General features: G+C 39.4%; 6 protein-coding genes and 1 non-coding gene across 11 annotated transcripts in view; 4 read left to right on the top strand and 3 right to left on the bottom strand.

Annotated features, from left to right (window-relative positions):
• tbx20 (T-box transcription factor 20) overlaps positions 1-13,997 on the top strand; it is a 15,167-nt gene extending 1,170 nt beyond the window's left edge. The window contains exons 2-8 of one of the 2 annotated variants that reach the window (XM_023299742.3): positions 428-665; positions 1,728-1,892; positions 3,116-3,224; positions 5,833-5,991; positions 7,576-7,652; positions 9,836-9,951; positions 10,542-13,997. In XM_023299742.3, coding sequence (XP_023155510.1) covers positions 428-665; positions 1,728-1,892; positions 3,116-3,224; positions 5,833-5,991; positions 7,576-7,652; positions 9,836-9,951; positions 10,542-10,870 — 1,193 coding nt within the window. In that variant the 3' untranslated portion in view covers positions 10,871-13,997. The remainder of the gene's footprint in view (positions 1-427; positions 666-1,727; positions 1,893-3,115; positions 3,225-5,832; positions 5,992-7,575; positions 7,653-9,835; positions 9,952-10,541) is intronic. The other variant, XM_023299743.3, reaches the window with a different exon arrangement.
• A 10,218-nt stretch (positions 13,998-24,215) lies between these two features.
• herpud2 (HERPUD family member 2) lies at positions 24,216-33,959 on the bottom strand. Of its 3 annotated transcripts, XM_055013973.1 has the most exons (10): positions 33,810-33,959; positions 31,599-31,984; positions 29,572-29,649; positions 28,330-28,431; positions 27,719-27,888; positions 26,814-26,939; positions 26,366-26,692; positions 26,017-26,128; positions 24,873-25,092; positions 24,216-24,762 (listed from the first exon to the last, which is right to left on the bottom strand). In XM_055013973.1, exons 2-9 carry the CDS (start codon positions 31,743-31,745, stop codon positions 24,904-24,906), a joined length of 1,251 nt encoding a protein of 416 aa, XP_054869948.1. In that variant the 5' UTR covers positions 31,746-31,984; positions 33,810-33,959; the 3' UTR covers positions 24,216-24,762; positions 24,873-24,903. The 3 variants fall into 3 exon arrangements, with proteins under 3 accessions (XP_054869948.1, XP_023155502.2, XP_035799543.2); XM_023299734.3 differs by having other exon boundaries at positions 24,216-25,092; XM_035943650.2 differs by having other exon boundaries at positions 24,216-25,092; positions 28,330-28,428.
• A 2,129-nt stretch (positions 33,960-36,088) lies between these two features.
• On the bottom strand, positions 36,089-38,395 carry pkdc (protein kinase-like domain containing). Of its 2 annotated transcripts, none has more exons than XM_023299746.3 (3): positions 38,222-38,395; positions 37,750-38,134; positions 36,089-36,876 (listed from the first exon to the last, which is right to left on the bottom strand). In XM_023299746.3, exons 2-3 carry the CDS (start codon positions 38,118-38,120, stop codon positions 36,285-36,287), a joined length of 963 nt encoding a protein of 320 aa, XP_023155514.2. In that variant the 5' UTR covers positions 38,121-38,134; positions 38,222-38,395; the 3' UTR covers positions 36,089-36,284. The 2 variants fall into 2 exon arrangements, with proteins under 2 accessions (XP_023155514.2, XP_023155515.2); XM_023299747.3 differs by having other exon boundaries at positions 37,750-38,129.
• Positions 38,396-42,165: 3,770 nt separating this feature from the next.
• ankmy2a (ankyrin repeat and MYND domain containing 2a) lies at positions 42,166-50,556 on the top strand. The gene is made up of 10 exons (XM_023299737.3): positions 42,166-42,340; positions 42,813-42,877; positions 44,914-45,052; positions 45,181-45,279; positions 45,751-45,911; positions 47,043-47,257; positions 47,666-47,801; positions 47,981-48,109; positions 48,364-48,493; positions 49,547-50,556. Exons 1-10 carry the CDS (start codon positions 42,274-42,276, stop codon positions 49,678-49,680), a joined length of 1,275 nt encoding a protein of 424 aa, XP_023155505.1. The 5' UTR covers positions 42,166-42,273; the 3' UTR covers positions 49,681-50,556.
• On the bottom strand, positions 50,281-53,694 carry LOC111589043 (uncharacterized). The gene is made up of 5 exons (XR_008602636.1): positions 53,555-53,694; positions 53,364-53,433; positions 53,185-53,266; positions 52,393-52,506; positions 50,281-51,878 (listed from the first exon to the last, which is right to left on the bottom strand). It is a non-coding gene; the product is annotated as an uncharacterized LOC111589043 (transcript).
• A 9,659-nt stretch (positions 53,695-63,353) lies between these two features.
• On the top strand, positions 63,354-66,361 carry sostdc1a (sclerostin domain containing 1a). Its single transcript, XM_023299744.3, has 2 exons — positions 63,354-63,638; positions 65,307-66,361. The coding sequence occupies exons 1-2, from the start codon at positions 63,431-63,433 to the stop codon at positions 65,750-65,752; spliced, it is 654 nt and encodes a 217-aa protein (XP_023155512.1). The 5' UTR covers positions 63,354-63,430; the 3' UTR covers positions 65,753-66,361.
• A 1,985-nt stretch (positions 66,362-68,346) lies between these two features.
• On the top strand, positions 68,347-129,228 carry crppa (CDP-L-ribitol pyrophosphorylase A). The gene is made up of 10 exons (XM_023299736.3): positions 68,347-68,732; positions 72,555-72,834; positions 76,621-76,770; positions 83,744-83,848; positions 86,223-86,268; positions 89,041-89,138; positions 96,259-96,336; positions 96,464-96,556; positions 104,416-104,547; positions 127,089-129,228. The coding sequence occupies exons 1-10, from the start codon at positions 68,482-68,484 to the stop codon at positions 127,191-127,193; spliced, it is 1,338 nt and encodes a 445-aa protein (XP_023155504.2). The 5' UTR covers positions 68,347-68,481; the 3' UTR covers positions 127,194-129,228.
• Positions 129,229-144,179: the final 14,951 nt, after the last annotated feature.

The following is a 144,179-nucleotide window of genomic DNA, read 5'->3' as shown; positions in this document are numbered from 1 at the left end:
TTAACAAAAAAAATCGGCTCAATGTGCCTGGGTTGCTTATTTTGATTTAATTTGTCTTATTATATTTAATAGTGAATAATACATGTGTATTAATAAAACATATAATCAGACAGGCTTTTAAAAACAGATATATAGATAATTTGAGTGACCCTACAAATAAGCTCCTTTCCATTAATGATAGACATGTTTTATAGATTCAAATATAAAATGTAGCTGTTGTCATTTTAGACACTGCAGTCCGGACTATTCATTTACACACAGCAGCATTTGTAGGATGTAATAATAACGACACTAAAATGCGTAAGACTATGAGATATTTTATCAGAATGGAAATTAAATTGCAGTTTTCTAAATGAGAATAATCTTGACTGTTTTTCCCTCCACGTTCGCCTTAAAAAAACAACAAAAAACAAAACAAAACAAACAGAGCAGTTCGTGGAGAAGTCTTCCTGCAACCAGCAGTCTCTGGCAGATCTGTCCTCTCTGGACGGCCACGGGGACTTCGGCGGGAGCGCGCCCACGGTGTGCACGGAGCCGCTCATCCCCACCAATCCCGGCATCCCCAGCGAGGAGATGGCCAAGATCTCCTGCAGCCTGGAGACCAAAGAACTGTGGGACAAATTCCACGAGCTGGGCACCGAGATGATCATCACCAAGTCTGGAAGGTAAAAAAAAAAAAAAAAAAAATTCCAATAAAATAAAACAAAAAGAGTGAGTTATTTTGAAATTATCTCAATTGTTAATTTGATCTGATAATAAACTAGAAAGACCAAATTCGAAACATTGAGCGATCACAGTAATATCAGATTACAGAGAAAGATATAAACACCTAAAATGAATTTTTAAAAAGTTCCTCTGTAGCTCTTTGGGATCTTTCTTCAGACGAAGCAACAACACAAACACACTGCACACACACTTTATCGATAGAAAACGCTGTGAAACGACAACTCATCTAATGTTTCAGAGTCTAGAGCCCCGTGAAAATAACACGCAGGTAACAGTCACAGTATTAACGCCACACAGTACACTGGTTTGTGCACATAGAATAAATTGATTCAATAAAACACACAAATATATGACAAAATAAAACGAGGCTTTATATGCCCAGACAAGATTCACTTGTGGGTATTTTATGCAACCTTTATATTCTGCACATTAAAAGCTGCCACTGACAACAATGAGGTCATGGTTTTAAAACCGTTTTGCAATTAAACGAATACACACGATCTGCATTTAACACGCTCATTCAGTTCTGTCAGACTTTAGATTTTTCACGTGGCTACATTTGGTTAGCGAAATTGCCAAGAAATAAAAAAACAGTAATAACTATGTACAATTTTTTTTTCTCCTGTACTATAGAGATGTAATTGGAACAGCATTTTACAGTAATCCTTAATTAATTGCATATAACATTCAGGAATATATGTATAAGAAAAAATCATTAAAAAATAGTCTTCTCTTGTGTTGGAAGGACGTGATCTCAATAGGCTGCTGTTTCCACCCTTACATTTTCTTTTAAAAAAGAAATACTGATGGACGTCTAACTTTTGCAGGATTTCTTATATGAGCGGTGCAATTAAAAATGTACTACAACAACTAATAGTAACCCAACAATAATGTGATTTTTCCAGCAACATAATAATAATAATAATAATAATAATAATAATAATAATAATAATAATAATAATAATAATAATAATAATAATAATAAAACTTGACACCATCAGGAGGATGTTTCCGACCATCCGGGTCTCTTTCTCGGGGGTGGACCAGGACTCCAAGTACATCGTGTTGATGGACATCGTCCCGGTGGACAACAAGCGGTACCGGTACGCCTACCACCGCTCCTCCTGGCTGGTAGCCGGCAAGGCGGACCCCCCTCTGCCCGCCAGGTACACACACCCAACCTGTTCATGTTACAGACACCATCTAGGCAAAAGGAAGAGGGTTAAAAAAAAATAAATAAATAAATAAATCTAAAAACAATGGGGAAAAGAAGGATTCATTGTATTTATTTATTTGTTTTTAAACATTTAACCATTGTTGGAGGCCTGGCTTTGAAGTTTTTAAAAAGATATGTAATATGACATTTTAAAAATTCTCTAGCTATAAAGTTAAAATAATCCGTATGTTTGTTATTAATTGGTGGCTGAATTAAATGTTGCCTATTTTTATTTCGACGAAACCTGAAGTGCATGAAAATAAGAATGTCAGCGAGTCCCACATTCACATCACAAATTGTTGTTTAAATATTATAGACAGAATGTGGTCCCCCTTTTTTTCTGGATTTTTTTTTCTTTTAGGTGAATATATTCAACAACTATAATAAAAAGAAAAGTGGGATGTGGGGCGTCACAGCCATAGCCTATAATTTAAACCAATGAAATAATTTAATCTTGAACCATCTGGGAACATTTATTCTACGCTGATTGATGTCAGTTTGAGCAATAAACCAGCTGAAACCGTGTTTTCACTAAGCATTAGTGACAATGAGGTCCAGGCTATTTGGGATATTTAATCATTTTTATTTAATTTTATTTTTCGGAGAATTAGGGGAATTTGACCACATTTAGCAAATTTATATTTGACAGTTAAATGCTTACATACTGTGGATATTTTATGTGCTAATTCCAGTATTTTTTGGATTTAAATAAGTGAAAATGTGATCACCTTTAGCAACAAAAATACAGATTTAGTGCTTGACTTATTAGAATCGGTCATAGCAGGTGTGCAAGGCAGCTTGGAAACAGTTAAGACATCAACTTTACAATGGGGAAAAAATACATAAAATGAAAATGTCTTTTTATGAAATCGAAAAAACAAAACATTTTTAGCACACGCATTTCTTGGGATAAATGAAGCAATGTATTCGGTTTACAAAATGTAAATCTCGATATTGGCGTGTTTTATGGGCAATGGGTTTTTGTTTTGGTTCTCCTAAACATATTTTTTCACTATTTATTTGTTTATGAAAAACTTCGTCTTTTTTAACTTAGAAACGGTTGCTAAGCGACTCGTTATTTGCCAGGTAGTGGGTCTCATGGCTGCGCGTTGATTGGATACGAAACTCTGCCTCTCAGCCAATCAGAGCGCTTCTTTTCTTCTTCTGCGACAGGTTGTACGTGCACCCGGACTCTCCGTTCACCGGGGAGCAGCTCATGAAGCAAATGGTTTCCTTCGAGAAAGTCAAGCTGACAAACAACGAACTGGACCAACACGGACATGTGAGCGCCTGCTTTTTTTCCTCCTCTTTTGTCTCGGGAAACTAAGAACAACATGTCTGGTATTAATCCCTGTTATAACGAACACTTATAGAGGCTTTGCTGTTACGAAACCCTGTGAAAATACTTTAAGGTGGCTAAATTTAAGGCAACAAAACCTGCTCAAGCTAACCACTGTACAGCCAAGTATGGTAATTAGCTAAATATGTTCACTAGCTTACTTTGACTTTCTGAGGCCTCTCTGTTAAAAGTTCTGGTGGATTTGTGGCTTACTTAGAAATGTAACACGTATGAAAACACATTTAGAATTGCAGTGCAGCGATGAGAAAACGGTCGGTGTGACTTTCTAGGCCTACTGACTCAAGCAAATTGCTCTTTTAATCCTCCTGTCACTGAAGGCATCACGATGGCAAGCACAAGCAGACCAGAAAAACAATGCACAGTAAAAAAAGAAAAAAAAAGTCCAAAAATAGCTTACTGACTCTATTTGCATGGATGTGTCCAATACAAATAGATTTCATGGTGAGCATGTGTCAAAGTATAGTAAAAGATCATTTAGCAGGATTTTTTTTAAAATGTATTTTATCAGTTAAATATGATGCTAAATTTACTTTAGAGGAAACATTGTACACTAAAAAGAGACATTCACAGCCATATTTATTTCAAGAGTTAATAAAAGAACTGAATAGTCACTACATTATTCTATTACTAATTAAATGCAGAACTAATATTCCCCCTTTTTATGACAAAACAAATTGTTTCTGTAATTCTACCAATGAACGGCTGAAATTTGGAAAATTCAGCAGCAGCAGCAGCAATACATGGGTGATATTTACCAGTCCGTCTTTCAGCCAGCTTCTACTGCTGATATTTCTGTCTTTACTGAGTGACATGCTACAGAAATGATTGAATCAAATAAAATAAATTTGTACTCTGTAGTTGCACATTAAAAATAGAGGTAACCTGAAATCAGAACAAACTAAAGCATTACTAAATAAATACATCCAATAATATCCGAAATGTACCATTCATGCCATTCGACATGAAGCTTAAGAAACTGCTAAAAAATAAAAGTAACATCCTTTTTTTAAAAAACGGAATAAAATTAAACATGCTTGGGTCTTTATAAACTAAATAATTGGCTCTAGAAATAAAAGAAAATATATGTGACTCCTTGTGTAACTAACAGAAACATCTGCATGACTGAAAGCGTCTGCACACACACATTACATTTGTTATTTTACTCTATATTTACTGGCCTAAATGAGTGGAGAAAGACAAATATAAACCATTTCTTGGGCTGCAGCCAGACAGTAATGATCGTGGAGGAAAACTCTCGCCCTGACGCTACAGCTGCTGCAGCACTAACAACTTTATCTGTTCACATTCTTCTCTTTCTTCCCGATCACTGCATTCCTGGCTTTGTCTTTTTATTCTTCATGTCTCCACACTGCATCCTAATCTCTCTCTTTCTCAACCTTGTGTTCCTCTTTTTTCCCTTTCAATGAAACCTGTACATTTGCTGCATATGAAGACTTTTTGTTCTGAAAATATTTATGCAAAGATCCTCAAAGAAGGTAGCAATTTCATAGGGCCATGTTGTGCTCAGTTAGAAAGGTCTTGAAATGACCGTTTCACAATTGTTTCTATGTTACTTTAGCATATTTATTCTAATTTTTATTATTTTGGTGACTGACTACTGGCAACATTTTAATACATTCATGAAATAAAAAATATCAGAAATACTAAGATTTAAACCTGGTGCTGCAGTTGTGGAGGTTTTTATCTTTGTCATCATATGAAATGTTCCCAGCTATCAAATGTTCAGATTTCCAGTATTTTGAAGCATTTTTAGGACTTTTTGTGCATGCTGAATTAAAATAGAACACAAAAATTCCTGACCTTTATAATGACCATGGGATTTATACAATTTAGGCAATTAAGAGCAATATTTTTACTAAACATGTTAAATATGAGGCTGAGATCCTCTATATTTTGGTTACTGTCAACAAAGCTCACAGACACAAAAACTAACAAAGTGTTGGTGCATCTGTCTTTGGCTGCAAGCTTTTAAATGTTTAAAAATGGCTCACAGATACACTGTTTAATTTAGAAAAAAGAGGCTCAGTAATTTTCTACAACAGCCAAGCACTATAATTTTGAGTAAATGTTCCTGAAACAGAGAGAAATGGTGCACTTGTTGGGGACTATTTTAGCTGCAAATTAATACACATTTCCAGCAGCAGGAGGGTGTGTGTGGGACTGAGTCAAAATAAACTGCAGTGTGTGTGTGTGTGTGTGTGTGTATGTTTGCGGTAATGAAGGGACATGTTGGCTGGTGCAACAGTATGGCTCACTGATATGTTTGTAATGGAGCTCTGTGGCACACCGAAACACGATGAATCAGGCTTTGAGTACACAAGCAACACTTGTTGATTCTTGACTTTTCATGAAATTTGCTGGCAGTAAGAAAAACATGAAAGATCCTTTCCCATTAGAGCAGCCTGACGGTGATCTTCATGTATTGTTTTTACCCCAGTTAGCCTGTGCGTCATGTCTGTCAGTCTATATTTCTCTGTAAGCTGATTCCCGCTCTCCTCATCCTCTGCAGATCATCCTGAACTCCATGCACAAGTACCAGCCACGAGTCCACATTATTAAGAAGAAGGACCACACGGCCTCACTGCTTAATCTCAAATCTGAGGAGTTCCGCACCTTTGTCTTCGTTGAGACCGTCTTCACCGCCGTCACAGCCTATCAAAACCAGCTGGTGAGTGATTGTTGGCTGATGCGGGCCAAAGGAGTCTGCCAAAACTATGCTAGTGGTTCCCATGAAATATAAAAATAGGTACAAGCTCCATTTAGTAGCTCTTCTGGCGCTTCATCAGCACATTGCACCGTCTGAGCACTTTAAGGGCTTCATAACCTTGTAGGCTTGAAAGTTAAGATTGAAAGTGCCCTCTTGACCTGAGGAAGATCATGTGATATCATGTGAAAGTTCTAGAATAGCTACTAATAAATTTGTGTTTATTACCATACCCAAACAGCACAAACAACAATACAATACAATCACCATAAAACCGGCAAAGACCTGACTGGTTGCTCTTTAAATACAGTCTCAGCTTGAGTTTTAAACAACCATAGTCCATTTGGAGAAAAAGGAGTTCCACATATTGATCACTTGAATAGTGACAGGATTTACAAAAGAGCCTCTTACCTGCAACCTGTGTTGCTAACTCAGAAACTCAGTGTCCACCTTGTCATTTCGCAATTTATGGACAAATGTAATGTCACCAAATTTAATAAATAGACCCAAGTACATTTGTTTTCTAAACATCTGAGCAGCAATGAGGATCTTACTGGCTTCCTATCGAAAGAAGTCTGTCCATAATTGTTGGAAAAAAATAATGGAAACATAAATGCTTTTCTACAGCACCCCCTGGTGTGCAGAAACCATTGTGTACAGATTGTTCATTTGCTCATGAACCAAACCTAAGATATATATCAATTGCAACATATAAGCTACAAATAAGTTAAAATTAGATGTTTATAGGTGCTATAGTTGTTTTTTAATTGGCCAGAATGCTCTCATGAAAGAGATTTTAATCTCAATGATACTTTTCATGGTTAAAAAGGATTAAGATAAAAGTATCTTCCAATTTTTGTTATTATCAATTGCATCATGTGTTTCTGCATCCTTCAAAACCTACAGGATAAAGCTAAAGCAACATGTAGTCAGAAATAAAGTATACTGCTGTTCCGAAGCTTTGCGTTTTTAAAGATCAAACTGAAATTTGTTACTTGGTGGACGTGGAATCTGGGAATCAGGATATGTACAATGGAGCATGCAAATTAATTTATTTAGAGAAAAGTGTGTTGAATATCCTATATTTTTACAAAGATAAATAAATTGTGTCATTCCGATTTTTACATTTATATTATACAAGGGTCCTCTTCAGTTTAAACCATAAACTTTGATTCTGGGATGCTTATAGGCTTTAAATAGAAGGATGTAAAATCAGGTGGAAACTGGCCAGACAGTGACAGCAGATAGATAAACTATATTAAGTTTGTTTTTGCAACCAACACTGAAAATCTCTTTTAATTTTTAGTATTTATCTATGATGGTAAGTTGTACAAGTTCAACCCACACCTTGTTTTGTAGCACAAGAGTAGGCATATTATTAAAAATGAATAAAAATAAATAGCTTTAAAGCCCAGACTTTACATGATGTTTGCCGTATTGTGATAACGTTACAGAGAAGCTTCATGAAGCAGAAAAGACAGAAACAGAGTGAGAAGAAAGCCTGACCCGCCTGACTTGTTTCGCTCTTCTCCTGCTGTGTTTTCACAGATAACCAAGCTGAAGATTGACAGCAACCCATTCGCCAAAGGTTTCCGGGACTCCTCGCGGCTGACAGACATGGAGAGGTACAGGGGATTCTGGGCCCTGCACTGTTTGTTTACCTCTGTCCTGATAAGATACACTAGGAGGGAGGAGCGTTAGATATCCAGGGTTGCTGCTCATTAGTAAATACAGAAGCTACACTGTTTATTTCTCTCTCTATGAAACAGATAATCCACGTTTAATATAATCTGTCCGTCTGTTTGTCTTTTTTTCACATCTTACCTTCTTGTTTTCACTCCTATTCCTTCCTTGTGAGTTTTTCTCTCCGTAGTCCTCTAATCTTCGCTTTGAACTTTTTCTTTATTTCCTTTTATCTTTCTTTCATTCACCCATTTGTCACACATCCTCTGTTCTTTCCTTCCTTGATTTTTTATTTTCATTTCTCTCTTTCTTTCTTTCTTTCTTTTCCATTGTTTTCTCTTTCTCTATGCACCCCTGCCTTTCTGTTTTTAATGTCATGTCTTCCTTTCTTTCATACTGTCTTTCTTACATTTTTTTACTTGTTTTTTTCTAGTTTTTCATTTTTTGCTTATCATCATTGTCTTTCTTTCTGTCTTTCTTTCTTTCTTTCTTTCTTTCTTTCTTTCCTGTCTTCCCTTCTTTCCTGTCTTCCCTTGTCTTTTCAAATCTGTTCAATTTTCAGTATTATTCTTATTTCTTTCTTGCTCATTTTCCTGTTTCTCTTTTTCTTTTTTAGTATTTTTGCCTTTCTTACCCTGTAGATAGATGTTGTGTTTTTATTTTATTATATTGTGCATAAACTAGACCAGCCTCTCTCTATGTCTCTGACACACACACACACACACACACACACACACACACATGCACACAGTTACAAATCGCCGTCCAAAGGATTTTTATGGATGCTGCCAAAACACACACTTCTCGTAATTCCCGATTCCGGCACTACGACCAAAATCAGCTGACAAAATCAAACCATCTGCCCATTTCCCTCAATCAAACATCCCAAACAGAGACCGCCGAAACACAGCCAGACACCCCCTGCAACCTTCCCCCCCATCCCTTCTCCTGCTCCTCCTCCTTCTTCTGTCTTTCTCTTTTTGAGGGCTGTGAATTAGACCTGATCAATTGATCTTCGGGAGCTGCAGAAATCACATTAGTCTGGAGTCAGCCACTGCACTAAAACACACTGTAATTCAATTGGCTGCAGTGACTGATTGAAGCCAGCATGCTCCGCCCCCTCCCTTCCTTGCTTCCCCCCTGCCCTGCTGTGCATTGTGGGAGTTCGCTGTGGCCTCTGCGCCGGAGGGGCCCAACGCTGATAAAAACACACACATTTGTACTCCTCTGCTGACAGATATTGCACTTTCCTAACCTAATTGGAGGGGCGGAGGCTGCGGAGGGGAAGGGGGGTTGCTAATGTGGACGCATGGCTCTCATGATGTAGACCACTTGCCTCTCTCTCCACCAACACACAAACACACATACACACACACACATGCACTACCTCCCCCAACAATTTGTGTCACTGTGTTTGAGAAGTGCTGTCTGACAAGACTCAAATGACCTAATGCACTTTGTGGGATTGTGAACACACACACCAAAATCTACATGCACAGTCGACACAAACATTAGAATATACAGATAGTCACACAAATTCAGATATGTTGACGAAAACAAACCTGCAAGCAAAAATACCTTGTGAATGCACCAAAATATTCAAAAGCGAGGAATAATATAATTGCTAGATGATACTGGTGTTACAGGTAAATCTGTGACCGATAAGATTCAGTGGCATTAAAGCTTGGCCTGGTGAAAAAATTAGCCAGTGCAATGTGTTTAAGATTGTTTAAAAAATATTCAAATTGTTTGTTTGTTTGTTTTTAAAGAAATTAACCACAGTGTTACAAATTATGTATCACAATTTTCTTCTACAGTTACTAAAATATGTGACTGTACATGGAAAAAATCTATTTATTTGTGATCATTAGAGTTTGTTTTATTTTGTACACGTACATTCTGTGACATTGCTGCTCTTCTGGTTACATGAAGGTTAACAGTAATGAAAATTTTAGTGAAATTCTGCAACATCTTTAGTATATGTTTATTTTGTTTTAGTTGTAAATATTCTGATATAGAAGCTAATTTGGTACAAATACAGGTGCATTGTATGTCCCACAGAAAATAAATATGGAAAATGGAAAAAAAGAGATTTATTTTGGGGCTCTCTCTTCGGCTTTTGCTGCAGGGAAAGTGTTGAGAATCTGATCCACAAGCACTCGTACGCCCGGTCGCCAATCCGAACCTACGCTGGGGACGAGGAGAACCTGAGCGAGGATGGACACGCCACACACACCAGAGGTGAGCACTCAAACGGAACATCATGTCAGCACAGATACAGCAGATCAGGTGGATCTTAGGATGAAGCTGGTGTTGTTCTGAATATTTGTTATTGTCAGAAAATCCCATCAAAAGTCAAAAACCAACAAAGTGTTACTGCATCTGTGGCTAAACATTGTAGTTACTTTAAAAAAAAAGCCTCAATGGTTTCCTCAAATGATTGGGCACTGTAGTTTAATATAAATTCATATTAATGCTATGAAAACAGAAGTATCTATTTCTATGTTTGACTGACAGATTTCATCTAGTGGTGACCATTTTGTCCACTAGTGACTTTATGTGGCAAGTAAACATGTCAAAAATGGTTTAAGAAAAGTATTTGTCCAGTATAGGTGTGAATGATTAGTTCAAAATACATAGTAATGCTGGTAATATACTATGTAATCAGTATATTTGGACATCACTGGAGCTTTACAGTACAGAAGTAAAGGACATGAGTTCTGTTTTTTTTATTTGTTGGCAGCCAGAAAAATACAATATTTTGCAAGCCTCATCTTAAAACTTATTTGCATACCGACCCAGTGTTTATATTCTCACCTTGTCTCCTCCAGGTTCAGCGTTCACTGCTTCAGACAACCTTTCCCTGAGCTCCTGGGTCACCACCACCTCCGGCTTCTCGGGCTTCCAGCACCCACAGTCCCTGTCGGCCATGGGCACCGGCACCGCCTCCCTGCCTCACCCCATCCAGGGCTCCCTGCCGCCCTACAGCAGGCTGGGCATGCCGCTGACGCCCACCGCTCTGGCTGGAACCATGCAAGGCAGCGGTCCATCCTTCCCCTCCTTCCACATGCCCCGCTACCACCACTACTTCCAGCAGGGGCCCTACGCCGCCATCCAGGGACTCCGCCACTCCTCCACTGTCATGACACCCTTCGTATGACTTGGTCCTGCAGAGGAGACAGCCGAACCTCGCCCTGACGCTCACCCACCTTATTTCTCCACTCCGGCTCATCACTCCTCATCCAGTTTGTATCTTACCCCCTGGTCTTTGTAAATAGCTCACCTGCAATGAGTGAGGTGATGATAATGACATGAAGAGGATGAGGTGTACTGACAGCCAATCAAAGGCGGACTGTGGCACCCTCCTTAGGACCTGCGGAAACACCAGCAGATCCTGTGGTTTCTATGAACACTTCAGAGACATTGTACAAACACTTCCAACCTCAGTACAAACTATACAACCTAAAGCAAGATGATAGCAGGAGCATGTTTGATCCTGGCCTTTGAAGAACAGAAAGTGGATCCTCAACTCATTTAACAATAAGTAGAAGTGTCTCCCTTTTAACTTTTATCAGTTGTAACGCGGTCTCTACGAAGGCTTTAAAGATGGCAGGCTGCTGTGTAATTCTTCAGACTGAAACTCATCTGATGCTACAGTACGTTAGACACCAAACATTTCAATGTATCAGACAGGCGGAGAAGCCATCTCAGCTTTCCGCTGTTTTTGAGAAAGCCAGCCATATGTAGAGTTCAAACTTACAACTCCACACTGTTGAAAATATTGTCAGAAGCGTACGTGAAAATGAACTGTACAAAAACAAACGTGCCACATTTACTCATAAGAAAATTCTCACTGTATAGTGCCAAAAAAAAAAAGAAAAAAATCATAGGACGCATGCTGACCGCAGTAGACAAACACACTTGGTAAACTTTATATTGAAGAATATGGTATGAATGAGCTTGTCTGTGAAAGGGTGAAGGATTTTTGCTTTGTTTAAAGGCCCGGGCACACCAAATATTAAATCGGTTACTTTTATTGGAAGCAGTGGCTACACACATGGACTCCTGGGGGTGAAGTGTTCAAAATGAATATATTAAGAGAGCTGGACTGCTGCTGCTGAGTTGTCCAGGTGGCAACTCACAGTATTGCACATAAAAAAAAAAAATCCCATAGACTACCATTACACAGGACATAAATTTAGTCGAGCCAATGACATCAGAGAGCAGGGGGAATAAAACTGAAGCCCACACACTATTCACACCTGTGCTAATGGACTTGCTAACTGTTAGCTCTAAGAATTCTAAAATGTTTTCTGTAACACTAAATCATGAAGCAAATACTGTAAAATCCTGAGAGCAAAATGTTAGCGAGAAGCAAGCAGCAGTAAATGCAAAGAAATGTAAAGAGTTATTGTGACAAACTGGCACTAGCATGCTTGTTGTCATGTAAGATGATAGTTTCCACTCTACAGTAGTTTACCAGTGAGCTCTGTTTGACCATTTCTATTGTAATTCTTGACACAAAGAATCCACACACCTAGTTTGGTCAGATATGTGTCGGTAAAGAAGCAGCTTCACAAATAAACACCTCAAAAAAACACAATTTAAAACAAGCCATATTTGCTGTTTTCACAAAGACAGATGGATGAATTTTGTTGTGTCACTGTGTGGTGTGCCTGGGCCTTAACTTCTAAGAGACGTTCAAAAGCATCTGTTTCAAAATAGCCATATTTTAATTCACTACTTTGATTTACTTAAGTGAAACTGACTGAAAATGTAGCTCTTACAAACACTGACCCCAAACAGGTTGGATTAGAAGACGTTCATTGTAATCTGTTTTATGTCAGAATTTAGAGAAACAGTAACAGTGTGAGTTCACATTTTTCATTGTAAAGAGCTGAAACTTCGACTCTACCACATTTTCAGCTCTGTGAAACCTCTTAAGCATTCGGTCTTCAGCAGGTGTTATCCATCTGATTCATGGCTGCGTCAGAGCATGCCGACAGGTCGTCCACACCTGGAAATAATGGCTCTCTGCAGCATCATTTAAAGCATGCAGAGCTGGAAGCTGCCAGAGTCAATAAACACAGGGCTGTTTGCTTAAATTGCATCTCTATCAGAGTATATGTCAATTACCAACAAATTTCAGCTCATAAAAATGACAAAATATTCACATTTGTTCCCTGTAAAATGTCAGAAATTGGTGAGAAATAACAAAAAGCACAGAATGTAACACATTCAAAGGCCAAAATATGAGTTTATGACAAAAAGAAGCATGAAATCATCACATTTGAGAAGTTACAACCAGTGAGCATTTGGAATTTTTTGATTAAGTGATTACAAAAGCATCAGCTGGCTAATTTTAATTTGTTAAATTTTAATCACTTCAGCTAAGAATTTCTCTAAAAAACACGACTTAAGGGACCCCTATCAAAAATGTTTCTGTCTGTGAAAACCTTCAACATCCAGTTTTAATCAGTTGTACCCAAAACATGAAAAATTTCCCTTAACAGTTAGATTATATATATTATGATGCAGAATCATTTTTACCACTAAAGTTTAATCATATTGGAAAGAAGTAGAAATGATGAAATAATCTCACTGTACTCACTGAACTAGGACACAGTATTTGACAAAATGTCTTTGCAGCGATGAGTCACATCATGCACAAAATCAGCATTTCTCTGTTTCTTCATAAAAAATCACTGAAATGCATCAAAGGGGCGTTCGCTTCATTAAAGGTCTCACTTTTGATGCTGTTTTGTCGCCGCATGACGATCAGTGCAAAGAACTGTGTGAAAAAATATTCATACGTGTATTTAAGAGCAACATGAGCTGGTTAACCAAAACACTGTAAATGTCCTACTTATTCCACATTTTTACATCACGTTAAGCCGGATACAGAAGAACATGGACATAAGGGTTGCAGGGAAGATGATTTTATCTCATCTGTTTGGTGAGCAGGACAAAGCATTCCTTTGTTTTAGAAATAAAATCTAGGTCTTTTTCTGATGTACAGCCTGAGCTGAGTGTTGAGTCCCATCATTGTAAAGGTTCAAACACCTCTGAGTCTCGACTTACCACTGAAAATTATCTCTTTTTAAAAATGTTTTGTTCCCTTTTGTATGCCATGATCTGAATACCACACCCAACGAGATTGTGTTTTTATGATTTTTAAGTGCAATATATTTATTTTGCTCTCTGGAAATAATGTGTAATGTACTAAGCTGCATTTTAAAAAAGTAGTTATTTGTAAACCATGAGAAATATATATATCACCACCAAAACGCTGTTTTTTCTTCTTTTTTTTTTACTCTCTGGAAATATGTTCTCTAGCAATGAATGCCATATTATCAGTAATAAATTAAAACATGAAGTTATCTAAAAACACGTTACTGTATTACTCAACATGTTAATTAGCAAAGTTTGTCATTTGTAGGCAAAAACACAGCTTTCCGTTGCTTTTAAGCTGCTTCAACATATCCTACAGCGACACCTAGTGGTCAACGTACAACACATGTTCAGTTCATAGTTTTGAAAGAGCTTAAACTGTAACTCTATTGCTTTAGCAGTCATACTGATCTGAAACTTCAAATTCACCATCAGATGGACCACAAGCTTTAACCAGAATGTTTTTTACACTTATACAATTTTAAAATTAAAACCATTTTCTTAAATGAGATAATCTTTCAGACTGTAAAGGAGCAAATTCTGTATATTGTAAGACCTAACACACATACTGTTGATGTTTTCCCCTTAAATATTAAGATTTGCACAACCAGTAAATTTGTAATGAGGCTGGCACAACCTCTCACAACTGAGAAAGTAGTCTATCTTAGTTTAAAACAGTAATATTGTAAAATAAATAAATGACAGCTGCACTCAAAAGGCAGATGTCTTAAATAATATAATACTGAAAAAGGTTACAAATGCAGTGAAGGCATCTGTAATTAAACTGTAAAATAAAAAAGGGGTCAAAATCACAGGTGTTACCGATAACATTAACGACATAATTTAATTGAACTGAAACTGAAGCTAACTGATACTCAGCAGCTGTTAATTATATTCTTTACGCCTGTGCTTTAAGTGACTGATTTGCTTCCACAGAGCAAGTCATGTGTGATATAAATGGTCTTCACATGATTATACAAACTCCGTCAGCATTAAAACATTAAACCAGGTATGAAATAGATTTTCCATGCTTCATGTTTTGACTTGTCACTTAATGACATTGTTTAGTGGAAAACACAGATGAAGAGAGATTCGTGAACATGTTTACATCCTGAGTATGATCAGGCAGGTTTTGGAATATCTCAGTTTTGTTTTGTGCATGTAAAAACTAACTGAAGAGCTCATATAAAAACCAGGACACATCGGTGCAACATCTTGTCCATGTTTCTGAGCATTGTCTACCATGTGTATAGAGGTTAATCTGTAGTTTGACTGAAAACTACAAACTTGAAAGTTTGACTTCAGTAATGCATTGACTCCTGTAGAGTGGTAAACAATATATCAGAGTTAACTATAAACTGCTGAAGTAACTCACTGGCAAAGTGCTTACCAGAAGAAAACACAGTAACTTCATTTGTGCCCAGACTTTTGTGAAAACATGTTTCTGACTCTGACATATGTTTTATTTTAGAATTTTTCGATTTCAGCAGCATTTTAAAGTAAAACAGAGCTAAAAGGCAAGACACATACACTACTGTTCAAAAGTTTCGGGTCACTTAAAAATGTCCTTACTTTTGAAAGCAAACTTTTTTTCAATGAAGATAACATTGAATTAATCAGAAATACAGTCTAGACAATTTTAATGTGGTAAATGACTATTCTAGCTGGAAACGGCTGACTTTTAATGGAATATGTACATAGGGGTACAGAGGCCCATTTCCAGCAACCATCACTCCTGTGTTCTATTGCTACATTGTGTTAGCTAATCATGTTGAAAGGCTAATTGATGATTAGAAAACCCTTGTGCTAATTAGAGAAGCTATAAAACTGGCCTTCCTTTGAGCTCGTAGAGTATCTGGAGCATCAGCATTTATGGGTTTGATTATAGTCTCAAAATGGCCAGAAAAAGAGAACTTTCTTCTGAAACTCAACAGTCTATTCTTGTTCTGAGTAATGAAGGCTATTAAATGCAAGAAATTGCCAAGAAACTGAAGATTTCCTACAATGGTGTGTACCTCTCCCTTCAGGAGAACAGGACAAGCAGGCTTTAATTAGAATAGAAAGAAAAGCGGGAGGCCCCGGTGCACAACTAAGCAAGAGGACAAGTACATTAGAGCCCTCAGTTTGAGAAAAAGATACCTCACAGGTCCTTAACCGGCAGATTCATTAAGTCATACCCGCAAAGCAACAGTCTCAACATCCACAGTGAAGAGGCAACTCCAGGATGCTGGCCTTCTACGCAGAGTGGAAGAAAAAGTCCCATCTGAGACTGGCCACTGAAAGGAAAAGATTAAGATGGGCAAAAGAACACATACATTGGACAGAGGAAGACTGAGGAAAAAAATGTTATGGACAGATCAATCTAAGTTTGAGGTGCTTGGATCACAAAGAAGAACATCTGTGAGACGCAGAACAAGTGAAAAGATGCTGGAGGAGTGCCTGATGCCATCTGTCAAGCCTGGTGGAGGTAATGTGATGGTGTGGGACTGCTTTGGTGCTGGTGAAGAGGGAGATTTGCACAAAGTAAAAGGGATTTTTCTTTAAAAAAAAAAAAAAAAGAAAAAGAAAAAGCAAGATGGCTAAAAAGGTGCTTAAACATCCACTCAAGAACCTTGAGGAGTTGTTCAATTACTAAGAATCACTTTTTCTGTTGAAATCTATTATATGCCATAATGTACTATAATGCTAATAGACCTGGCAAGTAAAATGCATAAAAAGTGCCTTGAAATAGGGGCATTGCAATGTTGTACATTTACATTTTGGGCATTTTGCCGATGCTTTTATGAAGGTAATCGAAGAATATGAGCAAACATTATAATAATGCTTGATGTTGCAGTTTGAATGGGTTAAAAATGTCCATTCGTTACTGAAAAAAATAAAACAAACACGATGTTGGAAACGAATCCAGCACACAATAAAGTTCTATCACACTCAGCTGCATCTTTAATCCTAATCCACAGGCTGGAAACACACCCATATATGCACTATTAACTCTGGTGCACACACTCACACACTTGTATAAACGCACACACATGCCCGTCCATCACCAGAACCATCATCCGCCACCGCAGACGAACTGACGGATCGATGGCTGGACGTTAGTCACTGTTTCACCAGGAAGAAGGCCCCACTTCTGTCCTGATAAGAATCGGTTACATCCTTCGAAAATAAATAAATAAACAAATAAATAACATCCAGCGTGGCTCTGATTGGATTAAAGGGAGAGGGGAAGGGCAAGACAAGCCACCGTGAGGTATGGCCCAACAAATTGGAGCTAACAGTCGGGCCAGAGAGTCCATTTTGGGGCATAATTTACACAGTGAGGAGCATGAGCTGAATCTAATGTCATTTCCATCAATTTTGCATTTTGGCCCTTTTTTCCTTCCCTTGGGCTTTTAGCGGTCATTTGAATCGTCTGGCGGAGGACAGCCGGCGAGCATTACAATGTCAGGGACGACATTTACGACATTTAGCGCGGCAGCAGAGTGAGATGAGGTTCTTTACAGTGTGGTGACTGGCTGCAGTACGGCAGCGTCTATCCACCGCTGCACCATCTTGCAAATGGCTAACAATATGCTAATAGGTTAAGAGTACAGAATCGCCCCAGACAAGCCGCTTAATGGATGTTTTATCTGCAGGTCAAGAGTCTCATCAGTTGCAATCTCTCCTGACAAGATGTGCCAAGTCAAATTTAGCGATAAAGTGCTTTTAACAAACAGGCCACAAAGTGCTTCCGGCAGGACAAAGGACATGACACACGGAAGAGTTTGTGCTGAAATGTGAAACCTGTTGGCAAACAATGAAAAATCGTTCTAGAAAAAATACACCTTGAAAGCAAAGTTGCGTGAGGACAAACAGAGTGGACAGGACTTCCTGATAGAGCTCGAGCTAATTTATCTCCCTGCCCGCAAAATGGGCGGATTTCTGCTCAAGAGCAAATGATCATTTTGCCACAGGCTTCTAAGACCAAATATTGTCTGACATTGAGGCTGCTGCAGCGGTTTCCAGATTTCAACTGATATATTTAAATTTAGTTATTAGATTGACATAATGATATAACCTGAAAGCAGTAGAGAAGAGTACATACAGTGCCTGACTTTAGACATGCACTTCACCATATTTCAGGGGTATTTTATAGCACTGCTTTTATCTGGCAGCAGAGTCTGACTAACAAATCATTATATTCAAACCAAGGCTAAGTTGTAAAATTTATACTACAGTACAGAATGTCTGTTAATGCATCAGTTAAAGTAATCTAGAAATATATACTTCCTCTACACTGTAAAAAAAATTGTTTTTACGGTAAAATTCCAGCAGCTGTGGTTGCCAGAATGCTACCGTGAAATTACGGTAAAACATTTTCTACATTTACGGTAAAGAAATGTATTGATACTGTTGGTTTTAGGGTTAAAAGATGTGCTTCGTTCCATATTTTACTGTAAAAAAACATTTTTAACCTTTAAAAATTTAAACTTACATGAAAAAACCATATAAAATAAAATGTGTGTAACTTATAAATATTACAGCATGCTTCCATTATCAGTACAACAGTTAGTGTATTTATGTATGTATTTTGAGCAAAAATTGCAGTTAAAGCTGTCATAAATATTAAACCATATGTTTGTTATTAACACAAAAGTACATCAGTTTGATTGGTAACAAACTATATTCTTTACATGTAATAAATGAATTGAATTGCCATGTTACTTGTCATAAATATTACATCATGTTTCCGTTACCAGTATGACAATATGTACATTTAACTGGGGAAAACTGTATTCTTTTCGAAAATTAAATGCAAAAATGACAGTATTGTTATACATATTATTTTCCATTAAGAACTGTGCAGGAGTCAGGAAATGTATTTTTTTCAAGAGAAAAAAATCTGAAAAACACTATTTTCTCCTGATTATTTACTTACAGTGATTCGGTGTTATATAAACTGTATCAAACCGTTCAAGCTTTTACAGATTTTTAGTGTCACAGTTTGACAGTTTTTCACCGTAAAATTTACGAGCATTTTTTACACTCTGTAAGGCCATTTAAAAGAGTACTTTAATTTCAACTTTCTACTTGTGTCCAGTGAATTAAATCGTATCCTGTTACACACCAACAACCAGAGGGAAACATTACTTGAAGCATGTAAGTCTAAAATTTGCCTTATTTTAGCTCTGCTTTGGCCTCCACCACCTCCTAAGAGAGTGATCTGGCTCTTCAGCTGCAATTTGTAGCTTAATTGTGTTTTTTTTTTCTTTTTGCATTAAACAATGAAAATTGACCCTTCCAGAGAAAGAAAATCAAGCAAATCTAAAGAGTGAGGAGCTGTTTCTTATTACCAACTAGACCTTTCACATGGTTACACATCTTAATTTCACCCATTGTTAAAAATAATCAGGAAAAATTCTGAATTCAAAACTTTAAACAGTTTCTGCGGCACCCAATAGTGTGTTGATGCTGACATCTAAGGTTTGTTTCTGTATTCCCCACAAATAAGGTCTGTATCGTACAAATGCATGTCTCAAAATTATTTCCAACTTATAAGACTCACATATGCTATGTTTTGCAATTAGTACAAATATCTTCAAATCCATTTTTATTCTAATTACAGCCTCGTGTGTTCATCAAAACTTCAGTGTTTTCGCATATCAGTCTGACATTTGGTAAACTTGTGTACAAAAGAGTGGGAACCAGAAATTGCACAACTTAAAAATTTTTAGAATTTATATTTAAGTTCATTGTAAAATATGGAAAATTATGTGCATGAAGAGTTAAACATTAATTGCTGTTTAAACTTATCACAGTTTTTGATTTATTTTGTACTTTATCTTTAAATCTTCATTTTTTCTATTCTGTCGTTGATTTTGAACATTTTACTGCTTTTTCTTTCTTTTGAAACCTTTTAAGTAAAAAGAGCTAAGTAAAAGATCTGAAAATCTTGATTTGATATATGCATAAAGGAGTTGCTCCTATCCTTTTTTTCACTATGTTCCCAAAGATTGTCAGTGATTTATTATTGATTAGATTATCAGTTTCTGAATTAATTTTACGTCTGTGGATTTCAAAATTGGTTGATTTAACTGTAGGTTTGGTGATTTGTTGTACTTTTTGCCTGTTAGTCCTCTGTGGTTCTGCCTGTTTTGTCTAATTAGCTGCTAAACAGGGGAAGTGAAGACAGGTTTGTATGATTAAGTAAAGCAGAGCGGTGAGGGATTGGAACACAGTAAAGTTAGGGGAGAACTGGAGTTTCTGTAGTCGCTGACATTCAACTAAACACAGGGAAGTACATATATTTACATGTGCCCATATTTCAGGTGTGTGTCAGCAGAAAGCAGATGAAATGCTTGCTATATTTTTTCCAGTGTTGCTGTAATCTGTGTTTTACTCACCTTACCTCACCTTACCTGGGCAGGTGGTAGGATCCATGCAGGTGAGGCTGAAGAGTATAAAGTCAGTGATTGGCAGTTTCCTCTGTTTCAGCTAAAGTTAGTTTAGTTGACTTCCCGGGGGTTTAGTTTTTCTTTTGTTTCATTGAGAATTGGTTAGCAAATGCCACCTTTTTTGCACTCACTTCTACCTCAGTTTTTATTTCTTTTTATGCTCAAACAACAACATCAGCCCCCCAGATGGGGTCACAACAAGACCACATACTTACCTACCAGCCGTGTGTTGCGTTCATATGTGACAGTCTGGTTGTAACAATGATTTTTGTGTTGCTGTCTTAGCCATGTCTCTCTATAAAAATATTTTCATGTCAATTAGGCTTTTATCTGGTTAAATGAAGAAAAATGCAATTATTCTCAGTAGGGAGTTGCCTTGATTGCTGCACTGTAACTCTTTGAAAGAAATATATCAAATTTCAACACTAAACATATGCAAAACTAGTCGGTTTTCTTCTGGTATGAATGCAGTTATGTTCGGGAGCCAACTGAATCACAAGATAATCATATCTCGTATGCACAGTGCTTTCGACTAAGGAGGATTATGCTGGTCAAACAATTTTAAGTAGTAGTTTTTCTCTGTGTCAGACACAGTAAAGGAAATCCACTTAACATTAACAATGATATTACCTCTGACAACTGCCTAAGTGTATACTAAAGTCTGGATTTTAAGGCCAATATAAATATTGAAATATGTTTTTTTAATAAAAAGTCAAATAACACTACAAAGGATGTGTCATGCTCCCTTTCTAAAATCTCCTTTTTTCCCCCAAAGTGTTCAACTGTGTCGCCTTTAGCGGTTACCTTGTGTTCAGTTAAGCTTTGTGATCACTTTTCCTGAGATTCCCCTGGGTTTTGCCTCAAAGGCTACACAGAGATTGTCAGGCCTTCTTACTGGCGGAGGGTAGTATGGCTACATTCACCCTGAGAGGAAAACTGGTGACATTTGTTTCTTAATCATCAGTTAAGCTCTAAAGCAAACAAGAGTGTAACGCTAGATTTTAAACATTACACTTCACTGCAAAGTAAATTTCTCTCTATAACTATCTCTCTCAACACCACAGATAATCTGTCAAAACCAATCAAAAATAGGACTCAAATAAATAGTTTTTATCATCATTTTCATCAGTCTGGGTTCAAACTTTAGTGTATAAAATGTCACACAGCATTGACAAATATCCTGCTATTATTTCACAGAGGCCCTTTTTAAATGGCTTGTTTGATCAAAATCCAAATATATATAGTTTATTGTGATATATGATGAAGAGAAACATAAAATCCTAAAGTTTAGGGAGACAGATATATAAATGAATACATACTATGTTGTCTTCATGGGGAAACTCAACTTGTACTCAATGAAGCTGGACCCAAAAACACAAATGGGCAACATCAGCAGACATTACTGAGTGGCTTTGTGATGATGAATCCAACATCCAAATATTTGATTAAAGCTCTGTAATTTGACAATTGTTTCAGCTCTGCATTCAAATAGATTTGGCTCATTGCTGATGCAGTTTTTTTCTTAATCACTCAACTGTTTCCTTAGTAGTCAAGAATGCCTGTGAAGATTCAGAAGAGGCCAAGAATCAGATTTTTTGACAATCTGTTATGCATGACAACCAAATGCATACAATTAACCAATATTAAAACATAGCAGCAGATTAATTTTGTCAATTAATTAATCAACAAGTCTCTGAAGGTCCACATGCCACTGTTTCTAAACTATCCCAGGCGTTATTAGTTACGGTTTAACCGGCATTTACAGAGCAAAACGCACACAGTCAGGGTACTTTTACTGAAAGCATGTGCTGCAGCGTATCACCATCCCATCCTCACAGGTGTCACCCTTTATCTCTCCTCCCCATCTTTCCTCTGTTCGCCTAACAAACTCAGTCGATCTGCCCTCTCTCCGCCGTGGCAGGTGTCCAGCCCAACTGCTGCCTCTCCAAAGACAACGAGACCTGATAGCAGGGAAACAGGAGCGAGCCGGCTGCATAACAAGGACTTATTATGATGATGAAATGTCCTACAAGGCCCCAAACACCCTCTTAAAGAAATCTCTCCCTCTGATAAGGGGAGTCTAACCCTCGCCCCGGAGCCGTGTGGAGATGGAGGAGGGTAAGGGAGGGGGTCCTAACCTGATTGGATCGGCGGCTTTGAGGGGGAGCACGTAACCAAATCAAATGGCCGTCAAGCCGCTGTCATGCATAATTAATTGGGCCTTCTACGACCAACTACACAGAAATCCATGGTCATTTGATTAGAGGGTTTTGGAGGACTCTCTGAAGTGCATCGCTGTCTGAGCTGCTTCCCTGCTCACCTCTCTATCTGCGAGGGTGGTGTCAGAGCGACGTCAGCCTGTATAACTTTAACATACAACAGAGACTAAACTTTCACTCGGGCTCCTTGGAAATTTTATGGGCTGTTTGTTGTTAGGACCAGCTCATGAAGTCCGCAGGAGTTGCTCACTCAGAAAGCTTTGCTGACAGTCACTGATCTGTAGATCCAGATAACCTGCAGTTCTCAGCAGGTGAAGTCAGACAAACACAGCAGAGTTCTGAGGCTAAATTCAGCAGCCGACAAGCTGATGTTTAGCAGCAAGGATGTAAACCAAGTTCACCACTGAGATATAGTTTCATTTGTTAATTAGCACTAAAGCTGAGGCTGATGGGAATGTTTGCAGACAGTTATATTTGCCCTCACGGCACTGTAGCTTGAGAAAACACATGCAATTAGACAAAAAACACGAGAAATCATCTTGAGTATTTAACAAAAAACACAACCAAATACAGAGACATGATGGGCAGTTTGGAAGATCTTGTCTTGGAAAACTCCTATGTTGGACAGTCAATTTCAGTAACTTCACGAGTGTCAAAAACTATTTCAACAAGCATGTCCCAGACATGTTAGTCACTATTTAACACCCCCTGGAAACATTTACAATGTAGTGTGTGTTGCTTTCAGATTGTTTCTGTTTGCAAATCTGCAACATTTTATTTCTAAATGCTGCACCTGTGTTGTCAAACTGGTGGAAATGCTTCCTTAGTTTGCATGTGCTTTGAGCTCTCAGGGCTCACTAGTAAATAGACTTTTAAAACAAGATTTTGACCTGAAAATGCTGATAGATTAAGTCATTCACCGTAAACATGAGTTTAAAATGTCAGGCCGTTCTGTTAAGCTGTCCTTCTGCTGGAATCATTTGTAACGTAGATATGCCACAGTTTGAAAAACAAAGTCAGACTGTTTGCCACTTTTATTTATTCTACTGATTGTTGTTCAGACTTATCTGCAGTTTTACGAAAGCTGGCAGATATCTTACATTTTACTGCACCATGTAAAGCACCTTGTGTATGATATGTGTTATACAAATACACTTGCCTAGAACTACTTTGCTCTCTGTATTTCATGCACGTTTTCCTGCTATTTAGATTCTCTAGACACCTTTGTTGGTATTTTAAAAATTATCAGGCACTTTATCCTGATTTTTGATTGGAGTTTGCATTTTTTATTTATATTTGTGACTTTCTTTGTTGTCTTTTTGCCAAATTTTTATATCATTTATTTGAATCTGGTCCAGATTGCTGTTTTTCACCTATTCTATTATTATTCCTGTCCCGTTACTATCAATATTATCATAGTTGCATTTTGGCTGAGCATCAGAACCATTTTTGAAAAGGTACGATGGAAAATAAACATTGAAATAAGAAAATGTTTGCCTACAACTTGAGGTAAAATCTCAACTTACAAAACACAAAAACCTATGATCATTAAAGTGTGCAAATTAGAAAACAAAGAAGTGAAACCGCTGAGATTTAGAACATCTGTATGGTGCTGCCTCCACCTGCAGGACATCTGAGGAACTACAGACAAAAGTAAAGGAAGTAAACCACAGAAGAGTCAAACTGCAGCAAGATTTTTATTCAAAAAAAGCTTATATTCAGGAATTAAAGATGCATATACTTACATGTGTAAATAGATATACTCAAATACACAAAGTGGGAAAACAATGTGCTTCAGTGGCTGCAATGTCCATATGCACATCGTATGCATACATGAAAATGTCTTCAGGTGTGTGTATGGGTTTTTTTTTCATGATTTGTTAAAGACACGCATCTCCCAATCATTCTGGGAAGAACTGTGTATTTTTTCCATCTGGCTCACACCCCTTTGAAAAGTTGACCTTGTCACTGCTCAAAATCGACGACAGCTCCTTCTGACGTCTCTCGTCATCGCCACGTCTCGATGAATTCATGATCGATAAAAGAAAAACAGAAACTTTCACAGCTGAAGCATTTACTCCATTAACACATTGTGACATTTCTTTTCTAAAAGTTCCTTTTGCTTTCGTACTCCCTGCAGCGACACTCTGCATCTGCTCTTCCACTTCATTTGTTAGCAGCAGGTAGGAGGTCTGTTGCTGACAGGCTGGGTTGGACAGCGTGGCCTGGGGGAGATGGGTATTTGACCACATAGGGGTATGTGAAGACGCTTTTGGGGTAAAATGGGTATTTGAGGCGGTAAAGGTGAAGGCTGGGAATCTCTGCAGCGCGGTACCTGTTGGCAAGAGGAGAGGCAGGGGGTCTACCTAGTTGGCAGCGTGGTTTCGTCCCTCAGGGATTAGCGAGGTGAAGAAGGTGCTGATGAAGGACCATGCGGTGGTGAGGAAACTTGGTTCGGGGATTGCAGCAGCAGCAGCCTGGGCCTGGTCCTCCAGTCCACCACCTCCTTCTTCACCACTGTCATCATCCTCTATCCCTTCGTCCATCAGACGTTCCTGAGACACCAGCAGGCAAAAACAAGTGTGGTTAGAGATGTTCCACTTCAGATATTAAGTTGCAGTCGTGTATATGTATCATATTTCTGTGCTTTTTGCTTTAGTTCACCAATTGACTGCTTGTGTGAAAGACATTTTTGTATTGTGGGCATCTCGCTAGAGTCAACACATCACCAAAAGGGAAATAGTGACTAACAAGAGATGTTGAAAATGGTGATGTGTTCACATGTGCAGGCATGAGGCATAAAAGTAAAACAACAAACACCAATAACAATGTGAACCTTCAAACAGAAGAAGTTACACAGCGGTTGTTGGTGTTAAGATAGATTTACAGTAATCTTGAATTGAGTCCAGTTGAAGTTCTTTGTTTAACCTCCCTTTCCAAACATGAAATATTGCTTTCCTATCTCTGTCTGTGTGCTGAAACAGGCAGCAGGTATGTGTCCTGTAGTCTGACGTTGAGATGAGTGGATAAACGGAAAGAATTTCTCGCAAGTAGGTGGTGCACGCTCAGCAGATGTAGTTCTGCACAGAAATGTAGTCCTTATGTATCCCATGTAATATGAGTGTTAACAGGTGCAAGTACGGATTTCTGGTACAATTTTAACTACCTCTGAGGTGCATGGAGAAGGGAGAAAGTCTGAAAAGCAGCATCAGAAGTAGAGAGAACAATTTGGCTCTGAGACCAAAGACAAAGGATATGCTGCAGAAAAATAAACTAGTGTGAAGGTTGTGTTTCAGCATTTGTTGCAGTTACACTCAGTACATATTTGACTTATAGACACTCTGCAGACAAAATTGAACAGCCTTAGCAGTCTGACAAATAAACATCGGATTAATAGCTGTTAACCTTCAAAAGCAACAAATTGTACAGACAAGTCAAGACACAAAAGCAGCCAAACTGAAATACAATCTTCCACTCACCATTTCCTGCATGTCCTGGTGTCTCTCTGCTTCCTCCTGAGGAGCCCCAGCCCTTTCTGCTCCTCTGAGGTTCTGCTGCTCTGGCCTGAAGGGAAACCAACCAGCCTGGTGCCTAAAAATAAAAACAAAACATTGTCTTACACTTGACTTTGAAGCTTGTTGTACATGAGATATCCTGTAATCCTCTGTACACCTGCCAAACATTTTGTAATGTACATTTTGAAAGTCTGACTCATTCAACACTGGTAAAAACTGACTTTGGATATAAAAAAAAAACCCAAACCCTCAATATAGATGTGAAAAATAAGTACTGTCAAATTTTCTTCTGTGTTCTGCAGCAGTGACTCACAGGTAGACGAGCAGCATGGCACCGACCACCATGATGAAACGGCTAAAGGAGGAGTAGAAGTAGACGATGCTGAGCAGGACGCCGGCGCGAGACACTGTGTACAGCCAGTCCAGCCAGTCACGGTTCAGCTCGTCATCGTTCAACACCGCACCGCCCTGCGCGTTCATCTGGATGGGGTTGGCAGGCTGGTTCTCCGGTAGGGGGTTGGGGGCCTGGTTGGGCCCCAGCGGCGGCTGCACGGCTTCGTTGGGTTGAGGGGGCTGGAGGGGTGAGGGGGAAGAGGGAGGAGAGGCGCTGGGAGGCTGAGAGGCGGCTACTGCTGCTTGACTGAGAAGAGGGAGGAAGAAGAGAAAAATGTAATTCCCTCTGGCCAAGCCCTGACTTGTAGGAGTGTTGACAGGGTAACAGTGACCAGCTGTGAACATCTACAGACGTTTCTTTCACTTACTATTGCATGTAGTAATGACGAGCGTACATCTGCTGCCACCACAGCATCTGCATTGGCATGTACATGGGGTGGGGGGGCATGTTGGCAGGAAGGCCGCCTTGGAAAGCGACCTGGGCTGCATCAGGCCTGTGGAAGGATGTCATGTTTGTTAATAAATATAATAACACAGAGTAAGCCAACATTGTTTTCGGATTTTCAGAGTGCTTCAACTAGTTGCTTGTAGTGTGAGATTCCCTGAGCTGATTTTACAGTTCTGCTTTTGGTCTAATACAGTCCAACACAACACACCACAAAGCTGGACTGACCACTCTGTGTGATCAGCACCTCACTGACAACTGCTTACAGGTATGTAGTGCCCCTATGTCATAGTAGGTCCTCTTTTTATGGTATTTCAGTAAACATTTTAACACAAATCACTACATATTTCTTTTTATTTCATCAAAACTGACACATTTTAGCACAGAGGGGAAATCCTCAGATGACTTTTCTACAGTGTGCAATAATCAACTCGTAAGCAACAGGTGTGGCTTCCTGTAATGAGCAGATCAAACAAGTTTCTTCAGTGAATGTATGTCTGGTTTTGTTTTACCCACTGAACTGATCTGATGTTTCACAAGAACTTAATGATGTTTCCTGTAAGTCAAATTTGAGCTTGCCTCGCATTGCAAGTAGCCACCTGGCACCCCTGTTTTTAATTTAATAAGTTTGAAGAAGTAAAGGAATTATCAACTGATTTGGGGTGTGAAAATGTTTTTACTTTTAAACTTGTTTTTGGTTTTATGCACCCAGTTCTTCCCTGCCTTGTCTTTGTTTGGTTGTGTGTGACGTTTTTAATTTCTAGCACAACAAAGCAAAGATGAACAGTACAGAAAATGTATCATGCTGTAATGTGAACACTTGCTTACCACTGAGGGACACCAGCGGCGCTCTGAGGATTGTACTGGGGGAAACCGCCACGATACCTCAACCCGTCATAATTCCCAGGGACAGAAGAGGAGGACGAAGGGGAAGAACCTGGCTGGCTGTCCTGATTTGGTGTGGTGGCAGGGGAGGTGGAGCCAGTGCTGTCTGAACTCTGTGACGAGATGCGAACGCCAATCATTAAATCATCAATACACAGAAAACAGAACAGGATCAATCGAGATGAACTGCAGCTCGCCTAGACAGAAGACGAGAGGAGCAGCGGACAAAGAAAACTGTTTCCAGCAGTCTGACAACACATTCTGTTAAATCGGATCCTGATTTAATAAAATGTTATCAGACCAATCTATTAGCTTGTATGCAGTCTCCACTTGTTTTAATAATGACAGAGTAACCCATTAAAACGCTACAGACGCTATCTGCTTGCCACTGTATATAAATCTGCAGTCGCTCTCAAATTACATAATTAAAAATGTAATAAATAGTCAAATATAATAATAACAATATATTTTATTTGTATAGCGCTTTTCAAAAATACTTAAAGACATTTTACATAAATATACTAAATATACAGGAAAGCGTATCGTTTACTCACGCTGGAATCAGAGGCAGATGAGCTGGAAGGACTTCGAGGCATGGGCGAGCCTGGGGGACTATGAGACGTACATACTAGATGCATCATGTGATATTCATCCTGCTGTGGGTCAACAAGGCCAGGGAACAACCCGGCGACGTGGGAGACAGAAGAAGAGGAGGACGAGGTGGAGGTAGCAAAAGAGCAGAGACACAACGCAAGGAACAGAGAAAGGGGAAGGATTAGTGTGGAAAGGACCAGAATTCCGACACAATGCTCAGCCTTTGTTGGTAGCACGCATCAGATCAGCGATTGTTTCCCATGAGCCTGTTTCAGTTCCCCCACAGATGGGTGCACATAGAGACAAGTGCACGGGCAACAACTGCAGTCTTAAAAGCTGTCGACAGAGGAAGGACAAAGAACCGCACACAAGCACACACCTCCTGCACACCAACACACACACACACAGTGAAACACCTCCTGATTTCACTATGTGTGTGTGTGTGTGTGTGTGTGTGTGTGTGTGTGTGTGTGTGTATGTGTGTGTGTGTGTGTGTGTGTGTGTGTATGGGTTGTTATTTGAACACAAAGACAGTTTGAGTATATATTTATGGGCACTCTCTTCTTGATTTCTCCATAGTATTAAAACATGCACAACAATAACAGTAAAAAGTTTGGTTTTACTGCACATTAGAGAAGAATTTATTGTGGATATTTTAGTAAAATGTCTTTGATCTCTACTTCGATAATGTAATAAGTTTTCGGTGTTATATCACCTCAGTGATATTATGGTGTGCTATAAGCTATTGCCACTAATACTGTTACCAATGTGATTAACATTTTGTGCCATCATAGGTTTTGTTTATACCAGGATTTTTGGGAGATTAGGCCTTGAAGTGCCTATGTGCAACATTAAGCATGATTTGTCCACGTACAGTAAAGGAAAAGAGTCCATGTTAACTTATTTCACAGCAATCTGTGCATCTTTCTGTTATTTCTAGCCACAGGATAAACAAAATTGTCTATGATGCTTAAGGTAATTAAATCCCACTTAGAAGAAATAATTTAAAGATTTTTTAATTCTCATTTCTTATCATTTCAGTGCCGGTGACTTTCCTTTGGCACTGGCTAACACCTCTTTGGGGACGACAGAAACTCATCCGTGCGGGAAAAACTAACTACTAAACCAAATATCATCCATGCAAAACAATTCCCACGCATTTCCTTGCAGACAAAGAAAATAAGCTTGGTGTCAGCTCTTACCTTTCTGAGCACGTCTCTGAGCTGCAGGTGGTCTTGGAGCAGCCTCCCTGAGTACACCAGCCGCTGGTCTTTGGATAGCTACACGACACAAACAGCATAAAGCAGTGTAAATGCATTTTGATTTATTCAATAAAACACCCACCTAACAGCGACAGGTAAGTATGTTTAGATTACCGGTTTACCTAACAATCCCAGCCTGTTTGTTAATAGTGTAACCAGAAAATACTTTGCAAAAAATGCTGCAGCTCCTCTTGAGAGACTAAGTGAAAGTGATACTGCAAACCTGGGCCTCGGAGCTAAAATTAACCCCAAACATCAACAAATGTGTTTTCAGGAACCTCTGCCAGCCCACCATAATCCTATAAACTATTTCTGAGCGGAAACATCAGCTTGCTCTTATTTCCAGCTGGGAGACCTTGTTGTAGGGTGGAACAGTGGAACGTCAAATCTGTAATGTGTGTAAAGTGATTTGGATTAGATAGCGGAGTTGGATTAGATTTCAAAGCTTCCTAAAAACATACCCACTGTGTATTAGTCATATTCTCTTTTCGTCAAAGGGCTTTCACTTCTCTACAATTCAGTCGCTGAATGATAGAAAACTGACAACTGAATAATAAGAGGAACTGAATGGTTATCATCTCGTTCTTGCTGGCAAATCAAAGCAAATGTTGTATTTATGTGATCTGTCTTTGCTTTTCTTTACAGTATTTTTCCTTTTAAAGCAGGACCAGACCATCACCCACACAGACAGGATGAATATGTATACAAAAGTACCTGAGTCTTGTATGTTTGTGCATGAAGTTCCTTTATATTTCTAGAAAAATGCTTCTGACTAAACTGGGATGACCCTCTGGGTAAAATACAGCTCTACAAAAATGACCCTCATTATAGCACACTGTTTGTTGCTATGGTTACACAGCATTTATTTGAGCTTCTTGTTTCTACTATTACAAAATATGGAAGTGGTTTTCAGAGTCCTGACCATTCTTTCACGAAGAAAGCTGATCAGAAACTGCATTCCTAACGTTTAAATCAGGAATATCTGAAGTGGTCAGAAAAGAGGACAATGCTCAAATTATTTTTTGTTTAATTCTGAGTGTTCTGCACAGCAAAATGGGTCAAAAACTTTGTAACTTGAGGAAATAGAAATATAAAGTGCTCCAAAGCAACGAATGAGGTTGTTAATGAAATCCAAACAACAAACTCACCTGAAGAGGAGATTTGTTTTCAGAAAACGTGAGCAGGAGGCAGCAGTTCTATTATGTTTAAACCATCCCCATACGCCTGCTTACAGCCTAAACAGACTCTACTACAGACTGAGGCATTGTATTTAGTCACATGATTGTTTAGAGCACACTAAGCATACCTTTGGTGCACGGGAAACTGGCTAAAGTTGCAGAAGTGGAAAGTCTCTTTGAACGTTTGATTATATTAATTCAAGCTGACGACAGCCACTGTGTGGAACTAGAAACTTTTTACAGCTACTTTTTAACTATTTGTTAAAACAACTAAAATGTGCATTATTTTGAAGGATATTTATTTTACTTTAGTTAATATAATGAAATAGAGTATTTGCTTACAACTGAAAAGATATATAATTTACTCTATGATCAGAAAATTAATCATTGATTACTTTGATAATCCTAAAAATTTATTTTTCACAAAAAACATGCCACATTTTTGCTTCTCCTTCTCTTTGCTACATTAGAGTTAACTGTATATCATTGGACAATAAAACGATTGAAAGACATCAGATTAGGCTCTCAGAAAATGTGCTGGACATGTTTTACTGTTTGTGACATTGTGCAAGCTAACCAGTTATTCAATTACAAGCAAAAATGAATAAAAAACGAATTGAAAATGCCAAACACTGATATTTGCTGAATCTGCTGAAAGGCCAAAACAAATCTTGACATCTTTTTGGTCCAACCTTTTAGGGAGTGTTAAGCTCTATTATTAAGCACTGTTTATATCAGTTAAATTCCACATCAAACAACAACGTAGCTGAGAAACAAAGAGCTACTTACTGGCTTACTAGGGTACACATTGGAGATGTGACTCTTCAACCTCTCCACGGTCCAGTTGAGGAAGCAGTTAATGGTCTGGTCTTCATACTTCTGGTTGGGGGCCTTAATGACCAGGGTTACAGGACTATCAACTGTCCCAGAGTCCATGGCTCATATTATTAGCAGGGAGGGCTCTGAAGAACCGTTAGTGTTACAACTCAGGACACACCTGAGGAGAAAGCACCCTTAAATTCTGTCCATTCTGGGCCCTGCACTACACCTAAAACAGTCCCTGCTGTGGGTAAGGGGGAACGGTTCCCCCTCTACAACATCTGCTCCATCTGTAGACCTGTTGCTGGTTTCCAGCTAGATTAGTAGGAATTCTCCTGGTGATAGTCCTTGGCTTTCTGGTGAAAAGAGAGAGGAGTTTTCTTAGATATGTAAATGCACAACTTTTGCTACTATTTGTACAAACTATGTATATTTTTAGAAACCATTTTTTCATGCTCCCAAACACTTTTGATTTATTTATGTTTCAGTTCCGCTGTTTGAAATGAAACACAAACCTATTCTTCAAGAAGGATATCATCTTCAGTTCTGGTTGAACTGATTTAAAATAGGCCATGATTTTTTTTTTGATCACTGCATGACCTCACATTTGTTTGCTTTCTTGCTTTTTGTTTCTTGTGTGATGTCCTTTTCAAACGAAAAGGCAAAAAACCAGGATAAAACTGGTGTTTATTTTGCTTTATGATGGAGGCTGCCACTTATGTCGACAGACTTTAGATGATGTGACATATCCATGTTTGGTTACATTTCAGTATTAATAAACAAGCAAGTTTGGAGCTTCCAGAAAAATCCCAGTGTTCTCTGTCATATTTACAACTTGGATGAAATGCACTCTTGCAGTGCTGTATTCCTGTACTACATATATCAGATTTGTTTATTGAAAATATATGGTCATAGTTTGCAATCTAAATATACACTACTTCCTCATTTCTGTTGCTGTCTACAAACCCCAAAAAGTTTGTCTCGGAATATTGTTGACCTTTTCTACCTGTTCGGCGACACTCATCCAGTACAACAATCCATCCATCCATCATCTCTACACTGTTTAATCCTCATTAGGGTTGCAGGGGGTACAACAATTGCACTCCATCACACTTCAAAATAAACCACAGTATTATTCAGTATTTCACATATTTCTGAATATCTGTATCATTAATTGGTTATAACTAATTTCTGATAAAATGAATCCATTGTAAAAAGTGCTGCTTTGGCTCTGATGCCTCTCTAAATCTGTAGTCAATCTGTAATCTTAAATAATGTCAAGTGATCTGATAGGTCACATGTCACATAACAATGTAGTATACAATAACTGTGAACAGTTATGTCAAATAAAAATATGTATACTGTTATTGAACAAAGGTATTTCCATAAAGTTTAGTGTTGAAGTTTGTATTATTCTAGATTTTGACGGGAAGATTTTAATATTTACTATTTCAAATGTATGCTGAATACAAAAATCTGTTATTAGTCTCCTTGGTTATTAAAAAACGACATCAGGCCTGAAAAAAAGCCTTTTGGTTCCTACAAAGTATATCAGGCTTTGGCTGAACACAAAAACATCCTTGTAAGTGGAATCACTTTAAAATTAGTTCAGATCGTTTCACAATATTTTTGTCAGTTAAAAAAACTGAATATGACAACATCTATATTTTAGCAATACAGATTGTCTCATGTGGTAAAGTAACTTGACAGTTGATCTGTTCAACACAAGTTATCAAGAAAATACAATGCACTTCCAAAGAGAAGTTAACCGCTGTTGTGGTGGGGGTCATAAGTTTCGGTTCACACTTCCTGACACCTGCCATGTTGCATCATCTTTACAGAAAACTGTCAAAACAACTCACTAACTATAAATCAAGTGTAGTCAGGCTAAACCAGGAGATAGTTACCTTTGATAATGACGTTGTTTACCATTTAACCCTTCACGTTGAGAAATACACTGAGGAAACTATGTATATAAGGCAGATCACCTCGAGTAGCTCTGCTTATATTTTGACCCTTATTATGGCTCTAGAGTTAGCTTGTTGGCTAATGCTAGCTTTGCAATGGCTTGCTAGCAAATCGGTTAGCCTAGCAAACCGTTCGGGCAGTGACAACATATTTAACAGTCTAACTCTAAAAACCGAAGCCAGGTTATCGCCTCAGAGAGTTTTCTCCTTTTACCTGCTTACTCTTCTGGTAGCGTCGTCTCTTCGTCCCAGCTCGGCTCCCCTGCCTTGTTGTTGTAATGTCGGGTGTGAGAGCGGAAAACACGTCACCATCCCCTTTACAACAGCTGATCAGTGAGAGAGAGAGAGAGAGAAAAGAAAAGCTCATAAGAAGGCAGGGAGCCGTTTGCAGTCCGAGTATATTCAAACTCACAGTCCTCACGCTGCTAAACCCACAACATAAAATCACAGTAATAGCTTTAAAATTACTATTACGGAAGCAATTTAGTTAATTGTAGTTAGCATAGCTAGCTAGCTAGCAGGGAGGTGTTTATAGCTCAGTGGTTGCTAGGAGACACACAGGAAGTGAGAGGTGACACTGACAGAGGGTGTTGCACCAAAATATGTGACCTTTGACCACTACAAACATTTTTATCACATTTTCTGCATATACTTTTGGCTTATTGTACATATACTACTACTACTACTACTAATAATAATAATAATAATAATAATAATAATAATAATAATAATAATAATTTTATTTGGGATCAATTTCTGTAAATGTATGTGTGATCAATCCTACATAATAAACTCATCACTGTATTTATGCGATCCAAAGTGGTGCCTATTGTATTTCACTGAAGTCACAAAAACACTTCATCTATGTTCTAAACATATATTTAATATTTCATACAGATAACAGCTTTATACATTTTTACTGCAGCACTTCTCGTTATTTTCTTGTTGTTTTTTAGTGAATCACTGTATGCCAAATTGTCATGTTTTTACTCATTCAGTTCCCCATGTGTACTAATATACATTAAGCAGTACAGTACAGTAACTAATACAAGCTTTTTAGCTAACCCTCAATTGCTTAAAATCTACAACATTGCTAAATTCATGCTTTTGTAATTTTTGATAAAGCTCACAAGAAAATTACATAAAATTTAAATGACATAAATTGAGTAAACCCAAGATACTGTTGGAAATCATAACGAAGTGTGTGTCCAAGCAGGCTGTTTTAACTATGTGTTTACATATATTTAATGGACATATGGAAATATAGGATCATAGAATCTAGAAAACAACAAAGATAATTGTTTTGGAGAGTCAAAGTCTCACAAGACGCTTTGATAAGAATGTTCTGTGCACCCTTCATGTGTCATTGACAAGAGAAGTTAATCCTTGAATTTCCCTTGGGATTAATAAAGTATCTATCTATCTATCTATCTATCTATCTATCTATCTATCTATCTATCTATCTATCTATCCTTTCTGTCCTGACGTTAGATGACCTTGGAACCAGCTTGTTTTGTTATAGGCTACTCTCTGTACAATAAATCTACAAGTTGACTTAAGAACACTGAATCTCCCTTTTTTGTCTTTTCTCAAACATGTTGAAAATTTTCAGTATTAGCATAATTTAGTGAGTCAGATGAGAAATTCACCACAAACATACTTATGTCAAAAATGTCCTTATTCTCTTCAGGAAACCTGCCTAGTTGAGACATCACATTTTGTCCATTCAGCCTTTTGTCTCTTTCTTTTGGTCAATCTTGCACTGTTCATCATGTATCACTTGTATCCAGAGCTCTTCAAAATAGGTGTGATCCCTGCAGCATTTAGGAGTCTGTGCAGGCGCTTCAAGTAACTCCACAGGGAAACTTAAACCATATACACTTTAACCAATATAACCAGCTTCTTCACACAAAAAACATCTGCATAGGAAAAACGGTCATAGTGAAATAGTTCTACAAGAAGTTCTCCCAAAAAATTTACTGGATGTAACCTCATTTCTATGATAATGTGTATAGCCCTTTCCAGACTTTGGATTGGCTTTGCTGTTATTCTGTGATCCATTAGATTCTGACCTTTGCAACTGCAAACACTTTATTATATTGTCAGTAAAAATCACTGTATTATTGTTATCCAAAGATATGCAACAACTGTAAATATTTCTGGTAGGGCTCATAATGTTGGCAGCATTCCCATTTTTTCTATGCATTTTCATCATCATGGATCATTTGTAAAATGAGGCTATGACTGATGCATTCATCACTAATTCACTTCAGTATAAGGTACCAGCATGGAAGCTTTATCTGTCATCACCATTCAAACCTGGCAGAACAATATTATAAACTTCACTCATTTAAACTCAAATACCAGGGAAAAAACAAACTTTAATCCTCAGTGGTGCTTTCTAATGCAATAATGATGAACTAAAGCCAAATACAATTCTTTAAAAATGTTGTATCTGTCAGTTCTGAGCACTGAAAAAGTAAAACCGCTCCACATGTTTCAAACTCTTTTATTTATCCACAAATTACATAGGAATTACATGGTTGCACATACACACGAGAGGACTTATTTGTGTGGCTGATTCCTTTCCCCATATTCATGCTTCCAGGTTTAAAATTGATAATCTGTTGTTAGCGGTTATTAATTTGTGGTGATGTTTTTTGTGGAAGCCAATAATTATAGATTCTGATCACTGTTTAAGTTTGTGCAAGACCTCCTTGGTCAACTGTTTACTGTATCGGTTAATCTTCCAGTGTCCAGGCATCCATCCCAGCAGAAAACGATGAAAATCTGTCCATGCAAATGCAAACATCTCCCGCCACTCTTTCTCCAGGGCATCAGAGTCCACATCTTTTTTCACAGACAGCTTCAGCTCTGAGAAATAGTAATCCAATAGTGCTGGTACCCTCTTTTCACACTCCTTCTCCTCCATGCAGCTTCCCAGGAAATACACAACGTCTTTTATCCCACAGCCTCCACCAACGTACTGAAAGTCCACAGCTGCCACGTCCTGCCCACTCTGGGAGAAACAGAAATTGGCTAACTTAGCGTCCCCGTGAACGATGGTCTTGAAGCGACACTCGTTGAGGATCCTGTCGATGTCGCTGGCGGCTGCTTTGAGCTCGGCGTCCTCCATGGCCTCCAGCTCGTCAGGTCGGGTCTCTAGGTGCCAGTAGGTACCGACAGGCCACAGACCCTCTGGTGCTGCACCCAGGAAGACAGCATGGAAGTGGGCAAGCCAGCTCAGACAGGCCCTTATCTCCCTGTCCTTCACGCTGGTTCTATCAAGAAAAACAAACATTCTAATTGTCCAACATGTAATGTATATATATATATATTTTTTTTTTTTGATCATGTTTCACTCATCATCATGCTGTCAAATCTTGAAAACAAAGCTTGCTATTAGAGTTACTTTCTATTTTCAAAGTACTCACATCCACATTTAATGAGTGATGGAGAAACGTTTGACCTTTTCAAGGCTTTAACTGGGGTCAAACGAGAGACCTGAGCAGGAATTCACCTGCTACCCAGAAATTACACATGGTGGGTTTTTAGGAAATTGCTATTTTCAATCTGCCTTCAATTTGTGCAGTTTAAAGCAAAAAAGAGTTTTATTTTCGAATAAAATTGTATTCATAACATTTAATTTAATTTATTGACCAAACCAGATGATTTAACAGAATTTCAGGGTGAGAAAAGCTGGTTTTAAAGCAGTTCTATGCAGCATCAAAGAAAATAAAAAATCATTTTTCACCTCTTTGGTAACTTGACTTTCATGTATTTAAGCAGAATAAGCATTTTTGTTTATCACAAGGTGAGAAATAACAAAGAGACGCACAGATTTTTTTGTCATATAAGGTAACAGACTATTATCTTTACTATAAGCAGGCTGATCATGCTTACTGTTGTGTGTAGTCATATTCAAAAGGACCGGTCTTAGTCAGGAAAACTCCTATGGAAATATTTCACCATTTTAAAACTAATGAATATAAAATGTGTGCAATGCAGGATTCCCATTTCTCAACTTACAACTGCAGTTTGTACAATGTTGTCGCTGAAATTTCACAGGAATAAAAAGCAACACTGCTCTGTCATTTTATGGAAATTTAAACAGATTTTCCGCTACATTGAAGCTACATTATCTGTGCTTATACCTTCTCTGATCATAACTGGCCACATCCAGATCCTCCAGCACGATCAGCATCTCGTCGCCATAGGAACGGGCAGCCAGGCAGGCAGGGATGCGACACCTCTGATTGGTGGAGTAGTTCTGGTACCAGTGCGTCTCCACCTGGTAGGATCTCACTTTACGACTGTGGGAGCGATCCGTGTTCCAGCCGCCGGGGTGCTCGGCCTCCTCTGGGAACTTGACATGTTTGACGACCACAGAGGGCCGGTCACAGCCCTCCAGGTACAGCCGGACTATCTCCCCATAGCCACTCCACAGGGTCTGGATCTTAGAACCAACTCGCAGAGATGAAGCACCACACACCTGCAGGATGAGATCCTGGTACTCCTGTTTCATTATTTAAACCTGCTCTGCACCACAGAGAAAAGGGAGTACAGTGTCAGTCAAATCCTCCTGTTGTTCAGTGCTGGTGATCACTGTTGGAGTGTGTCACTTACCTGACCCCTAAATGATCCAGCTTTTGCATCAAGGCAGCGAAAACAGGCTTCTTATGGATTAAGTGGACGACAAATAACAGTGAAGCCAATAAAACTTCAGGTAACAGTAAACAACAGCCCTCGAAACATGTCAGAACACAGACAACTGACTCTCAGCTCCAGGAAGTGCTCTCACCAGCCCTCTGTGTGGTGTTTAAAGAGACAGACGTGACATAGAGTAAGTCAGATGAGTATCACTGCCACCTACTGGACTGGAGTGTGAAGGTTTTTGCTCAACAGAACGCATTTTAAATGATTTTCCACAATGTAAGTGTTTAGAACTAAATAATCAAGATTTAAATTCAGAAATAATTATTTTGAGTTGGAATTAATAAACAAAAATTTAATTTGACTTAATTTAATTTGATTTAACTTGATATGGGAAGTCATTGTGTTATCATATCACACACAAACAGAGCAGAGGGCCTTCAAAACCAGAAAAATGTCAAAAATAAAATAAAATAAAATTAGTATAAATATTTTAACTGCCATTGGTGATCCTGTAGCTTTCTCAGTCATACCTGACTTAAACTGGTCATTGCATCTCTGGACAGTGTTCAGGCAGCTCATATGATGGCTTTGTACACTGCAATTGAGTGAAAATGCAAATTGTGTAATTACTCATAGCATTTCTATGTGATGGCATACAGTACAGTACTTAATGTAGGCAGAATCTGTGCACATGACCTCATGGAGCTATTTTTTTTTTAATGTGCAGATTGCACAGACATACTCTTTTACTTTGCTGCATTTACATTTGGCTGTGTGTTGTCAGTGTCTGATATTTTAGTTTTTTATTGTAAAAACATACTCATCACAGATGGAATTATGTCCTGGATTTTGCTGTACTGACCTATTTAATTGTGATTTCTCAGTAAATTAAAAAAATCAAAAACCAATCAGTGAATCAATCAAACATTTCTGCTCAAGTAGTTTTTTTGTGAGATACTGAAGATGTCATGCATGTTGTATATGCATAAATTGACAAAATTTCCATGTCACTTTGACCAAAAATAGAATCCATTGCCTAAAATTAGTTCTATAAAAATATCCCCAATGAACTGAAATGCTAAAGCATTTATAAACCTTTATTTAAACTTGGAGCTACATTGAGCCAGCGGATTCATTTACAAAGACAAAAATATACAAAAGATGGAAGCAAACAAACACAATAAACAGAGATAAAACTTTCCAGCTGAAGCCGGCATCTCGCTTTCCCGCTGAAACCAGTATTTAGTTTGCCAGCTGCTTGACCTTGAACTACACATGAACTCATATGCACATATCTTTCTGCCTCAGACAATCTTTTTTCCCAGTTGAAGCAATTCTGTGGTCATACAGAATTGTTGAATTTGTACATGAATCTAATTTAAACATCATATTTCTTAATTTTGTCATTTTTTCAGTTCAAAATCTCCCAACAGTACGATCAGCCATCTCCTCTTTTACCTCTCTCTCTACGGCAACCATAAAATAAAGGCACAAAAATGCAAAAAGTTGTGTTTAAAAAATGTAATTTACAGAATGGAAAATCATCACGAATGACTGACAGCATTTTTGGTTTCAGTAATCTGACCTTTCTTAGTCACAGGAAATGCAATAAATGCATCAATAGAGGGATAACAAAAGATATCTGGAAAAAGCTGGAAGCACTGTGAGATTATGCTTTTTTAACTTCTCAAGTGCTTTTGGGGGCATTGAGCCCCCACTTTTGAGGGGACCACCACCTCACAGCTTGGATTAGAAACTACCATACCTACCGTCTACAGTGCTGCCAGTCCAACATGGTTGTCCACAGGGAACTGTCCTTGTTCCCTTTCTCGTCACCCTCAGACCTCGTGCACAGTTCAGCCAACTGTCATCTGCAGAAGCTCTTTGACGACTCGACACTCGTCTGCCTCATCACAGATGGTGACGACAGAGAGTACAGAGAACTGACCCGGATATTTGTCTGTTGATGTCAACAGAATCGCGTCCAGGTCAATGCTGAGATAACCAAAGAACGATTGGTGGAATTCCACAAGTCCAAAGTTAGTCAGCCAACACCTGTGAACACCCAGGGAATGGACATTGAGATGGTGACATCTTATTAGTACTTGGGAGTTTACCTGAACAATAAACTTGCCAGGTCAGACAATACAAATGCTCTCAACAACAAAAGACAGAGCAGACTCTATCTGCTGAAGAGACTCGGGCCTTCTGGAGTGCAGGAAGCATTGATGAGGTCCTTTTGCGATTCTGCAATGGCATCAGCCATCTTTTTGCAGATGTATGCTGGGGCAGCAGCATTTCTGCAGCAGACAGGAAGAGACTCAAACTGAAAAAGAAGCTTTGTCCTAGGAGGCCCCCTCGACCTGGTGGAGGTGATGGGAGTCAGGAGGATGATGGCTAAGCTATCATGGAGAACATGCCCTACCCTCTGCAGAAGCCTCTGACAGCACATGGCAGCTCCTGCAGTGGCCGGCTGTTTCAACCGCAGTGTGTGACGAAGAGATATCACAGGTCCTTCCTTCCTGTAGCCGTCAGACTTTACTACCAGCACTGCTCCCAGTAGACGACAGAACAAAAAAACTGTCATATTTCTTTTTGGTGCAATATCAACACATTCAAAGCTATGAATTATGGATATTTTGTACACTCGAAAGCTTAAAGAAAAGATGTGTACATATACAAGAATCTGTGCAATATCAGCACTTTTCTACTTACAGACAAATCTGTGCAATATAGATACAATCTTTGCATATTTACAACAATTATAACTTGTATTTCTACTCATAAAAGAATATGTGCAATATTGTTGATATGTGCAGCACTGTTGTTTTCACACCTGTAGGAATTTGGACAATCTGAATGAGTACTGACATTTCTTAAATATTTGTACTAACCCCTTTGTTGCTGTAACAATGCAAATTTCCCCACTATGGGATTAATAAAAGCTTATTTTATCATATTGTAAGATAAGTCTATCAGAACAACAAGGACATTTGACTACTCTTAAGTAAAGCTGACATTCAAGTAGCCAAAAATTGTGTTTTGAAAGACAGAAAGCAAATCAGTTTTGCACAGCTTTCATTCTGACAACAGCAATTAGTTTAAACTCACTCACTGAGAACAAATTCCGCACACCCATGTTGGATTCAGGCAACACTTCTACCTGTGGCTGGATGTTAACTCAGAATGTGCGACATCCTAAAATGATGATCCAGAGGGCAGTCGCCCTAACAATTAGGAGGATGTGGAGAAAGTCAACCAGCAGTCTCTCCTGCAGTGAAAACGAGCTCTAGACTGACTTTCTTATAAATCAAGGATCAAAGCAAAAATACCTAGGTTCATTTGAGTTCGATTTTAACATTCTGAACACCACTGTGGCTACATTTTGATTGCAATCAGTGGGCAATTTCCACATTTATGAGGAGGGTAGAGCAGTAAGCTTTCAAATTTGAGAATCTTCACTAAATTAAGTCTGTTCACCTGTAAGATCACATTCATGTTAAACTTTAAAAAAAATACAATAACATGAAATTAATTGTTAAATATATAAGCTTTGCAATTACTTCTATAAAAACAAATGAGGACCAACATCTGCCCCTGCGGATGTCCCTCGTGCTAACATGTGCCCCACTCCCCTTCATTTAGTTCTGAATGAACTTTCGAGACTTCCGTGGAACTTCTTATTTTCATAAAGCAACAGGGGTTGCCCCCTGTCAATTTCTTATGGTTTACAGTTCTGGTAGGTAGGAATTATTTTTTACCATTATTGGTCTGACGTAAACTCCTCTGGATAAGTTGGTAATAACATTTAGAAACATATATTCGAGCTGTCAGACTAAACGTTGTCGTATATTTTTCGGCTGTGACCACCACACCCCTACTAGAAGTCCAAGTGGTACATTCCAAATGACAGCTCGACCTGGGCTAGCCTTCATGCCCGACCATCAGGAGACTGTCAGAAGCACGGAAACGTAGTTTTCATCAACAACTCGGTGTTTTATTTAAATCTGGTAGTCGCCAACATGTCTGCTCCTAAGAAGGGAGACTTGTCTTCGAGTGAAAAGGAGTTGTTTGAGGTTATCACTGCAGGTAAGCCCCTTCGGCTAACGCTAATCCCTGAAAAACCCATAGAGCCGTTAGCTCTCGTTAGCATGTGTAAATGAAGATATAAATAAGACAAAAGAATGGCAGCTTAACATCTTTGCTTCTATGTATTATTCGCCTTGTTAAATTATGACACTTAACTAAATGTTTAGTTTCCCAGCAAAGCTTTGTAGTATCTACTGTTAGCTAAGGGCTAATACTGTATGCTTGTGATAGCTTACTGTCTTAAACATTCCCCTCTCAGTGATCCCTACTTGCAGAATGATGAGTTATTAACAAAGTGTCCTCAGCAATGTCTTCACTGTCGATTAAGAGGATTGTGCAATGTGTAACAATTGGATTATAGCAGATGCTTTTATTACAAAGTCTGCAAAATGTAGATGCGAGATTACTCTGCAGAGCTGCAAACTGCTGGGTGCCATTTAACATTGCACTAATACTGAATTTGTGGTTATAGGTAATGTTCAAGAGGCCTCAAGGCTGTTGGGCTGTAAGGATGTTCGAGTGAACTGTTTGGATGAGGTAAAAGAACATTTATAACAGAAACATACTATCAAAACAGGTAGACTGCATTTCCTCTAAATCACAAATATTAGCCCTAACATTTGTACTTAAGTTCAAGGACTCTATTATTACTGTTACTGTTTCTTTAACCAAATGAAGCTACTTGTTCATCATAAAGTAACCGATTAGGATTTAGTCCTCATGGGTTTTAAAAAATTTGTGAAACGTAAAAATGATGAATACATCATATTACATAAAAAGCTCTATTTGCAAAGCCCTTCCGTCGTTCAGTGACATATGCGTGGGACAAGAGTCATGATTTGCCGCACTGAAGGGCTTTTGAGGGGGTCCTTCTTCCTGTCACTCTTTCCTGTTCACCTGTCACAATCAGGTGTTTGGCGTAGGTGTTTTGTTATGTTTAAGTAATACATTGTGTGTTGTGAAGTGTTTATTTCAGGCAAACATGCTGTCCATACTAAGTGGCAGATAACTTCACATTTGCTGTAAAAAAAAAAAAAAAAAAAGAGAAGAGTATGATGTGAAATTCAGTGGGAAAAATTGAAGCAATGCACAAAATATATGTACAGTTTGTTCTGAGCATACCAAGTATGACTGAATAGCAACACAAGCACACTGAGTACATTCATACAGGCATGTCTGCTGTGTGAGAATTCAACAGTTTTGTAGCCAAAGGAACAAAAGACTTCTGTAGTGGTTGTATGTTATCCGTAGAGTGCAGCAACATTGACCACATCTAAGTAGCTCAGACTGTAGAGAAAGCATCTGATGTGGTCCAGAATATTTTTTTTGGCAGTTTGAGAGCAGTCCTTTTGAATATGGACTGAAGGGAAGGTTAGTTTTTCGGACTGACCGCCCTCAACGATGTGTGCACCGGACGGTTCAGCTGAGACTTAAGGGTAACTGTTAGATTACCAAACCAAACAAATATGCCATACAGAAAAACAGATTCAACGAAGGCGTGATAGCACATCACCATTACCCTCTGGGCCATTTCAAAGAGCTAGAGCTTATGTAGGAAGTATGCATTTTTGCTGTAGGTTATCGCGTCTTACAATAGGCTATTATCAATAAACATTTATGAGTCACCTTGTATAACAGGCTCATGTTCAGTCATGATTTGTGAGTGGTTGCTCACTGATTTAGTAACAAAAATCACTTCCTCTCTTTTCTTAGCATACAGTAAAAGACTATTGTTTACACCGTGTGACAAAGTCTCCGTAGTATAATATTGGATCTCCTTATCATGATGCAGAGGGCCAGGAGTGTTAATATCACTCCTGGTGGTATGAATACTTCTGGAATGATGACACCAGTATTCATAAGTGTACATTGTAAGTAACAGTTTTTAACCTACACATCCCTTGATATCGCTATTGTTAATTGACCTGGACCCACATTAACCTTTACCAACTGAGACCTGCCAGTCAGAAATGACAGTGTGTGTGTTCTGCTGCTGTGTTTTGAATTGCATCATCTCAATTCATTTATGAAAGCACAAAGCCTCATGGTTCAAATGGTGTAAGCGATTTCAGGATACTTCAGGAGCAGCAGTAACAGTTTCTTACTTTCCAATATGTGTGCATAAACCGAAAAACTGTAGTTTCTTGACTTTCCTTTCATACATCCTTGTTGAATCAGTGTATTTGCACACCTTTATCACCCTAAAAGTCCAACGTTTAGTGTTTTTTTTTTTTTTTAATTTTATTTTTTTTTAGTTAACAAGGTGCGTGTTAAGAGGGCAGCATAATGGTGCTATGATTAGCATTGTTGCCTCAAAGCGAGAGGGTTCTAGGTTGGAATCTTGGCCTGGGGTATTTCTATGTGAAATTTGCATCTTCTCCCTGAGCCTGTGTGGGTTCTCACCGAGTGCTCCAGCTTCCTCCCACAGTCCAAAGTCAGCTAGAATAGTCAACCCTACAGAGGGTAAAGCAGTGTATATAAAATACATGATTGTGTAAATGCATTATCCTTCAGTCCTCAAGATTTATGCAAAAATTGTGCAGTATGTATCAGCTTTTTTGTCTCATCCACAGTATGGGATGACTCCTCTCATGCACGCCGCTTACAAAGGAAAAGCAGACATGTGCAAACTGCTGCTGCAACACGGAGCTGATGTGAATTGCAATGAACATGAGCACGGATACACAGCGTTGATGTTTGCTGGCCTGTCAGGTGTGTTGTTAATGTGATATGGTAAACTTTTAACATGTTTGTGTTGATAACCACAGCGATGGGATCGATAATATCAAAAAATCAGTTGTTTTCAGAAGTGTTGTGACTCTTCTCCTCTGTGCCTGCAGGGAAGACTGATATCACCTGGATGATGTTGGACGCAGGGGCAGAAACAGACGTAGTCAATTCTGTTGGAAGGACCGCAGGGCAGATGGCAGCGTTTGTCGGTATGTTTGGACGTAACATCCTCAATTATACAGCAGTTCAGTGTTTTTAGGTCTTACTAGTCATCAAGGGATGCTTCTATCAGTCAGAAAGACGTTTTCCAATATATTTAGTCCCCGAATGTAGTTACTAATGAGATGCTTTACAATCTCTAATGGTAGTGAAGCCACACTTTACATTTACCCAGTACACTAAGATATTAGGATAAATGTCAGTAATGCTCTTGAGGAGATGTGAGTTGTTGGCACTGATGATGATTAGTGCAATATCTATGTGGCCACTAAACATTTTTGTTAAAGCTTCATACAAAGTGTGTATAGACTGTAGGATTACCATTAGATTGACTTCTGTCTGCACCATCGTTTGCGATTACAACAACTGGACAAATGTAGCACTACTTCAGACCCCTTCATTCTATAAATGTAAGCAGTATAGTGCAGAAAAATAAGCCACTTCCTCTGTTTCCTCCTCAGGGCAACATGACTGTGTCACAGTGATCAACAACTTCTTCTCCCGTGCTAGACTGGATTACTACACCAAGCCCCAGGGTTTAGAGAAAGAACCCAAGCTGCCACCCAAATTGTCTGGACCCCTGCACAAGGTCATCATGAGCACCAACCTGAACCCTGTTAAGGTATGACTCACTCAATGGGGACAACAGGTGACAAGGAGGATGTAATGTAGTAATTCTTAAAATGTGTTCATATGCAACCTGCAGACTTACACCAACCTCATCCAGCCTGTCATCTTCAAATGTCTCCTTTTTCTATTTCTTCCCTCTGGGCAATAGAAACAGTAGAAAACAAATATTTGTTACATGCACCTGCTTATATGTCTTCATCCAAATGCATTTAATCCCTGATTAAATCCCGTCATAGAGCTAGGAGGCAAGTGATCATACAACTAACCAGCTGCTGCAGTGAGCGGTTAGATTGAAAACTAGCATGTTGTCTCTTCAGCTTGTCATTTGTGCCAAAAATAGACATCAGTGATTGTCATTACCAACTGATGCAGCTACACAGTGCTGATAATTGTTGTATGTTTGCTGTCACCATCTTGCTTTGTCTCCCTTTCTTTTTAACTGTAATGGAACTAGAGACTGGTTTTGGCACTGGTACAGCCTGTAACTGAATGTTCAGAGATAAACAGGAGAGATATTCTTCGGTGTGCTTTAATTTATCAAATGTGTTTAACTGAGCTATGACAAGAATGCACAGTTACAGTTAGATTTTCTGCGTGGCAGAGTGATATTTTCACATCACGGTTAATGAGCAGTGACATTAAAATATGAGTCTTGTTGCTATGTTTAGGCCTGGACGGTAGTTCTACTGTATACTTTAGGTACAGGCATGATGTGAATGATATAGTACCTAAAATCACCTAATTTATTCAGTTTGATATGTCAAAAAAAAGTGATTACACTGATGGAAAATTGTCCAACATTGTCATGAAGCAGTCTTGGTTATGTATTTGCAACAATGCCCCAGTACAACAAGTGATCTACCAAGATGCAGAAGCTACAATAATATACACTGTGTGACTAAATCTTAAAGTATATATATTTACTTGCAAGACTGCAGCAGAGAAAACAACCCTTAAGTATATTTTCTTTCATTCATGCTAAACTTTGAAACATAACTTTGGAAATGTGAAATGAAACAATAACAGTTGCAGACAACATCAGATCTGGTGTAAAAGCAACACAACTGGTTAAAGGAAAAGCTTCTTTTTTGATAGCTTAATGCTTATTTCCTGTGTTTTCCAGATGGTGATGCTGGTGAAGGAGAACCCTTTACTGGCAGAGGTGGAAGCTCTGGAAAAATGTCGCCGGGTGATGGAGCTAATCTGTGAGAAGTGCATCAAGCAGCAGGACATGAACGAGGTGTTGGCCATGAAGATGCACTACATCAGCTGTGTGCTGGGAAAGTGTGCCTCCTTCCTCAAGGATCGGGAGGACAAGCTAGAAGGCCTCATTAAAAGGTGAGGCTGTGTGAGACATTGGAGATCATTTTGTTACTGTCAGTTTTTGATACATTAAAGCTGTAATGTCAGGAAAAAGTAGTAGGAATATATTTCATTCTGCTTTCCTCTGTCGTTTTTTGCTACTTTGTGTACCTTGTTACTGAAGGTTCTTCGACACTGAAGTGTCTGTGTTTCTGGAGTGTTTTTGTCAGCGCTGATAGCTCCAGGATTAGCTGTCATTACTGTCACATTACTAACAAACCTCAGAGGAGCCTGAGTGGAGCTCTGCCTATTCCAGCACATTAAATCTCCCAATTAAAGTTCCAAAACATATTGAATTAGTTCTGGCATTTCTTTTATCATTATAACAGTTGGAAAATAAGGTGGATTTCCTACAATGTTTGACCTTTAAACTCCGTTCTCCAGTTTGCTGAAGGGTCGGGACAGCGACGGCTTCCCCGTGTATCAGGAGAAGTTTATCAGAGAGTGCATCCGCAAATTCCCTTACTGTGATGCAACTCTGCTGCAGCAGCTGGTGCGGAGTATCGCTCCTGTTGACATTGTAAGTTTTAAAATTCAAACTTCACAATCAGTCAAAATAGTTTTTATTACCCTGTTCTGAAACTGGAGGTCAAGTCTTTGTGACACATTTTGCATTATATTTGAATAAGTCTTATATAAATGTGATTGCACATTTAATAGTTGATTTGTTTTCCTGTTGTTTTGTTCTCCTAACCAAAGGGTAATGACCCCACAGCTCTGTCAGTGATGACTCAGGCCATCACAGGTCAGGTCGGCTTCATGGATGCAGAGTTCTGCACGTCCTGTGGAGAGAAAGGAGCTGAGAAGAGATGCTCCATCTGTAAAATGGTGAGAGTCAAAAGTACAGCAATTGATCACTTTCACTTGAAACAACTCACTCTTGCCTACAAAAAATTCACATCCATTGCTTTGCATCATCAATAGCTTTCTTTCCCGCTATTCATTTTCTCATTTTCACATGGGGTGAAATTGTTTTCATGACCTCTTCTGAGACTCTTTATTTCACCTGATCTGCTGGTATTTCTTTGTCTTTTTCGATTTGTAATCACTGTTTAAATAAAGTAATCTATTTCTTTCACCAGGTGATCTACTGCGGCCAAGCATGCCAAAAGATGCACTGGTTCACCCACAAGAAAGTTTGTAAGAAGCTCCAAGAGCAGAGAGAGAAGCAAGAAGCAGAAACAGCCAAACTGAGGATGCAGCAGAGCAAAGGTATTTTATCCAAGTGCCAAAGTATTAACAGATAAACTACCACAAAATACAGTGGTGGGGTCAAGTAGCAGAAATAAAAATACTTGACATTTATCTGACATCAGCTGCACATGAACTACGACTACTTGCCAGTGATTGGTGATGATATCTTTCAAGTTGCCATTTCTGAACATTGAATTTGTGTCTAATGTAAAAAATATTGATAAATTTGATCTTTTTGCATATTTGAATTTTCTAGCTTGTTTATTTGCTAACATTTTCTGCATGTTTTATTGTATTATATAAACATTCAGCTCAGTATGTATAGTACAAAATCCAAGAAATTACCAATGTTTCTTTTATGACATGTTGGTGAAAATAGTTTAAAGGTAGATTTGCATTTTACTTTCTTTTTCGTTGTCCCGAAGGACTTTATTGAGATTAAGCTGCAGTGATCTCGTGCAGCGTAAAAAAATGGAGATTTAAAAAACAGGCAAATAGTTTTTTAAACAATGTATAAAATATTAAGCTTTAAAAATCGGTCTGAGTGATGTAATTCAATTTTTAATGTACAAAAATAAAAGATTTTCATGCAAATTGTTTCATAACCAAACCATAGACAGAATATTAAAAATCTGTGTAGCCACAATGATGACACACATATTGATTTGTGTACTACCATTTAGAAGCCACGTTTTAGTGAGAACTTGAGAACATTGTAAATACTTATGCAGTAGCAACCTGTTAATCATGAGATGACCTTGTCCTAAAATGTACACTGCTTTATCGTCTTTTTTTTTTTACCTTTAATCGGATCATAATCTACAGGATGAACATCAAGCTGTACTGAAGGAGACTTGCAACTATCAATTGACACCACAAACTCAGTGGAAAAAATGTTTGCTGAGGCAACAAATCAAGTGAGAAGAAGGGTCATTTCCTAATAAATACCAATACAATTGGGCTTCTATCTTGTCACCCCCTGCTGGCCATTAGAAAGAATGCAGGTATAAGGTGTTAGAATGCGAAAATGCTGACTTTAACCTGAAATGCCTTGTTGTGTTTGTGTTTCAGAGGAGACTAAAGCAGTGCAGGAGGCCACAGAGTCCATGCAGGAGCTCTCAGTGGAGTCCAGTAGTGAGGTTGCTCCCTTAGACTCTGCAGCAGAAGCTCCAAACCCCACTTCCATCCCAGCTGCCGACAACTGAAGATGGCCTTAACAGTGGACGGCACAAAGCCAACCAACCAACCAACCAACCAACCACCCTTCTACAGAATACATCCATGCCCCACAGACAGAGACCAAACTGCAGTTACACTAAAAGCCAGGCAAAGACTGGTCCAGGAGGATAGAAGAACCTGTATTTACTGTCAGTCTGAGACTGTCATCAGAGCAGGGGGACACTAAATCATACAAGGAATGTTTGTGCCACAACTGTCATCTTTTTGTCCTTTTTTCTCTGTTAATTTTTCAGATAATATTGTCATATGTGAATGTGAACACTGCATAGACTGGTGTGTTTTGTGGTAGAGGTCACTTGGAGGAATCGTGGGGAAATATATGAAGCTCTAATGGTTCACATCCATGATGGAACGCAATTCTGCCTTAAGAAACTGTAGCAAACTGTGCGGGACGGAAGCGACTGTGTAGGCAATCAGAGCTGGTGTTTGTTTGCAATATACTTGGATTTGTTATCGGGGTGTTTCTTTTGTACAGATAACCTCATGGTAGCTTGTGAGTGGATAGCATGGCTGCACAATGTTGACCAAAAATGTATATTTTTAAATATGAATGACTTAAACATAAGTTTATTTTTAGTGTGTCGTGAATTGTGACGTTAACGCTCAGGATTTTCAAAAAAATTTAACAAAATGAAAATACATCCTTAGTTGGCCAGGCATTGCTTGTATACAGCACAAGAATATTATTATATTATTTCTTTCATTTCTTGTGCAGCCCGAATGGACAGAGAAACTAGAGTCAAAACATCATGTCCAGTAATTGTTTGACCTGAACGCTGAAGACATCCAACATGTCCAACAACTTGATCTTAAGTACATTAAATAAAGACCAACTTCACCGATGTATGGAGTAAATGTTCATATTTTAGCCGTACATTTTCTTTTACCTGTGTATTCTCTCTGTGACAGAGTGATGATCTTACATGGCTGGTTTCTGTGGTTTTCTGAATAGTAGGGAAGCCTGTGCAACCTAATGCAATCAATCATGGGTGATTTATCAAACAATGGATACAGATATAAGAGGCTCTCCACTCCTGCTGCAAAGTAGCAGACTGACATGCAATATGACCACAAACCACCAAATGAACTCATTTTGTGTCTCCAACCACACATCTTGCAGATTTGTTGCCTTTTTTGGTGTCACTTTTGTAGGTGTTTTTTGTCTCTTCCTGGTACCTGTACCTGTCCTTGTAGCCGATTTCCATTTCACATTTATTTTGCATCTCATTTTAGGTTGCTTTAATTTCACTTTGGCCCATTTTATATCTCATTTTGGTAATTTAGCTTCTTTTTTATTTTGTATTTTATGCTACATCTTTTGTAGTCATTTTTTGCTTGTTTTGTGTGTCAGTGTGATCTTTTGTTAGTCGTTTTGTGTAAGTTTAGGTTTCGGGGTGTCATTTTGCATCTTATTTTAGGTCCCAGTGTGTTCATCTGTGTGTCATTTTATCCCTGTTTGCTCAGAGTTTAGGTATTTGGGTGTCATTTTGGGTTAATTACGTCTTATTCTAGGTCTCTGTTTGGTCATTTCTGTGTCGTTTTGGTCATTGTGCGTCTCATTTTGATCATTTGATTCTCATTCTAGACATTTTGTGTCTCCATTTAGGCAATTGGGTATTATTTTGTGTCTCAATTTGTGTGTCAGTTTGGTCATTTTGTGTCTCAAGTTTTGTTTCCCTCCCCGATCAAAGCCATGAAAAATCAGTATTATCGCAGTAAAAGACACCACTTTTAGAAGTATTTTTAACACATAACAAAAACAGCGAAACAGCGGGACACGTCTTTGTACTGTGTGATGACAATAACCAATACTGATCTCTGAGAAACCAGCATCGTCTCTGTCCCTGTCGACTATGATTCCCGTCTGCCAAAGGCCACAGACTGCAGAACACGATGACGGTCCTGGTTGTAGATCTGGAAGGACCTTCTCCTCTCTGCTGGCTTCACTTCTGACAACAGAGAGGTACCGAGCTACTGTCTCCCAGCAACAACAAATGGAAACAAAGACTGTAAAGATGCATTAAGTAAGATTTTAGAATGGCAAAATCTATGTCTGAATGTCTGTTAACTTTACCTTTTCTATCTAAGACCTGTATTGAAGGCAAGCAATGAATCACATGGTGGCGAAACCCAGGTTCATGAGAGATGGGATTGAGGAAAAAAGCTGCATTTCAAACAGAAAATACAGTCACATCTCTTGTTGAACCGGCTCTAGGTCTGGATTCACAAGACAGCAATTCTCTCTACTTTTCCGATTAGGCTTACAACTTTCTTTGTTGATAAAGCTTATAGCTAAAGCTGGCAACCTTGAATCTTCCCTTAGTTATGCCTCTAATGCTGGGTCACTTCCTATGATGTACTGAGCAGCACTCCCATTGCAGATCACTAACTTTGTGTCTTATTTCTCCTGTTGTTCTGCCAGGGGTTTCTTCCCAGCAAAGGTGAGTTTTTATATATTTTTTTTTGTCTCATTGTTGCAAAGTGCTGCTCAAAGGAAATCCAAGAGAATCTTTCGACTTTTTGAGTTTCTTTCTATAATTTTCTACGGTTTTTTCCTCACTATATGAAGTGCCTTTAGATGGCAGGTTGTGAATTGCAGCTATATGAACTGAAATGAAGAGAATCTGCCCATCTACAAGGCTTTAAATTCTAGGTCTGCTTGGTGTTTCATCACTCACTGGCGTTTTGGAGTTGCTGCATCCTTCTGAGCTCATGCATCGTGTCTTCCAGCCCTCTGATCTGGTTGTTGTGGAGAAACAGAAGTCGAAGGCAGGTCAGATGATTTAGAGCACCTGAATTAGAGATGGGGGAAAACATATTGATAGACCTTACTAATTTTTTGCTTGTTTCTTCAGCTTCTTATCCAGGGAGTATATGGGTACACAGATTTATGCCTGCAAGAGCTGGACTTAGTGTGCTGAAGTCCTAGAGAAAGTTTTGCACTTTTTACTCCTCTACATTTATCTGACAGCTGTGTATTTACTTTACAAGCTCAAATTTACTTAGAAAATGACATTGAAGACATGTAGCCTTATAAAATACAATGTAGTTACTGCTTCCCTTAACTCATGATGTCAAAGTTAGTAGCAATCTCTCCTAATTTCATCATCTTTAAACTTTTCGGTTGACTTGATTTGAAGGCCAAAAGGGTAAAATGTTCAATATTTCACTTTAAAAAAAGCACAAATTTGTCTTTTTGGCACCATTAATGGTGACACCATCCTTCAGATTTAAGTTTCTTTTGTTGTTAACAGTTCCATATTTTTACTTGAGTAGGATTTTAAGACTTGTACTTAAAATGGAGAGTTTTTTTACTGTTATTGCTTTTTCTACCGCCTTTAAAGAAGCATTTTGTGCTTCTTCCTATCTAGAAATTACAGGGAGCTGTGCTGAAACTACATCTAAAAGTGAAAAGTAAATCATGAAATCATGAAATTAGCCTGTAAAGTTTACAATGATTAAAGATGAACCTGAAACAGACTTGATGTTATTATTTTCAAGGTGAAGTTCCGTCAGGCAGCAGTTGAGGGAACGACAGCTGAGCTCTCTGATCTGAAAGAATCAGAATGCGAATCAAATAGCTTTCTGCTCAGTTTAAACCTCAAAAGGCACCCTGTTGTTGAAATGCATGTACATTACAGTGGAGTACCTTGTTGTTGTTCAGCTCCAGCTTCCTTAGAAAGCGAAATCTTGATAAGTCTGGGACACTACTTAGTTTTCTGTCCAACAAAACCACAAAATAATTGAATGTCTCCATCTAAATAGCCTGGATATTTGTGAAATTATGCACATTGCAAACCTCAGACATGTATTTTAAATAAAAGCAAAAGTTCATCTTACTTTTTGACAAGACTGAGTTGGCAAACATCAATGTCCCTCCTTATTCCATGCTTCTGGAGAAAATCTTTGATGTCCTGAATTTAGTGAGGAAAAAGAAAATCTTTAAAAGTTACACTCATGTGCACTGAAGTTAAAATCGCTGTAAGCATCTGTTTAAGGAAAAGCCGTTCACCTTATTCACCTCCATTGTCTCTCCAGACCAGTCACACCTGTTGCCAGGGAACTCAACACAAACACAGAATAATTAGTTCTCTTGTATTTAAAAAAAAATACACAAATTTTCTGTTGCTTTGCTTCTTATGTGATTGTTTGGTAGAACAATAATGTTTCTGTTAATCTTTCTGAAGGTTAGACATTAAATATTAGTATTATTCATCTGTAGGAGAGGCAGATATCCAGGAGAGGGCAGTGTTTTACTATAACTGACAGGCAAATTTAAGTGAGTTTCGTTTTCATGTGTGTGCAGTGGAGGTTCACAGCTTTCACTCACCCACCAAACAGCTGATTTCACCCACAAACAGGAGCAGAATAACATCATAAGTAAAATCAGCTGGTGCAGTGATGCTTTGAAATGAATCTCTCCACATTTGACCCTCATGATTGAGAAAACTAAAACTCCTCACTCAAATCCCATATTTCACCACTGATTTTCATTTTAGGGAGGTACTGTCACACAGCTGAACACTGCAGTGGTGGAAAATCATTCTACAAGTAGATAAAAAAAACAACAACAATTTTTTTAGAGTATGTAAGTATCTAAGTATTTAGAAATGTTAACAGAAGTAGGCATCGACACCATGACTTTACAGGGAGATTTTTCACTTTTTTGTGGTCAAAAAGCAAAACAAAAAGACAACACAAAATTCATAGAGCATTTGACTTAGTTCTAGCTGATCATTATTCATATTAGTAAGAATTTAGACAATAAGAATAAAATACAAGTTGCTGCTGTCATCAATAAAGTTTGTTTTTGTTCCAAACACTGAGTCAAAGTGAGTGACGTTCAGTAAATTAGTGATAAATTGTCCTCCAGTATGAATCATTCATCAGTAATAGCCTAATTTTACACATGATCCAGGATGATAGAGATGCATTTTAGAAATACCATACTGTCAGTATTTTAGAGACAAGCCTAAAGTTTTCGGGGTCACTCATGTCTTCTTCAGAGGAACCTGCTCTGTCCTAGCTGTCCTGTAGTTAACACACTGGTTCACAATACACACACACACAAAAAAAGAGGTTTTGTCTACTTTAGGTTTTTGATTTTGAGATTAAAACATGACAGACAAAAGTAGATTGTGTTTAGTTATGTACTTCTGTGCCTACATAAAACCATTTTCCTAATATAGTGTAAGTCCCCTCAATGTCACCAAAACCGTCTGGACATAAACACAAAATCTTGGAGTGTCCTTTGGTGGTCCTGGGTTGTTGGCAGTGGATCCTTTGGGTCCTGTAGGTTGTGGGGTGGGACCTTCATGGATCAGGCTTGTTCTGGTGCATCTTTTAGAAGCTAAATTGAATTGGATTCTGGGGAATTTGGAGGTTGGGTCAGTGAATTGGGCTCTTGGTCAGGTTCCTCAAGTGATTCCTGAGTGTTTTTTTCAGTGTGGCGGGGTGCATGTCCTGCTGGAGGAGGCTGCTGCTGCTGGGGAGTATTGTTGCCATGGACTTACATGCCAAACTAACATCCACATGGATGCTTGGACCTGTCAGTGGATTTAATGTTGTGGTTGATCGGTGCATATGAGGGGAAACACGGATGAAAGTATATCGCACCACCCACCTATCTGACCAGTCTACAACTGATTCTCTAAGCTCACCACAAAGACTGGAAATGGGAAAACAGCTATCCTGGCTCTGCACCATCCCAAAAGCTCACTGAACACATTATATATTTAAAAAATGATGCATGACTGAAGAAAGCATTTGTTACAAGTGATCTTGGATGCCACTATAACTTCTTGGAATCTGGAAGTGGTTGTTGAACATCTTGAAGAACTGCCACAGTTTTTTGTGTTTTCAGGCTGTCTAAGTGTCTTGTGTCTCTTCATATTAACCCAAACCGACTCCATGATATGATTGTCATACCATCTGTTGCAGAGCTCCTTGTCCTCTTGTTCTTGTTATGGCTGCAGACAGTTCTTCATGACTCCAACCTCCTAATACATTAAAAAAAGCATGGACTAAATTAATAAAATAAATACCAGGAATTATAATATAATAATAATAATAATAAATAATAATAATAAATTTTATTTATAAAGCGCTTTTCCAAAAGCTCAAAGACGCTGTACATAAAATACAATAAGATAGAACAAAACAGATAATTAAAATCAGTAGATAGTAAACAAGTTCAAGATAAAATACAGAATCACTTAAGGAAAGCAGATCTAAAAAGGTGAGTCTTTAAAAGGGATTTAAATGTGGTGAGGTTGGTGCAGTCACGGAGGGCATGGGGGAGTGAGTTCCAGAGTGTGGGGGCGGCAATGGCGAAGGCTCTGTCCCCCCAATGTCGCCGGCTGGTCCTGTGCGGGATGGAAAGGAGGTTTGTGTGGGAGGAACGGAGATTCCTGGGGGGGGTGTAGGGGAGGAGCAAATCGGTAAGGTAAGAGGGGGCTAGATTATGGATGGACTTGAAGGTGAGGAGAAGCAGTTTGTACTGGATGCGGTGTGAAATGGGGAGCCAATGGAGGTTCCGCAGGACGGGTGTGATATGGTCGTGAGAACAGGTTCGGGTGAGGAGTCGGGCAGCAGAGTTTTGAATGAGTTGAAGTTTATTGAGAACTTTGGAGGTGGAGCCGAAGAGAACGCTATTGCAGTAGTCAAGGCGGGAAGTGACGAAGGCATGAATGAGGGTTTCAGCGGCTGAGAAGGAGAGGAAGGGGCGGAGACGGGCGACGTTGCGGAGATGGAAATAGGCAGTTTTGGTGATCTGATTAATGTGGGGTTCAAAAGTGAGGTTGCTGTCAAATATCACACCGAGGTTGCGGATGTGAGCAGAAGGAGATAGGGTGGTGTTATCAATGGTAATGGGGGGGTGGGGAAATGGTGTGAGTGATTTAGGTCCGATAAGGATGAGATCAGTCTTGTCACAGTTTAGCAGGAGAAAATTTTTCCTCATCCAGGATTTAATGTCGGCCAGGCAGCTGGAGAGAGAGGGGAGGGTGGTGGTGGCGGTGGTGTTGGTGGAGATGTAGAGTTGGATATCGTCGGCGTAGCAATGGAAGTGTAGGTTGTGGCGGCGGATGATGTTGCCGAGGGGGAGGAGGTACAGGATAAAGAGGAGGGGGCCAAGTACTGATCCTTGAGGGACACCATGGGACAGGGGGGCGGTGGGTGATGTGCAGTTGTTGACCTTGATGAATTGTTGTCGATTAGTGAGATATGATGTGAACCAGGTGAGGGCGGTGCCGGTGATGTTAATGGAGGATTGAAGGCGGGACAGGAGGATGGAGTGATTGATTGTGTCAAATGCTGCAGAGAGGTCGAGAAGAATGAGGATGGTGACTTGTCCAGAGTCTGAGGAGAGGAGGAGATCATTGGTGACCTTGAGGAGAGCAGTTTCAGTGCTGTGATGAGAGCGGAATCCGGATTGAAAGGTTTCATACAGGTTGTTGGAGGTGAGGTGAGTTTTCAACTGGGCAGCGACGACACGTTCTAATGTTTTGGATATGAAGGGGAGATTGGAGATGGGCCGGAAGTTGTGAGGGGAGGTTGGATCCAAACCAGGTTTTTTGAGGATGGGGGAGACAGAGGCGAGCTTGAGGGGTGAGGGGACACAGCCAGTACTGAGGGAAGTGTTGATGATGTTAGAGATGAGGGGGGCGATAACAGGGAGGCAGTTTTTGAGGAGGGCAGTGGGGATGGGGTCCAGGCAGGATGTGGAGTTTTTAGTTCCAGTGATGAATTTGGGCAGGTCCAGGGGGGAAACGGGCGAGAAGTGGGCCAGGGGGGGAAAGTTCAGAGGGTTTGGTGGAGGAGAGGGGGGATCAAGTGAAGTGGGAGAGGTGACAAGGCTGCTGTGGATGGAGATGATTTTGTTATGAAAAAAAGAGAGGAATAGGTTGCATTTGTCAGTGGTGAACGAGTTTGAGACTGTGTCCGTAGAATAAACTACGGGAATACCAGCACTGACTGAGATGCAACCTGTCAGCCATTGTTTGACTTTGGCTGGGAACTTCTCCAAACTTGTGTTGCCACGGTGACCGTTCTCTCCTGGCTTTGTTCCAGGTGTTGTGCATACCTTTTGTCCCCCTCCGGTCGCCCTCGCCACACCTCCCATTGCTGCATACGGGCGCTTCCTGATCATGCACACACTTCTGCCATGCTGCTTGTCAATATGTTATTAACCCAGCCACCTTTCATTTCCCATGAGGGTCGGGGGGCAACGAGTTCCTGCTGCCGAGTTTCAGCGCGCACAGAGCGAGTCGGCTCTCAGCTTTCTCTTTCTTTACATGGAGACAACACAAAGGCCGCCACCTATCATATTTACTCTTCAGCATTCATTTAACCCGGTCCCATAAGAGGCTCTGAGGGATGTTGGAGTGCAAACAGTCTTCTGAGAAGAGGTGGCCATGTTGTTCTTTATTTTCTGTCGGAAGTGGAGTGAAAGAGCCTCTGGGGTCACTGTTTGAGGAAAAACAAAAGAGAGAGGAAACAATAACAGAGGATGAATGTGAAGCGTAATGACAGACAGGGTTCATCTGCTGAGGGCATAAAAACTGAGTCAAGGAGGAACAATTACATTTATTCAAGTAAAGTTTTAAGAGTATCATACTTGAAGATCAACAGAATTCTCTCTTTTCTCATGGCTAGTTACTTTGGATGCTAAGATTCCTGTTGCATGAGGCTTTTTCTTTAGCTGAATGAATAACATATCTTTGGGTGAGGACTTACTTTTCAACAAGGCATCTATGGATATTTCCCCACTTTTGTTGTTGAACACACGATCGTGTCAACACCGGTGTGAGGTTGTGGGAATTTTTACAGGAACATTCCTAAAAATCTGCCCTTTCAGTCTTTCTTTGTCCACTTCATGGTAGGGAAGAGACATCTTTGAACTTTGACTGCGCCACAACAATAACAATAAGTTACTGCAGAGAACTCAGTTACTTTGCGAAGACATGAAGTTTTAGGGGGCCGCTTATATGTTCTTACCTCTTTGCCTCTGTGACAACGGGCCTGAAAGAGGTTCTACAGGGCCACTTCTAACAGTCAGAGCATGCGCAGGTTTGAGCCGCCCTGAAATGACCCACAAATTCCTGCAGTGTAAAATAGTTCATTGTGATAGGTTCACATAACCCCTTCAATTTTCTTTGCACTTCAGAGATTCATAGTCTAAAACCATCATGGGGTTTTCTCATTGCAACATCACAGGAGGCCAACAGGAAAGGTTTGCAGCAAGGCAGTGTCAGCGCTATATCCAGCTCATTTAATACATTAAGGTTTATATCTTTCTGCCTCTCATTTTCTGTTACTTACTGATGCTCTCAGGGCTTATTCTTTTATAGCAATAACTTCAAGCATGCCAGTAAGTAATAGGGACAGTTTTAGATCAGGTGAGTTGCATCTGTGACTGATCTCACCTGACAAGTGTTTGTGGTGGGCAGAGATCTGACTATAATCAGGGCTCAACAGTTGGTTTAAAGCAGGGAAATCACAGCAAAAATCCAACTGTCTGAACTTCACATTAGTGAAAGTTCTATCATGAGAATAATCTGCCAACTCAGTTAGCTGAAAGAGGGCGTTCCCTCCTGTTTAGCCAGTCGGATCTTGCTGAGACCTCTGTCTTTGAGCCAATCATTTTGCTGCTGTCAAGTTTTCAAACAGTTTGTTCTCAGCTGCTGGCATCTGTAATTTCAGCGTCAGATGGATGCAACATTCCTCCTTCACATCCACCTGCAGTCTTTGGTCCTTGGACATCACATCCATCCAGTTCATCAGGGTGATATTCCTTTCAAATGAAAGACTCGTCACAGATTCCTTCCACTTTTCAGCTTTCCTAGTTGTGCATCTCACTTCTCACTGTTGCCTGAGTCTCCCCAGACTAAACTCTTGTTAGCCGCGAAGGTCTAGCTCGCAGTTTAAGTTCATGCTGAAGGTGCTGGATGGAGTTTGTGCAGGTCAGCCAAGGTTCTGTGTCTTTGTTTTTCTTTTATCTTTATCCTCTTGTTTCTTCTCATCTTGTTTTACTTTTTAATTTGTCTGACTTTCCTCTCTTTGTTTGATCCTTTCTCTCCTCATTTCCTTTTTCTTTCCTTCATTACACTTCACTTTGTCCTTTCCCATTTCCAGTTTTCATTCTTTTTCCACAATATTTGCTTTCTTCTTGTTTCTCTTTTATTTTTGTCTTGACTATTTCTCTTTCTGTCTCTTATTTTTCTTCATTTATATCTTTCTTGCTACCTTTTTAAACTGTCTTCTTCATTTTGTTGTTTAATGTCACTTACTGCTGCATTTTGGAAATAAATGTGACCTTTTTCTAAAGTTGAAATGCAGGACTTTTACTTGTGTTTGACTTTTATTTAAACACTGTGGTTTGGTTAAATTAAAGCATTTCTTCCACAACTGATTTAGATGATAACCTTTCACTCAGGAGAAGAATGATATCCCCGGGCTCTCCGTCCTGAAAAAGGGACCGCAGCCCTAAAAAATAGTGTCTGTGTGATTATAAAAGCAAACAGGCAAAGTGATCTTGCCTATCAGCTTTCATTCACAGGAGAAACAATTAGTGTCTGTGCTCGACGCCTCTTTTCATATCAGTAAGACAAGCCTGGATTGAGTGTTACCCACAAAAGTAATTATATCTGTCACTGTTTTGTACAGAGGACACACAAAGACTCCAGTTAGTCTGAGCACTCGAATCATTAGACGTGTGACTGACAGGAACTGAGAGGTCGGCTGAGGCAGGACAGACAGCAAATTACACACCGACACTATCAGCTTTCATTCTTGAATTAACCGTGCGCCTGAGAGAGGCAAGTTCCAACATGGAGAATATTCAATATGATAAAATGAGCAGAAGGTAAATCATGAGCTGGTGTCTCAGACTGTCAGCTGTGTTGACATGTGTGATTAATGCTGTGTCACTACTGAAGGAGATCAGTTGAGGAATCGATCCGTGTTTGTCATAATTCCTCTGATTTGTCTGACACAGAAAAACACAACAGATGTTGAAGTGCTCATCCATCAAGTTTTTCTACTTGTGGTACAATCAAAACAAGCTTGGTTAATCATTCTTGAAACGGGCTCATTTCTCTACGCTGAGATTCTGTTTGGATTTCTCTTGATTGCAGTTTTACTATCTGCAAATACTTCCTAATTAGCCACATAGCTGCTTTAACTCCAGTCTGTCACCCTGGACAAAACTAAAATAGTTCAGCAGCTACTGGATGGATTCCTCGTCCCCAGATAGTGAATCCTTCAGACTTTTATGGTCTGCTGACTGTTCCTCGTCCACTATAAGTTTCAGTTTTGTAGTTTTATATGTGTCTCTGCAAGTGTCGGATGGATTGCAGAAAAATTTGGGACAGATATTTGGAAGCATCTCTATGGCTCTATGATCCAGAGTTCAGTACAAATTTAAAAAATGACTTCAATAAACGAGAAATCAGCAAAATTGATACATTTGCATTATGTAAACTAGAAAAGACAAGTTGATTCGACTAAATTCCTTTATGGTGCTTTACAGTGTACAGTTAGAATTGAGGCATATATATGTTACCATACATACATGTTTTTTTTGCTTGTTTTTTTTAGCTGAATTCTGAGGACAGTTTAAACAAACCAAACTGCGCCTTGCTTTTCCTGGTGCACTGGAAACTTATACAATCCAAGAACAGCAGGAGTCACTAAAAGCTAAGCCTGTTTATTCCAGCATCACAGCAGCATCCAAGCCTTGAAGAACAACTCCGCCCTGCAAATATAACTACAAAACATTTTCACCAAAGTAGAGCCAGCACATGTTCTGGTACCTCCAGCAACACTAAAATCTGATTTAGGACAATTTTGGACGCTCATTTTATCGAATCTACATCCTCATCTATGTCTGTTATTTTTAAAGAGGTACTTGGTTGCTTTTTCTCTGGCGAGGAACTATTTTAATATACAATGCTGGTTTTGTTCTGTCAGTAAACCAATTTGTGGTTTTATCTGTTTCGGATTAAGGGTCAAAAACTTAACTTTTGGCTCATTCAAAATGCAGAAACTAATGCATTAGAATAACCTCAAATTTGAACAAAAACTCAATTTAACATCAAATCTAATTGGGGTGTTTTAGCTTTTGAAAAAGGAGAACATTTTGTTAAATTAAATTCAAGTATTGCTTGTGTTATTTTTAATGTGTTTTCCAGACAGTTTATTTCTGATGCTCTTGTTTTCCATTTCGTAGATTCTGATATAACATGCTGAATTAATGTGAAGGGGATCATAATAACCTATATTCAACAGAAAGATTTACCCTCACTCCTTGCTGATAAACTTTACTCATAGTTCATAAAATATTATTATCTTGTTTTTAGTTGCTATCTTTAATATCAGATATAAAACATTTTATCCCACACTGAGAAAAAAATCTACAAAAAAAAGTTGAATACTGGCCGCAAGGGTGCCAGAAAAATAATGTTCAAACAAAACGGAATACTACAATGTTTAAAAATTGTAAGAGCTAAAAATAAAAATAAAAGCAAATATATGTAAAGCCATTAGATATTTTGAAGATTTAAATACAGTAACATAATGTCATTTTCTGGCCACACAGGACTTTTTGAAAAAATATGTACTTTTGATGTGGATGTTATTTATAGTTTGTTTTTGTTTTTTTTAAACAATCAACATGCAAAATAATACTATTTTAATGTGATTATACTAGATATCATCCATACTTTACCAAGATAGGTTAAATCAGTCAGAAATGCATTACCAATTTTCAAATATACACATTTTTTCTTTTAAAAAAAGCAAATATCTGTAAAATAATGTTTTTTATTGTACATTTTTTTGCTAATTGAAATACAGTATAAAATACTGCCATTTCAAGGTCAAATGATTTTTAAAACATGAAGTACCATCTGTACAAATACTGATTTTTGACATAAACATTATGTACAGTTTTGTTCATTTTTTTGTTAGCTTTTTTCCAATCAACATATGAAAAGATTTACTATTTTTTAATCCTTAATGTACATAATTTTTATAGGTAAAATTGTGATATTTTAAATGCATTTCTTTGATTCAAACACATTAAAAAATAGTGTAGTTTTGCAATAAAATGCTGGAAAAGAATGAATTACCATTAAAAAATACAGATTTTTCACATGGACATTATGTATAATTTTGACGTGTTTCTCCAGGTTTAACTCATAAATTAATACCTTTTCAGTGACTAGTTATTGTCTAAAATTTAGCCAAACAGAGAAAATCTGTCAAAACAACAGTAAGTTGTTCCAAAAAAAAAAAAAAAATGACAGTAAATTTAAAAAAAAAAACAAAAAAAAAAACAGCATCTTTTTACAGGGCAGCTATCATTTATCTTTGGCATGTTGATTCAAAACCTGTCAGAATTTTGCTAATGAGCCAACAATCCATGTAAAGCTGTCCCCCTGATCCCATCCTTTTCATCACCATGGAGAAAGTCATCCTCTCCAGCATCCAGGAGCAACATTTCAAATTAAAGGAGTGGGCGGGGTCAAAGTCGTTGCGTACACTCGTGAGGACCAATCAGAGCCTCCCAACTGAGACGCACCTGAGTAGCTGCCAAAGCGGGAGGCGGGTCGGATGTATAAAACCGCGGATCTCACATGAGGCTCAGCCAGCATCGGTCCTCTCGTAGGCGCTGAACGAGTCTCGCTTCACTCCAGCTGCTCCTCCAGATTCAACATGCAACTCAACGCGCAAGAGTCGTGCCATTCCTTCTTCCTGCTCTGCCTCCTCCTGAGGAGCTGCCAGGCCTTCAAGAACGACGCCACGGAGATGCTCTTCTCGCATGTCAGCGCGCCGGTACCGGACGTCCAGAGCAACGTGTCCCTGAACCGGGCGCGGACCGGCGGCAGAGGAGCGGCGGGCAGCGCGACGCACGACAGAGGCGGTGAGTTATGCGTCCTGGAGCGGAGAAGCAGAAGATGCTCCAACATCCGGGGAAACTTTAAACTGATTTAAGCTTGTTTTTTTTATGACAAAGTGTGTCTTTTACATTGGTGCATGTTGGTTTGGGGTAAATTGCATGTCATCCTTGATGTCTGGACGCTATCTTTTCCGAATTTATGCGTAAAAATTGATTACTTTGAGTATATCTTGTGCAGTTTATGTCTTAAAGAGCTCGAATACCTTTTACTCTCCCTAGGCGCCATAAATTCAAACTTTCACTTTAACCTTTGCTTGAATCTGTTTGCTCTTCTTCACTAAAGGGTTCCAGCAGCCAAAACTCTAAGACAAAGTTCAGGTTTATGCACCCAATGGCCTCATTTTGTCTTTTACCTCATTTTGTCTTTACATCTCAATGAGCTAAATGCAGGGCCTTTAATCAGGCTCTTAATCCCATCATTATGCCATTCCTGGGAGGGATTATGTCACAATAACGCTTTAAAATCTCATCATCAGTTGTAGAATAGAAGCACAAGAGTTCTTTGAGGTACACGGACATCACTGTAGCTTTACCATACAGACCTGCACAGACACGGGCATATTGTGGAAAGGAAAACTGCAAAATAAAGCTGTAGTTGGGTGTAACACACACCTGGCTGGCTGTCCGAGCAGCCCACTGGGTGTCAGTGCTGCTGAGTGGAGGTTTTCTCCCAGTAGCCGACTGTGAAGGAGGAGAAATGAGTTTTGTGGCAAGAAAGAGACAGAAAGAGAGAGTACGATGGAGCCTCTCCCCTCTTCATTCATCAAACACTGTCACAGAAAGGAGGGAGCATTGTCACTGAGGTGTATGGAGCTGCTGTGAATGGAGCTAAGCTTAGGTTACAGTGATAGAGGGGAGAGCAGGGGGACAGAGTTTGTAGCCTGCAGGAGAAATACTCTGCTGCACAGAAATGATCCTCCTGTTCAGTCCATGATTTTCAAAAAAGAGAGTTTCTCTTTTTTTTGATTCTGCAACTTTTTGAAGGAGAAAGGGTGAGATGCTTTTGTGCTCCTCCTGGGACTTGCCAGAGGCTGCAAGGATGCTCATGACCAATACAATGGCAGTAATCCTCAATTATCAAGCATTACCTTTAAATATCATGATGAAGTAATGATATCGAGTTACTGTAATGTGTGATTTGTGTTGCCTGAATTAGTACCGTAAAGCAAAGTGCCCCTAAATCTAGCATTAGCGCTGCAATCATGATCTTTTTTGCAACTATTTTACGATTTTTTTTTAACAAGAAATACCACACAAAACCATTTTATTTAAGCTTTGCAAGTGTGTGGATTTGCTGCTTTTGTGTTCCATGCATGTTTCTGTTTACTTTCAGTATTTACTGACACATTACAGTGAAATCAGATCACAGAGCTCAGTGCTGGTCAATTGACTATGAAAATAATCAGTAGTTGCAGCCCTATTTGACATTGTTTATGAGGTTTTTCTGTCCAGCTACCTGCACTGTCTTCGTCCTAGTATGTTTTACTCTCCACGTCTTTTAATGTTGACTTTTAAGCCAGGATTACCAACAAAAATTTTGTCCTGTGACTGGTGAAAACTTATTGCAGAATGACAACAAAGATTCTTGACTTGACTTCCTAATTTCTCACGCCTGATTCTGTCTCCCCACAGAGCGAAGTCAAATCGGCTGCAGAGAGCTGAGGTCCACTAAGTATATCTCTGACGGCCACTGCACCAGCATCAACCCCATCAAGGAGCTGGTGTGTGCAGGCGAGTGTCTCCCGGCTCAGATGCTGGAGAACTGGATCGGCGGAGCCCACGGCAGGAAGTTCTGGGGTCGCCGGAGCGACAACCAGGACTGGCGGTGCGTCAACGACAAGACCCGCACCCAGCGCATCCAGCTGCAGTGCCAGGACGGCAGCACGAGAACGTACAAGATCACCGTGGTCACCTCCTGCAAGTGCAAGAGGTACTCGAGGCAGCACAACGAGTCGGGCAACAAGTTCGAGGAGCCGGTTCTGTCTCCGCCGCAGCTGCTGCACAAACACAAGTCCAAGAGCAAGAGGAGGCTGGGGAAGAACCGGCTGAGCGAGAACTGGCACGAGACTGAACCCTGAGAGCAGATGGACTTTTAGACCGACTCTAAACCTTCAGGAGTTTTGTGTCTGTGATATTAAGACACAACATCCAGAGGTTGCAGTTGTGGATTATCTCTGTGTGACTGATTTATGTGAAGCTAGTTCCTCACTATGATGGAGAACTCCAAAGGGGCACGCTGAGGACTCGCCTAGACGTTTTAATCCATGTGGTTGAAGATAATGTGAACAAGACTGAGCTTTCTGGAGCCGAGAGCCGAAACACACATTATCCCAGCTGTCACCCCGTGCATGCGTTCCTATAATCTTGTTATATGCAGACAGAGATCTGTAGCCAGCAAGGCACCAACACCAGTAACTGACACACGACATATTAAAGAAAAACTCCCGTGTAAATATTTGTACATATATCAAATTCTTTCTTGCCTTTTGAAGTATGGCCATGTGTATAAAATTTTACTATGTAAGATTTATGATGTATGTATGATGTAATATATTTTCTGTGGCAATATAATTGATAATTTTTTTTGCTTTACTGACCTCATCATGTGGGTGAAAAAGTCTGGAAAAGCTTTGTCATTGATCATCCTTGTAATAATTGTGTATGAAATAAATATCACTTTTTTTTTATCATGTGTCGTTTGCAGTGGAAACTGTGCAGCAGTGTACAGAGTTGCATCTACAGGAGGGCTGACATTAAAGTTTAACCAATACTCACAAATACAAGTCGCCTAGAAATGTATTGTCCAAACAGAGATAGTAAGAGAGAACATTTATGGTAATTTACCATCCTATACTGTTGATAGAGACAAAATAATGTCACAATGTATCATGGTTTTCACAGTAGCACATGTTAATATTTCTGCATTAGTGTTACTGCAAATCAAAGTTTTTCCAACTGCATTGAGTTAATTATTGGCATCTCGTGAGATGTGCTAATTCAGACACCTACTTGCAGCGGGAGATATCTTGAAATCACGCGAGAATTTGAACCTGAGCCCACTGGCAGCTGCAGCTTACTTTTCTACACGTTCGTCAAGCTGCTGGAATTTACCTCGATGTACCAATAAAGGAAATAATGTATCTTTTTAAAAATAAAGTTGAAAATTAAAACATCTAAAACTGCAGCCTATGGAATGTAAAACAAGGTTAAGAGTAAAATATGTGTTTCTGGAGTACGTTAAAGAAATGACTTCTTGATTTTATGGATGGTTCAACTGATTTACAAGATATTCAAACATGTGGCTTAAGACAGACTTTGTCAGATAGGCATTGAAGCATTACATTTTCCACATAAACACAATGCAGATTATCCAAATGTACCCAAGTATTCCCATCGTTGATCCTTTTTTTTTTTTTTTTTTTTACTTTTACTAACATACAACTGGAGTGTGGGTTGGGAGAAATCTTAATAACACACAAACCCCTCTGAAAACACGATTTGTGCCAGAGGTTTTCTTCTCTAACATGGATCATAAAAAAACAGGCTATTATTAATTAGTCACTGATTCAGTTTAATAAAAATACTGACATGAAAAAGTCAAATAACAGGATAAAGCAAACAAACCAACAAAGAACAAACAGAAAACTAACACTCCGTCGTGCTGAAATCAGGAAGCAGCAATGGATTCTTAATTTTGTTCTTCAAATAGTTGTAATAAGAATAATGAAAAATAAAAAAATAATAAATTAGACTTTATTCATCAATGTTGGATCTGTTGTTTCTGACTAAAAAAAGTGAGCTTCCCCGAAAGCCATAGAGTAGTTTAGACATCGCTTTTATGATACTACATTGTACTACTATTTTTTTTCTCACTTTGTTCCTCTCAAGTTGACTGAGATATACTTTGGAGCTTTCAATCACATCACAGCGAATGAAGTTGGTGATTTAAGATTTTGCATTAAACAGCTGTTTCCAAGAAAATCATGAGCTACCACACATATTATGAGTTTCATTACGGTGTAAATTATTTGTTTTTATTTTATTTATTTTAAATTTTGACTCAAATAACACCATAAAAGATATGCTACAGCCCCATTTCTGCATTCTAGAAATTTAGTTCCTCAAGGTGAGAAGCATCCATTTGAGCACCTTTGTCTTGCATTGAGAAGATCCCCGGTTCAAGTCCCAGCATTCCCGCCATCTTTCTGGGTGAAGTTTGTATGTTCTCCCCCTGCATGTGTGGGTTTTAGCTGGGTACTCTGACTTCCTCCCACAGTCCAAAAACATTCTGAGGTTAATTGGCAATTCTAAATTGTCCATAGGTGTGAATGCCAGGAAGCTTGTTTGTCTTTATGTGTAGCATTGTGATAGACTGGCGACCTGTCCAGGGTGTCCCCTGCCTTTGCCCTAAGTCAGCTGGGATAGACTCCAGCCCCTTGCAACCCTAATGAGGATTAAGCGGTGTACAGATAATGGATAAAATATAGTATGCCTTTGAAGTAAAGTGTGTAAACAGTCCATTAAAATAAGACCTAAAAACACTACTTCTTTAATAATAAACCTATTCTAAACTTGTTTCCTTTACTAACTTAGGTAATTTGTAACAAGAGCCAATCGCAGCTTGTGGTGTTTTATTGTGAAATCCTTTACCGGAACTACAGCAGTTAGCTTTGTCAGCTTCCAAGCGGTGTTTTCCTGGTCTCCATCCACGTTGTCTTCAGCTTCCACCCCGCCCATCAGTCGGGAATGGACAGTTTTGGGAAAGACCTGCTCTGACCCCCTCCTCCACACCCCTACCCATGAGCTGATGGAGGTCAATGACATTAACATGCAAAGTGATAACTGTGAACCGGACAGGGCCGCTCATCCCGGGATTTTCCTATGCCGCGAGGCCGGGAAGAGCGACCACCAGCCGTCGGGACGCTGCGTGGACTTCCCGGTGTCGGTAGTTCTTCCAGCGGGCGGTAGCGGAGAGAGAACCGGACTGCAGACCCCAAAACAGTTCTGCTCGTTCCTGGGCAGGCCGCTCATTACCTACACTATCCAGGCTTTCGAGAGGTAGGACAAGATTCAAGTAGGATAAGTGAGATGTTACGGTCCCAGTTAGAGAACGTATGGAGGTGGAGCGACAGCAGGAGATGAAAACAAGCCTCACACACTCCCTCCATGGCCCCATTAATCCCTTTAAAGGCGTCTGAGCAGAAAACAGTTGTTGGGCCCCTGCTTCCCCACATTACATTTACCATTTCCTCAGTCAGCCTTTAACCAACGAAAGCTGACATGGCTAATTAAAAAAGCAATATTTTAAAGCAAATGTTGTGAATATTTACATTTTTTGTCCATGTAGTTTCTCATTCATCCAGGTCATGGTTATCCAAAGTTGTTTAAATCAATCCAACTGGACTTTAAGAAGGTTCCTTGAAGACGTTTCACCTCTCATCCAAGAGGCTTCTTCAGTTCTGGTGGTGGTTGATGTTGCCTCGGCTTATAACCCCGTGACCTCACAGGGGTTATAAGCTGAGGTGAATATTTATATTTTTTGTTAACTTGAGCTTTAGAGAATAATTATAGAGGAAAAAAGTATTATTTTCTGACATTTCATACACAAACGTCAATTGGCAATTGAAGAAAAGTAGCCCAACAGCACATTAATGATGGAATAATATGATGTTGCACAGTGTTTTGTTGTGTTAATTATATGACAGAAACCAAATAAAAACAAAAATGAAAGCAGTCATCAAACAAAGTATAAACTTAAGAGTCTTTCTTTAACACAGGGATCACAGGTTAGAGGACAGAGGATCCATTAGAGTCAATGTTCCACTTCAAATATTTAGTTTGCAAATTTACAATGAATCATATTTTGTTCGCAGAAATAAAGCAAACTCATCGTGGCCCCTTAAGGTCCAGGTCCCCCAGGCAATCACTCACTTTTGCCCAGTTACTAATTCAGCCTTGGTCTCTGAGATCCTAACTAATATTTGTGTCTGTGGCACCGCCAAATATCAACTGTTTTCAAATTTTAAAAAAAACAAAAAACAATGCAGTTAGTGAATGGCAAAGGCTGCATTTTAGGATATACATCTTGCAGTGTAGCTGACCCAGGATTTAAACTATAATGTCAATGTTTTTGCTCCATCAAATATGTCATATCTAATACACAGTGAATATTGAACTAGGATTCAAAAGCAAAGCATTTAGGAAGCTTTACTTTAAAAAAAAATCTGTCGAAAATCAAACTGCAGTATCTGCCAGATCCTCCACTCCACTGCTTCACTCCACTTCACTTCTTCACTCCCCTGCATTTGTGGTAAAAGTGAGCTGCAGGGGCCCCTTTGGCTTCCTGTTCTTTCTTCTATCTTTGCATCATATTCTGCCTTATTGTATTATGCAGCCTCAGATTTGCAGAGTAGTAAATTAAAAAAAAACAAACAAAAAAACGTGATCAAGACTAAGCAGCACAGTGAAAATCACAGGGACCCTAATATCATTTGATCAGGTGCTTGGGCATTCTCATTCTTAATTTCTCAAATAAGGTTTTCGTTAATCAGAATACCACAAATCAGTTTCAACAAATGAAAGCGGAAGTTTTGGGCCACAGTTTGTGATCCAGCCATGGTGCTAATGTTCATCACAAGAAGAATTGCAGTAAAATTGTGAAAATCACAAACATTCAGGAAGTCAGCAAAACTATTTTGTGAATAACTTTAATCAAAATTTAAATACTGCATCCATGGTAGGCTACAGTGACAGAAAAACACCAAAACAATTTTTCCACTTGGTAGGCTCTAAGCAAGCAGAAACTGTAAATTAGTCTTAAAAGTGTATTTTTGACCATGTGCATTTACATTTTTGAAGTTTTCAGACACATTTTATGGCTTTTGCCACTGGACAGAGTTTGCTGGAATTTGTTTTTATCTGATTAGGATACTTTGTCTCTATGTACGTAGTTTTATGGGACAACATATATATATATATATGTATGTATGTATGTATGTATGTATGTATGTATGTATGTATGTATGTATGTATGTATGTATGTATGTATGTATATATATATATATATATATATATATATATATATATATATATATATATATATATATATATATATATATAGGGTGTCCCAAAAAATTAACATCATTTTAAAAGCAATTATCTTGAAAATTACTAAGTCTAGCTCAATGAAATTTAACAGTTTAGATGTTGAACATCATAAGTTTATTATGGGTCCAATTTCATAAGTGTTCAATATGTGCACCGCCTGTGACACGGCACACGTCACGCTGCACGGTCTTGGGTGACTGTGTGCAAGCATATTCCAAGACGCAATATGACTTCTCTTTGGGAGTGAACGGCATGGCTCAACCTGAAAACAGAACAAAAATAAAACATTAAATATAAAATCTTGATCTGTTTTTATACATTCTGTGAAAATTTGAGATTATTTCAACAAGAATTGACATAATTATTGGCCTGCGTAATGATGTCAGTGGTCTAATATACCCCAAATTGTGAAATTGTTTTAGGGTGAACTTACTCATTAATGCATGCAAATACCTGTTATGTCCCATAGAAAAAAAAAAGCTCACTTATTCACATTTTCTACATTTTGAACGCCAGGTTTCTATTCTTCACACTTCGATAGCAACTGCCAAAATATTTGAGCTTTTCTTTCCGGCAGACAAACACGGTCATATTTTCGACAGATTTCAGGCCCCGCAACTGAAGTAATGAGAAGGTGGATGTTTACATTAAGTCGTGATCATTTCCTAAAACTTCATTACAACAAAACAACAACAGCCGGTGTTTGTAATCACATGCGTGTCCTCTTAGCTTGTTGTCAGTGTTTATGTGCCTGTCAGGAAATGAATGCAGCCGCTGCCTGTGTGGCCTGCCGGTTACAGAGAGGCTCCCAGTAGAAGGAAGGTCAGAGGTCATCAGCAGCTGACCCCTGAAATCCCAGCCTGGTCAATCATTTTACACGCTGTTGTGTTTTTGTGTAGTTGTGTCAAATGTGTTGCAGTCCTGACATTAGCTGCGTCTTTTAAAGCGACCATTTAACAGCTCTGAATTCCTGTATGCCTCTTACAGCCCTAGAAAGAACCAACATTTAAATAAGTATGTTACCAAATGTGAATAAAATATTTAAACAGTTGGCAAATTATGCCTATTAGTGTTCTTCCTCAGAGCCACATCAGAAGATTGATACTAACTGCTCTCATATCTGTATAATAATTTTGGATTTACAATCATCAGCCTGTTAGCATAGGTTTGCAATAAGCCTCAAGGCAGGCACCTAACGGGACCACAACTTCTTGTTGTTAGACTTTGGTTTTTATAAGGATTGACTGAGAGATAACATTATATTTAGAAAGCTTTACAGATGCTTGTACACAGATGGATTTTTTGGCACTTTTAAACAGTCTGGCTAGCTGTTTCCCCTTACTTTCAGTCTATACACTAAGCTAGGCTAACTGTCCTCTGGCTCTACCTTTTTATGTAATGCACAGATGTTTTAGATATAAATTCTTGGTAGGAATGTGAAGTGTATTTCTAAAAAATGAGTGTAAATGGATTCATTTTAGGGAAAAAAAATCCGACCAAAAAACTTTCCTGGTTTTAGCTTTGTAAATGTGATAATTCTCTGCTTTCTCTATGTTGTATCCCTGCAAATTTAATATATTTGGGTTTTTCGGTCAGCCAAAACAAGCAGTTTAAAGATGTCACAGTGTGCTTTGGGAACTTTTCAGATTCCTCCAGATCATTCCAGATTACACAAGAAAAAAAAATAAATTAGATTACTTGCAGCCACATTTCTCAGTCTGAAGTGTCACCTTACAAAACAGACGTTGCTGAGCAGCTGGTGTGTTCTTGCAGGGTGTTGTGGATCCAAAGCATCATGGTTGTTGTTGCCAAAGAAAACATGGACCTGATGACCGACATCATCCAGCGCTTCCAGCACAGGAAGGTTCGGGTTGTGCCTGGCGGCTCGACTCGTCACAGGTCGATATGCAACGGAGTCCTGGCTCTGGGTGAGGAGGGAGAAGGGACGTCGGCAATGGAGAGGCCGAAGGTGGTGATCATACACGATGCAGTGCGGCCTTTTGTGGAGGAGGACTTTCTGTACAAGATAGCAATGGCTGCCAAGGAACAAGGGGTCAGTATGATGAAAGCTAATTTAATGAAAAATATTCATCGTTAGGAACGTTAGGAGCTTTTGCAAGCTGGAATCCATCCAACATGTTGCATCTGCTGCTTTTTTTCATCAGTTTATTCAAGTGTTCTTTCTCCTTTATTTGGGCTAATTTGAACGAATGAGAATTTAAGCTGCACAATAATTTAAGCTGAAACAGTCAATATTTTCTCTTGTTTGTCTTTAGCAACTGATTGGAGTCCTTTTTGATTTATTTTCACTCACAATATTCTCTGGTCCCAGCTTGTCAAATGTGAGGGTTTACTTTGATTTTGTCTCACACCTAATGATTATGTTCATTATCAGTTAATCTGCAGATTATCTGCACATGCCAAAGCCAAAAAAAACCCCTCGGATGACCATTTTTAGATATACAAATGTTTGGTTAAATCGGGCTTGAAGCCTCTGCATCACACAGCAAACTTGTCAGCAACATCAGATCGTTCACTTGGTCGTTTATTCCTCTATTTTTTTATGCTCCTGGTGCTCTACCATGGCTGTGTTCTCAGCTCTTGGCACAAAGCTGAATGGTGCCTTACTGAGCTTCATAATGTGTAGGAACATGTAGTTATTTTGTTTTCCTGTGTTTTTATGCATGTAAGATGTCATTTTCTCGCTGTGGACTTACAAGTAGTATTGGTACATTGATTAGCCACAAGATTAAAACCACTGATAGCTAAAGTGAGTATCTTCAATCATTTCATTATAACACAATATTATGCTGGGAAACCTTAGCTTCTAGCGTTTTTGCAGACAAAACACATTGCCCGATGGCAACAGCACTCCCTGACAGCAGCAACCTCACCACAAAAACTGCTCAAGGAACATGACAAAGAGCCTGAGCTGTTTAACCGACCTTGAATTTCCCAGATCCCAATGCAATCATGGATCAAGATGTGCCTTAGTGAGCCAAATCTACAGGGGCTCCACCTTGAAACCCACTGAACCCAAAGGATCTGCTGCCAACATTTTGTTCCCAGATACCTCATGATTCCCCCAGAGCTCTACTTGTGGCATCAGGGGGATCTAGACAATATCAGGCAGATGGTTTTAATATTGTGGCTGATCAGTGTGAAACCCTTTGGATACACTTTGCATGGTACACTGGTACAAGACGTGAGGTAGCAGGATTAATCTTGTGACAGCGTCAGATTTAGCATAGATAAGAAGATAAGATAAGAGTAATCAGTTCCAAAAGTAGTTATAGCTATTCCTTTGATTGACTCAGCTGTAGTCTTAATAATAGTAAACTGATTATCTCAGACAAAACAGGACTTTTCAAACGAATTTCCAAGCTAAAAACAGCGTGGAAATGGAGTGCATACATTCATTTCATAGGCATTCTTCTGTGTTTAAATGTTAGTAAATGTTACAACGTGGAAAAGCTTTATAGCTTATGAAGGCGGGAAATGTCTAGTTCCAAAAGACGAGCGGTTCAGAAAGCGATCGTAATCCTTCTTACAAATACAGGAAACAGCCCCAAAACCCAGTAGTTCTTGGAAAGCACAGCGTTGCTAAATTAAATCTTGACTGTAGCTCATACTTCATTTCTTCATGTGCTTTTCGCTGAAAACCAGAGAAGGTCAATTACAGCACAGAGTGTAAACAAGTCCTGCAGGTTTTCCTGCAGCTGGAGTCAGATGTTTCACCGGTGGGATGGTAGGTTACCTAAAGAAATGCGTGACTTTTATTTATGTGGCCTGTGGTATATTTTTCACCAGGCGGTGTGAACGTAAACAACCTCAAACATTAACAGTCAAGTTTTCCAGTTGAGTTCAGACCAAAGAAAACTAACAGTTTTTGTGATTGCACCTTAAACTCGCACCGCAGTGACAAGATTGATCCTTGTTTCCTGAAACTGTATATCAGACTGACAGAGCCATCGCTCCTGATGCGGGTGTTTCTGACATCAGTGATAGACAGAAAACATTCAGGCCAAATCCACGGCCGCCCCTGTGAAGAAACACGCAGATTAGTTTCATAGTGATTCATGATTAAGGCTTACAAGCTGAGAGAAAACTTCTTTAAATGCAGGTCACACAGGTTGTGAATAAAACAAGAGCTTCCTGACTCAGGGCCAACATTTATGTGTGTTTCTGAGTGTGTGTACGTGCTTCGTGATGAACTTTCACAGCGGGCGGTCTGGCCTTCATTATCTTGCCGGTATCCGCACTCATGACAGAAAGCCTGTCTCGACTAAAAAGCAGCAGATTAATTTTGATTTTACCAGCATGTGTAACACGCAGAACACATGTTTGCTTTCCTCTCATTCGCTACAAGCACATGCTCCTGGAGGCTGTCTTTGGTCATGCTATTGTGAGATGAAAATATTATCTCAGAAATTCTGGTTATTTTGAATGTCCAAGGGAGGAAGTAGAAGCAGTGAATGCTCCAGCTGTCCTGGTTACCATGGATTTATTGTTCCTGTGTAATCATGACTGCTGACTCAAAGTATGATCAAGGAAATGTTTTCTCTTTGAAAATTTCCATGTTTGGATTAACAATTATCAAGATTACTCAACAAATAATCTTAACCCATGGTCAATTTACTGGTCGTGCTGTCTTAATTCAAGATTCGTGAGCATGCTGCATAATATTTCCTCTGTCAAGAGGGATATGTTTTCAGGGCCGCTTGTTTGTTTGCTTGGTCGCCAGCAGGATTTTGCAAAAACAAATAAGCCAAATTTGGTCGAGAGGTGGAGAGCAGACAAAAGATGAATGCGTTCAATTCTGGTGTAAATATGGATCATTTTCTTTAAAACTGTGAAGTAGAGCATTGGCTTTGGTGGAAGTTTGTACTCTACAAGAGCTCTTCTTTTGTCTAAAAGCCAAAAAACAAAGTAAATTTAACATCTTTTTTGATCGTTCTGACCATTTTTGTCTGCAGTGGGCATGCAACGTGAAAAGAAGTGTGGTCATTAAGAGTAAAACGTGAGCGTTACATTGGTGTCAGATAAGTTCTCCAGCTGACTGTACAGATCTTTGCTGTGACCACAAACAGCAACTGTATGTGACAACTGTGTTTTTTGCATACAATATCCTCAAGAGCCCAATAATTTGCCAGGTTGACAGTGGGCTTGCTTTTATACGTGTTGAATTTCAGGGTATGCAGACACGTTCCTCACATGTACACTCAAAAACATGCAGTAAGGAGAGCTGCCCTCTGTTGTGTTTGGCTGGAAAACGTGAAAAAGTCAAAGAAAGAAAATTGTCTGTGTAACTGCTTAACAAGAACAGGGCCAAGGAATACAGCACACACTGTACATCATGACACACACAACGCAAGCATCCAGTTTTCTGTCACGCTTGCTGTCCGCATGGTCTCAAACTGTGGGATCCACGTGGATGGAGTCCATGCAGACCTTTATGGACGGGATGAAATTTACTGCACACGGAGGCTTGCAGACACGTTGAAGACATAAACTGGCCATAAGGAGTGATAATAAAGAGTGTTAGACTGTCAAATTTAGTTGAAAATACTGAGGACATCAAACTGTAAGCGCTGTATTGTTAATCAAATGGTGAGCTAACTGTAGTCGCACCTCACAGCACCAAAACAGCAATATTTTTTTTAGAGAACTGCCAAAGATTATTTCATATTTTGCTTCCCTTTGAGAGCTGCCTCACAGCTAGTTTCATTGAATAGAACTTTTCTACAAGTAATATATCTCTCTAGGAACTCTCTCTAAACTGCATTATTATCTTTCTGACAAATAATCTAAACTTAAGCATTCTCTCTTTGTCATGCAGGCGGCAGGAGCTATCCGACCTCTTGTTTCCACGGTGATAGCCACCACATCTGAGGGCTACCTGGATCATTCTCTGGAGCGAGCCAAGTACAGAGCCAGCGAGATGCCTCAGGGATTCACATATGATGTCATCTGTCAGGCCTATCAGAGGGTAAGGCCAGCACTTTAATGTATCTTAAATACACAAGGGAGGCGTTCCTGTGTTGTGGGTGCAATGGGGCTAAATGAATGGCCTTTACGGTTTAAAAACCAGTCAGTGTGTGCGTGATAAAAGAGAGACGGTAATGACACAACATCCTGCTTGCCATGTGCTCCAGCGGCAGGACACTAAACAAGCATGTCAGAGGGTATGTAGCTGAAGTCCCCAGTCACAAAAACAGTGGACAAAACAAAATGTGATCCCATGAAACAATGATCTGTCAAATGTCTGCTCGCTGTAAACACAGGTCTTTCTCTGTCTGTAACACCCACCGCTTCACATAGTGACCGGCCAGGTGTGTGAGGTGGGAAAGGAAGCACGGTTTGATCTTCTCTTTTTTTACCCGTTCTTTTTGAACTTACCCCAGCTGTCCAAGTCAAATGTTTTCTTTCCATTATTTCAGGAAGAAAAGCACATCCTGAAGCCAGCAATTGACAATAAGCTGTTTTGTTCTTGTCCTGTTTTCCCAAATTTGAAAAATGACATAGCCAGACATTGTTGAGAGAGCACATACTAATTGCACGATTTCTCTCGTCTTGTATTTTTCCTCCCACTCAACATTAAAAGAAGCGTTTGCATTTTTCTTAGCTGGTTGAAATAATATACGTAAATTAAAAAAACAACAACTAATTTTCCTACGAAGCATCCAGACCCCTTAGGTCATCTGGAACTGGTTTGTTGTGTGTCCCAAGAACAAGAACCAAGCAAGGTGAGACAGCATTTAGTTATTATGCTCCTCACCTGTGGAACAAACTTCCTGTAGATCTGAGGTCTGCTCAAACTGTCAGTGACTTTAAATCAGGGCTGAAAACACTGTTGTTCACTGTAGCGCACTCATAGATTAAAATGCTGCCTGTTTGCTATATTCTACTGCATAGCAAATAGGTAGTATTGCTATATGCTATACTCTATTGCCTTTACTTTTTATGTATTTCTTTCTTCTTTTTTCTTTAAAAAAAAAAAAAATATATATATATATATTTTATTTAATTTTTTTACTGTCTTGCTGCTTTTAATGTCTATGTAAAGCACTTTGAATTACCTTGTGTTGATTTGTGCTATACAAATAAACTTGCCTTGCTTTCAATGGTATTTGCTAATGTGCTCCCTGTCTCACTGGGAACATTGTTCAGGAATGGTTTCAGAAAGACGGAAAAGAGTTCAAGGTGTTGACTTGGCCTCCAAAGTCTCCAGATCTCAACCCGATCAAGCATGTCAAGGATGCTGGAAAAACAGGTCTGATCCATGGAGGCCCCACCTTGCAACTTACAGGATTTAAAGGATCTGCAGCTAATGTCTTGGTGCTGGATACCACAGGACACCTTCAGGGGTCTATTGGAGTCCAGGTCTCGACGGGTCAGAAGTGTTTAGGAGGCCGGTGGGGAATCTACAGAATATTAGACAGATAGTTTTAATGTTGTGACTCATCGGTGTGTATTTTGTTTAATCGTAGTTACTTAGTTTAAATGGCTGCAAATTTGTATAGTTTTTTTGTTTTTTGCTGTCACCACCACATATCATAAATCTATTCTCACGACCAGAGAGATTATAGGGTATCCATCCATTTATTTATAGTTTTTAAATGTTATGTACATTGGAACACGTTGAGAGTGTATTAGCTGATATCATGGCATCTTGTGCATCCCGTATGAAAAAAGCTGGAGAAACAATACAAGATATGTCCAGAGCACATGCAACCGAAAGTGTGATTTCATAGCTGTATTTGTAAAAACAACACGTAGCAGCACAGGATGGACAAATCAAGTCCTGCAGGCATGTGCCGCTTACTCCTGTTATCAAAGAATTACTGAAAAGGTCTCTGAAATCTTGTGAAATGACAGGTTGAGATTTATGCTCTCAAAATTACACGACTTAGATGACAAAGGGCTTTATGATTCTTGTACATCATAACAGACCTTTACAATCCTTCATTGTTCGGCTGATGTGCCAGAACCTGCAGGGTTTCACTCAGGGAGCTTGTGGCATAGGTGCTATCATTTTCCCTTGGCCTCTGCTGTGTCTGGGAAAGAAATGACACAATAATATATTCTGCCTCACCATAGCAGATTAATCTGTGGAACAAAAAATGAACAAAGACTCGGGAAAATCTTAGACCAGAAGCGAAACTGCATGGCACATTTAGGTGGATACAGATTAATAGTCTGAGCAGTGGAGTGCATTTTAATATGGGTACCTGAAAAATGGAAAGAATTTTCCACTGATGTAAATGTGTTGATTCTTCTCTGAAAGCAGGGGATTATTGCTAAAATGTGGCCGTCCAACTTTATGTGAAGCTTGAGTTGCAGGAGTTGACCTTATTTATTTTTCAGACACTTTGAGTTTGCTATTTCAACATTACTTCATTAGACGGTTCTTCCGATAGCTTCGCTTTTTTGAAGGACGCAGCAAACTTTGAGCTAAGAGCTGAAGTATGCCTTCAATTGGAGCACCATTTGTCTGCAGTTATTTTTATTCCTGGCACATATGGATCTTCAGATTGCTTTGAGAGCCTTGTTGGCTTTGGCTTTGGCCTTTTCAGAAAATGAGCTCACTTTTGTGCCGCAGCGTCAAGGCTAGTCAAGTTGCAAAAAAGACAAACTAGGGAGGTCGCTGGAGAAGGAGGAGGTCGATTAAGAGTGTGGCCCCCTCTCCTTCTTTTCAGCCTTACAAAGGAAAGGAAAGTGTAAGGTGTCTGTCAGGTTAGGACTGTAGGACATGCTCATGAAAAATCTCTGAGAGCTGCACATTTGTAGCTTGACATCCATTGAGAGTAGAAGAACTTAGGGCTGAAAAGACAAAAGGGAAGACACTTTATCCAGTCCCTAGCGAGGGCTTTTGTACCAGGAGAAAATGCTAAAGGTTAAATTACCTCAAGACCCAGAGCATATTTCTGCTGTAAATTCTCTTTTCAGTTCCACAGCCCCTGGAATAAAAGACCCCTCTCTTTTATAGCTTGATAAAATATTACCCAGGTATAATCTCAGGTAGCCTGAATTTGTCTTTGTAGTCCAGACAAGAGTTTATCGCCACAGTCCATGTGATTTTCACAAACTGAGCTTTCCCAGCAGTGAGTCAACACACTTAGAACATCCTCATTGGTTCAAATAACTGAGCAGATCTTAATTAAGATGACCTTAGACAGGGAAGTGACTCAGAAACAAGGACATACATATGGAAACATAATGAAACTTCACTATTCTGATTTTGTTTATCTACTTGCATCAGGATAGTTTCTATCTGGCAGCAACAGCAAACAGACAGTGACTAGCTGTTGGACACAGTGAAGCTGGGAATGCACAACATTGGATTTTTGCCAATGTACAGATTTTTTTTCAAACACATTTTGGCAGATTTCCAATACTGATATGTGCACATATTTTTCTAACTAATTGCAGGGAGTATCAGGTCTCTCCTGTAGTGGAATGTTGGTAGAATTAACATGTTTTTATGCTCATTATAATGGCCCACAGGCAGGCGTAGGCATAGAAGACAAAGCTGTTGAAATGTCAAAGTTCATTTAGTTCCAGTATTTCTGTTTAAAGCTTTAATTGGTCCATACAGTTATGATGCTGATATCATTTTGTATCCCGAAGTATATTTTTCTTCGGAGTTGGTGTAGACAAAAATAGAACACTGGACATTAATTCAAATCAAGTCGCAAAAAAAAAAAATCCAAGAAATACAGGTTTGAGACATATAATTATGCATTTCTTTAACCAAAATATAAAATACTTGTGAATGCAACAGAAAAGCAGCTAACAATTTCTTTGCTTTAACACGCACAAATGAATATTTCTACAACAAAAACAAATGAATGTGAAAAAAATAACATCCACAGATAATTATCTGAAGCCTTTTGTGGCATTACAGACTTTACACTACTGTTTTCAGCAAAAAAAGCTTTTCTGAACCTGGTGAACCTAGACCGTCTAGTAGCAAATACATGTAAATGCATTTAGCAGATATTTCTCTCAGGAGATCTGGATGAAAAATGTCAGTTATATTTATGTCCTGCAGATGCAATGTGGGAAAACGTCTTATGAATTTGATGAAACCAATCTTGCACATTTTAAATCTTAATTCGCAGATAAGAGTGTTACAGGGCCAACAGTCGATCAGCCAAAGAAAACAGCATCCTCTGAAACATCTGCTGAAAAATGTGGTGACGGCAGAGTTGTGTTATGAGCCTCTTCTGTCTAAACATTGTCATTGATCACAATGTAGACAGCAGCATGAACGCTTCCAGAAAGTGAGACATTTTTGTGAAATATCTGCCGACAGTTCAAGTTGTAATGCACAGAGACAAATTTTTAGGGAAACCCTGGACGAGAGAAGCCTTCTGAGAGATCTTCTGAAAATAGGAATGTAAAGTAATTGTTTTATGCTGGTGTAGTAAATTGACTGAAACATTTCAAATCATGTCCTATGCAGCTTGTAACGCTCTGAACTCCAGGCAGTTCCTGGGTGTTGTTTTTTTAAAAATGTTTTTATTTTATTTTTTGTTCCTGCCACATTTTTACTTCATGTAAAATCCCACACCTCTATGGAAATACCACAACCATCAATAGAAGTAGAAAGAATTCAAAAATGCTAAAAATGTCAGGTGTTATTAATATTGGAAAAAATGTTGGCTCTACGTGCTATTGATATTTTAATACTTTCATTTTTAATTGACGCCTATGCTCGTCTCCTATCTGCTCTGTGTAAACACAGCCTGCAGTTAAACCCAGTCCAGCCAAAAAGTCCCCGAATTTTTGTGACATGTTTGTCACAGCTACATCAGTTATGGCATTGGATGCAACAAGGAGCACAGAATTTTTACTTTCGTACGGAATCTGGCTCATGAAAATGATTTATTATTGGTGAATTTTTAAATGGAACATGTAGGAAAAAAAGCAAATTTGATGAAGAAAATTATTCTGAAATCAGAGGATTCTTTCTGTTATAGTTTCTGGTTCTGATAAATGGTGTCATTTTTGACATATTTTTAAAAAATAACAAGTCTTTAAAACCCACTGGTGCTTTTTGCCATTCAGAGCGTTAACACACAAGGTACCTACACTCACTAGCCACTTTATTAAGTACACTTGTTTGGTTCCTTGTTAACACAAATAGCTAATCAGCCAATCACATGACTGCAACTCAGTGCATTTAGGCATGTAGACATGGTCAAGACAACTTGCTGAAGTTCAATCATAATGCGCAACATGTCGAACCTTGAAGAAGATGGGCTACAGCAGCAGAAGACCACGCTGGGTGCCATTCTTGTCAGCTAAGAACAGGAAACTGAGGCTACAATTCACACAGGCTCGCTAAAATTGGACAATAGGAGATTGGAAAAACACTGCCCGGTCTGATGAGTCTCCATTTCAGCTGCGACATTCAGATGGTCAGAATTTGGCTTCAGCAACATGAAAGCATGGATCCATCCTGCCTTGTATCAATGGTTCAGGCTGTTGCTGATGGTGTAATGATGCGGGGGATATTTTCTTGTTACACTTTGGGCCCCTTAGTGCCAAATGAACATGGTTTAAATGCCACAGCCTACCTGAGTATTGTTGCTAACCATGTCCATCCCTTTAAGACCACAGTGTACCACCTTTTGATGGCTACTTCCAGCAGGATAATGCACCATGTCACAAAGCTCAGATCATCTCAAACTGGTTTCTTGAACATGACAGTGAGTTCACTGTACTCCAATTGCCTCCACAGTCACCAGGTCTCAATCCAGTAGAGCACCTTTGGGATGTGGTGGAACAGGAGATTGGCATCATGGATATGCAGCCAATAAATCTGCAGCAACTGCTTGATGCTATCATGTCAGTATGGTCCGAAATCTCTGAGGAATGTTTGCAACACCTTGTTGGAAGAACGCCACAAAGAATTACGGCAGTTCTGACGGCAAAAGGGGGTCCGACCTTTTATTAGTAAGGTGTACCTAATAAAGTGACCAGGGAGTGTATATTACTATCTACCATTTGCTGTTTCTGCCTACTTGGCAGCCTAAGAATGGTTACATTCGTCATTTGCCTTATTAGTTTGAATTCGGTGCAGTTTGATCCATTTCAGCAGCTATTGGCCAAAAGCAGTGAAATTCATAATAATAGTTTTTTCCAGGGGGTTCATTAATATACTTCCATCATCATTGTCTCGCTAAAATTTTCCCTTTCAACACTCTGGTCCATGAAAAGGCATCTCAAGAGCTTATAATGACATTTCCATAAATCCCGGGAGCAACAATAGAGGCCCCCACGGATTGTGATTTGCACAACGGTTTCAATCACACAAACATCCTGCTGTCCATATGCTGTGAAACCATTAACCGTTTATAACGTGACTGATCGGGACCCCCCATGTCCCTACAGGACACACTTCTGCCACCCACTGCAGTGGGATCAAAATGAATAAATCAACAAATATAGTAGTAGTGTTTTCCCCCTGAAAACGCTGCTTCTCATGAAGCACACTTGAAAACAGTTTTTTTCCAGTATATTTCTGATATTAGTCAGCGTGGTGAAAACAGTTTTGCCACCCACTGTCTTCTCAGCTCCCCAGGCTCTGTACAGGCAGGCTGCCACAAATTTTTTACGATCACAAGCAAGCTTTCATGACAAGAGCATAAACCTTAAACTTAACACTGTTAGCTGCTTAACTCTCTCTAAGAATATCAACTTCTCACAACAGTGTTGTCTTTTTTACTTCCTTGCACTATTGTAAAGGGAAAGTTTAGTGTATGTGAAGTCTGTAAAATACAGAAAAACGTGCAGAGATCTGTCACCAGGGGCGTTCTTTATGTCTAGCACAGCATCCACTTAGTCAGCCAGTGGAACAACATGGTGTGCCATAATTTCACTGAGTGTGATGGAAATACATTGTTGTCAATGATTGTCCTCAGCCGCTCGTCTCTGTTGTGTCCTCTCTGCAGTGCAGTGAGTCAGACTTTGAGTTTGGCACCGAGTGTCTCCATCTGGCTCTGCAGTACTGTGGCACCAACGCCAAGCTCATTGAGGGTCCGCCAACACTGTGGAAGGTGAGCTCGCAAGAGGCCTACTTTGGGTCGGGGAATGTGAATTTGGGGACATTTTGGCAGACAGCTGTATGCCCACCACTGATTTATCAAATAGGCAGAAAACAAAAAAGTCATGGAAAGCAAGGGGTCCTGGCAAGACAGAAAGCACTAATACATTAAATGTGACATTCAGGATTAGCATGAAGAAATTAGTTTAAATCTAAACGTTTTGTTCTGAACCTGAAAGGATCAATTCCACATGACAAAAGACATGTTTTTCTCGTTAGACCTAATATTATTTAGACATTAGGAGAGTCTCGCTTTTATGTGCTCAAGTCTCCCCTGCATTTAAATAGAGGTTGATTGAATTTCATATGTGGCACTCATAGCATTGAAATACAGCTCATTACCAAGAGCAGCTTGTCTTTTCATAGACAGTCCCCCAGTGAGTCTGGACAATAAAGAGCGGTGGTCCTCAAGCCAAGGTGGTATCTAGCCAAAGCCATTAACCCTTTGTCACAGGTTGCATATCTGTTCATTGTAGCTGCTCAATAGAAAAGAGTTTTTTCCCTTTTTAAAACCATTTCCAACCAAGTGGTACAAGGATCTATGGAGCCACAAATTGCAAAAATGAATTACAAAGCAAAGTGGCATTTCAGATGTTAATTTCATACATGAGGAATGAGTTTGTGGTGTTGTTTGAGCACTGCAGTCTCACCCCTGGAGCTACAGCTTTTTTGGCCCCAGAACCTGCGGCAGAGGAACTAAATTTAGATCCTGTTTCCTCCAGTCCAATGTTTCTGAGTACCTAATATGGGTCCTGGTTCTCTGAAAAATCTTTTGAATAATTTTTTCCAAGCTTGAACAAAAAAGTGACCTCAATACAAGTAAAAATCCTGCATGAAAAGTTCTACAAAGGTGTTGGCAGCTAAATATAGTTAAAAATGTTAATGTAAAGGCACTGGGTTGGTCCCCTTTACATGAAATCATTAGATTATTAATCGTAAAGCATCAGTTTGGAAACAGCATTGTTACTGTTGTAGCAGCTGCAGGTGGTGCTTCTTTGAACTCCTTTATATACAGTTTTATATGCCGGGACACCAGATTAATCTGAGGACACCTCACATGACTAATGAAAGAGGAACGAAGAAAAAATAAAGCACAGATACACAAATCTGTTTTCCGTTTTTGGACTTTTCCTTTAATCTTTGATTTTTGGTGATACATTTCCTCATGTAGACATTTACTGAAATAAAACCATATGAGAAGTTCAGAAGAAAAGCTCAGAATTTGGTGGAGCTGTTAACAACTTGTAGATAATAGTATGTAGTTTGTCAGAGGCCAAAAAGTTTGGAAACCAGTTGTTTATGAACCGCTAAAAAACTTCAAAGAAACAAACAAAGCTTTGGCCAACTACACGAGAAAAAATGGAAGTCTTCGGGAATTGTTTTTACCCTGTAAAGTTTTCATTTTCTTTCATGTTGGCTGATATTGGTTGTTTCATGCTGTCCGCATACTCTCAAAGTGGAAGCAGCTTATCGGTCTTGTGAGTTAAATGTTTGCATATTCCAAACACGTTTTGAAAAGTTCTTTTAATCCACCAGAAAGCACGGTAATTATTTTAAGAAAAAGTTAAAAAAAAATACCTCAAGTGGAATTTAGTTTATTTTTTTTCAAAATTGGGAAAGTTTTTTGAGCTTTTGCTGTGTGCCACTTAAGCAAAAGGCAAAAAATATTTACTTCAATACTTCAAATACTAATTCAATACTTCAAAATGTGCATAAAAATATTATAGAGTTATGGCTTTAGTGAAGTTCTGTGACTAATTATTAGAGATGAGAGAAAAGTCCAAAATTGAGATCCGAATCATTGATCCTTGGAAACGAGGAAGATGTTTAGTGGAAAACCAAGTGCTGTTTGATTGTTTGCCTTACCATCAACTTAGCCGCTGAGTCTGTCGATTGGTTATTCAAAACTTAAGTCTAGACTGAAACATCTCAACAAACTTTAAATGATTCACAATGCAATGCAGACTTTCATGGTTCTCAGAAGCTGGACTTTGATGACTTTGGTGATTTCCTAACTTTCATTCTAGTTGAACCATGAGCTTCACATTTGTGTCATAGTGAAATAAGTCAACAGCTATTGGTTCGTTGTGTTATATCATATTCTAAGTTTCCCCTGATGATGATCGCTTAACTTGAACTATCATCAGCTTCGGTGCCAAATATTGCAGGTCACAAACAAAATTCCATTGAGATGGTGGGAGATTTTTCAAAGGCAGATATCTTAAAATCTTGGCCCATAAAACTGAAACCGTCTCCATGGATCTGCATTAATAAAATGTTCTTTTTTAAATGTGGGTGTACTGAGTGTCTGTTATTTTATCCTCAAGGTAACCTATAAGCGGGATTTGGCTGCTGCAGAGTCTATTGTTAAAGGTGAGTTACTATCATAAATTTGCCTTGACATAACTTCCTGTATGTGCAGTGCATAGTGAACTTTTGCATCTTCTTCCATTATAGAGTGTGTATGTTGAAGTGTATGCATGAATAGCTGTTTCCTGTAGGTCCTCTCAGACAGGTTAAATGGTCAAAAATAAGCAGAATTTATCCCTTTCTGTGTGGTCTGGACTTAGAAATGAATAGAACTAAAATAGACCGTCACTGTACTCAGAGGGAGAAATTCTTTGTCGCATTGTTTAGCCTGGGATGAACAGGGTGAATGTTAGCAGTCGGTGAATACTATGGAGAGCAAGTCAGGACAAGGAAGACTATTACAATCAGAGAAATGGAAATAAACACAGCCCTATATTTCACCCCGCCAGCACCTGGACCAACAAGTACCTGTTTGATGATGACATAAGGTGCACAGCGATTATTCCCAGAGCCTCTCAAGTGAATGAATTCATTGTGTGATTTTTTTTTTTTTTTTTTTTTTTTTTTTTAGAAAACATTTTGAAGAAAGTTCTCACATCTGTTACTTTCAGAAAATGTCGAGTGCTTCAGTGTGTGTGGTTGTATTTTTGTGTGTCTGCATACTTGCCTCAGCACAAATGTGTGTGTGTGGAGTTGTGCATATCCTGGTTAGCAGTGTATGTTTGTGTGAACATTTATGACTTGATTTCTCAATAGAGAAATTTTCAATGAGGAAGCCAGCCATATGGGAGGTCCACATTTTTTTGCAGCAATGTGTCACACTTAATTTATTTAGGTTTTGATCATGAACTTTTAATTTTGCCATTGATGCAGTTTATTTATTGAAGGGTGCAGCTAGTGAGCCACATTGTTATATCAGTGTAGTCTCAGTTTAATGGCATTATTTATGTATATATGTATTCATGTTGACTTTTTTTCTGCATATTATAGCTAGGTGACTGACTTTGTGTTACATATAGCCTAAGAGAATGCAGCAGAAAACCAAGTGTTTTTGGTTTAGTTCAGTTATTTATTGCTGAATAATATAATTGACAAACAAAGGAGGCAAAACTGCAAAGGAGGACAGAGCCTGCTGGTGTTGCTAAATCAGTGTAAGAAATAAAATAAAAATAATGCTCACAGTGTTCCAATTTGCTAAACAAACTACAAAGGGAAAAAAATTAAAACAACTGAACTTCCTATTCAAGCCGAAATAGAAAGGCAGCACAACCCGTGGTCTCGGTGAACCTCACAGAAAAAGTCTTAATTTGGGTGTGATGGAAATGCTGAGCCAGGTTCAGTCTCAAGCCATCAAATGAGGGCCTCGTTACACAAATGACAAAGCTACAAGTATCACTGGTAAGTGGCTACAAAATACCAAGACAATGAGAACACACCAGCTACCATGCACTGAAAAACACTAGACTGCTAGCAAGTGTCACAGAATTACATAGAAAACACAGAAATGAGCTTCTAACATTAAATCACAGCTGCCCAAATAGACAGCTGAGGTGCAGTTTCACTCTGAAGCGTAGTGATCCAGGGATCCACTCTATCATAAGCATTGGTGAAGAGAGTGATGAGGGCTGGAAGACAGGACTGGAGCTTCAGGCTGATCAGTCAGAATCAGAAACCAATCCTGGTCAGGAGCCCACACAAACCAATCTACAGAAATAAAACAGGGTCAGAAATGATTCATCACAATGAAGGAATCCGCAAAGCCACCAAGAGTCGTAACATCATGACTACAGCTCACTTAATGAACATGTAGTTTCTCATTTATTCTGTGGAAAATGCAAAATAAGTTTGTGGTCAAATGCAACTAGTTGCATATTTTAACCTCTTTCCCCCAGCTTCTAGTCTTTAAGTATAACTAATCATCTCCTGGCTTTAGCTCTGTAGTTAAAATTTATGTAAATTCTGGCAATTTTCTCATCCAGCTCTCACAAAGTATTAAAAGTATTCTAACAACAACAACTATGTGGCTGCAGGTGTCGGCACGTCTTATTGTGTGCATCCACAAGAGAGAATAATCAAGACTTAGGTCTTTTGTCAAAATATTTGTAAAGGAAAGAACTTACCCTTGGCTCTGTGTGTTTATTTCTAGATTCTTAGGCTATCGTCGATGAATTTGACCACTGCAGCACACTGTGTTGCTCCCAGTTGGATTTACTGCACCTCGAATGGGTTTCCTTTTTTGTGGATGTGGTGGCTGAAGCTCTGGGTATCTTGGTATTCAGCCATATTTTGCTAAACAAAATGGATGAATTAAAAAAAAAAGATATGTCACTTGTTGAAGTTAACTGAATTCACTCTGTAGAGAAGAATGTTGGCACTTGACTGCATATCGCTGTTGATGTCGGATAGTAGAATTGTAGCAAGTGTTCTGCTGTATAGAGTCACAGCCACTGGTTTTTGAATTGTTTTTCCATTGAGCAGAAAGATCAAACTAAACCAGGTGGATATGGTCCACATGACCCAAAGCAGGTTTTGCACACAAGTTGTGATAAGTGGTGATTTTTATTAGATATGTTAGGAACTGCCAAACACAGAGAACCATTTACTGTGTCACAGTAGTACTTGCTTTTTAACTCATAGAAGAACGCACCTTTACTTATGTCATGGTTTCCACTCGGCTTTTGTAGCCAGGTTGTGGTGTGTTCAGTTTATTTTTTCATGTATAGCATCTTAAATCGTCCGCTACTGGTGACAACATGTTGGGTTAAATTCTGGATTTTGCCTGTTTGTGTTAACGGACAGGAAGTTGTTGCTCATCACATATCCCTTCTCTTTTAGAGACTCTGTCGAGATCAGCCTGCATTATCACAGGTGGATCAACACAAGCTGTGACTCTGGCTGATGCCCTCCAGAAGGCTGTCGGCGCTCTGGATGTGGTACGTGTGTGACAAATAACAACGAATTAGCATGCTGGTAATGCTGATGACAGCATCACCAGTCTACCATTTTATTTTCCTGTATCTCTCCCCGTCCCTGTCTCCCATCCTGTCCCTAAAGTCCCCCCGCAAACTCAATGCGAGCTCCACTTGGGTGGCCTAACGGTAAGACTTACCATCTGCGGTGAGACCTCTAATGGAGCCTGTCTGGGACGTCCACACGCTGCAACTTTCCTCCTCCTCGTTTTCTCCCTCCATCCTCAGCTTCCACCTCTCACTCCCCTGCACGCAGGAGAGCAGATGGCCGTCAAATTTCCTGTACCGTGGGAGTTTTCTTGATTAATTGAGTGTTTAGTGATGAGTTCTTACCTCCTCCTCCTCATCATCTTCCTACCACCTCAGCTCAGACTTGACAAGCTCCCAGTTTCCATCACAGTTCACATGCCTCCCTTTCACTCTTAATAATTTGTTGGGCACATCAGATTCCCATGTTGCCTTCAGCACATGTTGCAAACATCCTTCGTTTAATTTGTAAAATTGTTCCTAATAGAGAATGGAAAACAGTATCCATATGCAAAACAGAAAAGAGTGACAGTCTGAGATATTAAATCTGACAGCACAGACCATGTAGAGGTTCCACATGTGTTACTTCAACAACTGTTGGGTTTCCGTCGAGTGAACCACGGAATCAAGAACTCAAAGAACCTTTTCCTAAAAAAGAAAAAAGAAGAAAGGATGTGACCAACAGAGACGTTTTTTTGTTTTTTTTTTTGTTTACAAAAGCTGACTAGTTGACCCAAATGCCTGCAAGTTCTGAATCAGAAATAACAGCTTCTGTGCAGAGCTTAGTTTAATTTGGAAGAAGTTGATGGTCACCTGAGACTGACATGATGGTCGTTATACAAAACAGTCTGCGTTCAAGTTTTGAATTGGTTTTGAGGTGAACAAATTCTCCCTAAAATAAAGGTGTTTGACTCCAAAAGAGTGTATTGTGTCACCTTAGGATAGAGCTAAAAAGGTGTACATACACCAATAAGCCACAACATTTAAGTTCCGCTCCGATCATTTATTAAAGCCCTAAAAACTCATGTCTGTGTATCAAAGTCACATAATTAAACTTTTTTTTCATAGAAATAATCCCTAATAATAATCCTGGTTTAAAATGGCTCAGATGTAACTCTACAACATTGTTTCTATGAGAATGTGAGGATTAATGAAGTTCTTGCTGTTTTCTTGCTGTAACTCGAGCACACCAGCTCACCTATGACTCTACTCCAACACTAACCTAGTAAAACTACACTACAAAAGTCAAGTTAAGTATTAGAGAAATTTTGCAACCAGAAACTTAAATAATGATACAGAAAGCCTCATGCTACAAGTTGGTAGAATTGGTTCCTTTAGTTTGTTGAGCTTGTGTTTTTTAAATGGTCATTGGTAGACTGTAGTTTCAAGCTGGAAATGCTCAGCCGTGGCATTTATTGCTTATTTCCCTCATGATGCTTCGAGGAAAATGACTCTGTATTTCACAGAGCAGCAGATCTGCAACATATACTACCCCTGTGTAGCTTTTAAGGGTGCACAATATATCTTTGGCCATATTGTTGGCCTATAAATAAGACAATTAAATTATCGTTATTGGTCCAATAGGGGAGTTTCAGCCAATAATAATATCTTTTATTGCAGCGTATCCTACAGGCTTAAAATGTGATTTAAAATCTAGCCCTGGGTGATTTTTCTTTTTTTTTGATGTCCTCTTTAAGTCACTGCTTGTTTACGTGAGTCCAGGACAGAACTCAGACTGAGCAGCAATGTGGCTTCAGAGCAGAGAGGATCAAACAGACTTTGGGTGACAGTTTAGCTGAGTTGATGATGGCAGTCCTTGTCCATATGTGCACTGTTTTATCATCAGTAATGAAGACGGAATGAACAATTTATTAAGCAACTATGTGGCAAGCATAATAAACTTGTAAGAATTCTGTTCCTTCCACCTTTCTCCCCACAGTCAACTGACTGCCCCGTCTTCAACCACAACACCAGTATGTTTTTGATCTCACACAGTCAATCAGAGCTTCACACAATACTAGCTAACTGCTGTGAATGAGTTTGCAATGAATTAAGTTTGCTAAGTATTCGTATGAGTTTAGCCAAAATAGAAAATTAGTTAAATTCCTGTTGACTTTGAAGCTCAGCTGTCTTCCTTATCTTCTTCTCTATCAGCACTGAGACACTTTACATCAGGCAGGAGGGTGGAGGAGGACAGGAGAACATGATGACACAACCTGTTTGATGTTTAAAGGAGCTCAATAGCTTTAACCCTCTGAACCCCAAGCTGTTTCTGGACGTTTCATGCTCCGTCACATTTTGAGAGAGAACTCAAAAATGTCTTCTGTGTATGACAAAGTTATAGTACTGTAAATCCTAAAAATGCAAAAAATGAAGAGCTGAATTTTGCTGATCATTTATTTCACAAAAAAGGAAAACATCTGCAATCAGCATGTACAACATTTTTCCAAGTTCCCACGGGTTTTACCAATACTGGAAAAGACAAATGGGGGCTCTGCATACTATAGATTTTTTACAGCTTACTTTTTTATTATGCTTCCATACTTTTCTTCCCTGTGTAAACACAGCCTGCAGTTCAGTCCAGTTGAGCCTGTAAGTCCTTGAAGTTTTGTGATGCTACTGTTGGTCACAGTAGAGTCAGTAATTGCTTCTCAGTTGCAACAGAGAGAATAAAGGTAGAAGAAAGTAATTTTGATGAAATATCACAATTTTAAGCTTAGTTATTTTTCCTAAAAAACTGTATGTCACACAAGTTGAAAATCTTACAATTCTTGCTGGTTTGACAGTTTCTGACTCTGATGAATGGAATAATTAAAATGTTTTTCTTATTTTGTGTAGACAAACTGATTGTCAAACCCACTGAAAGGTTTTGGTGTTTTTTTAGAAGTGCTTAAAGTGGAATCAGTACCTCTCTAACAAAGATTTAATAACACAAGCTTCACTAACCATGGGCGGCTTTTGTAACAGATCACATGAGATTCCATAGGTTTTTATTTTGTGCTTATATTTCGCACCCATCGCCTCTTAGTCATCTCCAGAGCCAACACCCAGGCTGACAAATCGCCCACACATGGCTTCATGTGTGAAAACGTGTTTCCCGGACCATTCTGATGTGTATATATATTCTCTGGGTGTAACTGCTGACACTGAACGGCGGCGGCAGAGCACGTTTCTTTTCACGTTTCCATGTTCCGCAGTGATCCAAACAGTTCATCCTCCTTTAAACTCGCTCCAAGTCCTTCATCAGCCAGTGTCAAAAAGAGCGGATCTCGCTGTCTGGTGCTGGACCGGGCCCCAGAGATGGATTGGGGTCGGTGTCGGCCTCTTTGGAATCGGTTTGTTGGAGCCATTCCCGTCTGTGCTCAGGTGGCTGGTGGGGCCGTGTCTTTCCGGTGCGAGTGTTCGGAACCAGATACAGCCTTTATAGAGAGACTGTGAGGGAGGAAGAATAATGGGGGAGATGAAAGGCAAGTGGAAGAAACGGAAGATCAAGAATTACCTTTGTCCCGGTGCCATTACATGAATCTTATACAGGGATAAGCAGCACGCGCGTGTGTGTGTGTGTGTGTGTGTGTGTGTGTGTGTGTGTGTGTGTGTGTGTGTGTGTGTGTGTGTGTGTGTGTGTGTGTGTGTGTGTTTGTGTGTTTGTGTGCAGGTGGAGGATTTGGCAGCATGTGTGTGTGCGAGAGACGAAGACATTCACAGTAAGAATATGATTAGAGATTCTGTCAGCAGGATGTTATCTCAGAGATACATTTGATCCACTTTAAGTCCAGGCTTACAGAAACAAAGGAATAAGTCAGAGTAAAATGTATACAAAAAGGAATCTGTCATGTTAACTCCTTTCTGGAAGAAGGACTCAGTCTTTTGGCGCATGTGACTGTTTTAGACTTGACTGAAGCAGTTGCTCTTATTTTCAGGAACACCTTGTTCACTCTCACACACATTCACACTGAGATAGGCCTTGCTCAACGACAGCTCAGTGGCAGGTAGACATTTCTGTCTCTTTAACAGGCAATATGTTAGTTAGCATGGTTGTTTTAGACAAAAGATTCACAAGGCAAAAATATTAAATATTAATATATAATAGAAACATATACACTGTAGATTAAAATATTACCATGCGTACAGTACATGCATACTTTCAAAGTGAATAGCAAATTGTCTCTTTATAACCTTTTTCAACCTGTTTTACTGTAAAAACTGAAAAGTTTGACCTTTCAATTAATCATTTCTGATAATCAAAATTTGCAAAATATTGACCATTTTGAACCTGTAGGGCTGTACTTTTGTTCCTCCCTCTGGCAGAGTGCCAAAGACTTACACCTTGCTGTTCATTGCTTTCTTTGTAAGACTAATATGGCTGAATGAAATGTAAAAAAATCATATTGAAATTATTTGTAGATATTACGATATGTGCAAAGAATATGAATTGTAGGTCGGAGCATCTTTGCATTACCACAGTGCTTTATTTATAAAAGCATGTTGTGACACATTCTGTCTTCATCAAAAAATTGATATTGATTTGGATTTTGCAGCCATGAAGTGATTTTGACAATATTTCAATTATTGTTCAGCCCTAGACTGTAATCCTTCCTCTGAACGCAGAGTTTTGTTTTTATCTTCAACATCTGAAACTTGTGCTGGACACTTCCTGGGGTTTTCCACCATACGTGCCGCCATACTCTGATTTGCTGTAGGCTTCTCTGTTACTATGGGTGCTATTAAAAGTAAGTAAATTGAAAGTGGAGGAAACCAGCTTTTATCGGGTTGTCATTTCAGTCATGCAATTCAAGTCATTTTGTGTCCAATCTCAAATCTCTGATCTAAATGTTAAAGGGGAGGAGACATTAGAAATTTAATAACTTCAACAAAGCAACATATTTTGTTGAAACTGAATAAGTCTTGCAGTTACTTACCGCACTACTTTCCCTACTTTTTTTCTTACATCAATGAGAAGCATCCATTATTCAGTATTTGGCTTCATCAGTCTTGGAGCAAAGACTAACACAGAGGAGTGAATGGGAACAAAAAGACATAACTGAGGTTTTTTTTTTAAAGTCAGATCACCTCCTCTGCATGCTCTCTTTTATCACGAACCCTTTTATCTTGATGTGTAATATTTGTACATGTAATTCACATCAAAGAGAATTCTGAGTATCTATCAACTTAGTGAAGGTTTTTAAAAAACTGCAGTAAACCTGAAAGAGAATTAGACAGAAAACAAGAAATATTGTTGAGCAGACACCACACCATAGAAGCGGCTTTCTTTGGCTGTAAGCCAACAATAAGTGATAGTGCTTCAAGTTCTGCCAGCAGTTAAGCATTTGCAGCCAAATGCTTTTTCGACGAAATAATTCATCTTTGAATTTAGTTTGACAAACATACTATGCACATTTAGTGTGCAACAGGCTCACTGGCAGCTTGGAGTTATTGTTTAACTCATCCTAATGTCAACAGTGAGATAATCCAAATATTTAAGATGCAATAAAATGTGTTGAGTCTTGCTGAAATAGCTGCCACAGTGGACACAAATGAAGATTGGAAATGCTTAAACATTTAGTAACAGTAGAACAGAAGCGTCATATTGTGGTAAACTCAAGAACCAATCAGAAAATCATCAGTCAGTAATTTTAGTGACATTCGTCAGCACAAGTTCCTGAACCTTGTATCAAAACCTGAGGCTGTGTTGAACTGAACAAGAGTCAGTTTATGAATGAAACTTTTCAATGACTTTAATTATTTGTAAGAGAATAAGTTTCCTCTTCCACATGACCCAGGTGTTCTCTCAGGAGGTGGTGACCAAACCAGAGCTAAAAAGAAAAAAAAAAAAAGACCTGTGGCCTAAAGCACAACTCGAAATGAATACTTCTGTTGCTTTGCTGAAAAGTAACTTTTTGCCTAAATGTTTGCCACAACAACTTTAAAATATGTCAGTGTATGTCAGCTTTGTTTTGCTGCCCACTGCTAGAAAATTTGAAGGATTTTAGTCTTCGAACAAGGATTACTAGAATTTTGTGTCTTCACAACACATTTAAAATTCATGCTAGCAGGTAGCTCGCTGCTGTGTTGAGCCCTGAGACGTTTCTCTTCTGTCCTCGCATTGGTTCAGTTGTCGAGCCGCTGTGGCTTCATGGCTTCCCAGGCCTAAACTTAAATAAACACTTCTGCTCTGGGATTCCATGGCCAGTGTGGTTTAGATTATGTCAATTTCTTAAAACTCTGCAAATCTACATCTTGGACTGAAATGATTTTCCTTCTGAAGCCACAGGCAGTTGTCTTTCAAGATCAATTAACCGTTGTTTTAATTGGTAGAACAACTGCATTTCAGTGCCAAACGCAGACCGTGGATGTTTAATTTGGTGTTTATTTCCTACATGTGTGACATTGTAGTAACAAAGTATAATTAGAGGCAAAACAACAAAGATAAATGTAAAGTGGACATGGTGGACACGGGGTGCTCGCTGGTTGCCTCATGTCATTCAGATGCCAAGGACCAAACTGAATGGAAAGATCAGAACCTAAATGTCCTGATTCTTTGAGTAAAAAGCTTTTACAGCTCTTGGCTGTATGTCGGCCTTCGACTCAATTTGCAGCGTAATGAAATTTAACTTGGCCTATGTATGATTACTGTTCCCATCTTTTGCATATGACAGAATTTTCCTGCCAGTTCAGAAGTACGACGGAGCCCAGAAATAGTTTCTTTTTTTAAGCTCTCTCCCATTTGTTCTAATAAGCTTCTGACTATAGTTGATGGAAATAAGCCATTCAGTTATAGTCTCTTGAAGCAGCAAGCTGTATTTTTTAAAATATCTTTTCTCTAATCATAGAATGATTCATAGCAGGAAAGCAGGTGGGTGTACTCTCACACCGAATGATTGAAGAAGTGCCTGAAACGAAAACCAGAAGGCTTGTGACCTTTGAGCACTGAAGTCGATCAGTCACTCGACCTCAGATGCATTAGGACCAATGCACTGCAGCACCTGCCGAAGATTTTTATCACTCGGGCAAGATTTATCAGCTGAATATATACCATCAGGGTATCTCTCTCTTACAGGAGCTGGACGTCATCCCAGATCTGATGGGAGACAACGCCAGGTATCTGTTAAAGGAGTGGAACTTCATCCAGGTTTCTGTAAGCTCCCATTTTAAGCACAACTTTTCTGTGAAATGACAGCATGTCGGTGCAGATAATCACGATCAGTTCTAGCCAACATAAATCTTATCTTGATTTTTTTTTTTTACATTTTCTTGGTCTCCAGGTCAGTACTTCATGCCTGTCTGAAGTGGAGGCCATGCTTGGAGCTTTAGAGGCAGCAAATCGAGCTCTTCTCCACCCGCTGGTCGTCATTTGGGTGAGTTTACACATAATTCCTGCAGCCATGCTAACAGAGCCAGAAGTTTTTTGAGCTAAACAGTTATAAATGCTTAGTCCTTACATGCACACAATGACAATGCTAGCAAGTTTAAGATGATCACCACCTTAGTGGGCGATAGAGCTGAAAAATGTGTTGTGACTAAATTAATCATTTCAGGTAATATTGATAATTAGAGATTTTTAATGGCTAATTTTTAATAAAGGCCAAGAGAAAACACATGTATTTTGATTTTAGCCACTTCTGAATTTAACAACTTTAGCCTAGGCACATTGTTTAATGTTAACAATAAGAAATACAAACAAATTTATCAGTTTACACACACGGATAAAGATAAATAAGGAGAAATGTATGTTCTCCTGCTGCACCAGGCTGAGGTTAAGGTTTCAAATGGCTGGCCTGGACCAGGTATCACCAGACAGGGACCTTGGTCTGGCCGCTGTGCAGACTCCAACCTCAAGTCTGTCGGGCCTTTGTAGCAAGCCACTGAGAGAGCGAGTCGCTTCGGTGGAGATGATGAAGGACACAGGGTTGTGGGTGTTTTTTGACTGAAAAACACATCTCATAAGAGCAACCACTGGTCCCCAGCAGCCACAGCCCACACCAGCGAAGGTATGCAGTTGTGGACTGGGATGACGGGAGGCCCATGCAGCCGTGAACTTGTGCACCAAGAGAGACATGCATGGAAGCCATCAGGGGAGTAACAGAGGGTGAAGGGGCTCCAATGCCAAGAGATATGATGAGCTGTTTTTGAGCTATTGAGGGAGCATGTTGAGTTGAACTTTTTCGTTGTGCGCTTTCATGGTGGCTTGCATGTAATACATTTCAATGAAACTGTTGAAAATTGTATCAAACAATTTTCTTACTGAAGTGAAAAGTGTCTACCAGTACATATTCCCCAGGCCTAGCCATATGCATTAGACATGTAAACAAATGAAGGAATACCAAAAAATTTTGAAATTGTTCTTGAGGGAGACATTAAAGCCTCTATGCCACTTCATCTGAATGTTGAGAAATTTGACTATAACTTAATTTGAATGCCAAGGTGGTGCTTGAGGAGAAGTCACAGGATCACCATATTCGGTAGGGTTCATTCTCTGGGGACCATGAACATCTATGCAAAGTTTCACGGCAGTCTGTCAGACAGTTGCGAACTTATTTCAGTTGGGAAAAAAGTGACAGTCCACTAGACAAGCTACAACTGCGATCCTCAGAGCGACGCTTACTGTTGCTAAAAAGCAACGTGTCATTTCACATCTTCAGACCGACCCGACCCTCTCCAGACTCCTGACTGTTTCCATTGCTTATTATGAGATGGCGTGTTCTTGTTGTTGTCATCTGAAAGACATATTTGTAAACGGGTGAAGAAGAAAGAATCCAAAGATGTTGGCAGTTACACGAACAGAACAACAGCTCTGGTGTGCAGTTACAGGGAGAAAACACGCAATTTCTTCAATTTGTAAAAGCCAATCTCAACTTTTTACCTTCCTTAATTCAAACTTTGCACCCCAAAGACCCGTGCCAAAATACAGCTCAATAATGAGGTCAGCAGAGCCTTGAAAACTCGCTCTCACCGAACTCCAATTTAATAACTGCAAATGTCACAGAGAATTACTCGATTAAACTGCTGCCTCGTTTTGTCTTCGCCTTGCTGGCCTTTCAATAAAGCTGAGTCCACACACAGCAGGTTTCATTAATACAGGATCGACTTGTTTCTGTCACGGCAGAACAAAAGCATCTGTGTAAATCTCATTACCTTTTGTGCTTCACTTGAAAGGAATATTGGAGAGACTTCAAGTCAGGATGTTTATTCATATATGATGTTTCTGTTTTTCTTCACTTTATACATCACAAGTTGATACAACACAACAAAACATCTGCTTTTATAGACGTCCTGGGTTTTGTCAATCTCACCTTAAAAATATTCACAGCAGGTAGCCATAGCATTTTTTTAAGCAGCATGTGCACTGCTGTAGTATGAATTATCACAAAGCTGCACCATAGTGTGTCATTGACAGCTGATATCTGACAAGTGTGATTTACCAGCAACATACATTGATGATATTCCCTGAACTCCACCTCTGAGCATTTTTAATTCAAGGCACTTTCAGCTCTAAAGGCACACATTTAAGCTAGCTCTGGGGAAAAGAAGTAGTTTTTACACTTAGTTTGGTATCATTGTACACCTAATGTGTGTGATTACATGTGAACTGCATACATGCATGGAATGTGCGACTACAGTTTGATTAAAAAGTAATTTGTAAGGTTTTTATCAGTGTGTATCACCTTGAATATCTCCTCAGACATCAGTCAGTGTATTAGCAGCTACTGTAAGTCTGTGCACGCATGTCTCAGTATCATTTCCCACACTTTGAATGAACTGTTTTTTTACACGCTTATGAATACAGACATCTGGCACAGCACAGATTCAGTTTCGTTGAGGGAAGTGTATTACAAGACGAGCCAAACCTTGTTCTTTTTTTTTTCTGCTTGTAAAAACGTCACCTGTAGTCCACCTCGGGTCCCTTGAGGAGGTCTGTAGCTGTCTGGAAACCCTACACCTCCTTAAAGAGCGCCGCAGCTCGACCTCGCTCGGTGCTCGCCTCGCTTCAAAAACCGACATCTGCTCCTCCGAGCAACACTAACCTGAGTGTTCAAGGAGAGGATAACCATAGCAAACTGATCAAATCTGCACCGAGAAACGTTGAAATGTTTGTGAAAGGCCTGTTTATCGGTTTTAATTTGGAAAATGTACATCTTTATGTAACACACAGCCTTTCCCATAACAATGTCGGGTAATTCAAAGAAACAACCCTCACTGGCTGCAGATGTCATGCTGCACTGTTCCATCGAAGCCCCTGCCCTTATTTGTGTTAGTTTTCAATAGAGATTGAAACACATAGAGACTCAGACGTGTCAACACTCTGGTTTAACCTGGCTTCTAGTGGGATCAGCTCCCTGCCACACCACAACATAACCGGGTTCCCACAAAACTCCCACTGGTGGATGTTTTTCTTCTATTCTGCTCTGCTCTGTTCTGTCTCTGTATTCTGTTCCATTATTTTATTGTCATTCCCATTTTTGTTGTATTTCTCTTCTGTTCTTTGCCTTTTTCGTCCTTCTGTCCTTGTATTTTATTATGATATTTCCTCTATTCTATTGAAAAACACCTTTTACATTGATTGCACTGGTGCACTTTTTTGTCACTTCTCATACACAATGGTAATTTCTTTACACTTTATGTAAATGATTAGAAACAGGAATAAAGGTGCTGCTAGTTGTTTTGCTCTTTTTCATAAAGATGATCAGAGACTAGGAATCAACCCATATCATGTTTTATTTTTTAATTTTTTACATTTTTTAAATTTAAGGCTGATACTGATGCTGAATATTGCTCATTAAGAAAGGCAGATAACTGATATTTGGGGCCGATATACATTAATTGTATTAATGTGTTGTTTTACCAGCATGTGATAGTAAAGAGCATGTCATTCATAACTAGACTTTTTCATTAATAAAGGTAACTATACCTGAATATGTAAAATAGAAATAGGAGTGATTAAGTTAGGACACTTTCCTTTGATTATGTGGGATCGATTAAAATTGATCAATTTGTCTCCTGCAGCTGTCTGCAGTTCTTCTCTATTTTCTTAGTCTTTCATGGTTCTATAGCTTTTATTATCCATAAAGGTCCATACAGTTTTAGTTTTCCAGTCTCTGTTTCAGGGTGATTTCTGGCTGCCTTCTAACTGAGCTGCTAGCACAGCCTTAACCACCGTGAGAGAAACTAATTTCCTGGTTTGTGGGAACTACTTGTGTTTTTTGTTCAGTTTTTCAGTCTCTGCTTGGGAGACATGGTTGCGACCACAGAGTGACGACAGACAGAGAGAGGAGGCTGCATCAGACCTGAAGTAGCATATTTAGTTTATCAATAATCAGAAAATGAAAGGTTAATGAAAGAAGAGCTACTGGTCAGCTACTGAAAGGTAGCTCTTCTTTGTCTATAGTATTGAGAGTGGTAGATTTTATTACCATTTCTGACTCCTCACTGCTTTGGTTTTGTGCTGCTTGCTGCAGAATACAGGTAGGGTAGGGGTTCCCACCAAGCCCCTGTCATAGCACAAGATGAGTTTCTTGGAGATGATGCGCTTTCCTAGCTTTTCAGTGCCGAATGTTGACGCTCTGACGGCAAAAGCTCTGTTCCCTTCTATGATTTGGCTGCACTTTGTGCAATAAATGCAATACAAAATGTTAATGTTGATAACATACTTGTATTGATGGATAACAGGGTGTGACCAGTGTGCATGCAGAGACTGATGCTTTTAAGAAGGACAGGGCGTATTGGATTCTTTTCTGAAGCTACAACTTACAGATGTCCCCTAAATCCCTCACATGCAGACAGTAGATGATACAGTTTAGTGTTCCTTACCTGCATCTGGTCGCATGTGGAGCCCAAATGCTTGCTATCTGGCGCCCTGCTCCATCCTCAATCATCTCATCCACTTATTCACTCATTCACTACTTGATATATATCTATTACTCAATAAACGACTCAGTTGTGAGCCGTAAATTCTGATTTTGGAAACTCCCTTTATCATCACTCTTGCTCTTACAGCATGTTGGATCGCTCAACTGTTAATTTTGTCTCTACAGAAAGTGGTGCATTGCATTGTGGGATACAGTAGTTACCGTAAGACATATACATGACGTGGAGGGAAATTTTGGTTCCATTTTGGCAGTAAGTTGGAGATCAACCAATTATCGTATTGGCCTGTAATCAAATCTCATATTCAGGTTTTCTCTAATGATTTGTTTAATTTTTTAAATTCCCACTGTAATGAATTAATAAACAAATGTGCTATTTCAGCTCTGATGCTGTCACCACTCTGTGCTCAAGCAGTCTCCCACCCACAGCGCTATCTGACTGGTTACACATCCTGAGTAACAGCCAATCAACTCCTCTCTAAATTCATGTAAAATATAAATAAACTAAATAATTTCAGCAAAGTTTTGTTTGAAAATTTGCATTTTTCTTGGTTTTGACAGCAGGAATTTCATTATTACTGCAAATGTATATCAGTGTCAAATACAGGTTCTGATCTTCTTAATTACTAATTATTGATATCATCCATGAGCTGAATGTAGTGCACTATATATGATAGTAAGAGATTTAACACTTAGCTGAAGCAGAAGCTGGTTCTAGATTGTCCAATGTGGGGATTTGCTGCTTCCCATGGCACTGATTCATCAGTTATTTAATAAAAAAATCAGTGTTAAAAATTTTAATAAAATAATCTTGTATTGCTAAAGCAGTTTTTTAAAGCTACTGCATCCAAAGTAAAGTTGATTTTGAAAAGTAAACCAATCCAGTCCAATCAGCAGGTCACTCAAAGTTTACTTCTCCCTCCCTGCCTAACCTGATTTCATGGTCAGGTTTAAATGTGCATGAACTCAGTCTGGGAAGTTGTGACTATGAGAAACGTGAAGCAGCCCTGCATGATGTGGTTTGGTTCAGCACCAAAGTGTTTCTCTTGCCTTTTTCTTTTTTTTTTTTTTTTCACTGGGGGGTGTTGTTAGATTGCACATGCACCCTGTTATTTATCCCAAGCTTGATCACATGGTAGTGATCAGTGAGGGGATAATGGAGTTTGAAGAGTAGGTGGTAACCGTCTGATGGTGGGAGCCTCAAAGACAGAGAAGCAGGCCGGATGATGAAGGTCACTTATTCAGTCAGTCTGAGGTGTTATGGCCTTGAGCAAGGTATTCAAAGAGAGAAGCCATGTTTTTGATTTTACCACCTTCGTCTTGCGTTATAAGATATCACCAGCCTATGATTGATGTCTTTCCAGGAGTTTCTTTATGTCTCTGTATCGGCAACAGCCGTGGCCAGAGGTATTATGTTTTTAGATTATCTGTTCCATTCTTGTCAACACAATATCTCTTTAATGTCCTATGGGGATTTCTCCAAATTTGGCACAAAAATGCACTTGGGCTCAAAGATTAGATTTTGGTGGTCAAAGGCGCAACCTCACAAATACATTTTTATCCACACTTCAAGAATTCATGCGCTAATTCTGATAGAATTTCCCATAAATGTCTAAGATTTTATATACAAAAGGTCGAAGGTCAGCTTTGTTGTGACATAATGATCTACAACACTTTTGTCAACATTAATCACCATTAATCAATGCCACAAGTCAGCAACAGAAGGAGATATGTCAAACCTGGTTAAATTTTGATTTGGTCAAACTAATCTCAGCCCATCTATTAAAATCCTTTAAATTCTTCACCATGTTTCTCAAATATGTTTTGACAAAGAAGAAGAAAACTTGACTAGTTGTCCAAGGCATGTCATACCGCAAGGTGGTATTCGTAGCTTTATCGTCTGATCACCAAAAATCCGTATTTTTGAATGACTTGTCTGGACAACTCAAACATATTTCCAGTCAACAGTTTAACAACCTGTCTGAATTATTGCCTAAGGTGCATAACTAAACCTAAAAGCAATACTTGTGTGCAAATTGTGCTCCAATTTCAGTATCCAGTGAAACTTGCCCACATTTCTGTTCTTTGTAAATCTCTTGTTCAACTCATGGGTTGTCGATTTTGGGTATAAGCTTACCATTGGCTGAATACTTCTAATGACATTTCCCTCCTCTTCCACTTTTTGTGTTATGTTTTTAAAATCACCTCTGTTATGCAGGACTCTATTGATGCCCAGTTTTTGACATCGTCAGTCAGGGTTAATTTGCCAAATGTTTTACTGTGCCAGTGGCATGCACCAATGGCACTGACCTGACCAATAATTCCATCAGCTAGGTGGCACCTCTAGGGCAATGATTATCCTTTTATGTTTGACACTATTTTGCAGGGACGCTGTCCAAATAAGCCAAAGCATTTTTCCCCTATAGAAACCTTATGAGTGCAGCCAGACCATTCTCTAGAACATGCCAAGTACTGTTTAGAAATTTATTTATAAAGAAGCTCTTTTCACCCCTCACAAGACCTACACGTAGCACAAAACACTTTCTGCAAATGGAAATAATGACGATGGCACGTTGCATGGTTTGCAAATTAAAGATGCATTTATCCACATTTTCCATCCCAGTGTTTTATAAGGGCAAATATCACCATGGTATCTTAACACTGTCACTCTTTCTCATGCAGTGTTGGCCTTAACAAGCCAGTCTGCTGTACTTGAATACTGGGAGCGGGAAAACACCTGCTAATGTGCTGAATAATCAGTCTTCAAGTTGAACGTCAGCTGATGACAGCCTACATTTGATTGATATTCAATAAAGTGTAATAATTGTGTGTTTAAAGCAGATGTCTTGACACTTTTGAAATGATTTTCCTGACTCTTGCATCTCACTGCCACAGTTTGTATCGGTAGATGACAGACTAATTGCAATGAATAAATCTCCATTTAGGTTTCTGCCAGTGGTAGGTTATGGAAGGCGACTAAAACTTTGGATATGGGTTAAGATGACACAGTAACTCGGGCCAGTGTGTCTGGATTATGCTACCTTAATTGGAAAAAAATAAACTGTTGAGGCCCTAAAGATTTACAGCTGAATTAGAGAGTCATTATATCCTCCGACAGGGCTGTGTATCAACCACACTCTGTTTACTCTCAACACAGCAGACCTCACGATTGCCTCATCTTCCCTGAACACAACCTTAAATAAACAGGACTATTGAGTTGCAACATGTTTAAACCAACGCTTGAACATTGTGCTGTATTTGCTCCGAAAAGGGGCATGATTACCATTTTGGTAAAGGATCCTCACTGTTGGCAAGTGTGTTCTGATTGGGATTGGTGGCCTTTGTTTTGATAGGTGCATTTTAGCAGTATGGATGAGCTGTCTGTCAGCGGGAGGGTGGCAGAGCCAGCAGCAATCATGGACCTGGCCTCAACAGCCAAGCTCCGAAATATACTCCTCTATGGCATCCAGCTTCATCAGTCAAAGGTAAGAACTTGTCTTTTCTCCATTTTCTCCATTATTTTCTCTCATTTCTTCCTAAAGTGAGATCAGACCTCCTGAGGAATGCTCATTTAAGACAGGCCAAACAAAACAGAATGGGACATGTCTTTTAAGTGTCTTGTTCCAATGTCTTGTCAAGCATTTTTTTCCTCCTTCAGGCAAGTTTGATGTCTTTTATCACCAATCTTTATGTGTTGGGTCGTGCGTACTTGTCTGTGTGCGAGTGGCAGTAAATTTGTACCCGCTAGTGTGATAAAGAGAACAGGATATCAACTTTTAACCTCACACCAGATGTGTTGCACAGCTTTGTTTGAAGTGAATGCCAGAGGGATGACAAGGATGCAGAGGTGCTGTAGGTCTGAAGCTCAGTGCAGCTCCATCAATGTGCAACAGAACTGACTAAGCTGCTACAGTTAAGCTGTGTGTCATGGGAATCCTCTGCGAGCCAAGCCAAATGTGTACTGTGGTCTTTCGAGTGGATGTGGTTGACCTGAAATCCATAACTGACTGCTCGATAATTACAGGATTATATAAGGTGGAATTTTTCATCTCACACACTAAAATAATGTCAGGACTCACGCTACCAAAGCCATCAAATCAAATCATGGGTTTTGGGTTAGATGTACGGGGCAAACCTCAGACAAACGTTGAATATTCATGGCATTGTTGGCCTTCAATATGACATCCATCACGATTTATGCTCATGACTGACTGTAGCGCTGTGACAAAGAAGTTTCTTGGCAGCCGCATCACTTCACAAATCAGCGGTAAAAGCCTCAACGCCTCGGGCAAGGAGATGTTTGAGCAGGTCGGGTTTATTCACTCCTGCACAATACTGAAACAGAAAAAGAAGAAGAAGGCTTGGATTTGTCTGTGGTCAGGGAGGCGGTGTGCTGCGTTGGGCTTTGACTTCACTGTGCCGTCTAATTAAAATGAGGTGTTTTGTTTTCTCGCAAGTATGGCATGCGATACACCGTTGCTCCACATATTAGTCTGATTCTTCCGTCGGATATTGGACATCACAGTTTCCCCTCGAATTATGGAGACTAATGCTGCTAATTAGTCATCCTGTTCAACTCCTATGAGAGAACAGAGAAAAAAGGGAAGGGAGTGGATGCAAGATAATGCGTGATTCATCATGATAAAATGCTTATCGTTATGAGATATTGGAACAACATAATACAGCCTAGTATAAATCATAGTTAGGTTTTTCTTATAATGAGGATAATTCCTCCCAGATGGCCTTATTTATACCATAAAGGTTGCTGCCAACACTTCCTCCGTTCGCTGTACAGTACATATGAATATTGATCTCAAATTAGGTTTGTTTTATTTGTTTGGATTTAATAATACATATTTGACAGAAACCATTAGCGAACACAAAGCTAAAACTTTTATTTTCTGATTGGTGAAAGAAGGTCTTTTTGTGTCTCTGAGATGGCACTGTGCTCACACAAGTGATGATATAGCTGAGTGCCAGTGACAACTTGGGTATCTTTTCCATGAAACTTGGGGTTTTTAGCATCCAGAGACTTGTGATATATTCAGTTTGGTCACACGAAGACAGACATGTTGTGTTTTCCCCATGACAACACAGTCTGGATTACATTTTCTGTTCCTTGCAAAGAAAGGTCAAGTTTTCCTGTTTGGAAGTCTCAGAGTACGTCTGTGAAGGAAGCCAGTGCAGACTGAAAACATTTACTCATGCTGCTGTCCAGAGGTTTATGCATATGTCTTTTCGGTGACAGCTCGTTTTCTATTATTGAACATTGTTTGTTGGTGTGCATAGTTTGTATTTTTTTCTGTGCTTGTGTGTCTACCAGTTTCTGCATTAGTCCAATCAGACTCCCGTCCATTCTGTACAAAGCAGCTCAAACGTCAACATCATCTTGGTGAGATCCTAAAATTCGATATTCTGGTTGTTGACTTTTGGAGAGAGTTAATCCTGCTGTCAAATATTGACCACAGTGACAGCGGTCACCACTGTTGCGTAGATAAAATCTTGAAAACTGCTCCAATTTAAGCTAAATTATGAGTAAAATAATTTTTCTTAGCTACTTGTTGTTTTTACGGTAAAACGCCTGAGGTCACGATGTACAAGCCAGAGCTATAATCTGTGAACATGTCAACTCTGACTACTGTTACTGTGTGTAACACGAGCCAGGAGAGATGTTCTCCCCCATCACTGCTGAGGCGTTCTTGAGGAAGATGTAGAACTGTTCGAGTGGAGCTGCTAGGTGGCCAACAGATCAGACTTTGTGGTAGGCAGTTTCCAGTGCGATTGTGTAGAGTGGAGACTTTCTCAGCGATCCATGTTTAGACTAAAATACAGTTTTATATTTTCCTTTGTCTTGCGAAAAGTTCGATAAGATGATTAATACCACTCTCATAATATGTCAACATCAATATTTTCAACCAAAGCATTTGCATTCTTTTCCAAAATTCTTCAATTCATTGTAATAAATCTTTTCTTTTGTATCGCTGGGGATTGCTGTATCATGACATCAGTGATTTTTGGCTCCATTCATTGGTCAGCTGCAGTTTTAGACAATGGTGGTGGCAGTAGAGTATGACTCAGTTAGTGTAAAATTTCTAAAGACCCTGTAATTTTAAAGTATGGGAGTGCTTCAGATTATAAGTAACAAAAATGTGCTTTGTAAACTGCAGCACAGCACAATGCATGAGCACCTGAACAGAAAACACACAGGCTGTTGAGCTTTAGGTACTTTACATCTGTTTGCTCCTCTACTACTCTCTGTGCTCGCATGTTCTGTATATTAGGAAAGCCAAATTCCCAATGAAATTGTTTCCATTTTCATATTTTTAACAAGTATGAAGTAGCGGTTGAAATGCGCCTCATGAAGCTTGCATGTTCACCAACAGTCACTTTCAGTCTGCTGCTCTGCAATTCTAAAATTCTAGTTGTATAACAGCAGCTTCGTCGCCAGGCTAGCATTCCTCTAGCTCTGCTGCAGCCATCAAGTATGATTGTGATTTATGGTCATGATGATGTTGATTTTATGCTCAAACCTCATAAACTGACATAGTTTGTCTTATTTGTTTAATCTATACCCGGGTCAACATGAAGAAAGAATCACAGTAATGGTTATGAGGAAAAAGTCTTCCACACTTGCATCCTGTTGCACCACATTGAATTTCACACAGTTTCCAGCATTTGCAATGAATTTTACTTCAGAACCTACATTGCAGAAGCATTTGTGCTTGCTGCATCTGAGAATAGCTTTCAAAAGGTGGTGGGACAGATTTTGCCATAATGTAAACACTACTCAAAGTACTAATACCTCACATACTGATGCTGACAGGGGCTAAAAAACAGGTTAATTGTCAAAATATCAGGCAGTCACAGTAGAGAAACAGAACTGGATAAATATTATGAGAAATGTGTCCTGTTTTAACCTGGCATTATTGAAACTTTGTGTAACTGAAGAACAATATTGATGCAGTCAGAGAAGCTTATTTTTATGGATTTTAACACAAAGGTCAGAGTGCCATAGACTGGAATACACTGCCAAATATCTGGATATCACAATAACAGCTGCATTTAATTTGAAATATTTTAAATCCTGTAAAAATTTTACAAATGAAAAAAGAAAAATCTCCATTATTCTAATGTAGTACTCTTCCTGTGCATTACAACTATTGAAGAAGAGAAGTTAATTGTTGGTGCCCAAAGTTTGCCATTGATAATAAAAGCAGGTATGAAGTTAATACTCTGTGTATTTTCCAAATTTTTACACAAACCATTGTTAAAGACAATCCTACATAAATTCTGAGCGTCTTTGTTTCTCCCTAAATGATTTCATCCTCTGTTCTGACATGACTAACTGGTTGTTATCAAAAGCCCACCAGTCAAAAGAATGACTGGGGAGAACATTTAAGTGTCTCCTGTTCCTTATTATATATCACTCTGAGGAATTATTGGACGCACACACCACTTTGGAATAGAAAAGCCATTTGGCTAATTGAATTTTAACATTTTGACAGTTAAAATGCATGAGCGCATGGAATTGTGTTCGTCCCAGAGAGGCTGGGAAAATGATCCACCTCATTGGCCTTCAGCAATGTCTTTCTGGATGAAACGCGGGTTTTCACAAATGAGGCCTGACTATGGTTTCACATTTTTCAGAGTAACACCCTGCTGCTGAGGCACAATGCATCCAGCAGCGCTTTACCATGCATGCCACTTTGCTTCATCAAGAGGAGAGAGTGAAATGGAGTCGCAGGCAATGAACAGCGGTCGCTATGAAAGGACATGTGATCAAAGCACTTCTCTAGAGTCCTTTTCCGTTTGTGTTGTTACCTCTCCGGAGATGCCTACAAGCCAAACATCAGGTGCGGCAATGTGTGAAAACCTCAAACCGATCTAAAGACGTTGGCTGAGAATATTCCGACACCGGATCCTCATAAACTGACACGATGTTGTGAAAACGGTGACGGTATAGGCTATCAGTGTCTGCCGTGGCGATAGGAAGTGTCATTGGATCCTTTCTCGCACAGGGTCCTGGCGACTTGTCATCCGCTGAAAAGGGAGTTGTCACAGTGATATATGGGTGTTGTAATCCTTGCAGTGAGAGCCCTGATGTTTACCCAACCCCATATTTCCTCCTCCTCAAAGAGCCCGGACCGGGAACCTTAAACCTGAGAAGAGATTAGCCGGCCGGGAAGAAAAGAGAGAGAGAGAAAGGAGAAGAGGGAGGGGAGGGAGGAGGAAAAGGAGAGGACTCTATAGGCCTATTCTCCTCTACCTGTTTAGATCTGGTTCTGAAAGGCAGACAGGTGAAACTGTACACGACCCAGTGAAGCTCTTGCTGTGACACCCGTGGAGTTGTACCTTCGCCGGGGTCAAGGGAGATCAGGGAAGGCTGTCGTCTGTGGTTTCAGCACACTCCTGAGTTTTCACAGCTAAATCCAACAATCCTCTGTTAATTACACCAGTGGTTTTTAATGGGGATACAGAGCATTGCATAAAATAAAATAAGAGAAATAAAGGTGTTCAGAAAGCTGTGGTGGATAAGTTGGCCTTCTCTGCAAGCCACCTGTCACAGATGCATTTTTTAACGGTGTTCCTGCCAATCTTTGGGTGCCGAGATAAATGTGAGGAAGAAAAATGTAATCAAACCAGGCATGTAAGCTTGCATGCATGCAGCCTTCAGAATTCAAAGTTGTTGATCTTTGATCAGAGCGTGCTGCAGCGAATACTCATACGGCCAATAGAAATGAGGCATCTAGCCAGGCAGAAAGATTGAAGAAACAGAGGTAAAACTGATGTGTGTGTCTGAATTCCCTGAATTATTGACGCAAGTTTGCCTTTGTTATGAGATAGAAGGTGAAAAGCCTGATCTTTTAAATGGGTTTCTGCCAAAGTAGGCATGTCAGGTGTGTTTTAACAGTTAGAGAGCTTTTTGTTTCTAGGAAATATGTGTAAACATAGTTTAGGTGTGTTATGTGTTCCACATCAAGGTTTTGCAGTTGAGGTAAAATGGAAATTTTCATACAGAATATTTAATTTGATGAAGTGTTGTTGTCCAGCTAGAAGTTCAAAAAAACTCCTGTATAACTCTGCCCTTAGTGGATTCCCCAATGAGTGTCATGCATGTCATGTTGTGTCTGAAAACCTGTTAAAGCCTTGATTATACTAATGTGGAAGGCTCTGTAGCATACATGCACAGTCTGTCATATCCAGGTTTTCTGCGCTTATACTCTACTGGTGAGCATGTGCACTATGGCCCTTGTAGGGGCGTCTCTTTGGGCTGCATGCAGATCTGAGAGTTTGCTGCAGACTCTTGCTGACTTGGTGACATGATAAAATTTTCATTGCATGGACTCTCACTTACTCAGGGGTGTAGACAGTACAATACCGGCTTAAGAATGTACAATCATGCTAGCCTTTGAGAGACTGTAATTAAATACTGTGATACTTTGTGCTAAATCTTTATGTCAGGAATCTGACATGCTAAGCAGGTATAGGTTAGCTTGTTAGTGTACATTGTCACATAGATTTAAACTGCAACTTCCTGGTGATGCATAGTGATGAAAAGTTTAAAGAACACCAAAATTATTACAATGCATGTACCAGATTTCATGGCAACCACTCTAAAAGTTTTCAACACACTTTACCCCAAACAACAAATGTCAGTGAATAACCACCATGACTGTCTGTATGAAAAACAGTCCCTGTGGTATTGATGGAGATTGCATTACTGCTATTGGCAGTAGAGGAAAAGTCCCCAGACATTAGAATTCATTCTCTTGGGACTGCAAATGTCTGTACAAAAATGTGTGGGAATCCAGTCTAACTGACATTACCATACCTACAGCTTGCATGCCTAAACATAGTCTTCAGTTCCAAACCTGGAATCTGGTCCTTTCGTTAAATCCTTTAAAAAAGAACTACACACTCCAGGAGAGTTTTGTAAATGAGGCACCAAAGGAACATTATTTCTCCAGAGGTCTTTATCCACTCTTATTCCAGCATTGCATCTCTCAGGTGACCTACACAGCTAATCCTGTTCAGGTCCAACAAGGCAGACAGGTGAAACTCTACACAAGGGACTGAAGCTCTCGCTGTGACACCTATTTATTTGCATCCTGCCAGGGTCAAGGGAGATGAGGGATGGCTGCCGTCTCTGCTGTCCCAGCACACTCCCAACCTTTCGCTTAGCAAACCCAGCAATTGTCCTCACATGAATAAGTGACTGGTGTTATATTTTCTGTGATGAATGGGCTATGAAACCCTTAGTGTTCTTTGAGAGTTTCAAAAAATTAGAAGTTATCTCTGAATAAAATTAGAGGCATTAGTCTCTTTGGCTAATCTTGGGCGACTGACAGCTGGGGAGAAATTTGAAGAAAGGACTATAAAACTCATAATGAACATGAGATTAGTTATTCAAAACATTGCAGAAAGCAGCACAGATAAGACCTGACGTGGTATTTCACAAAGCTGTTTTTGGTTACCACAACATCTCTGAGACAGATTTGGCAAATCTTTCTGTGAACCCAGTGTGCTTAACATCGTAGTAAAAGTTGAATATCCACCCTTCCCCATCACACAGTTTTTCCCCTGTTGTTTGTACCCGTCTTTGTTCTGACAATTATGTCCTTAACCTTTATCTGAGATCCCCCTGGAAAAGTGGATGAGAGCACTTGGCTGCCTCGGTGGAATCCTGACATCTCCATACAGACAGAAGCCCGGGGATCGCTCCCCTCCTTGGTGATGTATTTGTAGAGTGTTAGGGTCAGAGTCTTGGGAGAGACTCGCGCTGCCTTGACATGTGCAGGATATCAAGCTTGATCTTCCATGCTGAGAGTGCTCCAGATGTGTGTCGGTATGTGTGAAACTTGACCGCTGGAGTTTGGCTCAAGGAATTAGACATACCAAAGCGGTGTTTACTCAGCTTTGATTTCTTAGATTAAAAAGACCAGCAGGCGCTCTGTTTGGGTTGATGTGACTTGACTTGGGCTCTTGCAGATAATTGGGAAATGACATTCCAAGAGAGAATTCGTGTTTCAAACACGTGGTATGTTCTTATGGAAGATTAATGTAAGCCAGTTCTTCACAATTAGTTTGTAAACATTCAATCACACAGAGCAAGGGGAAAACACACATCTATGTTTGCTTTGCCACTTGGTTCTGAGCTGTTTCTGACCACCCACAGTAGTCCTGGTTTGAGTTTCCTTCCAGTGGTGTTGTGGGGAAACAGCTCTGCAGGGATTATGCTTTCAGTTAACAGGCCTCATCAAAGATTGTTTTTGTGCCACTCACCTTCCTGCTCTGCTAGTGCTTTTATTTCCAGGGACCTCTCGATACACATGCTTGTCTGATTGGGTGTGGTGGAAAATAACTGTGGAATGGCACAGAGTGAATTTAGGCTGGGGAAAGTATCACCAGATGCCCCAAAATGTCAGTAAAACTTCAGCTACGGCTGCAAAGTTTTCTGCCCTGCTAATCCCACAGTTTGTAAACTAGAAATTTCTTACAAGGCTGCTTATTTTCCTAAGGCAAATTAAAATTCTAATGGCAGTTATTATAGTTAAAATAACAGTTATATTCCTTTCATTTTGAATGAAATATCAGAAAACACAGCAATTCCTTTTTTGGAACTTACTTAAAATGTGTTTTGCACCAAATTTGTTGAGCTGTTACACCCAAACCGTAATAAGTAGACCAAACTTTTGCTTGCTGCAAAGATTTAAGCCTCAGATTTCACCTTTTGACCTCAACCAGCATAACACTAGACAGCTTTTTAAGCACAGTAACTATTTCACTGTACTTAACGATATAGAAAAATACACAATTAATAGTATATTACTCGCAGTTTTGCTATCCATGATTAAATGAACATTATCAACTGCGATTTTGCTATTTAAAATGCATTCTCGATCCATAGGTAAAATCACTTTGTTTTAACATGAGTAAATCTGACATTACTACACCTTATTTCACTCCTTTCATAGTAGTTTTTGGTCACATCCCTGTCTGAGTTGCTGTGTTGCAGTAAGTGATTGGGGACACTAGAGGCTTTTCTGCATACAACCGACTAGAGAGAATCTACTTGAGCTTGCACTGACTATGGGTGAAAAAAAAAAATTGTCTTATTTTGATGTAAAGATTTGTACGTGAACAGAAATGTGGCACCAAATGGAAGTGAAAGAAAAGCTCAGTTTATTTAAATTTCAAAGTGCAGTAAAAATATTTTATCCATAAAAGCAATTGATAATTGTGATAAATAACCATGATATACACATCAGCTAAAGCCACAAACAATAGTAGCCATAGTGTTTTATGGCAATTCTCTAGGTTGCTTTCTCCTGACCAGATCCTTACTTGTGTTACTTGTGTTGTAACTACTTTCAGATGCATGATTGCTTTGGATAAAAGCATCTGCTAAATGAAATTGTACAAATTATAGTCACGCCTTCCTAATCCATGATGCCGTTACACATCAGTCTTTGGTCTTGTGGCTTATGAGTTACTGCGACGTGCAAAATTAGGGAAAACTAAACATTAAACTTACATTTAATTATGACTTTAGTGGTGGTACTGACCAGCCAAGGTTTTTGAAGGTATACCCTGCTGGTAATAAGTGAAAATTACTGGTGAGTTTTACAATTTGGACTCAATTTCCGACTCGATTGAAAACCCTGACTGGGTGTTTAAGAAGTTAAAAATAAGCCAGTTTCAAGGTAGGATTCAACAGTGTCCGGGTGTTTTCTCTTGAAATGTCATGGAAAAATTATTTTCCTTAAAGTTTCCACTAGCACATCCCTCTTGTTCTCACACTACATCCGCCACATGGCCGGCTTTATCCTCCTGCTGTTTAGTCTGCAGCACACTGGTATTTTGACAGCAGTACAAAAACACAGTGTTGCACCTATGTTTGTATGTTTGGCCAACGGCCTACTGCGATTACAGTCTCACGCTTGTGTTAGGGATGAAAATGAGGGCACTAAGCCTTGGCCAGGATGCATGCTGCTGAAAAGCCAGCTAGTAATAAATGTCCTGTTTTGTAAGATATTCCTGCACCTGCAGCTGACCTTAGATGCCCTGCGATACACAGTGTATTTGGCTTCCCTGGGTTTCTGTAAGTGATACAGTGTGATAAGTAAATGGGGCATCCACAGAGTGTGTGCTTGTGGGTCTCTCTCACCGCTTGTAGGATTTGGTATGTCCCAGTTCATAAATCCCACCCATGCCTTCATACCTGCTCGACTAAAGATCCATTGTTCTGCGTACTGTTTTGAGATATGTCTTTCGGTAAGTTGAATTCAAACAAAGTCATCTCTCACCAGAGCTTGTAGAAAAAGTTCTCATTGAAGGGATCCAGTGGAAATCCAGACTCCCTCACAGTCCCATTCTTAGCAGGGTTTGCCTTCCCTGAAGAGGGTACACAGAAAGAGAAGTTGTACATTAGACATGACTAACAAACTGCTTTGTTTGCCCGATGGACGCCCCTAGACAGGATATTTTGGAAACCTGTGTTGAAAGAGCTTTAGCAGTGTACCGTGAAAGGGTTGTGTGGCGGCAGTAGTTCTCAATGGGGTCTGAAAAGCAGTTATCAATACAAAAGTTTTCTTTTTTTGAAAGCTGTGAGCTCTGTGCGACTTCCTCAGACTTTTGGAAAGTCTGAAGGAGGTGAATAAAAGTAGGGAGGGATAGAGACTTATTCATTTTCCTCCATTACAAGCCCTTTCAGATGAAGTGAGGCAGAGTGGGAGCGACAGGGCTATCTGAAATACAGACATTCAGGCAACAACCCTAAGTACCTCAGCAAAATTCAATAAAACACATTCCCTAGAGACACGTCATCTCTGGGAAATACAAAATAATGCTTATGTCGCTGTCATCTCTGTCAACTTTAGCTCTCAGTCTCTCAGCTTGGATCCAAGTAGCTTTTATATTTATGGCTGAACTTTTGTTGTATGCCTGGTGTAAGTTGCTTAGACACGAAGCTCAGTAGTAAATATTAAACTGTTTGGACCTAAGTGTGTGGAATTTATTTCACTTCTCTGGGGGCTTCGATGTACCTAAAGTGCCTGACTGAAGTTTGGCACAGTTACTTGTTGTCTTTGATTAATTCCATCTTAATAAATCACTGATATATCCTCTGTTAAGTTGTCTCAATGTTCTTCAGTCAGTATCCTTCTCATTATCATAGTTGGAGAGTAAATAAGTATGTTTAATAAAGTGATGAATGTAAATACAATTTTAAGGTTGCATGTTTTCATTTTGTATTTTCTTCAATCCTTCTGATCTTACATCATTTCATGTTCATTTGTTTTTTCTCTTCTACTGATCTAAAAATCTCCAGGGCTTGATATAATAGTTTTCAACTAACAGTCAGCTGCCACATAAGAAAGCAACTCAGTGCAGAACTTAATTATATACATTTCCTTCCCTCTCACCTTCTTCCATTCCTTCCATGTTCTCTCTTAATTTTTTCCTCCTCCTTCTTTTTTGAACTCATGTGACAGCTCGAAAATGCCCCAAAGTAATAAGCTAAACCTTAATCTTCTTCTTTACAATTAGTACCTTTACCTGTGATATTGGAGGGTAGATTTTGCCTTTTAATACTTATTTGTTCATGCAGTTCCACAAGTTTCAAATGATATTGCATTTGTCAGGCTGACTGGGGAAATTTGGATGAAATGCAAAAACCCTTTATCTTGTCGTAGAGTGTTTTGCCCTTGAGACTTGGGTGAAAAATGTAAAAAATCTGCAAATGATTCATCCCATAATTAGCATGCTGTTTTGAGTGTGCACAGCTGCTTACATTTATATATTAAAGTGAATATAACTGAGGCTAAAATGAACTAAATCACTTAGCAAATAAATCAAAAAAAATTTATAGTTTATATAAATCACTTTAAAGCACATTATGTCACTAGAATTTTTTTTTGTTGCTCAAGCAAAACAAACAAGTTAATTGTGAAATCTGTTAGTGTCTGCAACTAGACATAAAGAGTTCCAAAACTCCACTTAACCAATAATGCTTGAAATCAAAAAAATACTTTAAATGCTTTCAAAGAAATGTAAAACGAGTACATAAAGCTCTTAATTAATTACAGTTTTGAGTTGATTTTCTTTTTCTTTCACTTCATGAACACTCTTGGTGAAGTAGAGATGCGTATAATGGTATATGGGTACCATATACCATATGGTATAATGACAGTGGTATAATATGGATGATCTTAATTTGACATATGATCTGCTTTTCAGAGGAATAGCATAGTTGGTGTCATCTAGGGTGCTGAGTATTTACCAGCTAGCATCAGGCTGTCAGATCCATTGTTTTCCATCTGTATTGCCATTCAGTTGCATTTGCAGTAACTGTTCTGTCCCGTAGATGGACTCCAACTCCACTGCCTTGGACCAGAGCTGAGGGTAACAGTCCTTTATCTGCTCTGCACTGCTAGCTAAGGGACTACTCAAACCAAAACCTGCAGCAGGCTGACAGTTGGTTTATTTGCTGCTATGTCTCTGCTAAGTCTGCTAGTGATGAAATAAGCTGCAGTCCATCTGCAGGATGAGAGACTGCTTCATGGCATGTTCAGTGAACACACTGTCTTGTTCACAAAGAGTTGGTAACGGCAACATCCTGAAAGCAGCATCAAAAACATTGGAGATACTGATCAGTACTTGTGGTCAGAACATTTAAAATGCAATCGGCAAAAACAAGATGCAGAGATTTGTAAGCCTTAGTCCTTTGGTTTGAAGTGACAGGCTCTGTATCCAGGCAAGCATTTACACAACTCATGTTATCACAAGTCACCTAAATCACAATCAAGCATTTAAATAAAAAAACAAAAAACAAAGACAAAACTGTAATGCTACTCTCTAAACAAATATTTTATTATTTATGGATATTTTGCTGTCACACTGGTTTTCTTCTACCTTTTCAATCCCATTGACCAGCAGGTCACTCAGTTGTTATAAGCTCGTGTGGTGCTGTCAAGAAATTAAACAAATCCACTGAACATTATTTCAAACTTTATTTCAAATTTTAGTGGAGATCCCACAGTTTCCAAACACCATCCCAAATATGTCAACTGATGACTCAGAATGTTTAAAGGGAAATAAAAGTAACCTGATGTTAATAAGTTATAGTTTAGTACCTTTTCTTGTACTGTTCTGTTTTCCAAGTCGTATTAACTGCTTTCACTGAAGCATTTTAGTTATTTTGCCTCGACTCTTGATGAAGTCAGATGAGTCTCTACTGGATCTTAGCAGTGTAAAATTCTCAGCTCTAATCAGACTTCTGGATTGACCAGTAATTGAACCTGTTATCCTCTTCTCAGTTTAGCCCCTAGCTACTGCCTGTCTTCAATGATACACTGAGAGGAGGGAGGGCAGAAGGACCACAATACCCACTCAGGGACGAGCTGTCAGAAGTCCTGAAATTCTATCCTCCCTCAGACCAAAGCACGGGGTGTTTTTAGCAGTATTGGATCACTGCGATACAGCACACAGGTCATTTGGGGAGAGTTTTTCAGAGGAATTACTTCATCTATTAAAGAGCAAGAGTCAGAGCAATGATCAGTGAAGTTCACCTTAGATGGTGTTTTAGCTTTTAAGACTCCCAGAGTGGAGAACTGGCCTTAATGCTAGTCATGATACTGCCCTCAAGTGGATGCTACAGCCATTAGTACTGCAGCGTCTTTATGTCACAGGGAAAAATACAGGGATGGTAAAAAGTTAGGATGATGAGAAGAGGCGATAAAAACTCTCTAAAAGTTCTTGGCCACTTTAGTTATGGTAGCTGGTGTGACTCTAATAACTCTTTCCAGTCCTCTTGGCTCGGTCTTTTCCATTAGCTGTTTTTCTATTAGGACCTGGCGCTTGGCATTTCATGAAAGGAACAGCAGTGGAAGCCCTCAGCAGCAGCAGCAGCAGCAGCAGCAGTCCTGAGGGCTGGGGATCTCAGGAGGATGACAGAGGCGTGCAAATTGTCACTGCTAAAAGTCCTAATTGCCTGAAACCTTTCAGCTTCAAAGCCGGCCCTTCTTGTGTGGCAGAAGTGCTGCTGCACGCCCCTCTCAGATGGAAAGGTTGATTGCATCTGTGGCATTTAAAAGTAGAGAGTTTGAGGATTGCTTATTGTGTGGTCCGCTGATGCTCTCCTCCCCCTTTTCTTCCCCCATTTCCCCCTCTGCTCCGTGTTTCAAAGACCTGTCGCCTCACGACTTGTCAAAATCCTCCCTTTAAACAGTAAGCAAAAATAGATGCTAACGATTGAAATTCCATTCCATAAATTTGTGGTCACAGTGTGGAATAACAAGGCTGTTGCATGTGTTTGTGCATTTTTATACACATGGGAGTGATTGAGGACATTTTGCTTTTAGTTACTGCCCAGTAAAAGGATTATATATTTCTTTGTTTATATACTAAAGCAACACTGTCACTTCATTTTGCCATGTGACTTTTCTCCTGGATTGAAATCCAGGTTTTTGTTGCACAAAGTTAAAAAAACAAATCGAAGTAACACTCCTAAAGTCTCCAGAACTCTCTCCATCTGTGACTAGTATGCAGAGGTATTTTCCCCTTGATACAAGTTCCTTTATTGTTTGCTGAAAGTCTCCATTTTTAAATATAAAATCTGTCAAGGGAAACTATATAAATGCCATGTAGGCCACCAAGGGATTGGACGCATCAGTAATGAATGCAGCAGACGCTCTGCTGTCAGTGGAAAAAAGTGTTGCCTTTCAAAATGTAAATGTGTCACCTTCCCATTTAATATGACTAACACTAGTAGTGATAGTCCTTCCACTAATGTGAATAAATGATGATACGTTTGGCTGGGAAATTCTTTAAGTGAGGATTTGTGGCAGTTAATCATTATGAAGTGGAAAGTGAGGTTCCCTCATGTCTAATAATAGTAAAGTGAATCTCATAAAAACCTGCCCTTTTAAAATAAAGTGAAATACCCTCCTGGTGACTGCACTTAGACTTTGGCACTTGAGAAACTTCTGTCTGTGGAACATTTGAAGATTAATTCTACATTGTAAACAGGTGAGGAGGGCCTATTAACTCAAATGGGACCATCAATCAGACTAATTCGCTTGCTGATTTCATCTCAAATGCTCACTTATGCCTTCACTTCAGGTTTTATCTCATGTCTGTCCAAATGCCGCACTCCAGACAAATATTCAGCCTTGAGCTTACTGGTTTCTCCATCTCGATTCTCTGCTGGAAGAGACGCTGGGACAGAGACAGTGGAAAACCATCTCAGTCAACCCTGGAGGACATAGGCTCTGATGATGATGAAGATCTGGAGACGTGCAAATCCTCCAGGATCGCATTCCACCTCTTCGTGTGTTCATGCGCTTTTACACAATGAGGTGTCCGTGCAGTCTCTGCATGTGTTCTCTCTTTCGTATGCGTGTCTCAACTCATGTAATCCCTCTCATGGATGTTTGCGTTCCCGTAACAATGAGGCACTGAGTTGCTCATTAGAAAGCTGCTTTATTCATCCTGGATTCAGTGGAAAGCAGAGATACGATCTGAAGGCAGTGCCACCTCCGCCAGCAGCAGCTAAGCCCGGGTCATGAGCATCTACTTACTGAAGTCAAATGTGCCTCTTCCCTGAGTGACGATCAATAAGTTTCCAAGTTCCTCACACTCAAGTCATATAGATTTCAGCCTGAAAGCAGTTCGATATGCAAATGTCTGTGAGACCCCGGAGTTTGTTATTGTTAAGTAATTCTACCCTTTTCTCGTGCTTTTTTCTTGACCACATTTGAAGCCTGAGTGGCAGTTGTGACTACTTAAAGCTGTGCCACGAGTCAGTGAAGAACTGAAGTCGTATTTGTGTTCCACTGTGCAAGCAACTACTTGATTTAATAATGCTGTTTTATGAAACATGATTCATATTTCAAAGGCCGCATATCTGGAATGGAAACGATTCAGCACTGGGGCTTAGACAGGCCTAAAACTTTGATCCTCCTTGGTGATCTTGATTTGCGTTTGCGTATTTGGTGTGTGCAAACTTTAGTGTTTTTTTTTCTTTTTGTTTTGCCTATTAGAAAACAGACCTCTGTAATAGAGTCATTAGCTGTGGTTTGTGGACTATAGCTGTCTTCAGTATGCCTGAACACCCGAAGTTCTCGTGACTTTCCCAGGGTCCTCGTCAGAGCTCTTGGGTGGTAATCGGCAGATGATCGTGCTCATCAGATTCATCATCCCCACGGCCTTTTAGCTCCTCCAAACACATGTAACGTCTCAAATACTTTGCGTGTGAGGATGTAATTTATTTTAGATAACAACTGATGGAATGCTTTCATCTGATAAACATGACAAGATGCAATCAGATTTACTAGAATGCTTTGAATTCTCACTCAGAGGGTCTGACTGATCAGCGATTCCTGAAGATGTGGACAACTTTGTGCCGTCAACTGCATTCTGTTGACATCTTACAGATGTACCAGCATCTCCTCATCACTTGGTACCAGTGATTAAGCCACAGAACAATGACTTGGGCACATGATAAAAAACAAAACAAAACAGGAAAGCCTTATTTGTTTTTCTTTTGGTCCGCTTGCTTTGATTTTTCAAAGGTCGAGACAATTATAAATCTAAAAGCTTTCTTAGAAAGGATTGTATACGCTGACACAGTCTGGCTCTGGAGCCCATTCAAGGCTATTTTATTTTGAGTCCTTCTTTTTTTCATTCCCCTGTGTTGCTTTAATCAATGAGGCAGCAGTCGCCGATCTGTACTCCAGTGCCTCGGTTCCCCCTTCAGTTTGTTGGTGCGGAAAATCAATGTCATCGGATTCCCCCTCAACTGGTTCTGATTAGGAAGAAGTGCTCCAGGAGTTGTGGATCTCGGGCCTCTTGCACCCATTAACCACGGTCAGGTCCGATTCCACGCTCATCGCTCTCACACCTCGTTGCATTCCCGTCCAATCTCCGCACAAACTGGGCTGCTAGAGGCTGGCCGGTGGAGTTTGGCTATGAGGTCAATAAAGGACAAACTGAGAGAAACTTATTTTCAGCTCCCGATGTGTTAAATTGCTGACACCAAGCTGTAGTATAAAATTCATTTGAAATCCAGATCCAAAGATGTGCTAGAAAGGATGTTCCAGATCACAAATCACAGATATTGTGTAATTTTAGTGGGATATATTTTTAATATATTTTTATTTTCTTCTCTGTGGATGTTAGAACATTAAAGACTTTGTGAAAAGCCTTCTTAAATTATTTTATTCCACTCTAAGAGAGCCTGCCTTTTGAAAGTTGACCTAGAAATGAAAGCGTCAGACTGGTTGGTGCTCTTCTGGGGAAATACTACAAATCAGATTCAATCCTGTTGTAAAGGATAATTCTGGATGATTACTACTTTGATCCCATTTTTATAGGTTTGACTGTTGTTATTGTTTGAAATTATTCCACTTCCTAAAGTAGTAAGAATTTTTCACAGCAAACTTTTTGACATGTTAGAGCAGGAGAAGCACAAGTGGGACTAATATTGTTAATAAAGGCTAGCTTAGCAAGGCACGGAATATTTTTTAGTGGATTACTCAACATCTGAAAGCATTTAAACAATACACTGCATTTAAACAGTTTCCTTTTTAAATGTTCCTAAAAGCAGAAATACAAGAGTAAAGGTAAAAAGAAGGGTCAAACTGTGTGTTTGTTTACTAGCATTACCATGGACAACTGCCTTACTTCCCAGTCCTAGCAGGTCCATCCAGATTTAGGAAAGTTTACTCCACAGCTATACTATATTTAAGGTAGTTACTTCTCATTTTAAAGTCCTTTGTATTTAAGCCACAGATAGCAGCCAAATAGGGTTGCATTAGAATACAGTAACAGTCTGTTCACCTCAGTGCACAATCAAGTGTTTCTTTATTTCCATGTCCAGTGATGTCTAAAACGGGGATCCATGGCCACCCCTGAAATCTCACTGGCAACCCCAGATCTGACAGGCAGTGAGTGAAGTTCATTCACTGAAACTCCGATGTCCAAGTTTCATGAAATGCAGCTACATTGTTCGAGTGCTAGTGAAAGGCCTTTAGACGACTGTAACAGTCACGCATAGGAACAGTCAGTTGGATATGCAACTCATCGATAAACATCACAGAAAGCACAAAAATCTCAGTTTGAAGGCCTTTTGGCAATTGATTCAAACACACATAGATGTCATCGACAAGAAGCTCCAGTTTAGTTCGTTGTTTGCAGCTGTTTGTAGAATCTTTCCTCTGAGTTTGTTACATACCTGCAGCTTCAGACAGCAGCAGGACAACTATAAATGTCTGGAAAGTATCTCACAGCATAACACTGTAGAACCTTTATTATTTACTACTTGCGACTATACATTATCCCCGACATGGAGACAGTGTCGGCCACGATATAATGGTAAATGACATTATGAGCTGACACACACAGTAGCAGCTTATAAGCCGGAATTGGAGAGATTTTTCTGTTTCACAATAGGATGATTGCAGCAGTGTCATCATAGTTCGTGTGGATGTGTTCTAGAGGGGGACTTAGGAGCAACAAAAACAACATTCACAGCCACAGTTTGATAATTTGTCATCCCACAGGGACAGAATTCTCAATATTGAAATCATAAATTCATCCATCTGCCTGTCTTGCCTATGGGTGAACATTTTCCCCTCAAACACACCACAGAAACTCTTCTCCTTGGCTATTTCTAATGGTGGTCACCCAAATAACCAAAATGTTAAATGCACCTCTAGCAGTCTATGCACACCAGATAATTAGAAACATTCACTTTAACATCTGTCACATTTTGACCTCTCACAACAGGGAAAGTACGGGCGGAATTAATCATGGCTCATTTCTATGAACTGTCCCTGTGAGCCATGGCAGCGAACCAGAGTGTATAAAAACACTCATTAACACACCTGTGCTCTCACCCGCTGTGATGGGTCAAAATGTCGGCTGTGAAAACTGTCGACTCAGCCTGCAAAATCGGCAGTCGTCATCTAAAACTGAGAAACTGTTTTTGCCTCCCTCTGTTTTCAATCAGGAACTCATTGTGTCAAAAATTACAGTGAATTTTGACTGTAAATCTTCCACGGTTGTCACTGTAAGCGGCTTATGTGCTGTGCAAGAAGGGGAGGCTTGGCAGCCGTAGCAACAGTAATTAAAGATAGGGCGAGGTTCAGCCAACAATCACCTACTATGATGAATGTGAAGTTATTATAATGGAAAGGAAATGTGAAAATATGACATAATATATCAGATTGTGCTTTAAAGTGCAACCGAAATCAAATTTAGTCATTCCTCTTAGAATAAAAGTAATGTCTACATGTCTTTGTAAATGTAGTGACAGACAAAAACTGCAAGCTTTTAGCGAGTAAAGGTGGTGGACAATGCAGGTTTTATGTTTGTAAGTGAAGTAAAACTGATGCTTTGTGCAAGATTTGATTGGCTGTAGCTAACTTAGGTTTTCATCTACATAAACAGATATCTGACTAGTATTCTTCTGAATGCAAACAATTGGATGCTATCATGAAACCAAAAAATGTATAAGATAAAAATATGGGGGTCATATGGGTTTCAATGTTTTCCTATAAAAAAAAAAAAAAAAAAAACAGCAAAACTGATTTATCGAGCAAGTAAACAGTATGTGATGGAGCAAACACACAATGCTAAATGTAATGTGTGGGTATTTGAATGCATAGTTAAAGTATGTTCAACAGTTACATTGCATAACCCAAAGTCTATCCCAGGCCTTTGGTTTTTCTCTTCTCTGTGATGTTCTCGGTGATATATACTGAATCTTTCAAAGTTTCAAGAAATAAAAAATGTTTTATATTTTCTCCCTCATGCTTGCTACTACATCAAAGGCCTTATTAAAGTCCACAGTTCATTTATGAAAAAGTGCAGGTAGAGCATGAAGCATAAATCTGTGTGAGAAGCCAGGCCATGGAGCTCTGCTTTAAACAAAGCAGAGCTCCTTGAACTGCTGTTCCTTTGAAAAAATGGAAAACAGGTCACTCTTAGGCCTCATCAAGAAACTAAATCAAAGTAGAGAGCTGTTGTAGCCTAAGGAATGAAGTCAAGGGAGTGAAAACCATTAAAAGTGCATTGTGCAAGCGGTTTGCAGAGAAAAAAGAAGAAAGAGAGACAGACGAGAGGAATCACGAAAGCAAAACAACCACAACAGTGGAACATGCCTTAAAGAAACTGAATGTATGGTCTCCTTTTGTCTTAACGTGTGGTTTCATGTAGCTCTGTCCAATATCATGCCCCATAAATCTCAAAGTAGGCCTTATTGGTTCACAAAAGTTAAAGTGCTTTAATTCTATGGCAGTTTTTTCTCGTTTTGGAAAATTGCTTCCGTCTGTTGATTGAACAAGCTCTTTACAAAAATGTGGGAGTTAAGAAAATCCACCACAAGAATTCCAGAATCTTACTATCAGCTTAAAATTGGTGGATTCAGATTGTTCGTGGTGTTCATTTGAGCGTATATCTGACTCACGCAGGGATTTTTCTCTCATCAGGAGCATCTTTGTGGGAAGCGTAAATGTAAATTTTAAACATCAAATTTGCCAGTGGTTCGTACAGCTCAGAGTGAAGCCAAACCATCGATGTTGTAACTCCTTCCTCTGTTTCAGTGTTTCTTGCTTTAATTATTACAACAAGTGGAACAACATGGGTTTGCTTTAACTTTGTTTCCTGCTGGTTTGAACTGGCTGCTAATGCTAACTGGATGCTGCTGGCTGAAACAGCGGTATAGAAACATTTCATCACAGAAACTCTTCTCCTTGGCTATTTCTAATGGTGGTCACCCAAATAACCAAAATGTTAAATGCACCTCTAGCAATCTATGCACACCAGATAATTAGAAACATTCACTTTAACATCTGTCACATTTTGACCTCTCACAACAGGGAAAGTACGGGCGGAATTAATCATGGCTCATTTCTATGAACTGTCCCTGTGAGCCATGGCAGCGAACCAGAGTGTATAAAAACACTCATTAACACACCTGTGCTCTCACCCGCTGTGATGGGTCAAAATGTCGGCTGTGAAAACTGTCGACTCAGCCTGCAAAATCGGCAGTCGTCATCTAAAACTGAGAAACTGTTTTTGCCTCCCTCTGTTTTCAATCAGGAACTCATTGTGTCAAAAATTACAGTGAATTTTGACTGTAAATCTTCCACGGTTGTCACTGTAAGCGGCTTATGTGCTGTGCAAGAAGGGGAGGCTTGGCAGCCGTAGCAACAGTAATTAAAGATAGGGCGAGGTTCAGCCAACAATCACCTACTATGATGAATGTGAAGTTATTATAATGGAAAGGAAATGTGAAAATATGACATAATATATCAGATTGTGCTTTAAAGTGCAACCGAAATCAAATTTAGTCATTCCTCTTAGAATAAAAGTAATGTCTACATGTCTTTGTAAATGTAGTGACAGACAAAAACTGCAAGCTTTTAGCGAGTAAAGGTGGTGGACAATGCAGGTTTTATGTTTGTAAGTGAAGTAAAACTGATGCTTTGTGCAAGATTTGATTGGCTGTAGCTAACTTAGGTTTTCATCTACATAAACAGATATCTGACTAGTATTCTTCTGAATGCAAACAATTGGATGCTATCATGAAACCAAAAAATGTATAAGATAAAAATATGGGGGTCATATGGGTTTCAATGTTTTCCTATAAAAAAAAAAAAAAAAAAACAGCAAAACTGATTTATCGAGCAAGTAAACAGTATGTGATGGAGCAAACACACAATGCTAAATGTAATGTGTGGGTATTTGAATGCATAGTTAAAGTATGTTCAACAGTTACATTGCATAACCCAAAGTCTATCCCAGGCCTTTGGTTTTTCTCTTCTCTGTGATGTTCTCGGTGATATATACTGAATCTTTCAAAGTTTCAAGAAATAAAAAATGTTTTATATTTTCTCCCTCATGCTTGCTACTACATCAAAGGCCTTATTAAAGTCCACAGTTCATTTATGAAAAAGTGCAGGTAGAGCATGAAGCATAAATCTGTGTGAGAAGCCAGGCCATGGAGCTCTGCTTTAAACAAAGCAGAGCTCCTTGAACTGCTGTTCCTTTGAAAAAATGGAAAACAGGTCACTCTTAGGCCTCATCAAGAAACTAAATCAAAGTAGAGAGCTGTTGTAGCCTAAGGAATGAAGTCAAGGGAGTGAAAACCATTAAAAGTGCATTGTGCAAGCGGTTTGCAGAGAAAAAAGAAGAAAGAGAGACAGACGAGAGGAATCACGAAAGCAAAACAACCACAACAGTGGAACATGCCTTAAAGAAACTGAATGTATGGTCTCCTTTTGTCTTAACGTGTGGTTTCATGTAGCTCTGTCCAATATCATGCCCCATAAATCTCAAAGTAGGCCTTATTGGTTCACAAAAGTTAAAGTGCTTTAATTCTATGGCAGTTTTTTCTCGTTTTGGAAAATTGCTTCCGTCTGTTGATTGAACAAGCTCTTTACAAAAATGTGGGAGTTAAGAAAATCCGCCACAAGAATTCCAGAATCTTACTATCAGCTTAAAATTGGTGGATTCAGATTGTTCGTGGTGTTCATTTGAGCGTATATCTGACTCACGCAGGGATTTTTCTCTCATCAGGAGCATCTTTGTGGGAAGCGTAAATGTAAATTTTAAACATCAAATTTGCCAGTGGTTCGTACAGCTCAGAGTGAAGCCAAACCATCGATGTTGTAACTCCTTCCTCTGTTTCAGTGTTTCTTGCTTTAATTATTACAACAAGTGGAACAACATGGGTTTGCTTTAACTTTGTTTCCTGCTGGTTTGAACTGGCTGCTAATGCTAACTGGATGCTGCTGGCTGAAACAGCGGTATAGAAACATTTGGATGACTCAAATGGAATCGTGACTCGTGAGAGGAAAGATAAAAGTGAACAAAAATGAGTTTGTCTGTGGATGTCTTCGTTTATTACTGCAGGATTTTACTCACATTGGCAGCGTTTTGCTATCGTGTCTTTGTGTAATTTTATGTTCTTTAACAAATGACCTCACTGTCTCTCCTTTTCCCTCCCCTTCCTCTCTTTCAGGAGGCTGAGCGTTGGGAGAGGTCGGTGTTGAGGGTCGCTGAGATCGCGTCAGCCCTGATCCGGGACAGGAGCCCTGCTCTGGTGGGGCAGCTTCTACAGGCGTGAAGGCAAGCAGCACCAACACAAAATCCCCGATCTATGACTCACAAATACTACTGAGATGAGACGGGCTGAGACAATGATTTTCTTCTTCTCTCCAAAATCTCTTAAACCTTGCATCAGTGACTGCAAGGTTCATGGAATAGTCCCAAAATGAGGCACTGGGGACTTTCTGAGGACAGTCGTAAAAAGAGAATTGTCGAAATCAAAGCAGCAAAGGCCGAGACATTCTGACTTTTGGTTCCATGTATGCGCCAGAATCCTATATTTCCCGTGATGCAGCTCAGTATCACCTTTTGTTGGATACTTCCTGCCTGGTAAACACCCAAATTTTTTACCGATGGCCCCTCATTCTTCCATAGTAACTAGGACTGTAGACTCCAGATTGATTGGTTGGTTGAACAGTATCTGGTATTACACTAACATCAAAAGTACTACATCAGAAACCTTCCAGGATTAATTATTTGTGGCAGTGAAAGAGACACACTACCTGTGAACACCCCCATGTTTCTATAACTCTGAATTCTAGTTCTAACTCATTTAACATTTACTGAATATTTACTTGAAGTTGGCTTCAAACTAATAAGCGTCAACTATACACTTTGCAAATGACAGTTTGTGTATCACAGCCCAGCAACCAACATGGTATGTCATCTAATAATGGTAGGCTAACTTCATTTTCCCAAACAGTTTTTGTGCAAGAGTTGCCAGTTGATATAGTTCTATTTTAAGAAATCCTATGAATATGGGCAGGTGCATGCTGGTCTGCCGTTGTTTTCATTTCAGTATAAAATAATCCGGTGCAAATAATTTAATATGCTGCAAATACCAGCTTTTTGTGTTTACGTGACTTTAGACTAATTCGTTTAGGGTTTCTGCTAAACATATGGTAGTGGCAGTAAAAGGTGTACCAGCATCTTTGCTATAATAAACCACAATTTAAAGGGATTTAAAGAGAAGTTTTGGGGTTCAGCAACAGCAAATGACAGAGAAAGTTAGATCTCCTCTCCACCGTTGTTGGGAAAGCTTCTCCATACCTGCGATCATTGATGGAGAGTTGTATCGCATAGTAAACATGCATTTAAAGCTGCTTTTTGCTGGCTTGTTTTTGTATTGATTTGAGATATGTTTTCTGTTTAACTAGTTATGCTGTTTTTTTTTTCCGAAATTAAGCCTCAGTGTATCAGTAGGAGCTCTAAAATAAATAGAAAATAAAAGGACTCAAGAGACAATCTACAGAAGAGGTACAATTCAAACATTTACTTCAGTTTTTTGTTGTTTGGCAAGTTAGATTGAAAGCTGAGCAAAAAAATCACTCCTAGAAAGCACACGAGGAAAGAGTTTATAAATCATTTATATTGCTTGTGGCATTATGTTGCAGAAATACCTGTTCTAACACAAGTTTTATGCCACCACTCATGCAGGTTTTGGTCTATCCTCTTCAAGAAAGTTATTTTCAAAGTTTATCGGTGTGTCAAAGAAGGCTGGACATCATAAGTTTGATGATTAAGAACCAAAAGACCAACGGCAACAATGCATTGGTCTCTGTCTTGTCCATTTGCTTCTACTGAACATCTTTAAAAGGACTGTGTTGCAGCTGATTGATGCAAATTTAGTGTGTTAGTATTTACAGCAATAGGATAGCGTGTGTGGGACTGAATCAAAGTGAACTACAGTCAGTGTGTTCATGGTATGGAAGAAGAATGTCTTTGCTCGGTGTGACTCACTGATGTGTGTGTAGTTTCTGGAGTTCTGTGGCACTGACAACAAAGACATGTCAAGCTTTGGATCATTTCATTGGTGGTTTTCATTTTTTAATCTGCAGTTGTTTTAAAAGAGTGATTATTTCTGTGGTTGTCATGGACCTGCATTAAGAGGCCACATCGCATTGACGTATTACTGTGGAAATTTGAATTACACTGCATAAGCCATAAAACTGGGTGTCAAAACCGCTGCTTTTGCCACAGGATGAAGCTGCAGCCCAAATATAAGGGTGCTTATATATTTGTATGCCATTAAAACAATAAATGTGACATGATGATCTTTTTTTTTTTTTTTTTTAATAATAATCTGCTATATTTGTGCTCATTCCAGAAAATGTTTTATTCACTGCAGCTTAGTCTTTTCCTCACTCGCGTTTTAGCTGCCTCCAAGTATTTAGGCGAGTTGGAAGAAACCGTTTCCTAACTGTGCTGTTTTCAGGAGCTGGAATCAATCACTGAAGTTATGTGAAGCTCTGCTTGTCTGTGTGGTAGCTCATGCATGACAAAGCCCTCAGTGAAGCATCTCAGTGCAGAAGAGGCTCCTGTTTCCTGCAGTGAACCAGCTAGAACAGCAGCAGACCCTGCAGTGACCTTGGTTCGTCCTCCAGGTAGATCTGTAGCATGTTTTTCTTACAGAAGTTAAGAAGTGAAGTTCTTGTGGAATACATACAGAGGCTCGGTCACTTCATGCCAAAGTTGGAAATAGATGAAGGATTCAATTCATGTTGCTTTCTAGTTAAAGCAGCGAAAGATTTTCAGTTTCTGGTGCCTTTCTAGAAACAGAAAATTAGTACAAACAAACTAGTTTTTCCTGTAATTGCTTGTTTTAGCGCATTACAGAGACACTTTTATTATTTGATTAATTAATTGAGCCCAATAACAGAAAATAAAGCAATACACTTGTTTTAATTGGTTACTCATTAAGACATTACTCAGATAAAAATACCAAATATCTAAGTTGTTTCACCTTAACTGGAAAACAAAGGGTTTCCATCAACCAAACTCATCATCATCAAAACTGAAGATTTGTTGTCTTCTTATTTTTTTCTCAACATCCATCTTAAGGGCCATTGTTTACTGTGTTGTAATTTAACACATTTTTACCCATCCACCTGTGTACATGGCCACCAAACAACTTATTCAGGTTTTCTTCACAATACTGGGTAGTCTGAATCCAGTGTAAAGTTGTGGTGTGTACAACCAAAACAGTGAGCTGAAAGATGCTAAACTGCACTTTAAAGCGGGGTGAAGTTGGGTGACAATCTCAAAAAATGTATCAAAAAATATCACCCTTCACTGTAACCAATATGAATTGAAATCAGTGGACTAGCTGGTGGAAGCCAATGTTCTCATTGGAGGTTTTCAGTTATGTTACACATTTTCATGGCGCCTCTTCACTGTTTCACCTCTTTTCCCATCTCCAGTGTGGATTTTTCCACAGAGCTTCTCTCTGGCTGGCCTCACTGAGTTTCCCTTCTCTGATTACTCACCTGTCTGGACAGCTGCCACTGATTTCACCAATCAGTCCCACTGCGTATATACAGAGGACAGCCGGCATTCAGTCTTAGCTAGACTAACTGCTGTGATGCTGTAGTGTTCATGCTTTAAGTTCTTTCATGTTTTCTTTACATCTACGTATTGTTCTTGTTAAAATTCAACATAAATCAAACCTAAGGCGAACCAACAAGGCTGATATTTATGTCATGTTGAATATAAATCAGTTTGAAGAGGGAAAGCAGGATGTAGCGAAGTTAAAGGGCAGTAATGACGGAGAGGGAGAAAGTCTGAGGTAAACCACATAAAAACCCATCGAACTTTGTGTGTCTGTGCTCAAGCACCGAGTACGTTCCTATACGTGCATGCAGCCGTCCTCAGGCTCATGCATTTGTCACAGGAGTGGTGAGAAGAAAAAGATGCCGTGGACATCAAAGAGTCTTTAAAAGTGTTGATGCCGGAACATTCCTAAGATCGCCACAAAGGCCTCGGCGCTTTGCGAACACCTCTCCCACACTTCCAGGGCATCTCCAGTTTCCTGCATTTCTTCGTACTCTGCAGCTCGGTGGAATTCCAGCTGTTGATAGAGAGCTGCCTGAGGCAAGAGAAGCTTCGTCTTTACGTTCAGATTCCTGTAATGAACTCCTCATACATATACTTATATTTCAGGGATTTCTGTGGAGATTGTAACCTACAGTGACGTGATGAAGGCTACAAAACTACTAATGGGGCAAAAAAAGTGCAGAAATGAAACCCTTAATCCTCTCCTGAGCTGATATGATGTGGTGAACACAAATATTATAGAATATATTCACTTCTGATGGAGTATTGATTGTGGTGAAGAGCTTTTTTTAACAAAAGTATAAACTATTAAACTGAATTGAGATCTGGCTATGATCAGCATTATTGTATACAATATGTAGATGTCAGAGTACAATAGAATAAACCCTTAATAGTTTTCTTTTTTAGGTAGTTTTAAGGTTGTTAAATTTATTGTCATCATCATTGTCTGACAATATCAGCTTATTCAAACTCTTTATTAAATCCATAATTAATAATTTATGTTCTGTAGACTCAGCAATGCACATATTTCCTTTTTGGATTATGTGTTCTTCATTAACTTGTCAGCAAACTGAAATGCTCTGTTTTTCTTGTGCACCATTTTATATCAATGTTAACATTAATCTTAGTATATTTGGTGCATTTGGAAACTTTGGGATCTGTACTTACTTTAAAATATATTTCTTGTATTTAAATTTGCTCCTCAGTATCATGAATGGACGAGAGTATTTGCATTCTGTATTTTTTTTACCTACTCGTCCAGGTTTTACTTTTATTTATTTTGTTTCACAGACCCAGTTTTCTCTTGTGACTACACACCTGTGTGTCAGTGTGAAGGGCATTAATCTGTCTGCACTGACCTTAAAACCAGAAATGCTTCAGACAGATTTGGGGCTCTTTTGGATTTATATTCCCTCACCAGTTATTGATTAAACCCCTAAAAACTCAATGCCTCATATCAGAGTTGCCAATATAGAAGTTATTTCCACAAGAAGAATCCCTTCCTACTTTAAAATGGGTTAAAAGTAAGTCTGCACCATTGCCTCCTGTAGAATGTGCAGACCTGTGAAGTCCCCCTCTGTATGCTGCAGCTCAAGCACACCAGCTCATCTATAACTCTGCTCAAACATTCTATTCTATGTGACACAATGGTAAGGCTCAATATTGGAATGGTTCAGAGTCTAAAGAAGAATAGTGATGCTGTCCTTCATGTTAACAGGATTGTTTCTTTGGGTTTGTTACATATGAAACCCTGTAAGTCTGAATCTCTGTTTTTGAAACTGTCATCAGTGCATTGCAGTTTCAAGGTGGAAATATTCAGCCATGATGTTGACTGCTTGTTTTCTCGTGATATTTAAATTTTAACAAGGTAAAATGAAATTGATTTTTATTACTTTTTTTAAAGTTGCACTAATCACTATTCTTATAATGATAATCACATCGCTGTGGGTGATGTGAAAGGCATTGTTTGCTGGAGTTTATCCCAGCTGACTTGGGGTGAAGGCAGTGGACACCCTGGACAGGTCGCCAGTCTATCCCAGGGCTACACAGAGAGACAAACATGCACTCTCACATTCACACCTACGGACAATTTAAATCACCAGTTAACCTCAGCATGTTTTTGGACTGTGGGAGGAAGCCGGAGTACCTGGAGAAAACTCATACATGCACAGGGAGAACATGCAAACTCCATGCAGAAAGATCCCAGGCCCAGGCCAGGACACGCACCAGGGATCTTTGAGCTTTGAGGCGACAGTGCTAACCACCAAGTCACTGTGACAAAAGTGACTGCTTGTAGTATTTTTTAAATGTCTTTTGTCAACTACAGCTTAATGCACTGTACTGCTGAAAATTCACACAAGCTTCAAATTGTATTTTCTTGTACTGTCTCCTCTTTAGACCCAGTACTTGCCTGTCACTGTTATGTTTCCTTGGAAATGATCATGGTTCAGGATAAGGATAGCAGCTTGACAAATGTGGATGTTTCCTGTTTTTCTTTTGTAGACAAGATCATTTGAAATCCAAGACAAGATGATAAAACTATCGATTCCGAAGAAAATTCTTTTAACAGCAGAATGAAACTACAGGGGATGGTAAAGTGATTTAGGTGTGAGAAGCAGAACTTAAACAAGTGTAAAGAAGGATTTTCAGGTTGTAATGGATGAGCAAGTGGTGACCAAACCTTCAGGGAGAAGTCAAGGCTTGATGGAAGAACAAACCTAGAGAAGTTGTGAATGTACTTAATTTCTTTGATTATAGTGACATCTAGTGGACAAGTGGTTATTGGACTACTTCAGTGGGGATGTAGATTTCTTCCTCCACTAGGAGGCCATGTTGGATTTAGTCTACTATCCAGTGAAGAACTTCTGAAGTTTGTTAGTATAATAATGCATAGTCTGCTAAAGCTGACTCCAAACCTACATGAAATGATGTTTGTTAAGGTGCTGAAAGGGCATTTTAAAACTTGGACATATAAACAGTTTTGTGGTATTTGTTAAACAACTGGACCTTGTTGTGATTGGTAACAGTTCTGTATTATGGTATGACATTTTTTTGCTTGATGACTGTGTACAGTATTGGTCTGTGCACTGAGTTTTACAGCATGCATCATTTTACCCTAATTTAGACTGTTTGTAACATCTGTCTTGGTGAAAATGAACCTTTTTAGAATAACTTTAGAGTTATTTTTTCTATTGATTGATGGATGTGGTCCATTCAAACAGATGTATACATATAAATAAATAACTGTCTGTTAAGTAGTTCTCTGGGAAGTGGGAACAACGGACCACCAAAACGTTTGTCAGCTTAGTCAAATACAATTACAGAAAGAGAAACTGTTAAATGTAATCTAGAATCATAACTTGTAAATATGTAAAAAACAAAATAGAAGTTTTCATTATTTGCAGAAAAGGGTGTATTTATAATGAGGTTGCAATCATTTAAGTTGTAACATAAATAAGAAGATAAATAGTTTAATAGGCCTCAGCTGTGTTTTGGTTTGTGTTCTTTTATGATCAACTTTTTCCACACCAAACTTTGTGAAGTGAACAGAAAAGATGAGTCTTGGATTTAAGTGCAGGCAATGAAAACAATCCTCTGATCTGAGATGGTCATCATTTTGTAGACACTTCTTAGAAACATATGTCATGTTTTGGAAATCTGAGAAGAAACAATACCCATCTCTGTAATTCCCTCAGTCTGGGACTAACCTCTAATGCTGTGGCAGTAGGTGCTGCCAGAGGGTTCTGCTATAATGTGTTCTGTCGGAGTCCCAGTTGGCTTAAAGCTAACCAGAGCCACGAGCCTTGGCTAATGCTGTTTAGATAGTGCTGCCGCTGGTCCTGCAGAGTGGAAGACCAAAGCCAGATCCCTCTGTAGGTCTGCCAGGCCTCGCCATCTCGCTGACTAGCAAACCACAGCTCTGATTATGGCCTTGGTATTATAATAGAGCTTGTCCTGAGCTCACAACGACCTATGTGCTTATACCTATAGGTTTTCTGTGTGCCTGAGAATAAATGCAACAACCCTAAATTTAGTTTTGAGGTGTCCGAGTTCATCCTGGTTGAAGGACTCCAAAATCTGGATCACAATAAAAGCATCAGCTCCGTGTCTGCAACACCTAACACCGGGCACATAGAGAGAAACCACAAGAAAGCTCTTCTTCCTGGAGACTAGAAAACAAACAGAGCGAAGGGGTCAAAGGACCAGACTAAAAATATGAGGAGTGTAGACGAGTCAGGAAGCTCCATAAGGTGGGATGCCAAGTGCACATAGTGCAGGCACGAGTACAAGGTGTTCAGGAATTTGACCTCAAGTCACTGCAAACCCACAAAGTCTGGTATCCTCACTGGTAAACTCCCTCTGATCTGTTGGACATCATTTGGATTCCTCATCTGTTTGTGCTGCTGTAGTTTAAATTTTAATGCAGTGGGGTTTTGATGTCCTCCCACCACGTCTAACAGTGTAACTAACGTAAATGTTTGCAGCAGTGGAAGTCACTTCACATTAGAACACCTGAGCTCATAGAGGAACATCTGCAGACAATAGTGCCATCTGGTGGCGATTACTTTTACATTTCACTGCAGATTTACAACAACTACTCCGCAGCCCGACCACCAAACACAACCAACTGCATGCAAGTTTGCAGTCACACATACAATGACAATTACTACAACAGAGGGTGCTATAAAATTCACATTGCACATCAAACTCCAGGAACATCTGGATGCTGAAACAATCGCAGTGCCGAGAAGCTGTAGTGTAAACACGTTGGAATGATGTCAGCCTGGAGACAAATGAGTTTATACAGGGATTGAGGAGTTAAGCTGTGATTTTTTTTTTTTTTTTTTTTGTGGTCTGGAGGAGGTTTACATACATAATACAGTCATCTTGGGAAAATCCATGGGAGGGAAAAACATGCCTGTGTTAAACACGATGATGCGCCTGAGAAAACAGAAAAACAGAACCTATGAGCCCTGAGACAGATAGACATGGATTAGGCTTTATGCTACGTTCAAGTGCAGGCGTGAGTTAGAAAAAATTATATTTGGTTATATGCAAATTACTTGTATTTGTGCACTGATATAAAAAGGAATCTAATGGTAGAGAGCAGAATCTACATAAAAACAGGATATTCAGGATTTTTTTTTTTAGAAACTGCTAAAGAAATGTTAATAACTTGTAATATTACTATTAAAAGAAATGTTAAATATTGGACAAATCCTTCAGTGGTTATAATTAATGATTTATTTCTTTCCTGGCTATGATGAAACTAAATTTTCTGTTGGTTTTATGTCTTTTTAAATAATTCAACTCCAGCATGATTACAGATCATTTAGGGTGCACTGCATTGGAATTGAAAGTGTTCATAGTTTTCTTTGATACCAGTATTTTCTAAATCTAAGGTTCTAAATAAAAGTGTTAGTATAAATGATTATTATGTAAAAGATTCTTTAAAAATTTGCATTTGGCAAGATAAAGTGACTGTAAAACAGACAGAACCTGCAGTAGCTCCTTTAGATAAGTATATTAATGCTACTTAGATTTTGTTATACTGCACTTGAGACTGAAGGGAAATCTGTGCATTTGAAAGCCGCTATGACAAAACCCAGGAATGCTTGACTAACAGGCTTTCAGTGTATAATTATGTAATCTCCCATGGCACTTAAAGGCAGCAAAGGCTACTGCAAATGTTAATCATGTTGCTTCTGGAAAACAAACAGACAAATGTTGCAGCATTAAAACTGACGACAGGAATGAAGTCTGTGAGGGAAAAACTTTCATTCAGTCATCCCGAGTCAGTGTTCAATTACCACACAACAGTAGAAATTGGCACATTTCACTCTATTGTATGTCTTTTATTGTGCTGTCTTCTGCGGCCCCCGCACCCACTCCCACATATTTTCTCCACCTCCCAGAGCTGACTGCTCCTGAGGGCCAAATGAATTCCACATTTCTCCCCCTCCGAGCTGTCACTGCTCCACACACAGCTGAGGCTCGCCTTAAAAATGAGACTCAGCAGGACGTGGGATCTCTCGCTGACAGCTACGTCTGAAACAACCTGCTAGAAATGGAGATGCAGTCAGTCAGTGTGAGGCTTCATCTGACGCTCTGCCCGCTGCAGCCTGGGCCACGGCTCCCCACGGTGTGCAAATGTGGACAGGTCCCGGGGCCCACGGTGGGGCTGTGGTGAACCACAGCTGTGTGGTGAGCAACCTGGTGTTGAGTGGCAATGTTGTGAAGCTCTGCCACAGCTCACTGCAGATGAAGGGTTTTAGTCAGTAGCCTGAAATCAAGGTTTTTCCTTGCCACAGAGGTAACATCTGTGAGCAGCAGCAAGATTTGGGTCCAGTGTAGCAAAAGTCATCCAAGACAGGATATATGAGTATTACAGTGAGTAATGTCCTACGGTATTATTAGTGGGACAATCACTCAAAGCCTGTACTTAGTTTAATGTAGGTGTGTTGTAATGGAAAAAAAAACAGTTTTACTACTAGTTGGGGTAAAGAAATGTCAGCAGTAAAATAATAGTAGTTTTCTCTTTTGATGCTCTTCAACGACTAAAAGACGGAAGACAATGATATTAGCAATATCTGACAAGTATTTGAAATATTTTGTGTGTAAAATTCTAATTTGCAAATAACCAGTAATGAGCAAATAGCACCTGTTGTGAAGCAGGTACTTGCAGGATTCAAAAGATTGTAAGAAAATCTGTCCTGCCAGGATTTCATCCTATGAAGACCTGTTAGCAGCTGCTGCCATGTATTGGGTGTGATCTCGCTAGGTATGTAGTGATAGACAGATGTTCCATCCAATCACCTGAGCAATATTTTTAAAAATAAATTTCTGCCGTTTTCCAAACAATTTTCCATTTATGACACCAGATTGTTCAAAACAAACCATCCCGTGAGTCAGACTAACATATCATATTGTGATTGAAAACTATTTTTTAATGTGAACTGTAACTGAAAAAGTCTTAGGTCTTTGTTTAAAGCTGTGACCTACACTTTCTTGGTCCCTAAAGGGTAGAAAAAAATGCTATAAAAAGCTGAAAAACACCAAGTCCTGATATGTTAATAGTGTAAAAAGTTGTTTTTACTTACAGCTGTTTTCCTGTTGACACTTGTACTTGTAGCCACAGAACAATATTAACATTGATTTAATTCATGTCTAATGAATGAAGTCCTTATCGCTTTTTGCTCTGTTTTTGGTCTCTACTAATTCCTGGAGGAAATACTATCTGCCTTCCAATTTGCATACTTTGTCTTTTTACTTTCAGTACATACTGCAGCTGTCCTTACCAATTACATACTATTGCATGCAGTATGGTTACAACTGGGACATGCTGCTTCTTCATAATATTGCACCTTAGGTTTTGACCATCTCACTCATATATCCACTGCAGAGATGCCATGATGTATGTGCTGGCTTGCAAAATACAAAATTCGACTGTGCATATTATATTTTATATACTACATATTGAGACATAAATCCTTTTTTGGGATCCTATCTAGTATGGTAGGATAAGGTACCAGAATGCATCTGCTCTGTTGCTTGATATTGCACTTTCTGAACTGGCTATTTGCTAGCTTAGTCTGCTGTTTGATGCTTGGAACTAGCATGAAATGGGCTGAACAAAGTGTGGCTGTAGAGCTGTAGAGCACAGAACCTGAATAATGTACCTAATTTTTAGCCAACTTCAGCCAAGAAGCTTTCTTGACTAATGTTATCAGTCAGCAGAACTTAGATCCAAACCTTGTCTACATTACCGGTGCCAAAAGGGTGGATTAGATGTAAGACAGAGTTTAGCAATACGGTGAATTAGTCCAAATTAGGTCCAACAATTATCTACAATTATGGCAGTGGGAGGACGTGATCGCACATCAGCCCTGATTATTTGTGTTTGGAGGCGGCTGGGTGCTGTGGGTTAATGGGTGCTCCATCAGAACAGGAGGGAATGACTCATCCTCTGTATATGTGTGTGTTTGTGGGTTTTCTTCTGTTCTTGCCGTTACAAACTAAGATCTTCAAAATGGTGAGCAGGTGAAAAGGGACAACCGAGGGAATGTGAAAGCTGTTTATTTACAATATTTGAATAGAAAACTGTAGCGAAACGACTGGGAGACGTGAGAGAATGAGGATGGAATGAAGCCAAACATAAAGAAAGAAGGAAGAAATTAAAAAGGAAGGAAACTAATCAAAGCAAGGGTTAAGAGAGCAAAAACTGAGAAAAGGAAGGAAGGAACAAGACAGTTTGATCAAGCAAACAAAGAAAGTGGGAAGACAGGATGAAATAAGTGAAGAAAGTAGGAAAGAAGAATGGAAGGAAGAAGGAAAGGAAAAAGAAAGGTAAGACAGAAGCAGAAAACGAAAGGTGATAATGAAAGAAGGAAAGGTGAAAAGAGGGAAATATAGAGGGAAGGAATAAAAGAAGGAAAGAAAGAAACAATGGAGAAAGAAAGCAAGGTAGGAAATGGGAATGAAAGAAGGAAATGTAGAAGGAAAGATAGATGGAAAACAACAGCAACCAAGGAAACTAGGGAAGAATGAGGGAAGGAAAGAAGCAAGCAAAATAAGGGAGTGTAGAAGGAAAGATGGAAAAATAGAAGCAAGTAAGGAAAGAAGGAGGAAAGGAAGGAAAAAGGAACAAATAAAAGAATTAATTACAGAAGAAAAGGAGGAAAGAAAGATGGAAATAGTAAGGAAGGAAGAAAACTGAAGGGTACGAAGCAAGTAAAGATGGACAAAAGAAAAGAATGTTTGGGCAAAAGAAAAAGAAAGGAAGCATTGAAGAAGGAAGGAAAAATAGAAGCAAGGAAGGAAAGAGGACGGAAGGGAGGAAGGAAGGAAAAAATAGGTAAGAAAAAGGAAAAAGGAAAAGAAAGAAGGTAATAATTTTAAAAACAAAGAAGATAGTACAGATGGACACAAGGGAAGAAAGAACACTTCCTTCCTCAGTCAGCTACTGTAACATTTGCTATATACAAGATAGTTGAGAAAAATGAGATGTTGTACAAAAAGATGGCTTATCTTGAGTTAAGAAACACTTCTTTTTCCTTTGACATCTACAAAGTTCAGTGACTTGAGCTGAAACTGATGCAGAGGCGAGTTAGTTGGAAGCAGCTGTGAATTTGAACGTCGGTGCTGCGAGCTCGCCCCCCTCCTCGATAAGGTCTCCATCATGCTGACAGCCATGTTGCAGGTCTGTTCGTGATTCAGACGATGGAATATCAGCAGGGCTCAGCGTCTCCTCTCTGCCTCCGTCTCCTGGCTGCTTTCTTTGCTCCTCAACTCCTCCGACGCTGCTCAATCAAGCCCACCCCTGTCGGGCGAGACAGGACATCCATCCATTACAGATCTCACCCACACAAACAGACATGTGAACACACACTGCTCTGGGGATGTCACAGACTGACCAGACTGACCCTCATATATAAAGTTAAGTAATAACCTTCAATGTTTTCATATTATTACATGTCTGGTTAGCTTTTTGTTTTTTAATAGTGATGGACAATCTATTTTTGGCAGCATACAGTAAAGAAAGCAACACTGTTCACTTGGAAAAATCCTGCTCAGTATCACCTAAAAGATGTAGAAACTGTCCTCCCATAATAACTCACCTAACAGCAGGTAAAACTGACTCTGTCCAAAGTTTAAAAATACACTTACATTAATGAACACATTGTTGGTCATCTGTTTAAGCAGTACAGGCGATCAAGATATAGAAGAAGTGCTGCTGGGTGCTCCTGTGGGATCATTATTGGGGTGCATTCACAGACTGTATGTGAACCTATGACAGCTGTCCAGAAGTGAAACCAAAATACCTCAATCGCCTCTTTGTGGCTGATTGCAGTAGAAGTTATGAGCCGCAATTTGATACGAGTGAGACAAAAAAAAATATAAAAAAATCAAAATTCACCTGAAAAGTACACATTATTGCACTGATGCATCCGAACAAAGTAGCCACAGATGCAGACACAGACCTCTCTCTGGGGACTGTACGTAAGGAAGTTGATTGTGTGGTTTAGTGTTGTCTGGTTGAAACCACAAAATGAGGTGATTTGCAGTAAAAATGTAGTAAAGTTTGTGCTTACGATTAACCTAATTAGAAAGTTAATACAAGAATAGCCAATTTATGGGAATGGTAGTTGATATGTTGCTAATACGGAAGACAAATACAAGTTATATTTTATTTTGAAAATTATCAGCACATGGTAGGTGGACTGTAATTGGCGCTATATAAATAAAATTGAATTGAATTGAATTGAATGGCAAGTGTCCACACAGTCAATAAAAGTCCAGATCCAGACATAGCTGGACTGTGAGAAGTTCCAGGGGTGTGTGTGCTCACGTTTTGACCTCAACACGTCTCTGCCCCCCTGGACACATGCACACACTATGAATGCAAATAACCTCAACACTGCAAGATAACAGCAACCATTTCTGCAGTATTCCCCACATCGTCTCTCTTGACATAAATGCACCTGTGTTGCATGTTGTCTTGTCACAGTTCTGCTTCTCAGTAGTCGATTCTGTGGCTGGTTGCCCGTTTCCTTCCTCCAACTCTCAGCTGTCCTACTTTCCTTCACCACCTGAGCGTCATTGCCTCTCTGCTCACCTGCATCCACTTTACTCATTAGTTCCCTCAGCATATATTCAGCCTGTTCCCAGAGTAACTGCCAGATTGTCTTTGTGCTCTTCACGTCAGTGTTCTAGGCTGGTTATTCTGAAAACGACCCTTGTAAACCTCGATCTCAGTTTTTGCCTGTATTGTAGGTGAATTTTACCCAGTAAAATACTAGTTGACTTTCACCAGCCTTTCTCAGTATTGAGCATTTAGGTCCACTGTTTAAAAAAAAAAAACTCAATATGAGACCAACTCTTTGAAAAATAGGAACCTTTCAGGTCTTGAAAACTGAATCTTGTTGTGAATGGATGGCCCATAACAAAGAACAAGTGATTTGTTTTCAAATTTATCTGAATTACTGTGAACATATTCTCAAAGTCAGCTGCTCTCCCTGTTTCACACAAACACACACATTCACAGACTAACGACACCGTAGAGACAAATTCCCTCTTGATCTTTCCCATGATCATGACTCAGGACTCCCCCCTTTCAGCAGGCTCCAGCTCCGAGCCTCGGCTCCCTCCGGGCCACGGTGAAGGATTGTAACTATTTTCTCCGCAACGAAAACCTCAAACACAACAACAGCAAGTTAGTCATCGTGACCTGCCTTAACATCTTGATTTGTGTTGTAGCGTGGGAGCTGCGATGCGCGCACACACACACACACACACACCAGCAGCAGCAACCTTTGAGGGATCAAATCATCGGCTGTGCATGAAACAGACTGCGGGTTTTGGAAGCTCCCTGCATCTCTCCCCCAAAAATGATTTATGAGACCGAATCATTCACAGCACTCACTTCCTGTCAGTGAAATCTCCAGACGTCCTCTTCTGTTTTATACTGTCACGTCCCATCTAGATGGCTGGCTGTGGAATTTAGTGCACCGCTGGATTAGTCTTGTCCACACGTGTTTCGCTGCGGGAAGCTCTGTACCGCTTGACTATCCGTACTCAGTTTTAACTACTTTTTTCTCTTTTTTTTAATGCGCGGACTCACTTTATGTTTTCTTTATATTTCTTAATCTCCTTGGCAGTGAGTTAAGCATTTGTACTGACAGAAATACAGTGTCCTGTAAGACTCTCTGGCTCCTCAACTGTTCAAACCCTCGGCTTGGACTTTGTCGTCAGCGGTTGGCCTGACCACCTCCTTTCCGATGCCACTGTGATATTTTACAACCTTCTGCTCAGACACTTGAAGATGCTGATGCACCAGAGCAGGCAGAGGAGACAGACAGAAAGTGGCCGGTAATATTTCAGCAACTTCAGCATTCAACCTGACTGAAAGATCCATTTTTGCTTTTCATTGCAAATTAACCGTACGCCTCCAAGTAGCGACATGCTCGGGTGATATTTATTGAAATGCAACAAGCCCCTGAGCGCCTAATTGGCTGTTTTGGAGCTGAATCGACCTGTGATGACTCCCTCAGCTGCCAGCTCTCCTCCCAAAATGGCTGTCCTGACCACAAGCCTTCGGTTGGCCCAGCACTTTTCATAGAGCTCGGTTGTAAATCCTTTTTCTTTTTCCTTCTCTCTCCTTTGCCCTCTAACGTCTTCATTACCCAAGTTGTTTTGTCAGCACACCATTGGGTGTAACAGAATACCATACTGACCAACATTTAGGTCATTTCCTCCTCTTAAGACCAGATATTGCTCTGCCGCAAAGGTAGCCGGATTGCCAGATTGGAGCCCTGGGTTGCCAGATTGGGGACCCGGCTAATCTAATTAGAGAGTGAGGGAAAGAGGCCTGAGGGGCCCGCAGAATGGGGACTGTGGTGGAGCCAAGACTGGTTCCCCCTTTTGAAAAACTATGCACCGCAAAATACAATGTGGTAATGTCTGCGGGCCTAATTCTTCCGGAGGGGAGAGAGCCGGACTCTGCGCTGCAGACAGCCACATCCCTCACTTCAGAGAGTGAAAGGAAAGAGGGGAGCAGAAAAGAAAGAGGGAGCAGAAGAAAGAGCGTCCGAGGATGATTTATGTCCTGCTGTGCAGACGCAGAAATAAATCCAGCGACCTAGCGCAGAGGGGGAAGCAGGCCATAAAGCACAGGATCAATTCAGAACTGGTTCCCTTTTTTGAAAAACCCCAAATGAGCTAAAATCTCCTCCCATGTCAAAGCCAATCGCTTTGTTTTATGTCATCAAGGCTTTTACGATAGCGTTCCCATTCTTAAGAAGGAACATGGTCGTCCGTCTGTTGATGACATATGAGGTTGAGGCTCTAAGGAGAACTCAGGGCTCACCAAGCTGATAATTAGCGTCTTCGGTGGTGAGCGTGGTGATAGCTGTGTGGGAGGCCTCTTTAAAAATGCACCTCGAATTTGAGCCATAGAAGTTACTGGGGTTATTGCTCCTCACTTCACCTCCAGCTCTCAGCAGTGCGTGGAGCCTGCATCGTGTCTTAGATGTCCCTCACATTTCCATGCACGCACACACACACACACACACACACACACACACACACACACACACACACACACGTGTACACATGTACGTGCACCTCCAGGTGGCCGAGGGCTGCGCATATATTTCACACCCACTCTGCTACGATCAATTTCACCTCCTCGCATGCGTCCAGTTAAGTGTGCAACTTTTACAAGGGAGAGAGGGATCAGTTTCAAACTCCCCCAGAAATCCCAGCTTCTTTCCATCTCTATTAAATGGACCTGATGTTGACCAGTAAAATGATCGCTATGCTTATGTGTGACCCCTTGAATCTGCTGGGGAGCACACACAGACAAAAAAACACTCATGAAAATTCAAAGGAAACTGATTTAAACAAAATCAAGTAACAAATAAAGTCATCATTTTTACAGTTATTCAAAAGATTCTGATTGTTCATTTTTGCACACAGATGATGGACACAGATCCTCAATAAAGACTCACAGGTACAAATAAAATGCTTCTTAGAAAGGAGTAAATGGAAGATAGACAAGACATTATATAAAATCATGGATACAAAATGTACAAACTACAAATAGTATATAAAAATTTAAAAATATACTAATGAAATCCAAAGGAATCATGTGTTTCTACAAAATATGGTGCTT

Source organism: Amphiprion ocellaris, chromosome 9, assembly GCF_022539595.1.
Source record: "Amphiprion ocellaris isolate individual 3 ecotype Okinawa chromosome 9, ASM2253959v1, whole genome shotgun sequence".
In the NCBI taxonomy this organism is placed as follows: domain Eukaryota; kingdom Metazoa; phylum Chordata; class Actinopteri; family Pomacentridae; genus Amphiprion; species Amphiprion ocellaris.
The sequence above is the reverse complement of the archived record's forward strand: the minus strand, read 5'-3'. Positions and strand labels throughout refer to the sequence as shown.

Excerpts from the sequence above, each read along its gene's own strand:
- herpud2 (XM_023299734.3), bottom strand. The coding sequence starts at position 31,745 with ATGGACTCTGGGACAGTTGATAGTCCTGTAACCCTGGTCATTAAGGCC. Across the intron at positions 27,889-28,329 it reads CATCTGCCTCTGATTCCAGC|AGTTCAGACAGCACTGGCTC; the intron begins GTGAGTAAACGA and ends ATCTCGTCACAG. Across the intron at positions 26,693-26,813 it reads CGTCATTACTACATGCAATA|TCAAGCAGCAGTAGCCGCCT; the intron begins GTAAGTGAAAGA and ends CCCTCTTCTCAG.
- pkdc (XM_023299746.3), bottom strand. The coding sequence starts at position 38,120 with ATGAAACAGGAGTACCAGGATCTCATCCTGCAGGTGTGTGGTGCTTCA. Across the intron at positions 36,877-37,749 it reads GCCAGTTATGATCAGAGAAG|AACCAGCGTGAAGGACAGGG; the intron begins GTATAAGCACAG and ends TTTTCTTGATAG.
- ankmy2a (XM_023299737.3), top strand. The coding sequence starts at position 42,274 with ATGTCTGCTCCTAAGAAGGGAGACTTGTCTTCGAGTGAAAAGGAGTTG. Across the intron at positions 45,280-45,750 it reads GCAGATGGCAGCGTTTGTCG|GGCAACATGACTGTGTCACA; the intron begins GTATGTTTGGAC and ends TTTCCTCCTCAG. Across the intron at positions 48,110-48,363 it reads GATGCTCCATCTGTAAAATG|GTGATCTACTGCGGCCAAGC; the intron begins GTGAGAGTCAAA and ends TTCTTTCACCAG.
- sostdc1a (XM_023299744.3), top strand. The coding sequence starts at position 63,431 with ATGCAACTCAACGCGCAAGAGTCGTGCCATTCCTTCTTCCTGCTCTGC. Across the intron at positions 63,639-65,306 it reads CGCGACGCACGACAGAGGCG|AGCGAAGTCAAATCGGCTGC; the intron begins GTGAGTTATGCG and ends GTCTCCCCACAG.
- crppa (XM_023299736.3), top strand. The coding sequence starts at position 68,482 with ATGGAGGTCAATGACATTAACATGCAAAGTGATAACTGTGAACCGGAC. Across the intron at positions 86,269-89,040 it reads TGCAGAGTCTATTGTTAAAG|AGACTCTGTCGAGATCAGCC; the intron begins GTGAGTTACTAT and ends CTTCTCTTTTAG. Across the intron at positions 96,557-104,415 it reads ACCCGCTGGTCGTCATTTGG|GTGCATTTTAGCAGTATGGA; the intron begins GTGAGTTTACAC and ends TTGTTTTGATAG.